Raw genomic sequence first — 144,179 nt, 5'->3', positions numbered from 1 at the left:
TCCAGCTGTTCGGCGGCAATTCGGCGGACGGTTCCTCACTCCTGCTCGGAGCGAAGGACCTCCCGCCGAATTGCCACCGCAGATCGCGATCGCGGCTTGTTTGTTTGTTTGTTTTTGTTTGGCTGCTTGGGGCGGCCAAAACCCTGGAGCCGGCCCTGTATCCCGTGCCTCATAATCAAAATGTCGTCTTCTTCTTTGGTGACTCTTGTATTCTTGAATGGGTGGGAAAATAGCTTCAGTGTGAAGTTCCTCTGCCAATTTCTGTGCACTCTTTAGAACGTTTTGAAATCCCTCATCTGACTGGTAAGACTGTAGGTATGACTTTTCTTTGTCCAGTTGTTCCATTGCTCCAGATATATCAAGGTCAACACCTTGGAGTCTCTTGCTTACAACATATATTTCAAACAGTATGTCATGCCACAACACTAAGCCACACAGAAATTTGAAGTTATGTATGTTTCTGGTGATTCCATTTTCCTCTGCCACTGTTCTCCCACGAACAGTTCCTGTCATAGCACTATCCTCCATAATGACAACTATGGCATCATCTATCTTCCCAATTGGTGTTTGATAGGCTTTATTGCCTCTACTCGACTTTCCCATCATGTGGCATTCAGTGGTTTCAGTGTCAAAGAGGATGTTCCCAGATGTTGCTTCAAAATTTGCCATCAATGAGTTGATGCAGAGAAAAATACATAGATGCTTTGAATTATATTAAAAAATTCAGTAGCCTCATTAGAAGCTGATGCTGCATCACTGACCACCAAGTTCAATGTATGACAACTGCATGGGACAAAAAAAGCTTGAGGGTTTAACTCTTGGATCTGTCTCTGCACTCTTCTGTTCTTTCCTCTAATGTTGGCACCATTATCATAGCCCTGACCTCTCATGTCAGCTATCGCAATTCCCGTATCTTCCAGCTTTTTAAGAAGCACATTTGTCATACCAGCTCCTGTAGTATCAATGTCCATAAATTCTAGAAAATGCTCTGACAGTCACCATTGCTTGGACATTTTCACTAGGTTCTGTCATTGTTACAAAACGCACCATTAAAGTCATTTGTTCCATATGGCTGATGTCAGGTGTGCAGTCCAAAATAAGAGTCTTGCTGACTTCAGATCTGCCACAATCTTCTGTTTGACTTTTGTTGCCAGTGACTTTTGTTGTTGTATGATCTCATTTTGACTTGTTTTTCCAAGGTAGTGGTGTGTGCACATTTCTTGGGTGGTGACTCTTCTTAGATGCTCCTGGAGTACAGCATCAAACTCAGCCATCAGCTCCACAATTTTAAGGAAGTTTCCATTGTTTGGCACATACTGCTGATCTGAAGTGCTGCGCAGTGCTAGGTTTTGGGTAGCAAACATTCTCACAATGGCAATGAGCCTTTTCAGAACATTTTGCCAGTAAAGAGACTCTGATGCAATCTTCTCTTGATGCTGATCATCTATGGTGGCCTTTAACCTTAGTCTCATCTCAAGCTCTTTCCACCTATGGAATGCTCTCTGGTGATTTGCTGCCTTCTCATGGCATCCAGATTTCTAGCCAGATTTTTCCAGTCCTTTGTTCCTGTAGAACCCAATGTGACTGGAACATTAGACTGGAAGAGTTTTCAACAAAAACAGTATGCAGCATTCTGGGTTTTTGAGTACATAAGCCATGGCCTCTCCACTTTGTCACCATTGGGGATTTCACACCACACCAATAATGTGTTGGATGGAAACTTCTATTTTCATTGTCTTTGGGGAACATGAAGTTTTTCACTTGCTGTGGCCCATGCAGTACAAGGAAGTCCCTCAGGCTACTGCTCAAGTGGGTCCACAGTCCTGGATCATCTAGACTTAAGGAACTAAACTCAGCAGCAGCTGTTTCTTGCACCTCCACCACACTCTTCTCTGATCTACACTTTTCTTCAGGAATGTGCATGGTTACATCCATTTGAGATGGAGATATGGATGCTGCAGTAGCTGCCGGGTCACCTGCACTCTGACTAACTGGAAGATCAGGCATCTCCTCCCCACTCACATCCTCACTGGGGCCGGAAGGCTCAGCATGAACATTTGTGTCTATGTATCTCAGGAGAGCTCCTTCCTGCTTAGATAGAAAAGCTTCCTTTGCTTTCTTTCTTTTTCTGAATGCTGCCCCAGAGGGGCATTTTCTTCTTTCACCCATGACTGCTGTTCTGTGCCAGCTATAGTGGCTCTCAACATTCAATTGAAGGGGACAAATAAGCAGGCTGGTAGCAGGGCCTGAGTGAGGGAAGATATCAGCGTCTTAAGGACCTAACTGGCTCCTACTACTTCAGTTGACTGCCTGTTCTCCTCAAGTGGGTTCAGGGAAGCAGCAGGAAACAGGAAGCTCCCTGAGAAGCTGGTGTTAATCAGTCCAGGTTCCTGGGAGTGCTAGAGAGGTACATAAGAGGCTCCTCCTCCTCTCTCTCCCTGTAGCTCCTGCTGCTTTCTGTTATTCCCCCTCACCTTTTCGCCTGCCTGCCTGTTATGTCTCTTGTGCCCTCCTTCCTCCAGCACAGCACTCCACTATTTCTGTGCATCTAGAGCAGAGAGAATAAATATGCACCAGCAGCAGACACAATTTTCTACACTCTGGGTCCTAGTGGCGCCCCCCCCCCCCCTCAGTCTGGCACCTGAAGCGGCCGCCTCAGTTCTTCTCATGGTAATGCCAGCCCCGTTTGGAAGCAGTGCAGAAGTGGTGGAACCTGCTCTACAACAAATTCAGGGGCTCCCTGTGCTAGGGGTATTCTTGGTTGGGTTTCTGCCTATCCTGTGGTGCAAATGGCCACAGTACAATGACAAGTAAGGTCCTAGGTTGAAAGAGTCTCATCTCTGCTTTCTGTGGGGCAGTGCTATTAGAGTGAATAACGCACTGGGTGTATGCACGCGCTCTCTCTCATGGCAGTTTATATCTGTTTTTCCTGAATCTCAAATAAGTAATTCTGGCTGAAAGTACAATGCTTTTTCTATTTTGTACATGGAAATCATAACACTTAAGAATGTGCAGGGTCCAGTCCCAAATTACACAAGCTGTTTAAATGGACATTTGTTCATGAAAAGGAGGGTCTTTGGTATTCTCAAACTTATACGTTCTTTTCTTTCTTGCCCTGCTGGGTTCATATATTCACCTGTTCCTAGGATCCTTATTCTTTCTGAATTATCTTCTTTTCCTTGGTGGACTTTGTGTCAGAAGGGGTTTCTGGTTACCATATAGGTCTGGTATGGCCAGTTCTAGGAAGCAGTGTGGCTGAGTGGCTAGTGCACTGGACTGGGACTCAGGAGAAGTCAGGAGTTTACAATCTATGTATGGTACTTGTGTGGCCTCAATTAATGTAATATATGAGTACTTCACAATCTTTGTATTTCTGCCTCCCACTCTCTGTGAGGTAGGGCACTGCTAGAATCCCCATTTTACAGATTGAAAACTGGGACACAGAAGTTAAGTGATTTGCCTAAGATTACACACAAAGTTTGTAGTGGAGGAGAGAATTGAACCTGAATCTCCCAAGGTCCAGGGGAGCACCTTAATCACTGGACCATCTTTCCTCTGTCTTTTTGATCCGAGACATCTCTTTTTATGCTTGTACAGTGCTTGGCAAAATGGGATTCTAACCATTTATAATAATAAATGAGTTAGTCTTACAGATCTGTTACATGCACATAAGGGCAAATTTTACTCCAGCAAAGAGGGCTGATATAAGGTGCTCCCCCCACCTTAAACTGGAATATAAATGTCGAGGGACACGTCAGCATATAGGGAAGATGGAATTCACCCCCAAATTTCCTCTAGTCCCTTGAACAAAGCTCAGACAATCAGGCTTTGAATAGGAAGTTTTAGAGGGTTCATTGCAAGACAGATTCTAATATTACAAATACATTGTTAAAAATGATGGTTTCAGTTTGAACAAGAAGTCTTTGCCACAGTACAGTTTTGCTGGTTTTACAAGTCTGCGATGCCATCACTGAATGTCACAGGGGGTGGCTTTAGGGTCTCTAAGCATCAGGTTTGAAATACCTAATCTTCCTCAAAAAAACAGATTTGAATCGCAGCAGCATCTCTGCTCTTTATCCTTTTTGATTCGATTCAATTAGACTTTATTCGCATGGCAAGCTATACAACTGCTGCCAACTTGTAAAAGAAGAAAGACAGGTTCCCCTCAGGTGTCCATCGGAGGCATGTACGACATGTCCAGAAGAGGTTATGCATTGCATTTGGAGTTTGATCCCCCATGTCCATTTGTCGTCCTTAGCCGTTACTGATTTGGTGGCAATTTGCTACATAGCATGATGCCATCACTGTTGTGTCTCTTCTTTCTCCCAGGGTTAGACACATCCATTAAATTGCATACTTCATGTGTGGCTTTCAGGTGAGTTCTTAAGTAGTCAAGTCATACTTGTTCTGCTTGAATACTAAAGTTCTCATAGGGCTCTGTGTGAGAGTAAGGATTTGCCAAGGTATCCTTTCCAAAAGTTCCCTTCCCCTTTGTTGTCCATGTAGCTCCCAGCATCCACCCCAAATGTGACTGTACATCAGTGGGGCTGTGTACACAAGATATAGTTTGTAATGTGCTTTGGGATGAAATGTGCAATATAAGTGCAAGATATTTTTATTACTGTATTATACAATTCATTGTAAATGTCAAACAGCTCAGTTTAGAATAGCATTCTTACAGTAACCATCAGAGAGAGTATGTACAGGATGTCTGTATAGTAATTGCATCATTAAATCCCTTAACTTTTCTAACACAAAATATACTCATAAAGTGGGAATTGAAAATGTAGGTTGCCCTTTAAAATAAGGGTCCCAAGCATTTCCAGTGATGTAAAGGTGCATGCTACATTAAGATGTGCACTGTGAAGTTGTCCAAAGAACGAGACATGTTTCCCTACAGTATGTGATAGACACTACTACAAGTTACACTTGTGATGGAGTTCAGTAGGACTTAAGTATCTGTTTATTGTAAAGCATCAGGGCATTTTAGAAGGTAAGAAGACTAAGACCATGATTTTCAAAACTGACTAGAAATTTTGGATGGCTGATTTGAGGGGCTTGATTTTCAGAAGGCACATGTTCAGTTCTTTGTGAAAATCAGGCTCTTGAATGTGTCTCAAGTGGACATCCAAGTCATCGATGAGATCTGAAAATCTTGATCTTAGCCTTTTCCCCCACGGAGCCCGCAGTTCAACTGTAGATTTAAAAAAACCAAGCATGTGCCCAAGAGAATATACCACAAAGGCAAGCAGGAGACGACCAAGGATATCTCAGAAAGGCTTCATCCACTGATGGCTGTAGGAAGACTACCTGTTCGTTGCTAGTCATATGGAGAGGAGCAGCTTCAGGCAGACGCTAACCTGAATTACAGGAGAGAGCAAAAAAGGACAGCTGGAAATTTCAATAGAGCAATTTCAGTGTAAACTGAGAAGAGCCTGCTGTGGGAGAAGGAGGAAATGAGGGGGTGAAATCTAGTTCTGTTAAAGTCAATAGAAATGTTGCCATCAGCTTCAGTGGGGGCAGGATTACCTCTGCGGAGCACAGGCAAGGAGCGTAATCTCTCTTCTGTGGATTCTGCTTGGAAGATGTGAGGTTGCTTGTGATGCCATGGAGGTCATCTTGGTGTACCCCCTATCTGTCACACACAACACCACAGGCAAGTCCTGCCTCACTTTCTTTCACCGAGGATATAAATTAGTCCAGACAAACTGTTTTAGGTCACTTGAGGAGCTGGCCATCAGGGAAGCCAAACAGATGGGTAGCCTGCCTACCCACCCACTAGATGGGCAGCCCAGGAACCCAGCCACCCATGGAGCCTGGAAATCCCAGCTTTGTGGCAGCCAGCCTGGAGGGTTACCACAGAACTGAGGAGACTGAGCCGGGGAGCCAGGAAACTTGGGTTCCCTGGCAGCATACCAGACCAGTTGCTATGGGCTCCCTAGCAAAGTTGAGTAGAGGGTCAGCAGAAATACATCATGGCAAAGTCTGACCACTGGTCAGACAATCCTCACTTGACACTGAGGATCTAACCAATTGCTGTGTCTCTAACCTCCTTTATTTTATTTTTTTAAGTAGTTGGGTAGATTTGGACATCTGGAGGGAATGGGATTTTTTTTAACCCTTTCCAGTTCCAGGCCCAGTGTGGTAGGGGATAGCATTTGTCTATTACATTATTTTCTTCAGGTGGTGGATGCACTAAAAGTATCCATGCTGTTGATTTGATCCCTAACTGTTTTTGAAAGCAATGGCCATTGACAGTGTGGACTAGCTGAGGTGAAGTCGATTGCTATAGAGGGGTTTTAGTTCATTCCTTTAGGGATGTTTTTATTTGGTGGTGATGGAGAACTGCATTTCTGTCTTGAAGGCCCTTGTTCAGGGAGTCCCCTTATCGACGATCAGTGCTGTTCAGTGGGGAAGTGAAGGCAGTCAGAGGATGTGAGACAGATGGCTGAACCTCAAACCAGATGAAGAGGTCTCAATCTGCAGGATCTTGCTTGTTCTCCGGCTGCCATCTTTGTCAGTGGGATATTCCCAGGCGGTTTTGCGAGGATTATAACCGTGGGCTACCTGTGACTCTAAACCTGAACATGGATGACTAGGCTTCAGTGGTGGCATCAAAAATTAATTTATTCATCTCCAAAATATTTTGAAGTTTATAAACTTTTCTTCCAGATGCACATGTTGCTATGGTGATCCACACCTTGGCAACCTTCAGGCTTGGATTACCCAAGTTATGGCAAAATGGGGCAACACGAGAGTTCAAAAGCCTTTGCCTGAGAGAGTTGGTAATGTCCCTGGCTGGCTGTTAACCTTGCAACACACTTAACATCTTAAAGGTAGTTATTGTTTAAAGTCTTTAATACAGGACCAGCCTATGTGATGATTTTCTGCTGCCCTTTGTCCCGTCATACTTTTTGTTAAGATCATTGTAGTAGGATCTATAACAGGTTATATTCCTGAGAGGCTGAACTTTATTTGACAAGAGTCCCTGACTCAAGAAATGCTTTTCCTACTTCCATTTACATCAAGGGAAAATGTGCCATCTTTAAGATTCAAGACTCTCTTGTTTTTTTAACTTTGTTTAGTTTTGCTTTGGGGATATTTTCTTTGTTAAAAGTTTGGGGTTTGCTAAGGCATTCAAAGGATTTCAAAGTTGGTGCCAGTTTTATTGCTGTTGGACAAAATTTCCAAATGTGATTAGATTCTGCCTCCTTCCGTTTTTGGGTGCCCAACTTGAAACACACTCTAAAGGAGCCTGGTTTTCAGAAAGTGCTGAGCACCTGCTTTGTGAAATTCAGGCTCCTTTAGGGTGACTCAAGGACATGCTGTATATTAATGAAATGCGCATCCATTTAGATTTTTCTTAGAGTAGATAAGAAAAAGATCAACCTTAACTGAAATTTTGTAGATACTTAGGGGCACATTTGGTGCATGCTTTTATGCGTCTATATAAATAATTAATAGTAATAGTATCTATGGAATGTCAAAAGCTATTGCATCAAGGAGCTAGAGGAGTTTTGAGAAGGGTGGTGGTTTATAATTTGTATTACTTTAATCCCTAGAAGATTCAAGCTCAGGGCCCCGTTGCTAGGTATTGCAAACATAATAGGAGGACTGTCCCTCCCTCAAACAGCCTACTGTCTAAAATAGACAAGAAGTACAAAAGGTGGGAGGAGTAGACAGAGAGAGGAAGTGACTTGTCTGAGGTCACACAGCAGAGCAAGGAGAGAACCCAGGTCTCCTCATTCCCAGTCCAGTGCATGAGCCATTAGATCATGGAACTGTAAAAATAGGAAAGATAGAGTATGAGGAAAGTGATGGAGAAGCTCACTTTTGCTGATTAAAGGAACATCAGAGTTTGAATTTAGAACCAAAGTCAAATCTGTATTAAAGCCTAAATGAAGGAAAACTCTGAGGTTAAGGACTTGTTAACATTGTCATATATGGCATTTCTGTATGAAATCTTTGCTCCATTTGAGTCTTGTGGAACAAAGTTATTTGGCTGTCCACCAGGCTGCAGAATTCTGGAGAACAAGATGAACAATTCCTGGGTAAATAATGATTCACTCATGTAGTGGGTCAGCTAGTGGACTTACAAAGATCTGTAGATTTCCTTCTTGTAACTTGCTATATCTTCCGCCTTTAAAGAACCACAATGGAAGAGTATATGGGCATTCCTGACTCTGCATGTGATTAGTACTTACATCTAAATGATCATACATATAAATATGTATAATAATAACAGTATTATTAATGTGAAAGAGTATGCTGGCTGTCTTACAGAACATGTAGAAGCTTAGATTCCTGCCCCAAAGAGCTTACTGGGAGAAGACATAAGTGGAGTAAGAAACAGGGAGGAGGGAATGGTCTGATTGAATATAGGAATTGCCATACTGGAGCAGAATACTGGGCTAGACGGGCCACTGGTCTATCTCTGTGAATACCAGTACCAGAAGCTTCAGAGGAAGGTACAAGAATCTTTGTTATGGAGAATTTATAGAAAAAAACACACCCACTAACTGACAAGGATTGGCTTTATGCCCTGAAGCATAAGGTTTTATATTCCTTCTAGAGTATTTTGTCATATATAACATAACTGGAGATGTTCTCATTTAACTATTCTCATAGTGGGAGGGGATAGCTCAGTGGTTTAAGCATTGGCCTGCTAAACCCAGGGTTGTAAATTCAATCCTTAAGGGGGCCATTTAGGGATGGGGAGAGGGAAAAAAAAAAAAGCTGTCAGGGACAGTACTTGGTCCTGCTAGTGAAGGCAGGGGACTGGACTCAGTCCCTTCCAGTTCTATGAGATATGTATATCTCCATTTATTATAAATGTCTACGCCTTTTCTGTAATCTACTAAGCTCTCAGCCTCAATGCTGTCTTGTAGCAATGAGTTCCACAGATGATAATGGTTGAAAAATGACATAGGAGGGTTACAGCAATAAGAGCTCATGTGATTACTTAGTTTTAGGCATGCACCCATGTCGTTAAAGCAACTAGTGGTTTTGTCCCTTTAAGGGAGGCTAGGACTTGGGACGAATGGCATTTGGTAAGGTTCAGCTCCTGTGGGATGAGAAAATAGGACAAAATACATGGCTGACCCAAATGACTCTAGTTTCAGTGGCTCATTGTTTGGGGGGCTTGATGAAATCAGAAAGGGTTAGATTTAGCGACAACGGGAAAGGACTTAAAGGATTTAAAAAAGTAAAATTCACAGGCTGGATTTTTTTTTTTTCCAACCAGGTAAAGAAATAGCACATTTGGATTTGTGAGCGTGATGTTTATTTTAATAGGGGAAAAATAATATTGAACACAGTTTAAAAAGTTATGCAACTAACTATAATTTACAGCTGAGAGTGGAATAAAGCCATACACCCTGGATTTTTATTTTATTTATTTTTTTATTGTACACTCAGCTCTTTCCGCAATAGCTTCCTTTTCCATCATGGCACAGCTACTTCTTCCTGAGTTGGAAACCATAATGGATCTCTATATCATACAGAGTTTGGAGGACTTATTCATTTTTCCTGCAAAACTTAAATAAAGTGCAAAACTTTCAGCCCATCAATCCTTTAGCAAGCTGTCCAAGGTGACATTTCATTAGCACATTTTGTCAGCGGATAAATCGTACCGCATGCACTGAAGAGAAGGTGGAAAACATCCAGTCCTTTTTCATTAGATCCATCCCAAGTTGAACCACTGGAGATTACATACAAAAAGCACATGAGACAGAGGAAGCGCTATCCTGTCTATAAACTGCATTAATCATTCATTCCCTTCCGAGTGCCTTAAGTCAGTGCCATGTCTCTGGTTAGGCCCCAAACTGGTTATTCAATTTTGAGCTGCATGACAGATACATTTCAAGGAAAATCACAGACATAACGACTGCTGCCAGGCTTGATAAAGTCCTCATTCATCAATTAAGAAGTTTCCAATAAGGGGCGATGGATACAGCAAAATAAGGCAGATCACATGGTAATGTGTACTGTGTTTTTGTTTTCCCTCACCCGCCGTGCGCACGCGCTCGTGCTCGCTCACTCTCTTGCTGCTTTTGCTGATTCTGAGAAGAGAAATAAGGATGTCAGCGGGGAGCTTTGATTCACTAGGATGCACTAATTACCTAAGGGACTGGGACTACTTTGCTACTCCACCTACACTAAGTGACAAAGGGCTAAAGGAAGATAACAAATACCATTTGCTGTGGTGTGGAAATGCTGATTTTTCACTTAGTGAAGTTTTTAGTGGTCAAGCTGAAAATATTTGTGCCAGTCAAAGGGGATCTGTATAACAACAACAACAAACACCCTTTAGGTGAACTTCTATAAAATATACCATGTTCATGAGCAGAGCTCCTAGCGCGCACTGGGGTAGATTGATGAAGATAAGGCAATTAAAGGGACACTGTCAGGTTAAAAATCATGGGCCAATTTGTAGCTTGAAATGACCATCTGGGGTACTGGGTGGTGAGGGGCTATGCTGCAGTTAGAAATTCCTGAAGAAATTCTACCAGCATTCCTCCTGGGGCTGCAGGGCGGCACATGCTTCTGTGGGAGCTCTGCCATACTTTGAAAAGGGGCAAAGTGTGCCCCATTCAACCTACTTCCATTGGATAGTGTTGTTGGGGGGCAAAGGGGGGAGGGACAGTGTCTTGGCCTGCTCTCACCCTCTCCCTGCCCCCTTGGGGCTTGCTAGCAGCAGTTCTAGCCTGGCAGAGTGCTTACCACTATCCACCAGGAATGTGGCTGGCCCTTATGCAGGCTCCTGGTGCCTTCTCTCCCCTCTGGCATCCATGCAAGGCTATTCACAACCTGGTCCCATGTAGGCTAATTTCCAATCATCCGTTCTTATTTAGATTGTTAAAAGAGGATTTGTGAAAAGCATTAAGGGGCAGTTTTCCATTGGTCCCTGAGAAGTGCAAAGGGGAAAGAGATCCCCTGGAGAACCCCCAGTGCAGGGGGGCCTTAGTGTGACCAGATAGCAAGTGTGAAAAATCGGGATGGGGGTGGAGGGTAATAGGATCCCATATTAAAAAAAGCTCCAAATATCGGGACTGTCCCTATAAAATCGGGACATCTGGTCACCCTAGGGGGCCTCCTCAGCCAGCTGTTGGGTTGGCTCTATACTGTCCCTGCCCTTGATGTGCATGGGTGGCTTGAAGAGTAGGAGAGGACCTGGCCAGAGCTCTGACAAGTCTCTTCTTCCTGAAGCCCATTGGGGGGCACTTAAACGAAGTGTAAGTTAGAACAGCCATGAGGCTGCTGTAGCTGATGCTGGGGACTTATGTTTTCCTCCACTCCATTCTTCTGCCCGGCTCAGGAACAAAAGCATAGATCATTGTGTCCCTAGTTTTCACTGTTTGTGCAGTTTAATTCCTGGGGCAATGAAAATGCATACATCAGTTTTACTTTCATTTGTAATCCCTTTCCTGTTGTGTTCTTCTAGCACCTTATCTCAGTATATGGTTGTGCTGGCATCAAGATTTCAGCCTAAAAATACAGTTTCAAATTCAATTTTAAAAGAGAAAAAACAAACTGCTATGTTTAGTAAAACCTTTTTCTCACAAAAGAAATAAATGTAGGTCCCTACGAGTGGATTTTTCCTCTTCTAAATCTTTCTTACTCATATGATTGAATAAAGAGAAATCAGGCATTTGGAATTTATTTTTTCAAGTTCCCAGAAGTAACAAAATAGAATGGAGACATTGTTTAAGTTCTCAGCCTTTGTTCAGAACTGCTCAGAACTAACTGACTGCTCTGATATTAATGTCTGTACTCTGGGTGTCAGGACCTTTTTCATGTTATACAGCTACTTTAGGGAACATCTTCCTCCCATTAGATTCTGGCAGTTGGAGGCTCTCAAGGGGTGTGTGTGTGTGTGTGTGTGTGTGCGGGGGGGTGCATCTTTACAGAGAAATCTTCACATAGGAATAAACTCAGTTTGTATTTTCTGGGTTCCTTTTTCTATTGTTTCTGAGATTATTGTGTGTGATGAATAAATGATTTTCTACCACCTTCTCCACAATCTTTGATGTTGCAGCCTACATTTATGACATGACAATCCATTATTATTATTATTATTATTATTTATTACATCCTCCTTGCACCACTGTTGATGCACAGGGTGGAAACTAGACTCTCTTGGATCCCTCTCTGTCATCAGCGCCTGCTTCCTTCTGTTCTGTGGGGTTGAGATTAACTGTTCTGCCCTCCCTGCTATGGGTTCTTTTTCCATTGGGTGCCCTAGTTTCCTCTCCAGCTCTCACAGCTGTATGTTAGCACTGGGAGTACATTTGAGTTGAAAATACTCAGCTTTGGCCTGGTGCCACATGTCACAGATCTCCATATGTTAAAGTTAATAGATGCCTTTCCTACCCTTGATGTCACTTCCTTCTTGAGGTTTCTGTTACTGTGGAAATAATTGTGCTGTCATACCTATGTAGGTTGAACTAGGTGCATGAAATAGGCTGTGAAATAGTGCATCTTTTTTAGTCACGAAGGTAGCTTTGGTAAATAACACATGTTTCAAAAGTTACAGACATGAAAATAAAAGGATTTGATTTTAATTGATTATAGTTCTCCTCTTTAAAGAAAGAACCTGTTTAAAACTCACCATATTTAATCTGTAATATATAATCTCTGTCATGGAGATTAACTCTAGAAGAGTGAAGTTCCTGTTCAGGAGCCTGTGTGGACCAAGAGTGTGAATAAAGGACTAGTGTTTAACTGGCTGGAGTATTTTTTTTATTGTTTTAATTCAGGTCTGTCACCATGATAAAACTGCATTGTATTAAATCGAATTGAACTGAAATATTGGTAGAAAAGCACCAATTCCAATAAAGTTATTGAAACGGCAATCTAGGTGTGCGACTGCATGGGCAAGAGGGCTTCATTCTCAGGAAAAATAATTGGTCTTAAAGGTCACCTGTACAGTCTCAAAAATCATTTTGAGGAGCAGTTCTCATTGGGTAGCTGGAGCCACTAAGTATTGCTACAGCTCATCCAGCAGTGCAACTGATGTCCCATTTTTTAAAGTATTGCTCACAGTGCCCTAGGGTTTTTTCTTCCTCATAAAATTATATTTGGATTATACATATTGTTATAAAACCATGGTAACTATACAAATGCTAATATAAAATTATGACCCGACATGTTTTACCTCAGTAAGATCTTTGTTACTCTGGTTAGGACAGGTTTATTATAGTTAGTTATAAATAGAAATAAACTATACTGTAGTTTTATCTTAGTATCTCTATCATAACCCAAATTTGCTTCAAGAGCAGTGACTCTTGTCATAGTTGCTTTGTAATAAAAGCTTTTGTTTTCTTTTGTCGTTGCTCAGATCTCATTCCATTGCTCATGTGGCAGGTAGCACTTACAAAGAGACTAAAAAAGTTGGCGGGGGGTAAAAAGGTGGCAGCGGGTTTCTTTAGAAGGTAGAAACCATAGTAAATGTTTATCATTTTTTTGCATTGCAGGGCCCATTAATTCATTGATGTTTGTATTTTGAGATCCTTGAATGAAAGATGAGATTTTTATACATATATAAAAATGTGTGTGCCACTATATTATATGCGAAGTATTATTTATATTATGGTTAAATCTGAGCTTTTTCTTTAACGGTAACAATAACCACTTGAGTCAGTGGGTACTGATCCCTGTAATGTAACAATGGTATTTGCTTTTGGAACTAACCTATGTTGGATCCTTATACTCAGGTTTGATGCGAGGAGCCTTTCATGGTGCTGGATGTTGATTTTCATGAGGGTTGGCTGAAGATTTTCCATTTAACTTTTTTTTTTTTTTTTTTTTGATGGGACATTAGCTTTTTTGACACAATGAAAACTCTCCATGAAAGTTTACTTCCCCCCCCCCCAACTGTTTTTTGTTGTTGTTGTTTTTGTTTTAATTTTCCATTGAAAACCTGAAAACTTCAGTTTTCAGAAGAAATGTTTTTCACTGTCTGGAGGCTGTTGGGATTTTAAAAAGGAAAGGGATGGGTGTCATAATCAGAACACACTTTTGCTAGAATATTGTTGAAAACTAGAGCCGATCAGATTTGTTCTTGTGGAAAATTTCAATAGAAAAGGGGGAGAAGGGGGAATCTTTTTGTTGAAATTTTCAGAGGAAAGTTTCCACTTTTCATTTGAAAACTATTTTTTGTTTTTCAGCCAGAAAATTGTTGGTTTCCATTTTCTGAGGAAAAGACAATTTTTCTGGTGGGGTGGGGGGAGGAATAATCTTTCTACCAGCCCTGTTTTTCACCAACATTTCAAGCAAAAGCGTGTGTTCTGATTATTCCTTCCATCTCCTCTCCTTTTAGGATCTCAACATACACATACACAGTGAAAAATATTTACTAAATAGCTGGGGAAATCAAATGAGCCAGTTACTTTTGATCTCAGAACTGATATTGCTGTATAAAGCAACCAAAATGCCCCCACCCACATCAATGGGTGGGGGAACTTCATGGGGCCAGTGATAAAAAGGGAACGCTCACCAAGGCACAATAGGTAGCTCCTCCCCTGCGAGTCTCTGGCAGCCATTGGCCAACTCAGGGAGAGGGGTGCTGATTGGCCAGCATTCCCAGGGATTTAGCCCAGTGCCGTGGCCATGTGGAGCCTTGGCTCTGTTGCAGCAGCTCACTGTACCCACCCGAACTAGGAATGGGAACCAGCCCTGACATATGCTGTGGGACTAGCTGATTGATTGCCTGCTTTAGGGGGTCAGAATGGAATTTTGGCTTCCCATGGGCCAATTGGCAGAGGACCAGACCAAGCAGTCTCTTGCCTTCCTCGTAGCACCTTCAAGCCTCAGGGTGTGAAGCAGAAATGCACTTAGTACCTAACTGATGCACTGGGGTGGAGTTGTTGTTTGTTGCAACTTGTGGCTGGTTTTCAGTGCGGTTAAGAAAATAAAATAAACGGCTCCCAGAGGTAAAAGCTTTGGGGTCATGTGATTGAATCAGACCTTGTTGCCTTCACAGGCCGAGGTCAGACCTTGTGGCCCTCACAGGCTGAGATCCCCACCTTGCTGCTCTCTCTATCCCCCTTGTAGGGGGGAGAGTGCTAGGATTCAGAGAGAGCTGAGTCCTGGGGGGATTAGGATGAGGAAAGTCGACACCCTTTTACGGATTATACTGTAAGAAGCCCTGGCACCAGTTATGGGTTATAGGGTAAGGAGCACAGTAACCCCCACACTGGAACCATTTAAATGCCTGGTATAGGAGAGTATGGGTGATAATAGCACCTCTTTCCTGTGTTATAATTTAATAAAAGTTGTAGCCTGCTGTCACTGGGCCTTAGTGGGTCACAACTGAGAATACCAAATTCAGGACAAACTGCTGAGAAATAGGGCAGACACACCCAAAACTGGTGGTTATTCTCCCATGAAAAATATCAGGCCAGCAAGAAAAGTAAACTTCTGTTTCACCACACTGGCTAATAAGTCAGAAAAGGAGTCTCCTTAGGCATTCCACTCCTTGTATCACCACCAAAAACAGTAGACTTAATGATGAGTGGTTATTTAAAACCAATTTCATCAACCAAAGAGTGCTTCTGATCCCAACAGACCAGCCACATACCCAGGTCAATATAGAACTCAGATCTTACCCAATAATCACACTGTTGCCAATCATTTAGTATCTAATATCTAAAGGTTTATTTATAAAAGGAAGAAAGAAAGGTGAGAGTTAAATTTGGTTAAAGGAATCAAATACATACAAGAATTAAGGGGGGGAGGGATAGCTCAGTGGTTTGAGCATTGGCCTGCTAAACCCAGGGTTGTGAGTTCAATCCTTGAGGGGGCCACTTGGGGATCTGGGGCAAAATCAGTACTTGGTCCTGCTAGTGAAGGCAGGGGGCTGGACTTGATGACCTTTCAAGGTCCCTTCCAGTTCTAGGAGATGGGATATCTCCATTAATTATTATTATTATTTATTATAATTGCAAAGTTCTTGGGTCAGGCTTATAGCAGTGACAGAATAAACTGCTGGTTTGTTAAGTCTCTGGTTGCTTCCAAATGATTGGAAGGTCCTCAGTCCCTTGGTTAGAATGCTCCCATTAGTATAAGTCCATAGGCCAGAGGTTTGAGCAGGAAAGAGGCAAAATGGAGATGTTTCCAGGGTCTTTTATAGATTCTGCCATGTGGAGGGAAACTCATTGTTCTAGTTTGTGGAAATTTACAGGTAACAAGATGGAGTTTGGAATCACATGGGCAAGTCACATGTCCATGCATGCTTCACTTAGTCATAGTAGAGGCCATTGGCCATACTCTAGAACATTCACAGGAAAGTCCATTAAGTGTAGATAGGTATCTTCCATGGTCCATTATCAGTTGAGTGTTCTTTGATGGCAAGTATCAAGGGTAGCCGTGTTAGTATCCACAAAAACAATAAGGAGTCCTGTGGCACCTTAAAGACTAACAGATTTATTTGGGCATAAGCTTTTGTGGGTAAAAAAACCACTTCTTCATATGCATGGAGTGAAAATTATAGATGCAGGCATTATTATACTGACACATGAAGAGAAGGGAGTTCTTTGATGGGATATTAAACTTGAATAGTTCCTCCACACTGTGTTGGTGTTACCACAGGAACAAATATTTGAAATACAAGTACATAGTTAATATTCATAACTTCAGATACAAAAATGGTACATGCATACAAATAACATAATCATATTCAGCAAATCATAACTTTGCAATAGACATAATTACAGGCAAGAAACAAAAAATCATGACCTGTCCATGACTTTTACTAAAAATACCCATGACTAAATCGTAGCCTTAACAATGAGTCATTCATATTTCTGTAGGTGGATATTGGTGATGGGCACATCTCAAGAGGTTCAGAGACCAGTATCACTTTGGTTCAGTGCACTCAAGCACTGGATAACTATTTAAACCTACCTACCACTTTTTTAGCCCCAAACTGTGTGAGCCTGAAAATCTCCCAAAAATAAACATTGACATCACCATGACTTTCTTCCTCTGGTTGGATCAGAAAATACTACAACAGTCTTTCTTCTGGTATTACAGCACTTGGGTCTCAGCTACCGTGGAGAGGTGTATGAATTTGAAATACTATGGGGGGGAGGGGGGAGTGAGTAATCTGGGTTGAGATTTTGAAAAAGTTTAGCTTAGTTCAGATTTGGTGTTGGTTTCTAGTGCAAATGGGAATGTTAATTTTTTCTAAATTGTTGATATGTAACTGTTAAGTGAGGATGACACGTCTTAAAAGCATAATATCAGGTCACAAAACTGTAATATAAAAGGTTAAATTAATCAGATTCTTTATAAAAGCTCTAACAACTCTCCATGTAAACCACATAGAATGAAACTTTTGATTTTAAATGGTTAACTTGCAATATGGGGACTCCCCTGGAATATTTTCATGGCTGGGAACAAAGGCAGGTTTCTTCTTCTAACCATCATAGTTATTTTTGTTCTCTCTCCCCTCTCCTGCAACATTTTATACTACAGTCCAATTAGCTGTGCTGCACACTACCATTTGGTAAGTGAGAACTTTGCCTTCATTATGTTTTCATTACATTTCCGATAGTCTCTGATGCAACAGAGATGTGGTTTATAGTATGATCAAAGGCCTTAATGTACCACCTGTTCTGTGCCATAATACTTACCCTGTTTAATGGAATAAAGGTCACAGTGGGAATTCCTTTAGCCATCTAAGGAAAAGAATTCATAAAGATATTACTGTGTGCTGCAGAATATATGAGACACCCACACCATATATTCTATTTACGCCTTTCTCTTTGTGCTTTTATCTTTTATTTAGATCTCTGTGAGATAATGGTAATGATGTTTTTAAACATAAGTATGGAGCAAAAAAATCTACTGTTGATAAAGGTGTTTTGTTTTGTTTTTCTTTGTTTTTTTTTTCCTGAAGTCTATTACACAATGCTGCATAGGGACAAGAACAACCTTGAAAAATTCTCTATTTTTCCAAAGTAGTTTAGAATTTCTTACATAATTTCTGTTTTATGGAATAAAGGAAGGTAAAGGACAATTTGACCATAGGTCTTCCTTGACTGCGCCATGACTGTTTCTAGTACTTGATGGGAAGTGACCCAATTTAGAAGCAAAGGGTTAGTGGGATTATCTCTGAGAAAAGAAAATGACAGGTAGGAGAAATATATTTTTCTCTTCTTAAAGGAACGCTACAACTAAGTTTCAAGTCAACTACAGAGCTGCAAATAGAATTTATTAAAAATAATTTCTACATTAAAATGCTTGTGTGACTAATAGTAATTAAGTGTGTTTCTGTATATAACTGAGAGAAATCTCAGCACTGGCACCGAACTCTCCTACTCAATAAAACATTGATTTGCATGCACTGATTAGGTTTTGGAATTTTTGAACAACAAAAGATAATGCAATATTGACTACAATTAAAAACAATTCTTACCATGGAGCTAAATGGGAGATCTTCTTGGGAGTCTAAATGATCAGATAGGTTCAAATCAGCCATCTCTGTGCCAGGTATGCTGACATTAGACATTGAATACAGTTGGCTTTGGGTTAGCTATCTGTAGTAATGATGTATTGATTCTCTCCCTAGAAATTTTATATTCACAGGGATGTGAGAATAAAGAGGAAGGCTTTCATTAATCAGTGGGATGCTCTCTAAAGAATACTTGAATAACTTTGAACACCAGGGGCCTGATTCTGGTCTCAAATGCACTGATGTAAATTGGGAATAAGTCAATTGATGTCAATGGGGTTACATTAAGGTAAACCTGGTGTAAGTGAGCTCAGAAACAAGCCGATGAGACTTGATTGGCTAATGCATTGCGCTGTCTTGTCATCGACATCTATGAAAATGAATGATTTTCAGAGGGTAGGTGCCCAGCATTTTCTGAAAGGTGTCAGTTTGGACACCCCAAAATTGAGGCACTCAAAATCACTACTCACTTTTGAAAATCTAAGTTTTCATCTTCAGATTTGCCAGATCCCATTATCTTTAGCTTCCGAATGGGGAGGGACACTGTATCTAAACCTTTTTTTCTTTTCTCCAATGGCTTTACACTTGAACTCTTGCTATTAAAGGAGACTGTCTTTTTTACAGGCAGAGATTTATGAATTTTTTTTCAAAATCCTTAAACTTTTTCTAAAACATGTTTCTTTAAAATAGGACATGATCAAAATACTTGACCGTGTAGTATAAAGGTGTTATGGACCTTTGTTTGGGATGACTGGCATAACTCATTACTGCTATTTAGTACCATTCAATATTTAGCATCTGGAAGCTCACATACATTTCTGTCCATTTAAAGAAAAAGTCACTTTCCTAATTAATTCTATGTTTCCACTCAGAGGTATATTAACTTTGAAATCAGTAGAGAACAAGAATATGTTCTATACACCAACATGACATTAAGGATGTTTAACAATACTTTAAAGAGCATGCATACAATAGTTGGGGAAAGTAATGCTCAAACTTTACTAAGAAGATCCAAAACCAGGATTAATGAAAATACAAATTAAATATGATTTTAAAATGGAATTGTTAAGGTGCTTAAGGGGGAGTTAGTTTCCTAGCTATTCTTGAATTTCAATGGGAATTGAGTGCCTAATTCCCTCATTAAAAACCCCCAATGTTACATAAGATGTACTAAAGCAATATCCACATTGTTTAATAGAACTCTTTAAACATGTTTCCCTCAGAAAAAAAATTGAAATACTCTCTGAACAGTAATTTATTATTGTCGTATCTGTCTCAAAAGGAAAACAATTTCCTGTGAAATGTTTAGTACATCGGTGATGAGCAAATTATCAAAATACATACAAGAAGAGAGTTTATATTAATTTTGTTGTTGTAATATTCCATATATCTTCGCTGACTTGACTTTTTTATAAGAACTGTGGGGGTGGGGGAGGGAATTCTCCTATTGTCTGGTACACCTCCACCTCGATATAACGCTGTCCTCGGGAGCCAAAAAATCTTACTGCGTTATAGGTGAAACCGCGTTATATCGAACTTGCTTTGATCCGCCGGAGGGCGCAGCCTGGCCCCCCCGGAGTACTGATTTACCACATTATATCTGAATTCGTGTTATATTGGGTCGCGTTATATCAGGGTAGAGGTGTATTACTTGAGATATAGTATAGTACGTCATAATGTAATTTGAGTACATCATAATTCTGCATACAGGGACCAGAACTGAGATTGCACAATGAAACTTTACTTTTGATTTTTCCTGACTGGTGAGTGATTTTGCAACCTTAATGTTACCTTAATGTATTTTGAATAGGAAAATATGTTCTGTATGGAATCATTTTAAATAAAAAATAGACACACACACACACACACAGACAAATATGATGGGATTATATAATTCCAGACAAAGTTATAAATAGATTAGGAAGCGCCCCATAGAACACCATGTAAACAGGAAAAAGGTGTGCTGAGCTGGGAGCCTTAAGGTTCTGTGTTCTAAACTAATCTCTACTCAATGCTGCCTGTATTTCTAGGCACTCCATAGCCCTTACTATTGAATAATGCCATATACCCCCTACCTCAGGAGGGAGGCAAGTATCATTGCTCTTATTTTACAAATAAGATAACTGAGATAAGGTCACTCTTGGTAGAACAGAGATTAGAGCTCAGGTTTTTAATATGACACCAAAATCTCCTCCACCTAGCCACACTGCCTCTGAGTCAATCTATGTACTTGTAAGTCTCATCCACCACTAGACCACCCTTCCCTGACAAGGGCATGAGTAGGAATCCTGATCCCCAACATTCTACCGCCAATTGTTGTGGAACCTATTGACAAAGTATGTTCCTATATAAAGTGAACCATTTACAAAGAACCTGATTTAGCGGAGTTAAAAATGGAGTTGTAATTAGCTTTATATAGGGTTAAATTATGACTCAGACTATATAACCACAAGGAAGTAATAACATTGACTACCTGGATTTTAGGTCCAGACACACAGAAGTAAACCTGCTGCCTGTTAACTCCCTCACTGGAACAAATGCCTGGGAAATGGACAGAGACTTGGCTTCAGTTCAGTTATTCATGGGAACATAATGCGGGGATAGGCCACCAGTAAATTACTACCCTCCCAAGAAGTGCAGGAATTGTGACTCAGAAGTGAATGCTCTGACAGTGCAACTTAACCAGCACCCTTTTTTCCAGGGTTGCACCAAAAGTCCCCTCTACCCCAGTTTGTTTGGGCACTAAGGGTAGTGCTAAAATATATAAATCCATTATTTTGATCTTTTAAAAGGACAAAACCTCACCAGAGATTGATAGGTTTCTTTTGATTTAGCAAATATCAGGTCAAAAATTTAGCCATATTTATTCTGAAGCCAGAGAGAGACCCAAAACCTTCCAGCAGTTTTAAAAGTGAAGGAACTTGTATATTGTGGTCCTGCTTTGAGCAGGGGGTTGGACTAGATGACCTCCTGAGGTCCCTTCCAACCCTGATATTCTATGATTCTATTCTATGAACTAATTTTCTTGGACTGGAAGTAGATTTATTTGTCAATATGGCACTAAAATGTGCTCATTGTATAGCATTTATCTATGTAATATATTATCCATGGCTTTATACATTAAGGTCAGGAAATCTTCCTGTGTGTGAGGAATGCAAATAATTGCTTCATGGACAAGAGATGGTAATGCAAAAATTTTGTTCAGGCTTCCTCCTTTTCTTAAGGTGAAAAGCTAGATTGAGGCTGAGTGAATGTAAAAAGCTTTCAAGTCGCTCTGGTTACTGCCTTGATCTCATTGAAGAATTTGTTAATCTGCCTATTTTAAGGACCATTTAGCAATCTTTGATCCATTAGGTAAAGATTGAGCATTTTAATGTATGAATGTTCAGCTGCTTGTGTCACTAGGTATCAATGAGACAGAACAAGGCTTTTTTGTAGGTTCAATCAGTCAGTCCATTTGAACTACTCGTCATCTGTCTCTCCACAAAGCTTTTGGTGACAGTGAGATCTAATGTAAGATCTTGAATTCTGTCTGACTTGCAGGGCCGGCTCCAGGGTTTTGGCCGCCCCAAGCATCCAAAAAAAAAAAAAAAGCCGCGATCTGCAGCGGCAATTCGGCGAGAGGTCCTTCGCTCCGAGGCAGAGTGAGGGACCGTCCGCCGAATTGCCGCCGAATACCTGGGCGTGCCGCCCCTCTCCAGAGCGGCCGCCCCAAGCACCTGCTTGGCAAGCTGGTGCCTGGAGCCGGCCCTGCTGACTTGGCTACTTAGATGCTTTGGGAAAAAAAGAATCACTCCTCCAACATCACCACTCTACACTTGCTTCATATTTTGTAATATAAAGGGTGTACGTGTGATGCAGTTGTCAGACACCAAGAGCCATTGCGACAAAGAAAACATGGTAACTGGAGCAAGATAAGACAACCAGTTTGCCTTTCTAAAGTGTTTGTTTAAAAAGAAAAACCTGGGGACAGTCTAACTTTATTTGCAGGTTGCACAGATTTTTTTTTCTGTGTGCACAAATTCCTTTTGGGCCCCACTTAAGAGATGTAATCAGGAAAGCAACCAATCTTCATTTTTAGGATAGTGGGACAGGCAACACCTCCTGCATTGACTCAGAGCCAGTAGCAAAAATTAACAGTGCCATCTGCAGCACTGACTATGTACTTAAAGTACTCTGTTCTCTATGGCATGCATTATGATATTCAACAGCAATTTTTGCTAAGCTAGCCATAGCTATATTCATTTCCTAGAAAATTAAAAGATCCTGAGGCTATAAAGAATTTCAAGACAGGAGAATGGCTACATGGTCTAGGCTCAACAAATCTGGCTTATCATCTGGGTTTATCACATTCTCCACCTCACCTCAGTGATTTTTTTTCACTGTATCCTACAATCTTCTGTCTTCCCAGAAATTTAGCAGCTACTAAATGCAGTTATACTATCTGCTTCACTGGTATTACTTGGAAATTTTTATACCACATCTTAACCGTTCTTTTGGGGAACTAAGTATGTCTGAATTTTCTATTCATACTTAACTAACTAAAAATTAGCGAGCTAACTCTCTGGATATATATATATTTTTTTAAGCCTTTGTCTAGGCCAGATTCTACAGACTCTCACAGCTAGGTGTAATGATTACTTTGAGGCATAGTGCTTACTCCAGGCACATTCCTATTAACTTCACTGGCATAATGCCCAGTACTAAGCACTATACAGGGCAGTATGAGTTTGCAAGATTGGATAGTAAGGCTGCAAGTTTTGAACAAATAGTTGATTGGTTTATCAGGAATTCTTGGATAATTGGGATGTTTGCTTCAGTCGTTTAAAAAAAATCAGGATTAAAATGTTTTCAAGTGTCATCAGACTGCCTTTCCAAGCCCTCACTGTCTGTAATTCAGTTTCTTTGTTTTAAATTATTCTCAGGTGTTCCTTAATCATGTATGAAAGACTTTTTTAAACATGTTTTTTCTTTCTCCTTGTATTTTCCATTACAAGTGTAGGTCCATCTTTTTTTTTTTTTTTTTTTTTTTTTGAAAGACTTGGAACCTGGAGAATTAGTAGGGTTAGTAGACTTATAACATCAGAGACAAGTTAAAGTAGGGTGACCCGATAGTAAGTGTGAAAAAATGGGACACCTTTTTCCAGGGGCAGAGGGAAGGTTAGAGTTGCATATAAGACAAAGCCCCTAATATTAAGATGTCTGATCACCCTAAATGAAACCCAATTGAGCGGGAAGGGGTTTATATTCAGACTGCTTAAATCTATTTTCTTCTCCCAACCCCCTGTTATCAGCTATTTAACTCAAATTCCTGAGAAACAGTTGGAACAAATGTTATCTTTGGTAAATATTCAACATCCCCTCCTTTCAATAAAGGACTGAGAGTGTTCACACTCCACGTCGCTGAACACCACTGGGATAATCAATAAGACCAGATTTGAAACTCCCCAGCAACTGGAAGGTAAACTATAGGCTGTAAACAAACCCCCAAGTGTGAATTTTTACAGCAGCCTTTATACATCATGAGAAAGCAGAACCCATTTTTCTCCTTTTGTAGATAGCTTTCAGAATGCTAATATGACCAGAAACGGATTGGATTTTAGTTAAGGATTCAGAACTCTTAAAAGTTTAAGGTGAAGTTCCAAGTGACTGGAGAGTTGATGATAAAAAAAAAGCCATTGAAAGACTATTTCATCATTTTCTTTTGAAATGGCCACCTTGGATTCCTAAACTATCATTCCATTAGCGAACCTAGAGCTTACATAACATTATAAAATCAGATATTTAATTGCTAAACCAGTCAATCTCTCTCACTCACTCGCTCTGTTACATTTTAATTTTGAGTACTTCTATCAGGTCACTGTAAAATCTGCTGATGTCTCATGAGAATAACTTTAGCCCCTCCCTTCCCTATTCATGGTTTTTATAGTTCTTTCATTCTCTTCCTTACCAGCTTGCTTAAACTGTTAAAAGCTTTCTGCGTATCGCATGCACTGTTATTTATGTTGCTACTTAACTGCATTGGCCTCTGATGCCTTTTTACATGGTTGGATTTCACTAGGATGCATTTTAATTGCAGTCTCGCCTTCTTTTTTAACTGCTGCTTAAACACTTCCTCCTCTTCTGCAGTGAAATTTCCGTACATCACAGAATTCTAATCAGACTTCTTGAAGTCTCATTGCAACACTTCACAGTTTGCCTTTTTGAAGTCCTGATGCTTTTGTGTTCCTTCCTTTAGCGCTGTCCTCCTGAGCATTTTAAATCTAATGATATTATGATCACTAGATACAGATGCTCCCCAATGTCAGGCTTATTTATCATACCTGGCTCACTTCCAGGAATTAGGTCCAGAATAGTTAGCCATATTGGCTGTTTAATAAACTCTGTGGCATAGCAATCCTTCCCTTTGACTGTTGTTGTGTGCGTTGGTGGTTATTACCTCTAGGAACGGAGGCCCTTTCCTGGCGTTTCTGTAGCACTTTCTCAAATTCCTATGCCCACACGGTGAAAACATTACCTCATTTACCAGTGCAAATTGCCAGAGGAGCCAACAACAACTTAACATGTTGTCCTTATAGTTAGTCCAGTATCACATGATACAGAGCTGGTATGTAACACACAGACTCAGGGCTATGCTTCATGACTGCCTAGTCCCTACTAGCACTCTTCAGTCGTGATTGCCCTTCACAGGCACTTTTTCCACTATATGCCTTTCTAGGGATTGCTCCTTCACATTTTCAGAGCCAAGCTACTGTAACCCTAAAGTGGCCATTTTGCAACTGCCTTTGATTTCCCGAGTCTCTGTCTTCTAGCTGGTACGCATCCTGTTATGTTTTCTTATTCCTAATGGGGTGGTACATTCCCACAGAGTATAACACACCACCTGTACTGCTACTGTCCTTTCTCATATGAATTTTGCTCTCTGATAATTCCCACGTGCCAGTTCAATAAAATCATTTGTATTTCTGTATTCTCCTAATACTTGCCTCTAAATGCATATTTTCATTCCCTCGGTGCAGCCATCATACTGGATATATTCTTAGTAATATGTTGTATAAGTAAATTGATGTTTTGAATTCCTTTCATCACCTTAACTCTCCTGGGGTTGTCTGTAACTTGGTAGTGTACTTGTGTGGGGAGACAGATTTTTCTGGTTTTGGTTCTCTCTTCACTGAGGTTTGCTTTGAGTTTCAAAAACGCAAAGTTCAGTCTTCCTCTGTGGTGAGTTTACACATGGAACAGCTGAGGTTGGGTGGATGGGTGTAGCTCTAAGCCACCTTTCTGCTGCCCGTAACCTGGCCTGATCTGGTGCAGAAATGGAAACAGTGTAAAGCAGCCTGTGTGGGAAGGAAGGTGGGTCATAGTGTAGGCTTGCTCATTCAGACCCTCAAAATGTCCTTTTTGGGGCTGTGGGAGATCTGCCCAATAGCAGCAGTGGGACCCAGAAAGCCCCACTAGTTCCCACTGTTGCTGCAATGCATCTTTACCCCACTCTAATGCTTGATATTTTCCAGATTGTATCAACAATAATAGGTCTCCCTTGGCATAGGCTGTTGTTTTTGCATCACTCTGGGTTCTAAAATGCTCAAGAATAAGATAACAGTCTTTGATGCCATTAGGTATTTGGCAATAAAGTAGGTTTTTGGATCCCACTGCTGGAAAATTTGGGGGATGAACACTCTCGCTCTCTCGCTCTCTCTCACAGGGGGAACATCTAGATGAGATACAGGCAGGACCTTAGAATAGCATTTCGAAGCTGGATATCAGGAGGCTGTGTGGAAATACCTGGTGAACTAAAACCAGCTTGTCAAAGGATTTTGCACAGCAGCATGTGTTTCAAACTCATACATTTTAGAAAATCGTTAGAAACTGTTCCTGAGGACTGTTTTCAAAGTATAATCTGGAAAACTAGAATCACCCCTTTCATAGGTATTGACACTGTGTGTACAAGGTGATCTGCTGTTTATAGTTATTACAGCATATACTGTCATATGATAGCCACATTAACAAGAATAATTTACGAGAGAACAAGACATGGGGACTAGATTGGTTCTCAAAGAATTAAGATGATAATTCGCAAAACTCTGGGATATTTTATCAATGAAACTGATCTAAAGTTAGTTGGATTGTACATGAAGAAAAGACATTGATGGTGCTACATGGAGGTTTATATGAATAAGATATATTTCAAAGAGAATAAAGATCAAGAGGAAATAAAGTGCCTGTTTGAGTTTGAACGGTAGGTTTGGTCTATAGATATTTTCTGGGACTGATTCTCCATCGACCTGCACCATGTGTAGTTATTAATATTCATGCAAAGCGAGTGTGTGAAATGCTGCCAAATCTGATTACCAGCATTTTACACCCTTTCTGTACTAGTAAAAATGATTGCTCAATGTTCAAAGCAGTGGATAATCAGGCCTTTTTGAATCTAAGATTTTCCCCTTCCTCCCTCTTTCAGAAGGTATCATGGTTGCCTAAGAGAATTTTAGAGAGACAAGGTGAGTGAGATAATATCTTTTAGTGGACCAACTTCTGTTTATGAGAGAGACAAGCTTTCAATATTACCCCATCTTGTTTCTCTAATATCCTGGGACTGACATGTCTACAACTACACTGTATAAGAGAATTTTGTCAGTTTTATAAGAAAACTGATTTGCATTCCATCTTGACTAAACTGAAAATTTATAACAGAGGGAAAAATACCAAATATTCATGTTTTTGTTTTTTTTGCGGTGGGTGAGGGGGTGATGAGGGGGAGTGAAGGAGTTTGATTACTTTAGCACACACAAACTTAGAATATAACAACTCACCTTGTATTTTCCCCCATAAGCAAATAGGCTCCATTACTGAAGTATTTCTTTAAAATTAAGGGCCTAAATCTACTGCCTTTACTTATGCAGAGTAGTAATTTGCTCTGTAAGTAGTTCCATTGATTTCAATGGTACCACTTGCTCAACCTAAGAGTGGTGGATTTTTTGCCATAAAGGCCTGATTATGATTCCCTTATTCATTCTGAGAAGCACCTTACTCCTTGAGTGGCCCAACTGACCTCAGAGGGACTACTTGTGAAGTGAGGTTCTAGTCAATATATCAGCATCTGGACCTACATGACTAAACATATTAAACGCATTATAAAATATTTGCTTTGCCTCTGGACTGTTGTGAGTTGAATTACACACCTGCACAAGTAAATATGGGTGAGTTAGACCTCTGTGTAACTACATAGGCTGTGGTCTAAGGCATGTAAGAGTTAGTGGATGCTCCTCACTTCAAACCTGGACCAGATGAGCTGGGAGAGGTGGGGAGCTGAGGCCAGCACACTGGTTGTCCTAATTTACTCCTGGTATAGACAAGAAGCAAATTATTACTCATACCTACCCCTCCCTAGAACAAGGAGGAAGCAGTGGTGTCTCTGAGTCACAATGCCTCCAGGGGCTGCTCCAGCTGACACCTCCTCCCACTTCCCCCTGCCCCTCCTGAACTCAGAGTTGTGCCTAAAGTCAGAATCTTTCCCTGTGTTTCAAGAAACTTTTTTTGTTTTGTTTAAGTTCCTTATATCTTGCCTTATTTCCAGACCTCAGCTGTTTGGTTCTGCTTGTTGAAGGTCATTTTCTTGATAACACTTTAAGGGGGGGAAAAAGAGAATCTGAATGAGAATTTTAAAATAGAAATCAGTTGCGTCCTGTAGTGGCAAACAGCAGTATACCCTGCCTTCAGGCCAAGTTGTCAACGTTAAGAGCTCTGCTGCAGGATCATGATTTTTTTTTTTTTTTTTTTTTTGCTCTTCCTAAATGTAAAAACTTCTGCACTGTACATCAACATCCAACCTTGACTGTGACTGTCTTCTGTGGGCACTTGGATGGCATTGTTAATGAGCCTGAACAGCACATACATTCATATTGCTTTAAAACAAAAAATATCATGCTGGCCGTCAGCTCTAAGTGAATTACTGCATATTAGTACAATAAAATATGGTGATAAAGTTATTTGCACTGGAGGATGCATCACTAGATAGTCTAAATGCATGTTCTTGGGTTGTTGTTTTTTGTTTTGTTTTTTTTAGTTATCCTGTTCTATCACTAGGAGGAAAGGACAGAAAATTAATTTCTAGAACTTTATTGAAGTTCTAGTCAGAACATTGATTATCTACTAGTTCTTAGTTTACAAACAATTTGAGAATACAGATACAATTAAACATGATAGGTTGGATTGAATTACTATCGGGCTCACCGTGGAAATTTTTCTTCCTAAATGTATCTGTTTCTAACTAGAGCTGGTCAGAAAACCAAGAGGGGTGTTTTCTGAGAGAGAGAGAGAGAGAGAGAGAGAGAGTGTCCCCTAAATCAAGGCCAAAAGTTGAAACCTTGAAAATTTTAAGAAATCAATAATCTGGAAAAAAAATGGATTGGGTCAGTCAAAACATTTAGTTTCAATAATTTTGACATGTTTGTTTTGGTTTTGACTTTTGAAAATCACTTTTTCTTTTTCGTATCAATTAATTTCAAAATGAAAAGTCCAGTTTGAACCACACAATTAAGTGCTTAGGACTACTAACATGCTTCAAGTTAAGCATAGGTTAGGAATGAGGGCCTGCAGTTGGGCCTGTGACCAGCTAGCTAACGGCAGCTGAAACCCCTAATTGGCCCAATCGACTGACTGGCTGAGTGGCATTGCAAGGACTGCTCTTAAGCCTAGAAGTTGTATTTGGCCACTGGCTGCTCAATGATCATGCCTGTATCTGCAGTTGCTCCTCTGTCTGCCTTGTTCCCAGCCTTGCTCCAGCTAGGATTGCCAACTTTCTAATTGCACAAATCCGAATACCCCTTCCCCGAGGCCCCGCCTCTCATCTGCCCCTTCTCTGAGGCCCCACCCCTGCTCATACCATCCCACCTCCCTCCGCTGCTTGCTTTCCCCCACCCACACTCACTTTCACCGGGCTGGAGCACAGGGTTGGGATGCAGGAGAGGGATGAGGGCTCTGGCTGGGGATGCAGGCTCTGGGGTGGGGCCGGAGATGAGGGGTTTGGGGTGCAGGAGGGGACTCAGGGCTGGGGCAGGGTGTTGGGGTGTTTGGAGTGTGGGCTCCGGGTGGGAGTTTGGGCCTTATTGGAAATTCTGGGAGGCAGGCGGGCTCAACTGCTTCTAAAGGCCCCTCCCCCAGCCTTGTTGGAGGAACCACTGAACCCGGGACCCAGCTGAATTCGGGGGATAACTAAGGAATGACAGGGATGGGAATGAAGGTCAAAGGGTCAGAACTAGGGTTCCAGAGGGAGACACCAAGCAGAGGACCCTGGACAGCACCTACTGCTCCTCAAAGCTGTCTAGGGAGCGAATATGAAAAGGTGTGTGTGGGGGGGGAAGTGCAGGAGGTTCTGGAGGAGCCGGAATAGGGGCTGCAACCTGGCGTAGTCTAGATAGGCATGCGCCAGGGTCTCCATCACACCACAAAAGGTGTTGGGGATGGGGGTGAACCACGCCAGGTACATGCCTGTGCTCCCGGTGCCATGAAGGCTCCATCTCTGGCAGGTCGTGGGATCAGGGATAAGGAATATAGGCTGGCTCCCTGGGGTTCCTCATGCTCTACAGGTGTGGAGTTTGGGTGTGGGAGGGGACTCTGGGGCAGGGGCTTGGGGTGCAGGAGAAGGTTCAGGGTGTGGTGTCCCAGCGGCACTTACCATGACTCCCGGATGCACCCGCCAGGTCCTTGTGGCTCCTAGGCGCATGGGCGACCAGGGAGGCTCCACACGCTGCCCTTGTGCCCGCAGGTGCCACCCTTGCAGCTCCCAGTGGTCACAGTTCCCGGCCAATGGGAGCTGCAGGGGTGGCACTAGGGGTGGGGGCAGTGCACAAAGCCTCCATGGCCACCCATGCACCTAGGGGCCGCAGGGACCTGGCGGCTGCTTCTGGGAGCCTTGTGGAGCTAAGGCAGGCAGAGAGCCTGCCTTAGACCCAGGCCCCCACTGCACCCCCGAGTGGTCTTTTAACGGCCCGGTCGACCGGAGCCGCCAGGGTGCCTGTTCGAGTGGGCATTCCAGTCGAAAACCACATGCCTGGCAACCCTAGCTCCAGCCCTGTTGCTGCCTTAGTCCTGCCCTGCTAGGTTGCTGACTCCTGGTTCCTGACTCTGGCTCCGACCATTAGGCTGGACCACCCATTCCCCAGTCCATATCTTTAACTCCTGCCTTCTTTGTGCACTGGAACCTTCCAGTAAACACAGAAATGGTCCCTCTGCCTTGGATTTTAGATCCAGGAAAATGTAACGATCTCAGAGCTGCAGAACATTGATGAAATTTGCACCTGAAAATTGAGCTATTCTGTAACAACCTAGCCTAAGGCTACGTCTTCGCTACAGGGGGGGGGGGGTCGATTTAAGATACGCAAATTCAGCTACGTGAATAGCGTAGCTGAATTCGACGTATCGCAGCCGACTTACCCCGCTGTAAGGACGGTGGCAAAATTGACCTCCGCGGCTTCCCGTCGACGGCGCTTACTCCCACCTCCACTGGTGGAGTAAGAGCATCGATTCGGGGATCGATTGTCGCGTCCCGACGAGACGCGATAATTCGATCCCCGGGAGGTCGATTTCTACCCGCCGATTCAGGCGGGTAGTGTAGACCTAGCCTAAGACCCTCCATCCTAACCTAGCATACAAGTATTTCAAAATACATAAATAGGAATTTTCTTTACGTGTGCTGCTGATCTGGCTCAGAATGTGATGGTGATGAAGACCTTAGTTCATCCATCTGTTTAGCAAGGATTATGTCTGACTGAAAGAGCTTCTTATTGGCATGAATTTAGTCTAAGCCTATCTGTGCACTCGGCGCTAGGGCTGTGATTCCCAGCTCGCACAGAACTACTCACACTAGCACTCATTGAACTAGCATGCTAAAACCAGTAGTGTAGCTGCAGTAGCACAGCTAGCGGTGAGCGACAGCACGTGCGAACTGCCGCAAGGATGTACCCACAAGGTCTAAGTGGGTTTGCACTCAGGGCAGCTAGCCTGGGCTGCCACTTGCTACTGCCTGTGTTACTGTGGCTACTATTTGAAGTACACTTACACTTGTGCTTGCTCTCACCGAGCATCTGTGCAAGCTGGGAATTGCACCTCAGCTCCAAATGTAGGTATAGCCCAGGAAGCCAATCCATAGGCTAACCCCTGAAAGTTCCAAAGACTGTTTTCAACTCCAGCAGACAGGATTCCCAGTGAGGACAAGATGACTTGTATCCGTCTCTTACTTTCTTCTTTTCCACGAAGTAAAATTTTGTTACTATTCATTCACTTCTGAACTGGCTAACACTGATGTATGCTTATGAATTCAAGATCCAGGCAGCTCTCAAGCATTACATTACTTCTGGTGGGTAGCATAAAACAAATGTTAATACTATAAAATGATAGAATCCTCTGATTTAAGATTTTAGGTCTTTTCATCTCTGTCCATTCTCCGGGCCAAGAAGTATATTCTTGAGTACTTTGGCCAGTATAGTTTTAAGTTACTCAAGTAATAAAGCATATTCCACTTTCCTCAAGAGAATATTTTACCTTCTAGTAGATTTCATTGTTAGGACACTTTTCCTGATTATTTCCCCTGCATTCCCATTTTCTAAAGTTTCTTTTGCTTAATTTAAACCAAGTTACAGACCTTGGCCCATCATAAACATTTTTAATAAGGATCCACACGGTGTCTCCATAATAGAAATATCAGGGCAACTTACCAAATACAAATACATTAAAATGAATAAATTTCACATCTAGGATGAACCTCAAAGTAGATCCATATAAAAGTTACAGTGGAAAATATATAGGAAAAATGTTTAACAGCATGAACCCATATAGAACCCATGTTCTATAAAAGGAACATTGAGCTGGGGTGTTAGATTTTTTTTTTATTATTATTATTATTCCAAAGCACTTCATAACCTTAAGACATCTCATTCTTTTATATATCTAGATGCCTATATGGCCCAATCAACACAGTGTCAGAGTATCTAACAGAACTTAATACAGGTATCCTCATAACACTCTTGTGATACAGAGAAACAATAACCTCATTTTACAAATAGGGAAACAGAGACATGTAGCTTTAGTGTGGGATTTTCAAAAGCACTTAAGTGGCTTAGACAAGTCCCACTGAAAGTCCATAGAACCTTTCATCCTAAATCACTTAGATGCTTTTGAAAATTCCACTCTGTATGACTTGCCCAAGCCTACTTAAGCAGATTTCCCAAGTCCTAGTCCAATGCTGAACGTGAAGACCATTCTTTCCCTCATAAGATGAATCATGAAAACAAAGTATATGAAAAATGTGATTCAAAGCCAATCAGAATCTCCATAAATTAAATATGTTTACGGTTAAATTTTACAGAATGCTAGAAAAATGTGCTGGAAAAACTCAAAATGGGAATGTCTCCAATGTTCCTGCTGCTGGGCTCAGACATAATGCTGAGAAATAATAATTGAAACAGAAGACTCTGAGCAGTCAAAATATTAAATGCCTATCCAGTGTCTTGTGCAACTATCCACATAGTATGTCTACATTGCAATCACAAGTTATAACTGCAGCTTGTGTAGCTATAACTCAAGTAGCCTGCTCCAGTGCTCAATTTACATGAGCTGAAATTACACCCCATGGTTGCAGTGTAGATACCGTATGTTGTTGACACTACATTTTAATAAGCTCATATTTCACTGATTTTTTTTAACTATATAGCTGACAAAATATTTTGTTAATCAGCTAATTACCTGCTTAGAAATTCACTAACTATAATGCAATACAAACTTGGCGAAAATCCTATGAACATCTAGCCCATGTGAGAATTCCCAGTGAGTTCAATGGAAATACTTACATGTTAAAAGTTACTTAGGTTAGTAAGTGTTTGCCAGAACAGGGCTTTGGTTTATGGAGCTCTGGTTAAACGAACTTGAGTTATGTTTTGTGGTGTTGTAGTGCATGAGAATGCTGGCTTACCTGTAAAGACAACCAGTGCTCTCTTCATTATACTTTGGGATTGGAAATCTGAAGAACAACCTTTTGTAAAACCTTTTGGTTGATTCCCCTCTTTCATCCATAATCTGAAAGTTTATCTGAAAGTATCAGGGGGTTCATTCAGAACTTTGGATAAACAGGGTTGCATTGTATGTCCAAAATTAATATGATAAGTGATATAATTAGAGGAGGATGGAGGGTTTTTTTTATCACTAGTGAAAATGTTCAAAGGAAAAATTTTGAGAAGCTGCAGAATGCTCAAGTTAGTTTTTTGTTTTTCCTTTTGCCACTCTTTATATTTTGCAAAGTTGGAGACGTTTTGAACATTTAAAATGAAGAAAGGAAAAAACGGGAGACAAGGGGAGAAGGGGGAAGAAAAGGGTGGGGGGGGGGGGAAACAAAAACCAAACCCTGGAAAGAGAGGGTGAGGAGAAATCCAAAATTTCGGAATTTCAGAATACTTTTTTTCCTTTTGAATGCTGAAACAAATTTCAATTAAAAATATGCTTTTTTTGTAAATTTAAAATTCAAATGATATTTTTACCATGAAAAAATTCATTTTCTGTGAAACCTAATTTTTTCAACAGGAAAACTTTTGGTTCAAAAATGTGGACCAGCTCCAGATTGTATTTGGTATAGTAATCCTCTTTAAGGTCTCTGGAACAACAGGCTCCTGGAGGGAGGGAACCAGGTGGTCACTAGTGCCGGTCCATGGGAAGTGGTATGAGAGACAGTGTGTGGTCTAGTGAATACAACACTGGACTGGGACCCAGACCTGAATTTTCTTCTGGGCTTGACCACTGACCTGATATGTGACCTCAAGCAAGTGGCTTCATCTCCCACTCTTTGCCTGTTATATCTATTTAGATTGCAAGTAGTTTGTGGCAAGGAACCATCTCTTTCTGTGTGTTTCTGTCTGGAACAATGAGACCCTGGTCATAGTATCATTTATTCTACCATAATACAAATATTAAGTAATATTTAGTGATGGTAGAAGAAGAGAAAATGAGCAATATACAGCTACATTGAACATTGCTGGATATGTAACTACACAGTTAGGGTCAAATTCTAAAGTTTTTTTATCAATTTAACTTTTCACTCATTCCGGCAGCCCCCACAGATTCCAAAGAGTTTTGCATGAGTAAGAACTTCAGGATTTGATACCGTGTTGAGTGACAGTTTTCTGCTGCATCATGGGCCAGTGTGTTTGGCCCCTCCATTTACAACTGGATGAAACTGGGCCTACCCTAAATCAGAAATTTGCTAACTTTGGCCTGTTCTACACTTACAATTTAGGTTCATACAGTTAGGTTGCTCAGGAGTGTGTAAAAGCCACACCCCGAGTGCCTTAGCTATGCTAACCTAGTGTAGATGCAAATAGGTTGATGGAAGAATGCTTCTGTCAACCTAGCTACCATTGCTTGGCAAAGTGGTGTGTCTACAGTGACAGGAAAAACCCTTTCCATCAGTGTATATTGTGTCCATGCTATGGGGTTATGCCAGCTTAGCTACGGTGACAGCTATGCCAGCATAGCTATGGTGATGTAGACATGGCCTTTGTCAGTGGTTTGCACCACACCATTGGCATTTCTGGTGACAAAAGTTTGGATAAGTAACTATGGGAGGATCCTTCCAGTGCATAATGATCCTGTAATTATGGAGATTGATGTCCAAACTCCTGTGCCACCTTCATTCTCTGTTGCTGGTATTTAGGGTGTGACTGGATAACAATTGATCTTTGGCTGTCTTATCAGCCAGTTGGGGCATTGACAGCTGGCATAATTTAGAATGGCTTAAGGCTGCTTTAAATTATGCTGAGGGGCTGGCCTGGAGCATACACAGCTGGTCCAGGATTGGGCGAGTTAAAAAAATCTTTGCACCTTTCAAAAATCATTCATGAGCTGTTCTGTGGGATTGTCAGCTGACACTGAGGCTCTGGGCTAATAGATTCAAATAGGCCTGAACCAGACAGGCAGGAGAAGTTCCATCACTGAGGCCAGGGTGTGAAACTGGAGTGCTGTGAAAATGTGATTTCCAGTTCTAAAGAATACCAGTGAACAGAAACTGAGATCAGTGCCGGAGCAGATGGTAATGTTTGCAGCTTTGGGATAGACTTTAGGCACATATTCACCATCTGCCTGCACAGCATTTTCTCAAACTTAGCATTTAGCAAAGTTTATTGCCACTAAGCTTATGAGCATTATGAGACAGATTACTGAATTCTTACATTCAATCAAACTCTTTTTTTAACATTGTATCATGAGCTAGATAACAAGCTTATGTGGGCTTTGTAGAACATACCCCCCATTGCTACTCCCTGAAACAAATCCCCCTTTGTTTATTTAAATTGCCCCTCAGCTTTTTTAAAATCATCGCCTTATAAAATAACATGTACCTTTTATAGGCCTCAGTGGTTCCTTACTGGGTTTTGTGTAAAATGTGTATAAGTTAATGGTGCTTTAAGAGCTCTCTGATACTTTGACACCTGTTGTTTAATTTCCCCCCTCATTTTAATAGATTTTCTCAGAAACGTAAAAACTGTCTCCATTACAGATGAGCCAGTTACCCCAAATTACCTCTACTAAGCATCAATCCTGGAGAATCACTTTAACAACCAGAGTAATGTCCTGGCAGCTATATTTTTAATAAAGCAACAGTGGTGTCCAGAAGGTGGTTAATCTGAACCTTATGGAGTATCTCAAGAAGTATTAGCTGCTTCCTGATACCACCCTACAAAAATGGGGCTCTCAGAAATATCGACACGTTGGATGTGCATTATCTCCTCTCAATTGGCTCATCTGATTTCCATTCCCTGTCTTGCAGTTCCTTATTTGTTTTGGTTTTGTGGTCTGTTATTACTACTATTACTATTTCACTCGTCACATTGGTATCCGAACACTTTAGAAAGATTAAGTTTATTGAGACACTCAAGATTTCATGTTGGTGTTCAAAGGGAAAAGGGTGTGTTAGGTTAATTTACACAGGTTAGTTTATGCTAAAATCCTAATTAAGACACAGCAATTGACAGCGTTGGCTGGTGAAGGTAAACTCTAACTCCCCAAATTTGGTTTGTAATTAGTCATTCCAGAAGTTTATTGCTAATTGTCATTTGTTGTTTTTGTTTCACTCATTCAATCAGGGAGCAGAGTCAGTAACATGTGGCTTAGATGACTAATCAAACAGGAACACTAAATACAAATATTCATTGCACATGGTTGTGAACAACTCATATGCTTTAAATTAATTATTGAAGCTGTTTACCCAATACTTAAGAAAAGCAGATAAAATGCAGAAATCAGGAGTAGTTTACAAATGATTCATTAACTAATAAGAAAGCTAAATATGTAACAAATATTTGAAATAAGGGAAAGGAAAAAGCAGACCCCCATCATTTATTTTCCTTCAATCCTTGTGTTACTTGCTTTTCTTGCTATACATCCCTGTTTTAACACCACAAAAAAGTAAGGAGGCATAGGAGACCTATTCTTCTGCAGAATCTGTCTATTTTGAATGAATGCACAGGATTCTATGACCTAGCAGGCCTCAACTGAACTCAGTTAACAGAGGGTGAATGGGAGAAGAGTGCAAATTCAACTTGCTAAAGTTTTATTCCTCCTTTCCAGTCTTAAATTCAAGAAATTTCCACGGTGAAATGCAGTTTTCCATTTGGCGTGCACATAAAGTTTTGTGAACCTATAGAATGTGGCAACTGAATGTTGTGGACACAAGAGAGGGCTGAGAATAACCAGTTTGCATGATAACTCTGTTTTGTGGGAAATAAAGTCCTTTTTTCCAGGTCAGCTATGTAAAGCAGGAGAGTTATAAACTATGTGACAATCTTTGACCAAGCCTCAAGCCTTCAGGGATTGTCAGTTACCTTATTTTCATATTAAAATAAGTTGTTGGAAATCCAGAAATAGGTACTTTTGGTTTTGGCTGTTTGGTTTGGGTAATAGTCTGAAGTAATAGTAGTCTGTATAAATATTTTGTAATCTGCCTGTGTTCAATTGGTGTGAATGGCAATACAGTAGGTTCTTACTAAACTGTAGTAATGACAAAGAAACCCATTGCTGAATTCTGCAGATGAACAAGTAAGAGAACACACATGCATGGTCACACACACATAAGGACAATGTATTACAAAATATATTAATATTTTGGTAACTGTAGTCCATCTTTAATGGTATGGTATCTCCGGAATGAATTGCATTGTGACATTACAGTAGCAAATAAATTGTAGCACCGTATCTAAATAATCTTTAATAATAGGAAACCTAAGTACACCAATCAGCTATTAATCTTTGCTGAAAAATGAGGCAAGACAGTTGGTTTTGTTGCAAATTACTGCATACAGTATGCAAACTAGCTAAGTATAAAGTAGCAATTTAGTGAGCTTCATTAGCAATTGCTTTCTCTTTTGATACGGCAGTAAGATATTTATCTACTAGTGGGTTACACAGGTTCAATTAAATAGTAAACATTTATTACAGTATGATATAAATACCTCACAGTGGTCTGCATTCCAATATCGTTTATACAGTCAACACTGTGGTGCAATATTTATGTACTTACTATATACACAGGATAAGCCATTAGAATCTATTATTTCTTATTTGTATTTTGGGTAGTGCTAGTGGTCAACTCAAATGGACCTCTATAATGCTAGGCATTGTACAACATAAAATAAGAGAGTACCTGCCTGGAAGAGCTTATGGTCTAAAGACAAGCCAGATACCACATAGGGGGACAGGATAAAATGTACAGCCTGTATACCTAAATGTCCATATGAAATATAGTTATTTTCCTTAGTAACCTGAAAATTGTTTTTCATGTGCCCATTGTGATGAGGTACAGGTAAATTTTTAAAAGATTGGAGGTACATTTCAGTTTGCATAAGTGCCTAAAATTCTGGAAGCTTATCCCAACCTAGGGCCGAATTCTCATTTTAGTTATGCTAATCTAAATCTAGAGTAACTCTAGATTAATTTTGTTATTCTCAATTTCTGCGTTAGATAAGAATATTTCTTTTTATCTGAACCTACAAAGTTTGCGAAATCCAGCTGGGAATGGCTTCACCCATGTACTGAGTAGAGTCAGCTGAAGCCATTCTGACTTTCTGGTAGGTCTCTGTGGCAGGCTGGGAAAGCACATGACATTCACAAGATATGCTGGATGGAGGTAGCAGGCCACTGTTCTACCATCTCCCCAAGAAGACAAACATCAAACCTCTGCTTGGTGATACTGGGAGGAGAGTATGTAGCAGGAGCAATTGACGGGGGAAGAGGCTTGGTGCGGGCTACCACAGGATTGGGTAGCTGGTTAAGCATTCCAAACCTTTTGGGGTCCAGTGTATTTTTCCATAGTTGAGATTGGCTTACAGAGTAATTTTAGAGGTAGTATTGTATTATTGAACCTGACTCACTGTGGGGTTTTATGTGTGGGGAGAGGCAATTTACTCTTATTCCATATCTAATTTTACTACTGGGAGGTTGGTTCATTGTCTACTTTCATATATAGCATAGCTGTGGTATTTGCATTTTTTTACTATGTGGCCTTTGTAGTTGGAAAGCTGTCAAGTTTGGGAATAACAAGTGAGTGAAGAAATCTGGAAATGTAAAATACTCCCTGGCATACTGCTCTCTGCACTGGCTGCCCATTGAACAGAGTCCATTGCACAGTTGCTATCCTGATCTTCAGAGACCTATATGGAATCTGTCCTGGCTACCTGAGAAATCATATTTCTCTCCCTGACCATTATCTCCCAGCTGTGTTCCACTGGAACAATGATGTTGTTGACCAATATGAGGACTGGAGATTCATGACTGTGGGAGCTTAGAAACTTCTCAGGAAGTGGAACAAGAATGAGGAACTTCCTGCCAGGAAAAAACCAAGAACCACCACTGAACTTTGTGGTTTTCTGCAAAACTCACCTCTTCACACAAGAACGCGAGAGCATAAGAATGGCCACACTGGGTCAGACCAGTGGTCCATCTAGCCTAGTTTCCTGTCTTCTGACAGTGACCAATGCCAGGTGCTTCAAACGGAATGAACAGATCAGGGCAATTATCAAGTGATCCATCCCGTCACCCAGTCCCAGTATCTGGCAGTCTGAAGCTTGGGAACACCCAGAGCATGGGGTTGTATCCCTGAACATCTTGGCTAATAGCCATTGATGGACCTATCCTCAGTGAATTTACCTAATTCTTTCTTTTTTTAACCTAGTCGTAGTTTTGGCCTTCACAACGTCCCCTGGCAACAAGTTCCACAAGTTGACTGTGTGTTGTGTGAAGTACTTTTGTTTGTTTTAAACCTGATGCCTATTAATTTCATTGGGTCTTGTGTTATGTGAAGGGGCAAATAACAGTCACTTTCTCCACACAATTCATTATTTTAAACTTATATCATACCCCCACCCCCTTAGTTGTCTTTTTTCCAAGCTGAACTGTCCCAGTCTTAATCTCTCCTTATATGAAAGCTGTGCTATATCCTTAATGTTTGTTGCCCTTCTCTGTACCTTTTCCATTTCTTTTGAGACTGGGTGACTAGAACTGCATGCAGTATTCCAGGTGTGGGTGTACCATGGATTTATATAGTGGCATTACATTATTTACTGTCTATGCCTTTCCTAATGGTACCTAACACTTAGCTTTTCTTGACTGCCATTGCACATTGAGTGGATGGTTTTCAGAGAACTATCCACAGTGACTCCAAGATCGTTCTTGAATGGTAACAGCTAATTTAGACCGCATCATTCTGTATGTTCAGTTGGGATTATGTTTTCCAATATGCATTACTTTGCAGTTATTAACATTGAAGTTCATCTGCCATTTTGCTGTCTAGTCACCCAGTTTTGTGAGGTCCTTGTAACTCTTTGCGGTTTGCTTTGGACTTAACTATATTCAGTAATTTTGTATCATCGCAAACTTTGCCACCTCACTGTTTACCCCTTTCCCACAAGCCCCCAGTAAAATTCCCTAGACCACCTTCTTGTTGATAGGAAAGGAAGTGAGAAAGCACTGACATGATTTAATTCATCTGAGGTGTTCAGACACAATGGTGATGAGGAGTATCTGAATACCTGGGCCGGTCTGTATGACATGATCCAACACCAAAACATCCACCTTGTCCCTCCCTTCATTCATGTAGCTCAATTACAGTTGTATTTGTTTGTCACCCACTTTTATGGATAAACTCATCTTTGGATGTACAAAATTGCCCAAAATCAAAGATTCATTTTTGTGCATGAAACCTCACACTGAAACATCCTTGTATGTCTCTAGTCACTACTGTCCTGGGCCTTATTCAGATCAATGAACTAGAATTAAAAGGCTCATTAACCCCTTGCTAATCCCCTGATCCATCCAGTTCCCTTGAAATAAGTATTACCTCATGCCTGGTTTGCTTTTATATTTGTATATCAATAGGAAACCAATTAGTTCTTCCTTGGAATAATATTTATACTGTAAGTGAAGACTGGGTTTATTAAGCTCTTGATGTATGACTGAATTTTTATCCTTACAGGTAAATCATCTCTTCCTGTGGTTGACTTTTAAATATCTTTACATATCTTTTTCTGTTATATATTAATCTACTACCTGAATTATAAAGAAAGTGCTATGTTGATATCACACACACACACACAAGTTTCGAAATCACAAGTGAGTAAAATATATGTACAGGATTCCTGCAGCAGCTTTGGAACTTGGCACAGTATTTTTCAGTGGTTAGCTTATAGTATCTATTCTCAGCTATGCCACAGTCTTGCTAGGGGCCTGATTTGAAGCCCATTGAAGGGAAAAGATTCAAAGTCAATTGAACTCAGTAGCTTTTGGATTAAGACTATGTATGTCAGTTTTCCCCTTTTTAAAAATACTTGCTCCTCCTTTGAAAAACATTTTGAAACATGTATATGAAAAGCACTATATAAGTGAACATAAGAATGGCCAATGGTCCATCTAGCCCAGTATCCTGTCTTCTGACAGTGGCCAGTGCCAGATGCTTCAAAGGGAATGAACAGAAGAGGTCAATTATCAAGTGATCCATCCCCTGTCATCTGGTCCCTGCATCTGGTAGTCAGAGGCTTAGGGACACCCAGAGCATGGGGTTACATCCCTGAGCAAGTGCTAAGAATTATTATACACAAACAGAATTCAGAGCCTGCATTTATTTTACAGATAGTCCTCAGTGAGATCCTGTTATCTTGTGTCCCCGAGCCTGGGATGAGCCCTCATTATTCTAATCCAGACGTCTGGAAGCATTGTAAAGCCTAAGGAGAATGTCTGATTAGAGAGATTCCTAGTGTAACCTTTACAATTCTATGAAATCTAACTTTTCTTAATTGAAATTTCATTTATTTTCCAACTTGGATCCCATTCTCCATTTACTTTTGAGCTGTGCCGAGCAAGTAATGCATGTATGTACATATTTGCACCTGGCTTGAAAATATCATGTGCACCTTATCATTTGCATGTATAATGCTTTGTTTCCACTAGTTTAGAATCGGAGCCCAGGCTAAGGTTCAGCGTTTGGTTTTGAGAATAAATCATCAGCGCTAAGGTTCAGATGTGGAATCAGTGCAACTGAAATCTTGCAGAGACCTCCAACCCCAGATTGTTTTAGATTTTTACCATCAATTGATTTCATGACGTATGTGCTCTTGAGCCTAAATCTGTTGAGAATATCAGTTCTTAAGAAATGTTCAGTATAGCCACACTGACAATGGGAAAAGCAGGGCCACCCAGAGGGGGGGCAAGTGGGGCAATTTGCCCCAGGCCCCGGGCCCCACAGGGGCCCCCAAGAGAATGTCGGAGGCTCCCCCCCGCCTCCGCCTTCCCCCCTCTCCCGGAGCCTCAGCGCACCGCGTCTAGGAGCGGCCCTGGACAGTGCTGCAGCGGCGTGGTTCGGGCGGGGCCTGAGCTCCCGCCGCTCGGAGCCGCGTGGTAAGGGGGCGGGGCTGCGAGCTGCGGCCGAGCGGTGGGAGCTCAGGCCCCGCTGGAGCCACCATGCCACTGCAGCGCTGTCCAGGGCCGCTCCTGGATGCGGTGTGCTGAGACTCCAGGAGAGGGGAGGCGGGGGTAAGCAGCAGGGTAAGCCCCTCTGAGCCGGACACCCCATCTCCCCCCCACATCCCTGACCCCTAGCTCCGAGCCCAGCCCCTCTGAACCGGGCACCGCCCTGACCCCATCCCCCCCACAGCCCTGACCCCTAGCTCCAAGTCCAGCCCCTCTGAGCCTGGCACCCCCTGACCCCATCCCCCCACAGCCCAGACCCTCCGCTCCGAGCCAGGCACCCCCCGACCCAGAGCCCAGCTCCCCACCCAGCCCTGGGCAACAGCAGCGCCACCCCCAGGCAGCGACAGCCCATTGACACCAACCATCACCATCTCCCAGCGACAGCCCATTATGTAATTGCAAATGTATACATACCATTAAAGCATTTAATGTTTTTAAATAATGTATTTTGTGTATTTTCAAATTATTAAAAATTAATTTTTGAATGTATTTCACTGGTTATTTTTTACATTTCCAAATACATGTTACTATAGTATTGCAACTTTTTTTTATGGAAGGGGCCCCCGCAATAGCTTTGCCCCAGGCCCCCTGAACCTCTGGGCTGCCCTGGGGAAAAGATCATTTCCAGCTTTGGATCTGGCCCCAAACCAAAACTGAATGAATGGGCTTGGATTGTGGGATTTGAATCTGAACCCTTCGCTCCCTGAAATTCTTAGTGTCTGGATTTGAGATTCTGATACGTTTGGCCCATATCTCATTTTTCTCTGACAAATTGGGAGGTCCTTGCTCAGTTTTTACATAGTCAAAATTCTCACTGAAGTCAATGGGAGTTTTGCCTGAATAAGGCTGAGTCAAACCTGAATACAGACTTCAGAATCTGGCCCCACATGCTCAAAATCACATTGTTTCCCTTTGTTAATCAGAAATGAAAACTTTGTAACCTAAGGACCAAATTTTAATTCTCTTAATATGTATGTAAGCCATGTGATACAGTAACTTACTCATTGATGTTGTGTGTGACTTCTTGCATGGAAGCTGTAGATAGAAATGTTTCTCTTCTGTATAATTTTTAAGGCTGTTTTGTGAGCGGATTTGATAGGCTTAACTAGCAAATACATAAGTTAGACTTATTTTGAAAAATGGCCGCCTTTGAACAATAGGCAATTTCACTACCTCATTTGTGGAATAGTCAAAAGCTTCTGTCCACTGTGTAGAACAATCAGCAACTGGGCCACTTTACCAAATAGGCAATAAAATAGCTTATTTAGCAAATGGAATTAAAAAATTTCATTTGCTCACTTTGCAAAATCAGCAACAATGTGTTGCTTAAAGATGTGCTTTAAGTATTTTGGTGAGATGCTATAAATCTCGGAAAATATCCTAAAGGAAACACAACCATTTCTGTTAAATCATCCTAAAAATATTCATTCTTTATAATGTTTATGATTTATTTTGCTCTCCTTTTCTATATTCTAACCTTTAGGGAGCTTTGACAATCCATTTCCCCAGTAATTTTAAATTCTATGGTCTATCTGAACACATTATTTCAGACATAATATAGGTATTTGCATATTGATATTACTGCTCTCCTACTACGGAACACAGAGATGTAGAAAAATAGCATAAATTCCACTGCTTATATGCTTTGGGTCAAACTCTGCCTGGTGTTGTATGGGGGCATGGAGGAGTCATGGGGAGCCTCTTTTTTGTTTTGTTTTTTGTTTTGTTTATTCCTACAGCACAACAGTGCAGCAGCAGGGCAAGACTACAATTCAGCACTCTAGTGTTGAGGGAGCCAAGCAAACCTGCCTCCTGGTTCTCTAGAGCCTTAAGGCATGGTCTGCTGGGTAAGCACCTAGTCAAATAAACTCCTTTTAGCACATAGCAGCTGGAGGTGTGCCCTGCAGCCTTTCAGACCTTGACTTGCACTGAACCATATAATCTGTGCTAGTCGGATGGTCCCGGTACCTGTCTGACATCTAGTATCATTCCATTGTGCACAGCTCTCCATGTTAGAATCAGCAGTTCTAGCTTGATAGCAACGGAACTGCAATCTCTGTCTGCAGATGACTTCAGGTATAACCTAGATGGCAGCAATACAGAGTCTTCAAAGCATTCCACCAATATACCTGAACTATAGCTTGGAGGGATCATCTCTAGCAGTGAGAACATAGTTAATTCCTGTTCCCATTAAGACTTTGGTGTGTCTTACTGAGATTGCACAGATTCCATAGGTGGCAGTATTTTTTTTGTGAGGTGACCACCGTTCTCCACTAGGAACTAAGTTGAGAACATTCCCCTTGGTCACCCAACAGCACAAATACAAACAATGAATCTACAAAAGGAATAAAAATAATTAATTATCACTAATGGGGATTAGTTAAGCTCATAAACAATTTTTTTAAATCATTGTATTTGCTAGAGCTGAAGAATAAGGTATTTGTTCTATTTGTTTGCTTGTTAAAATAATATGGGCACCTGTGGCTTTACATGGAAGATACTGCATATGATTATTTGAATTCTTGTTCTCTCTCTCTCTCTCTCACTCACACACACACACACACACTTGTTGTTATGGTAACAAATGTCTCAATTATTTCAAGACAGAGGGAAAATCTTTTTGCTTTAGGTCAGGAAGATACAAAAATGTATTTATATCAGACATAATGTTCTATTAAATAAATTACAAAGCACGAAGGAAGAGTTCTCTGACAAGCTATATAATGCAGAATAATTTGGAATTTTAAAGGTCAGCTTTATGAGTTGGTTTCAATAGTTCTTATAGGCTCATTTAAAAATATTATTGCATTGTATTGATGCAAGGGAACTACAGCTGGGATGCTAGAATTTACAGTATGCTCGGCAAGTAGAATTTCAGACTGATTACCCTCAGAATGTTTCACATCTGCACTCTCTGAGTCAACCTCTTCTATCCCTTACACCATTTTAGCCCCCAGCTCCACAGAGTTCAGTGGAGTTACTTCTGATTTACAGCAATTATGTGTTGCCACAAGCCAGAAGTATGGGACGCATGTTGTTGAGTTGCCTCAGGAACAGCCCAGAAACCAGATTGTGACTCAGAGGGGCAACCTGCTTCACAATTCCTTGTGCCTTGTCCCACGTACATCCCCTGGTGTGTTAGTTAAGCTGCACTGCCTGGAGCATTGGCAGGGCAGAGCCAAGACTCTGCCATCTCACCTCCTACCTGTGTGAGAGGGGAGTAGCAGCTTTGTGGCAAGTGCTTCCTGGAATGTGGATGGCTGGCTCAGGGGATGTGCACAGGTTTGCCCATGATCTGGCCCTAAGTGAGAGGAGTAAGTGTATGTGGCAGCCATCACTTCAGTTATTAGACCTGCTTTACTCCTATTCCCTCAGCCTCTAGTGGGAATTCTTATAACACTTCTTGTAGTAGCAGACCAATTTCCTCATCAACTGCTCCCTCCTTACCTGCAGGAATTCTCAGTGCTCACACATTTAGCTCTCCTATAGTTCTCCACTCTTTCAATTTCCCTCTCTGAGCTCCATTTAGCCTGTTTTACAGAAGCTGCAAAGCCCTTATTATCTTTCATCATTTCAGATTTATTTTCAAGCTTCTCAGTTTGACTTTCTGTATCTTTTATCTGATTATCTACCCATCCACTTTTATTGAGGGAACAGTGTCATGTGGCTAAAGGACAGCACAAGGAGACCTGGGTTCTATTTCCAGCTCTGGCACAGACTTTCTTTGCGGTCTTGGGCAAGGCACTTAATCTCTTGTTGTCCCTGTTTCCCATCTGTAACTCATTAACGTCCATAAAGTGCTCTGAGATTCTTGGATGGCAGTGAAATGTTAATTCCACTTTACTCTCAGAACATGTGTTAATCCCATGACCATTTATGATGATCTAATGTCAAGTCCAAAAGCCTAATGAAATCAGTGGAAGCCTTCCCACTAACTTCAGTGGGCTTTGAATCAAACCTCAAGGAAAGTCTTGATCAGTCCTTTCTATTTTTCTGCTGGTTCTTTAAATGATGGGAATAGTCTGTGAGACCACATTTTATAAGCCCGGCATTTCAGAGGATGAAGTATGTAGTTTTGTGTCCACAGTATCAATTTTCTGTTTATTCTTATCACTTTCTCATTTATACATGGCTTGTAGTACAGAGTAGTTCAATTTTATTAACTACTTTTAAAATTAAAGATAAACAAATTATTGACAGGACAAATTGTTTTCTTACGTAAGCAATAATACGCCCTCTCTCTATGTGGGGTTGATAGAATTGCTCAGTACTTCTCTTTACAAGACCCTGTTTTAAGTTCCTTATCACTTTGTCACACTTTGACTGTTTGTGCTGAAGTTTTCCATACTATGTGTCTGTCTCTGGCTGAATGATTCCGAAAAACTTCAGCCAAAATGGTTCCATGGTTTCAGAGAATGAGGGTAGGAAAACTGTTGATTTGCCCATGGTTGTTTTTTTTTTTAAGTGACATTTCATTTAAAAAGCTCTAGTGACACCATGCTTTGGAGCAGGAGCTTGAGGGGTGTGGTCTTTGCGTCAGGGATATGTCTTTTGCCATCCCTGTGAAAATCTGCCCATGTTTGGCCAAGTTATAAACCAGTAGAGACTTGCTAGCGCTTCACTGCTCAGAATGTTGAGGATTCTATCTGTGCTGACAATGCTCCAGCCCGTGTCTGCAGCTTACTGAGCAGGACTTTCTTTGCAATTGCAGCTCTGGGCTTCTGTGGGACAGGCTGGGTCCAAGTCTCTGGGCACTGGAATTGAAAGCAGGGAGCCTGCCTTTCCTGTACTCTCTGTGACCCCACTGATGGGCTCAGGCAGCATGGAGGAGGAAGCTGCCTGATTTGAATGCACAGGGGAGAAGAGCCAGTGCTGGGAGAGGGATGTCGAAAGCCAATTGAGACAGGGACCCTTGGGAGGGGAGAAGACTGGGCTGGCTGAGGAAGGAGAACAGGGTCTGGATAGGAAGGGAAACTGGAACAGCTGTAGGGCTGAGAGAGGAGACTGGGACTGGGAGATTGGGAGCCCTTGGCTTGAGGGAAAGACAGATCTGATGAGGAGCTGGGAGGGGAGACTAGACTGGGGCTTGGAACCAGTGGAGTGGAGGAAAGGAGATGTGGGGAAGAGGGGAGACAGATCTAATGAGGAGCCAGGGTATGGTGGGGATTGGCTGGGCAAAGACCCTGTATGACAGGGTATACTGGCCCTGCACTGGAGCAGAAGGGGTTAAAGCAGTGCTCTTAGCAGAAGAAACCACACCCCTCCCCTCGACCCTGCTGGGCATACTCCAATTGCTGCTGCAGTATAAAAGGAAGCAGCCTAGCTCAGTCTCTGCTCTCCAGCCAAGAAGCAGCCAGGATCCCAGACCGTGGGAGCAGGAGATGCTGAGATCCAGGTAGGGGCCTAGGTATTTGAGGATGCCCCTAGGGAGATTGCAGTCGCCACCTGAGGAACCCAGAGACTCCGATGACTCCCTGACTTCAACTGCAGAAGTCATGGTAGGAGGTAGCCCAGGGAGGGACTAGCCAGTGTCCCAGCGGCAGTCAGCATGTTGTGGGCGGATTCCCTGCTGACCTAATGGTGAACCCCTTTGCCACTACCAGGCCCTGGGCTGGGACCCAGTGGAGCAGGGAGGGCCCAGGTCCCTCTACCCGGCTGCCTCCTTTGTGTCCCGATTTTATAGGGACAGTCCTGATTTTTGGGTCTTTTTCTAATATAGGCTCCTATTACCCCCACCCCATCCCGATTTTTCACATTTGCTGTCTGTTCACCCTAGGCAGTGCACTGAACCATCTCCCACTGACTCTGGCCATTAGGCCGCACTTCCCTCAACCACAGGGAGCCCTACTGGTTTTGGCCATTAGTCTGTGCTTCCCTGCAGCCAAGGGGAGGCCCGCTGGCTCTGGCCATTAGGCTGTGCTTCCCTGCAGTCGCGGGGAGTCCTGTTGACTCTGGCCAGTGGGCCACGTTTTCCTGCAGTCGAGGGGAGTCCTATTAGCTTTACCTGTGGGCCTATCCTGTCCTTACCCTACCCCCGGGGGATGGGGTGTACTGGCCCCATGACACCCTGGGACCAGGGAGCAGGGGGAGTAGACCCTGAAATTGGATGAGTGGCACTGGGAGCCAGTGGGGACAGGGAGCATGGGGGTGACTGGAGGCCAGTGCGAGGGATAAAACAGACTGGATGAGGAGCTGTGTGGGGGAACTAGGACTGGTTGGGTAAGGAGACTGGGACTGGAATTAGAAATTTGAGTAATAGAGATGGACTGACTAGATTAGGAGAATAGGGGTGGGGTGAGGAAGAGACAGGATTGGGGCAAGGACCATTTTGGGGACTGGTCCGAAGTCTGTGACCATTGGAGGACACGCCCCTCCAGCGGTTGGAATGGAAACAAAGATTTTGGCGTCTCACCATTCCTGTTGTGTCAGCAAGTATCTGTGGAAACCCTCTGGCAGAATCATAGTCCCTGCTAGTGCTGGTCCACCTAGAGGATGACAACTTACTGCTGCTCTGTTATTCAAGTTAGTTCAAGTGACAGAGGTCTGTGTAGTGGATCTGAAGGTTCCAACCTAGCGTGTGGTGCCACTTGATGGAAGTTCTGATTCTTTTAGTTTGTTTTGGTAAAAACCTAGTTTTTCATGTTAAAAGAACCCTAAGGATGCACAGTCAAGCACTCAAAAGTTAGAAATGCTAGAATTAAGGATGCCCGTGCAACCTCAATTTGGCCTCCTTGTGCATATGCATTTTGATATATTCTGTAGGCTACAGATATAAACACAAAAGGGCACCAAATTGAGGCTGCACCGGCAACCTTAGTTCCGTCATTCCTTAACCTTTGAGTGCTTGACTTCACGTACGTGTGTGTGTGTGTGTGTGTGTGTGTGTGTGTGTAATACAAAATAAGGCCAGATTTAGCAGAGAGATCTGTCTTCTCACCTGCATACATTCAGTCTCATTGAAGTCCATGTGACTCTACTTAAGTGTATCGCTTTCTAGGCCTAGAGTGTAGGAGAATATATCAGAATTTTTAGACTGGATCTGTAAAGGGTTATAGTACTGTAAGCATACATTATTTTAATAAAAAATGTATATCAGTATTTTGCTACTACTTCATTCCACTTGTTCCCTCTTTCTTTAAAATGCTCAATTGTTAACCTAATGCATGCAGTAAGGCTTTCTAATTCAGTGGTTCATTTTTGTCATGCACAAATGTGATGGCAAACATATGAAATTACATGTATTGGTTGCAATCTCAAGGATTCTAAATAGGTATGTGTCAGTTTCTTTATTGTATTGCAGTGGCTGAATGGCTAAGATGCTTACCTACAATCCTGAAGCTTGTGGGTTTGAGTCTTGCTTAATCTCACACTGAAAGGCAGCCTTCAGTTCCTCCAGCTGCAAAATGGGTACCTGATCCATTGGGTTAGGTAGTCAGATGCAATGCTGGCCACATCACTCCATTATGCACTGTTGGCTATGAAACTAGAATGTCTTCACCCTGTCAGATTGATTAGCCATTAGTTCAAGGGAACTTTGACATGGTTTCTCTAATATCACTGAAGCAGAATATTTGCCTTACATTCTAATAATACTTAGCTGTTTTCATTTGTACATTTCAAAGTGCTTCATAAAGGGGAATAAGTATCATCATCTCAGTTTTACAGATGGGAAACTGAGGTATAAAGAGGTGAAGTGATTTGCCCAAGATCATCCGGCAGGCCCATGGGAGAGCCAGGAATAGAATCCAGGTTTCTTCAGTCCCAGTTCAGTGCCCTAGCCATTTAGAGCTTGCATCAGTTTTCTGGTATCAACTCAAAAGACTTTCTATCTTTGGCTTTCATGGACTATATGAAGATGGTTTCCCTATACCATGCCATTTCCATGGGCATGTTACTGTAAATACATTATTTTGTAAAACTGGCACCTGAAAAATAAAATCATTCAGTGATCAATTTAGTTACCAGCCGGCAACTCTTTCTGTATTTCACACTAAACAATCTGTTTTGTGAAAGTTCTGCCACTATACACATGCTATTGCTGGCACTGGGCTTAGTGCAGGTTGAAAATATGTATATAAAGCTTTGCACAGATGCAATTTGGAATAGTCAAGTTGGAAAACACAACAAATCACAATAAATGCAATGTTCACTTGTTAATTTCAAAAGGGGATATCTGTTCCATCTCCGCTGTATAGAATGACAATAGCAATTAGTCTGCTTTAAGGATGAATGACTCCTATGATTTTACTTTTCATCCATTTTTTAATCTGGAGTGACGCATCACATTTTTTTTGTTGATGTATAAATAAACATTGCAAAACCAATTCCATAATTTCATGTTTAAAAAAATCCATCTGGGTAGATAATTCATGAAAGTTGAGATTCTCCTTGAGCCTATTTCACGTTTGTGTTTCAAAAATAGGCTTAGAAAGGCATGGTTTTAAAGTGGCATGCTACTCTAGGGGATAGTTAGGACTGTCAAGTTCATGCTATATATTTCTGTTTGTCAGACTTGTATAGAAAGACCTTTAAGTTCTTGTTTTGGTTGGACTGGATTAAATATGTGCTTCAACTACTAAACAATAGTGCTAACCTGATTTGCAGTATTTTCTTTATTGGGCACTGAATTGTGGAGGAATTTACTGCTCTAGATTTTACCCTGTTCTATATCACTGCAGCTTGGAAAGCTGCTATTGAACTGATAGCAGTTGAAAATATTTGTCTATTTAAGCTCAGAGCACTGACATGTTTTCTTCTTGAAGTGCCCTGTCATAGTGTAATGCTGCAGTGTCATGCATCTGATAAAGTGTCAGATCTCTGTCAAACCCAGAGACACATGACAATTTTAAGTGGCAAAAGTTACTATTTGTTAATTTTAACTGCGTCTTCTAAAATAATGGGATGGGCAAAAATAAAATGAACGTGTGTCATAGCGTTTCCTCTGAAGCAGGTGACAGATTGGATGTGAATTGTTTATATGTTCAGCTAGAGTCAGCCACATCTTTCTTGGCAGCTAAACTAAACTAGCAACACCAAGTAGCTCAATGAAAAAAAGAAGATCCTGTAGATGTAGCAGATGATTAGGGACCTTATGCAGAAAGCTGTTTAAAAATAGCTACTCAAATTGCATGAATCACAATTAATGGTGTAGATCCAGTTTCCAAAATTAACTCAGTTTATCTAGAGGCACTAAAAAGAGCAGAATGAAGTCAGCAACAAAGAAATGAGGTAAAAGAGTAGGAGAGAGCCAACATGTTGGAGAAGACACAAATAAGCTCTTTGGAGAGCAGGGGGAGCAACTTTTAGTTCTATGTTTGTTAGTTCCTACCACAATGGGGTTCTGGTTCAGGATTCTGGCCCCTCAGTGCTACTGTAATACCAATAATGAAAAATAAGAGAGATGGGTGCCAATCCTTATTCAGGCACCGCTCCGATTGATTTCAGTGAGAGCCTTGCCTTAATAGGGATATCAGAATCCGATGAGTAGACTGGAGAGGTTGACAATATTTGGAGCCGCCCAGGTTAGAAACAGGAATGGAACATAACCCCCTTGGCTTTCAAGTGTGATGGTAGCTCAGTTATGTTTTTAGAGCATGGAAAAGGAAAAAATGCACAAAAATAAAATACTTTCAGAAGAAAGTGAGCATGTGATTCCTTTTGACTCCGATAGAAGGAACATGATTCTTATTTTACATACTACTCAAGCTACTGGTTTGGTTGAAGTACTTGTTCTACAGATTGTCTAGATATTGTATTTCTCTCACTGTACTCGCCATAATGCACTGTGGCTCATAAATGTGTCTCAGGGATCTAAGAGCATCTCAGAATACATAGGGGAACCAGTTTGGATAACATAACAATTGACCCTCACCCATTCATTATATTCAAGCCTGGTCCTTTCTGGAGGTTCAACAAAGTTTTCTATCTATTTAACTGTACTATTTATATATTTTGTATGCACACACAATTCTGATCTTTCCAGTTTATGTCAAAAAGATTACAGGCGGAGAGTATCTTCCGAGTATCTTATTTCCAACTTGGCTGAAAGCAGGAAGTATTGAATATCTCGAGGGGGAAAGCTCCTTTCATGCAATTTGTGTCTATACAGCAGCCTGCAATCTTTGCAAGGAAGGACGAGGAGAAGCTGTTTTAGTATTATATTTGAAAAAGGACTAGGCAGTTCAACAATTAGAGAACTAACAGATATTATTACCAAGATTAAGCAGCAAAGAAAAAATAACACACAGAAATGATTAAAGGCTAGATCATCAGGTTGTGATATAGCCCAGAGTGAGGAGCAATATGCTGTGGCACTGATGGCAAAAGCTCTGTCAAGTATTCCTGACTGCAGCAACTAGAGCTCAGAATTTCAAAAGCGAGGCATGAGTGATGCCCCTGCAAAAATGCTTGCTTGTGCATACAAACTAGCATTTATGCAGCCAGACTGGATAGTTGTATACTCACCCCTGTGTGAACATTTACCTGACTGATATGAACGTGCTTGTGTTTGCAGGTGTCCCAGTTATACCCTGATTTTCAAATTTGGTCCTGAACTTATGCCTATACAATGTAAATAGCAATGCTTTAAAAGGGATATAACTTTTAATGAGAAGGATTATGAGATTTTTAATATGGGAATGATATTCTCAGCTGCATGCTGGAGATAACATGATCAGAAACTCTCACAAAGAATGAATTGCAGTAGCCTAATCTTGAGATAACAATGCTGCCTTGCTGAGTAAAAGTGTACAAGGCTGGTGATATTTTGTAAATAATAATAAAAAATGTCCAATAAACTCAACCAGAAATTGTGGACTTGATATGGGAATTAGTGGCTGAAATTCTATAGCCTATATTATGTAGGAGTCCAGATTACATGATCATAATGGCCACAAAGTCCACTAATCTATAAAGGTCCAATCATCATGTATAGCAGTAAGTTCATATAATAAATGGGATGATGCCATAACACTTGAGTTCTTATCAGTACCTGAAGTGGGCTGGATAGGGTACTATCCTATTGAATTACTGACATCAGAGCTTTGGCCAGCAGTAGGTTAGATGGACACTTTTTTGGTTTTACCCACCATCTTTATTGAGGCACATATAGATTCCATCAACAGAGACTACAGCAGACTCACTGCTCCACTAAGCTTCTTTCTGAAACTCTTTGTTCACTGTGGAAGACCAGGCTTTTGGCCTCTGTGCTAGAATTGCTACATAATATGAGAACATTAGGATAAATAATATAGGTCAAATAGTATAAAGCACACATGGGCTGGGTAATCTTAACATTCATTTAATTTCTAGTTGCTTAACTAAAATACACTCTTGGTCATTTTTGTACATCTTGTTTTATTAATCAAAGTAGTTAAATAAGAAATTACTAAAAGTTTTTCATGATCATGTTTACATGAATTTAATATAGTGGATGAAAACTTGCCAAGTAGTCATGATTCGAATTGTACTAAATGAGAGTCTTATCACAGAGTGGTAAAATGAGTGAAATTCTCTCCTGATCCCGAGTGATCATTTTGGTTCCAATATGGTTCAGTGGTTCCTTAAATACAAGTCCTTTGTTGTTTGGTCAACCAAGTTTTATATCAACCCCAAATTATGGGCAGGTCAGTGATGGTGCAACCAAAACTAAATCTAAAGTTTAGAAATGTAGGCAATGTATTGAAATTCCAATTCAAACCTGGCATCCCCATAGCAAAGCCACTTCCTTTCACTCATGATTTTATAAATAGTACACTTACTCCAAGTATATAATTATCTATTCATTTATATTACAGTATCGCCTAGAGGCTCCAGCTGAGATCGGGGCCCTATTGTGCTAGGCATGATACAAACATGTAGTAAGAGTTGGTTTCCGTTCAGAAGACATTACTCTAAATATTCAAGACAAAGGATAGGAGGGGAAACAAAGGTACAGATAGGTGAAGTGACTTACCCAAGGTGACACAGAAGGTCATTGGCAGGGCTGGAAATAGAACCTAGGTCAGATGTGCTTCATAATTCAAAAATACTTCTAATTTATCTTGGAATTCACCAGAGGGTGTATTCTTAGTAATTTGTTACCCTAATCTTAGGATAACATAAGTGCTTATAGTAAACTATCTAATGTTAAAACAAAGGTGAATTCTTTATCTTCTAACTTATCATCCATAATTCTGTGGCTAGGCAATAGTCCAGTTTAGGGTGAAAGATCCCTAGTTATGTTACAACGTGGAACTCCTTGCCACAAGATGTCTTTGAGGCTAAGTGTTTAGCAGGATTTTTTTAAAAGGAACAGACATTTATATGGATGAGTAGAATATCCAGAATTGTTACAGTAAGTATTAAAAAAAAGAGCAAAAGCTAAAAATCAAAACAACCCTCTGCCCCCGCTGCCACAAAAAAACCCTCTCCCACCCTAGCTTTGGAAGAGATATAAACCCTCAAGCGTTGAGACAAAACCTAACCTTTATGGTTAGAGGGAAACTTTCTCCAGTGGCCCAGAACTGCTCACTTCCATAGTTCTTCCTCAGAAGTAGCAGGTAGAAGCTACTATCTGCATAGGATACTTGGTATCTCCTCCTGACGAGAGGATGAACTACACTTATGACATCACTTTCCATAAGTCCAATGAGAGAAGATGACATAAATTATCAGAACTAATCCATCTTTTTGTGTGAGCCTTAGTATGTCTTTTTGGACACTTGTATCTCTGGCCATCTCCGAAGACTCCCTTTTCAGTAACACCTTCCTGTCTTTTTTATGCAGAGATGACACATGACCAAAGGAGTTTTCTTCTTCTTATCACTATTTATTTCCCTTGTAGGAGTCTATTTATAATCAAGACTCAGCTTTTCCTTTGAAATGGCAGAAGTTTGTGTTTGTCTGTAGTCCCATTTTGGTCTTTTTAACAAAAAATCCAGGACCCATAGCCATCTATCTTCTAGTTTGCTTGGAAGAGGTGACGTTATCACCACCCTTTACGTACCAGTTGCTTGAAATCAGAGACAAAAAAGAATTTTTTTTCTGTTCCACAAACGAACTGTCACTCATGGCTTGACTTATGGGGGTAGGGCGTGTGGAGAAATAAGATTTTCTTACTTTGGTCCAGATCCTGAAGTCCTCTTCCATTCTTATGTAGTCCTTACTCAGGCAAAGCTTCCATTGACCTGAACAAGTTTCCTCCTAGTTCTTACTCAAGTAAAAGTCCAGGATTCTAGCCATTTATATGCAGGTGCTTATATTCATTTCTCACATTGGACATTTTCTGTGCCATGAAAGACAATACCTCTAGGGCCAATGTGTTTTCCTGTCCATTTCCATGCTCTTCTTCATATTTCAAATAATTTTTTGCCAAGATATGTCGTGTGTCCTGGGGCTATACAAGAGCCTTTTGATAAAAGTTCTGTGTACACCCACCCCAATATTCTCTCATAGCCAGACAGTTTACTTGTAGAAAAAAGATCTAAACTGAATGTCAGGGAATTTCTTTATGGTAAAATACTGACTATTTAAATTGATATAGATGGCAATAATAGTGGCATAGCAAAGTGACTGATAGTGGCCTACCCTTGTGCAGTCACTTCAGATCTATGTGACAAAGATACGCTCTGCTTGAAGATGGAACAATGCTTACAACTTGACAAGCAGGTAGTGAGAGAAAAAAGGCCGACTTCGTCAGGTGCACTTACTGAGTGCAAACCACCAACACACTGTCAAATGCCAACACCACTTATGGTCTAGTACTAAGCATGTCTTAAATCTTAAATGTTTAAACATTCCAAGATGTCTCTCTGGTACATTCAGTCACGGAGTGTTTTCTTGGGTGCTGTTACAGTAGTGTGGGTGGTTGGCTGGTGAGGGAAATGCATAATCTATACAACAAACAAAAGCCTTTTATAAAATGCTGTTTGATTCCTCAGATATGAAGGAGAGCTACTTAGTTCTTAATTTGTATGTATTCTGTACTGTACGTGTACAAAGAGAAGGGGAAAGGAAAGGAGCGGTCAAGAAGGTTGGAGACAAATATTGTGAAATGGAAAACTTCACTACACTTAATATATACTTCACTATGGAAACCCCTTTGGAGAAGGATCTACCGAGTTTATTTTTACTTCAGACCATTTCATTTCATTTTTAGTTTGAGAAGAGGAGATGAATCCACAAAGGTGGCAGCAATAAGAACAAAGTTTGTCTAGAGTGGGCGTGATCAATGGTGTTACGCTGAATTTGCACCTACACAACTAGGGTTGCCAACAGCCCCATATTATAAGGGAGGTCCCTTATTTAAATAAAAACATTGCCTGTCCTGTACTAAATCAGTACAGGAGGCTTATATATCCCATATTTCAACCAGGGTGAGTGCTTCTGCTGCGGTCCAGACCATCTCTCCAGTCCCTGAAGTCCAGGACAAAGCAGCACTCTGGCACTTCATTTTGCAAAGTACCACTGGATGGCAACTTGACTTGGCATGTGGTGTTGCAACACCACTCTCATTTGGCCCAATTGCCCCTGGAAGTCCACTGAAATCATCACCCCACCCTCCTCTAGCTGCTAACTTCCTCCCGTCCACACCCCCCACGTGGCACATAATGCTGCAACAGATGGAGACCAGCAACTGCAACCTCCGACTTAGCTACCAGCACCTGTGCAGACACTGAACAGGAGCTGCCACAGGTGAGAGACTGAGGCCTCCAGTTCTCTGAAGCCCCCAAAGCTGGAGAGAGAGAACCCCTTGGAAGGACACTGGGACTCCCCCAGTGACTAAAATCAAGACTGGGGACATCTGAGGTCTGTCCCATATTTTTGAAATACTGCATTGACAGCCCTATATACAACACTTGCAGGCTGAACTACTGAATCCAAAACGGAGCATTGCCTACCATAAGGTGAATGGTATTAAGCAGGTAGTGGCTGTGCAGAACTATGCCACATAGCTGAGCTTAGTGATGCCAACTTTCTTGATCTTTTATCTTGAGTGTTTTCCTGTTTGGTGTTTTTCTTAAAGCCCCAACTTCTGGAGGCAAGTGATTATGTGAGGATCTCCACTTTCATTTTATTTACAAAATTAAGTTCCAAGCCCCATGGTTGCAGAGAAAAGCCTGAAAACAATAAAATCTCATGATGTTTAAGCCAAATAATTAATTTGGGGATCTTTTTAATTTCCATCTGTTTTTTGAGATTTTAACACTCGAATTTTTTGGGTGACCTGACTGACGATTTTTGAACATTTGCAGTTGGCACTGTTGTGATATATGATCATTAAATAAAAGGACCTAGAGCAGTGGTTGTATTTTGACCCCTTTCAAACAGCTCTCAGTAACATGGATGGAACCCCAGAGTAACGCTATTGATTTCAATGTTATAGTATTGATTTTATAATAGCAGTGTAATAGGTATTTATTTAAATTAATTTAATTCATGTTTGTATATGTTACCCTTTGGGCAGTTGTCCATGGCAGCAACAAGGGCTGGGTTCAATCTGTCTAGGAGTCCTTTCCTAAATTAAATACAACAAAGGGAACATCTATACTGCAGTCATGGGGTCTGATTGCAGCTCGTGTGGACCGATCTAAGCTAGCTTTAATTTAGTTTGCTCTGGTACTGGAGCAGTGAAACTTTGGCAGCATGAACTTCAGCACAGGCTGTACAAGCCCACCCAGAACCCTGCATAATTATTTGGGTGGCTAGCCCATGCTGAAACCTGAGATGTCTTAGCTTCACTACTCCAATACCCCAGCGAGGTTAAAGCTAGTTTGGGTATGTCTACATGAGCTGCAGTCACACCGTACGATTACAGTGTAAACATACCCTGAGGTTCTGCCTCTATCTAGACCCAAAACTCCCACTTCTTGCCCTGAGAAACTGAAATATATCCTCTCTGATCATCTTTGCAGGCAATTATTTCCCACTTACAAGCACTCAGGGTACATCTGCACAGCCTGGGTTGACAGAGTTGGGCTTTCGCTAGCGCACTGAAAATTGCTACATAGACAGTGCTTTGGAGTTGTGACTCGGGCAGGATCTCAGTCTGGGAAGGCCTCCCTGACCCCCGGCCTCTTAGCCAGAGCTTGAGCCTGAGCCTTAACTTCAAAGTGCTGTCTATTCCGCTATATTTACAGTATTTGTGACCTGGGCTGGAAGGCTTGCTGCCATGGGCTGTGTAAATACATACCCTAAGGGTACGTCTTCACTACCCACCGTATTGGCGGGTAGCAATCGATTTATCCGGGATCGATATATCGCGTCTCGTTAAGACGCGATATATCGATCCCCGAACGCGCTCACCGTCGACTCCGGAACTCCACTAGAGCGAGCGGCGGTAGCGCAGTCGACGGGGGAGCCGCGGCCGTCGATCCCACGCTGTGTGGACCCCAGGTAATTCGATCCAAGATACTTCGACTTCAGCTACGCTATTCGCCCCCCCCCCCCCAGTGTAGACCAGCCCTCAGAGTCCTTGGGAACATGAAACTGGGTGAAGTTTTTTGGGTGAAACTTTTTTTAAGCAAAAAATGCAGATTTGGTGACATGAAAGCATTTTGCAAATTCATGTTTATTTTGCTAAATGGTTCGTTTTTTAAAAGTAACACACAAACACCAAAATTTTATTTTTAAGTTTTTGACTTTTTGAAACAAAAAGCCCCCCCCCCAAAAAAAAATCTTATTTGACATAACTTTTCATATCAAAATTTCCTTTTATTTTAAAAAAAAATTCTGACTAGTGTGAGAATGTTTTAGTTCTGTTGATATGAAACATTTCATTTGACCCAAAATGAATTGACTCAGTGATGAAGGATAGTCTCATGGTTAAGACAATCTAGTTTCAATCCCTGACTCTGTCACAAACTTCCTATGTGATGTAGGGCATGTCACTTAATCTTTCTGTACTTCAATTCTTCTGACTCCTTAGTTCAGGGGTCAGCAACGTTTGGCACGCGGCTCGCCAGGGTAAGCACCCTAGCGGGCCGGGCCAGTTTATTTACCTGCTGACGCGGCAGGTTCGGCCGATCGTGGCCCCCACTCGCTGCGGTTCGCCGTCCTGGGCCAATGGGGGCGGCGGGAAGCGGCGCGGGCGAGCGATGTGCTGGCCGCGGCTTCCCGCCGCCCCCATTGGCCCGGGACGGCGAACCGCGGCGAGTGGGGGCCGCGATCGGCCGAACCTGCCACGTCAGCAGGTAAATAAACTGGCCCGGCCCGCTAGGGTGCTTACCCTGGCGAGCCGCGTGCCAAACGTTGCTGACCCCTGCCTTAGTTAATAGAGGAAAAACAACATCTGTAGTGGATTAAGTTTTCTGCGGGAAGGGGACGGGGAAATCTGTGTGGGTACATTCACCACCCCAATATGCTGTAATTTTGCTGGAGCAAAAAGCTTGAAACAGGAAATTGTGCCTCCTCACCATATTGCTGTATAATTGTAAAACAAATTACAGGAATAAAAACTATTGGCAGATGGTGCTTTAGCTTTCATTATGTGCCTTTTAAAATTGTGACATTATTCAAATAATCACTGAAGCAAAATAAACAGAACAAGATACCCAACTAAACAGAACACCAGCAAAGCAACATGTATTATTTCCGGCTTTTTGAGTAGAGGTGTGCAAATAACAATTTTTTTAGTTTGCTGGCAATTCTAAGAAATTGGGGGGAAATGTTTCATATCTGATTTTTTTTTTCCAGTGAAATGAGAAGTTGAGGGAAATATTTGGGGTCGAACAAAACATTTTGCTCAATCAAAAATGAAAGGTTTCATTTAGATATAGATGAATATACATGTGTGTATTTCAAGCTTTTAAAAAAGTTTTGTATTTGAAGAAATAAAATTGAAGAAAATTTCAACCCAAAGTGATTCAATAAGAACATACTAGGTCAGACCAATGGGTCATCTAGCCCAATATCTTGTCTTCTGACAGTGCCAGCTGCTTTGGGGGACCCCGTTGTCCAGTCCTAGCTTTTGGCTGTTGAAGGTATAGGGACACCTGGAGCACAGGGTTTCAAACCAAAAAAAGCAAAACAATTCATCTGAAAAATTTCAAAATTTTGATGTTTTCATTTTTTCTGACACAAATGTGCAAAATACTTGTTGCCAAATCTGCATTTTTCACCAGAAAACATTTTGACTGAATTTCCCCCCCAACTTCTGTTTTCAAGGGATGGGAAACATACATATTATAATCTGAAGAAAGGTAGATGATGATTCAGTGTCTTATCCTACTATCCTCCATTTTACTTATATATGTAAATGGTCTCTAAATATCTTCTGCACAGCTATATTGCAACTTTTCACAGCTGCAATACTAGCACCCTGTTACTGAGGTTTCCTTCACATACCTGTGATTTGCCTAGAAGCTAATTAATAAAATATTAGAAATAGGTATAGAATCCACCCACACAGATGATTTCCAACCAGCCAGTAAGGATCTAGCCAAGCATTAACATCAAATTAGTCATGTGGGTGCTACAGTACTTCTCTGTAAACTGTTGTATAACTATCAGGGCGAGATTAACGAGATTGGAGGCCCAGGGTTTGTTTTTTCATAGGCCCAGTTTTCATGAGCACCGTATTAATGAAAGCAAAAATAAGTACTCATAACAGTCAACAAGTCATGTATATTATTGAATAAACATGAAAATAATATCAAAGACAATGAACAGGTTACTGTTCATACTACCTGCATAAACATAAAACAGTGAGTCAAATGAAATGGTGCACATTTAAACTGGCATTGCGTATATTGCAAATTCAGTTATTGTTTCCTCAAATGCAGAGATGAAAGTAAGCCTGTCTGGTCTGGTACAATGTACTGGCCCCGACCAGCTCCCCCAGGCTGGCGATTTAAAGGGCCCTGGGCTCCCTGCAGCGGCCGGAGCCCAGGGCCCTTTAAATCGCCACCCGAGCCCGGCTGCCGGAGTCCCGGGGTAGCGGTGGCAGGGCTCTTTCGGTGATTTAAAGGGTCCAGAGCTCCACTGCGGTAGCAGCAGCCAGAGCCCCGGGCCCTTTAAATAGCCCCTGAGCCCCGGGGTTCCCAGCCGCCTCTGCAGCTGGTAGCTCCGGGGGTGATTTAAAGGCCTCGGGGCTCCCAGCCACAGCTGGAGCCCCAGGGCCTTTAAATCTTGATTTAAAGGCCCCGCCTCTTCCAGTTGAGGACCCGCCTCTGCTCAGGACTCCAGCGTACCGGTAAGTCCTTTTACTTACTTTCACCCCTGCTCAAATGACAGTATATGAATTGCAACAAAGAATCCTGTGGCACCTAACAGATGTATTGGAGCATAAGCTTTCATGGGTGAATACTCACTTCGTCAGATGCATGAGTGTGTGAATTAAATCCCATTCAACTGTAATGATGGTAGAAAAGAAGCTTAATGATCCTACTAAGTTGACCAAAGACAACTTTTTTAAGGCAAGCTTAGAGAACAATTGGTTGGCAATGGATAAAGTCAAATAGTCTCAGTGGCATGAAACTATTCAGGAAGACATTACTCAGATCTTTGTCATGCAAAAATCTGATGATTCCAGTAGCACTGTTATCCTGCATGTTGCAATAAATGCTGAAAATTGACAAATTTTGGTGTAAAGCTCAGATGTAGAGCGATCATTAGGGTGAGCGTTGAGCAATGCTTGAGTGCACGTTTTCATCTCTTCACTTTGTAGTTGATCAAGAGATGTAAGGAAGCCAAATCTTGCTGATAGTTCAGTATAACACTCACTTTTTTTAGTTCCAAACTTAGCTTGTCGAGGATAACATAAAAGCATTCGGCCTCGAATTTTCTTCTTCCTCAACTTATAATGTCACTTTTGCCATCTGGGAAATTTTTTTGCATGCTACTCAAAATCATCAGACTCAGACCATAAGCTTGTGGCAAACTTTTGCTAGGAAGTCCGCATATTAAGAGCAACAACAAGATCCAAACCTGGCTTTAGAAGCTTTCCACTAGTTTTGTCAAGTCTTTCTAGTATCGCATTTTATGAGATACTCATAAATGTAGTTTTCAGTTTGCACATTTTCATGTACAATGACTGTGCTTCCTTTTGCGTTTCACTGTTTTGTTTCAAACCATGCTGAATGCCCTGATAGTTCACTACAATTGTTTTACGAGATTCAGCATGACAGGACCATCTCATATCTGACAGAATTTTAGGACAAGGAAAGTTCCTTGTTCACTCTTGGTAAGATTGTTGCACAGAAGCTTTCATTGCCTGAGTGATGCCACAAAAAATCTAGTGTCTGAACAAAACTGAAAAAGTTTATGGTTTCCTGTGACAATCAGCATCGCGGCACTCCAGGGGGAGAACATGGGATCTGAACCCCAGAGAATATAAAGTTGAATCAACTGATTGTATGCAATATTATTCTACTATAAAAGTGGATCGAGCCAGGTTGGTTATGAAAGCTGGTGACCTGTTGATTATGAATATCCTTGTGTGAGGTATATACAGGTGCCACACATGATATTGTGTTTGTCCAGTAAGAGGAATTGGATGCTACAGAAACATCTCTGGGGATCTCAGGAACTGGGGTTCACTGTTACCTGCAGGGCAAGGTTAAGATTGGCAGTGTCTGGAGGAATTTGCTGGTGAAGCAGGCCGATTGGTATGGTAAGGAGTTGACACAGAGTCCAATCTCCAGCAAAGCTCACTTTTGCTGAGGCAGAGAGATAACACAGTGGCTTACGGTTCCAGGATGCCCTGAGGAGGGCGTCATGCTTCCATGCAAGAAGCAATGCTGCAGGTTTCAACTAAGTTTGGAGATTGAGCCCTGCATGCATCACAAAGCACAGCTAGTGGGGTTAGTCTTTTGATCTGAGCTTGAAGACCTTCATACTTTCCAGGCATGTTACTTGTATAAGCATATGACTGATCTCTGCAGTTTTCAATAGCAATGTTGTTTGCATCTGGAAGAGCAACTTGCCTGTGTGTGACTTTCAGTTGGTATAAACCCAATGAAATGCTCATGTATGCACCATATGGCACCATGTAAGCGGTAATATAAAATGACAGATAACTGATCGACAAGAGCAATGTCTGGAGTTTAATCTACTATCAAAGAGTAGTATTTCACCTGTTTGAGGTCAGTTACAGTGAATTTCAAAACCTTACATCCCATTAGCTCAACAATGAACTCATCACAGATTTTTGACAAGTAGGAGGGGTTACCTTTCCCTTTTGTTCCCATAACATTTAATATGGTCACTTAGAAATGGGTCAAATTCAGCAATGGCTTCCTTCCTTCCTTTAAATTCTAATCCACGTTCAACAAGAAGTTTAACTACCATCACAATACGCTTTAAAACTTCCTTCCATAAGCTGTTTGCGTTAGTACAGCTGCTTCCATCTTCCTGTTGATGTGATTCTTGCCTTGTGAACGAGCTAGCCATACAACCATGGCATTGCAATGTTCCACGCTGTTTTCATAAGAACAAGTTTTCTCCCCTGCATTTTCCAGTCAGAAAAGCCTGGGGTTATGAAGATGCTAAGACATTTAGGCGGCGAAAAGAGTTTACACACAAAACAGAATGCTGCTCCTGTGGATTTAGAATACGGCCAACAATGCCTCTGGCAACTCTCCCCTTTTGGTAGTTTTCGTTGGAAAAGAAGAGGTGGGAGATACCATTTCTGGTGTTAGTATTCAGGTGTTATAAATGTGTCATAGTGATTCTGAAAATAGAGCAGACCTTTCTTGATGCACTGTGTGTGAAACTCCTCTGTTATCAAAGAAGGCCATTTAGTCAAAGCTTGTCTGATGCTAACAACAACATTATCTTCTTTATCACAACTATTCTCTCCACCTTTTGTACAGACAGATGGTAGGAGAAGTGGGTTGTCTCTTCCACCATTACTTTGGTCCTGGATTTCAGGGATCCTTGCCTTTTCTCCTGCCCTCTCCTGAGGGAACAAATTCATATCCATATCTTCACTTTGATGATCATTTCCTGAGAAAGACCTCTTTGGAAGATGATTCTGAAGCAGCACTAGCAGAGAAACCGTAAGTTTGGGTAACTTGCTTACACTTTTCTCTCCTCCACCTAGAAATTGTCAGCCGTACATCTTGTTGAAGTGAGGTTAAAACAATAGTAAAGAAGTACTATGCAGTGCTGTCATTAGAAGCCAGTGACCGGTGATTAGCACCACCCATTCACACTCCAGTCATCAGCACCTGAAAATCTGAAAAAAAATTAATTAAACTTTAACTGTGAAAGCTTAAGAAACTGGGTCAAAATCAGTGTCCACAGGAGACATTATTGTTTGTTTCTTTTCTTTTTAGTATTAGCATGAATGTGATTTAAAAAAATCTCCATTTATATAGTTCCCTTTTCAAGGAGTGGAGGCGCTCCCAGAAAATCAGAGGTCCAGGGCTGCAGCCTCTAAGCTCCCTCCCTCCCTCCCTCCCCCCCCCCCCCCCGCCGCTTTGATCAAGCACTGAACTACACTCATAGGTGAGGATGCTAATGTTCAGTTTACTGTTCCTTCACTGGCAGTGGCTTTAGGGTTAATCGTTATCTTCTGCTCCTTTAGAGAGAAATGTAAGCAGTGGCTTTTTTGCAAGGACACTTTTTTCTATTACTTTTAACATCTTCTGGATCCTGTTTAAATCTAATATATACATATGCTTGCAGCAGGTTGGCAATACTAATGATTTAGTTGTAGTAGAATTTGGAAGTTTGGTTCATTTATTCATTGTAGCTTCTGAGTATAGAAGGATATCCTAATGCTGAACTGTAACCCATCCATCAGACATCACTAAAAGGTCATCAGTAATTTGTATCAAATTTCGCCCATTCAGGTATTTGCAGGCATATCAGGAGGTAACAAAAAGAAAAGCTAAATTAGGAAGAGAGACAATCATAATGGATATATTTTGGAGAAAGAAAGTCATCCAAGGTTTAGTTCTGTATATTGGATTTTATGCAAGGTGGACAAAAGAGCTACAGACACCAATATAAATAACTACCTCCTCTCCAATGGAGTACTGCTTTCAAGTAGTATAACTAGATAGGTGATATGTTGCTGGGTTTGTAAGTAAGTAAAGTCTCATCAGGTTTGCTTTGGATGTAAAGTTTTTTACGCAGCTCAGGGCCCATCTGTGTTCTCACAAAATTCTCTGCTTAAGTAAAGTAAAGGCATCTTCATCTTTCTAGGGCCTGATCCAAAGTCCATTGAAGTTGATGGAAAGACTCCCATAGATTTCAATGGGTTTGGATTGGGCCTCTAATCAGCAAGACAGTGTTGCCAATCAGATCTGTCTGAGACCTGAGGAGTTGGTCAACACGCTTCCTTTGTTTCTGATTTTCTAATAAATGGGTTCTCCACTTGAGTCATGACTCCCAGAGAAGGGGGAGACAAGCAGGTGTCTGAGGATCACAAGCAGCCTTCTCATCCCATAGGTTCCAGGTAGAGAGGAGGGGGATCCTAGTACAGAAAATGGAGTCATGGCATGGGAAGGATTGAGAACCTCTGTTCTAATGAAAATGAAAGCCTACTGTTTCTAGCTTTTGCTTATACTATATATTAAAGGGAGTCTGGTAATTTTCAGCTAAAATCCTGGGATGAAATCCTGGTCCCATTGAAGTCAGTGGGAATTTTCCCATGACTTCACTGGGGACAGGATTTCACCCCTGATCTTTTACATATTTATGGTGCTAGTATTATCTGTAATTGAAGGATCAAATATTATTTTAAAGTATGCCTAAAAATAAAGGTCCATATTCAGTTTTGTAGCTGATGAAAATGGTGTATAAATCGCTTAAGTATAAACCAAATTTTGTCATCCAGTCTTATTCAGATTTTAAATTCCCATTTTCTTCTTTCTCCCATCGCAATATTTCTTTTTAACTGCAGTAGCTTTGTCGTCATTGTTTTATGAAAACCAAGTTGCATATGGCATCTCTTGCCATCCTAAATGCAAATATACTGTTGTTAGAAGTTGTAAAGCCATCGGAGAATGTTTTTTGCCTGCCTGCTCTGCTGTAGCTTGTTACTTTGATAGAATGACAGTATTACTTGTAAGTATGTGCTTTTGCATCACATATTTGCATTAGATTCTGACTTTTAAAGGAAAAAAATTATAATGTGGAATTCAAGAATAACATTGTTTAGTTTTAGAAAGAATATGGTGGGGAGGGATCTCTCAAATCTATTTTCAAGTCTATTTTTTGAGGGAATTCTTTTCTTTGTGGTGATAGTGTTACAGAAATCTAATTTTCTTCTCATCTGTTAGAATAATTTAGAACATTTGGAGGAAAGTATTAGATAAGGGTGCAATGAAAAAATAGTGTAGAAATATTTATTTATTTCAATTTAATATCCATACATACACAGTCTTTAAAAACATCTGTTGGTCTTTCTTTTGCAATCGAAAGCAATTGTTCTAGCCTCAGCCACAGCTACGGTGATGTAGGTCCTAATCCACCTCTCATTAAAGTCAGTTGAAAAGCTCCCAATGACATAATTTGCAGGGTGGGGTGGTGCAGGTGGATCACTACTAGAATAGTGTGCACGATCCTGAGCAGTTCCATTGCCTCCAGTCAGACTGCTGAGGGGCATAAGAACTATGCCCAGTAGAAAATGTTTGCAGGACTGAGCCTTTGGTGTTCTTTCTCTTATTTAAAGAAGTCATTTTGTCTTAATAAAAATTATATTGATGGCTATTTCCTTGCTTTATTTATAATCCCAGTGTTGAAACAGGAAACAGAATCCAAATCCTGTTCTGATTCACACCAGATGCAGTACATGGGTTTTCTTACACTTCCATTCCTTTAATTTGATAGGAGACCCAGCCTCCTGATGGAAGTGAGGTATGGGGCAGAGGAGGTGCCCCTTACTGTGCCGGAAATGAAGTAGATCTCACTCTCTGCCTGGTTAGACAGGGAGCCTAGAGGAATGGCAGGTGATGAATGAAAGGTGTGTGTAGGGAAGGGGTTCAGGTGTCTCAAACGGGGAGGGAGTTCTTGTCTGCAAATGCAAGATTGCTCCTCTTTGAGGCAGCTGTTTTTCTGTTCTGGGGGGGAGAAAGACCTTGATGATTCAGAATGGGAGGAAGTGCTGTTAGGTGTGGCTTAGTGTCTGAACTTGGGAGGAAATCAGTGAGGAAGAGCCTTGGTTCTCCAAATCAGGGAACTTTGCGGATGGCCTCTTCATCTCCTATCAAATGGGAAGCCCCATTTTGAAGGGATGGGAATGGGCCTACGCTTCTCAACTGATACTTCTCTCCTCTCATTAACCATCAGCCTCCCCAAACGACATTTCCTGGAGTACAGTTTGTATCTTCATTTTTTTTTTGCTCCAGAATAGCAACAACAGATAGGTATCTGTGTTAGATGGAAGATCTGGTTTTTGCTCCCCTATAGTATATGAAAAACAAATCTGGTGATGCAGGGTGCTGGCCTATTCAAACCAGGTTCATGAACAAGCCCTGATTTATCCAGTTTAGCATCTGGTGGTTAGCATTGCAGCTATCTCACCCTCCCCCAGTTAACATTTGAAGCACCAATTCTCAGAGGGCAACATGACATAGCAAATCAGATGTCTGCCAAGTCCAAAGCAAGTTTGCTTTGAATTTTTTTTCCTCCAAAGCTTTGCAAATCAAATTGATGTTTTGTGGACATTTTCCTCCTGTCTCTGAAGCCATTATGAACATGAGCAGTAGGAAGCTGTCGTGTACATTTCAGTTTTCCAGTCCAAAAGGATGAGCCCCCAATTAACATTTCAGAACATAATCAAAGAAAAAAAAGAGAGAGAGAGAAACTTTTTTCCCCAGGAGGTAACTTTCAGACTATCCTTTTTACTGCTACTTTTTAAATCTGTACTACATGAAAAGTAAAGCTTATTAGTATGTGTTCTATATTGTTCTGCATAAGTGACTTGAATAAAACAGTGTAGTACAGTAATTAAATGATATTTAAGTCTGCTTGCATTTAATGATGGGGGATGTAAAATCAAACGGCACCTTTATTGGGCATTGCATTGATATACAAAACAGCTTTGCCAAAACCTTTATTTTAAGTTCATGACCTTAACTTATTTAATTTTCTTTCAAAAACCAACAAAGGAATTTTTAAGTCTCTGGAGGAGCAATCTAAGAAAATGTTCATTGTGGTTACTTAGGGCCCAGTCGTGCTCCTTTTGAAGTCGGTGTCAAAACTTCCATTGACTTCAATTGGAGCAGGCTCTGACTTGCTTTTACAGTTCTGGAACTGGAGAGAAGTACAAAACCTCTAGTCTAATATGGAAAAGAGCAGTACTGCTCTGTCGGAATGTGACTGCATGCTAATGTTTTAGATCTGCTTTGCAAAACAGAAACAACATTAACATTTTATCTGCAAAGCTAATTTGGACCCTAAAGCAACTGTTTCTGCTGCTGCTACAAATGACTTGTGAGCCAGAAAACTCCTTTTGTGTGCCATGCTCTGTACTTTATGATGTCATCATACTTCACCCCAAAACATGCCTATGACACAATGCAAATAACAATTAGCAACATAAAATGACATTGTGACATTGCAGCTATGTAAACATGTGCACTTTATTTCAGAAAGTGTTGTTTTTAAGTGTGGGGAGAGGGAGGGAGAGAATGTCCATCCACCCCTTTGGAGAACTTTCCCAGAAGTCCCCTCACATGGATTTGTTTTCTCACCAGTTGTTGGTTTTGTTTATTTTTGAATGTGTATGTGAATCTACTTGATAAGCTGATAAGAAAACATGGGCCAAGCTATCCTCTGTATGTTGGGGATTGCCAGATCTATATTTCTATTTCTTCTAATGAAGGTTATGCAGTTTTGATGCCACCCAAGAGTGTGGCCAAGATTGCAGACTAGGTGGGTGGGTGGATGGGGAGCGTGTTTGACCCTCAATCTGGAAAAGTTGACATCTTATTTGTACAGTAGGAAAGTGAAAACCAAGTGTGAATCTCACTTGTTCGTTGGCAGTATTATCTGGTGTTAGAGAGTACTACAACAGGCTGACAAGGTGCATCTCTTGAAGGTGTGAGGGATTATTTATAACCATGAGCCAGTCAAAAGCCTAGGTTTCAGTAGTGTTCAAGAGAGGAATTTTTCACCTCTGAAATATTCAGAATTTGATGTTCCTTCTCACAACAAAAGTTCATAATCTCTAGGTTGCATAATGGTAATCATTGCATCAAAAGAATCAGAACTGTGAAGCTAATAACTTTTTTGAAATAACTATGAGACTGGACCCCATGTAAGGGGTTAGCAGCTATTGTAGGCACACCCAACCTGACACTCAGTTTAGTTAATTGGTAATGAGAAGATAGGCCTTTGAACTGGATGTAGTGTTAGCGGCAAATGCCTAAGACCTTGTGTTTAAGATGGATGGTTGATAATATCTGAATTTGTGTGGATTTTTTCTGCTGTACAGCAGTGAAGGTCATATTTTGGGAGAAGAGGCCAGGCACTTTGGGAATTGGAGTGTCCAAAATCAGTGTTTGGGGAGAGAAGCAGTCAAGGAAAATATCAGAGCTGTTCTATAGAGAACTGAGAGTTATAAGTGGCATATTAATTTTGCCATCCAATATAACTGTCAAGGAGTATGCATATTTGTATATAGATTAGACAAGAATGTGGTATTTCTCTCCCAACAAGGAAACAACACATTCTGGAATTCAGCTGTACCAGACTACTTGGAGACCTCAATACACTCTTTATTTGGGATTGGTCTTGAAAACCACTAATAGGTTGTACCCTAAGTTCCCTCTAAGCTGCGTGGCCATGCTTCAGCCTATTAAGTGCGGTGCAGGTACTCAGGGCTGCAGCAGGGAGAGATGCCTCTCTCCCAGCCCTGGACCTGCCGTGGCCGGGGGAGAGGTGCCCCTCCCCCCCAGCCCAGGCTCTACTGCAGGGAGAGAGAGCTGTGAGGAGTCCTCTCTCTCCCCGCCGTAGCCCTGGGGCAGCCTGCAATCCAAACCCCTCATCCCTGGCCCCACCCCAGAGCCCCCAGCCAGAGCCCTCACCCCTTGCACCCCAATCTTCTGCTCCAGCCCTGAGTCCCCTCCTGCACCCTGAACCCATCATCCCTAGCCCCAGCCCAGAGCCCACGCCCCCAGCTGGAGCCCTCACCCTCCCACACGCCGAACCCCTTGGCCCCACCCCCGCCACATTAATTTTGTTATGTTCACCAATATGGAGGTGATGTGTCACACATCACCTCCATATTGTTGCACATAACAAAATTCATTCCGCACATGAGTGGGAAAAATTAGAGGGAACACAACTTGTACCTACTATAGAATCTAGCAGCACAACTGCTAAAGGTGCCATGCATGAGAGCCAATGAACTTCATATCCTATTCCAAATTTATTTGAATTACCTTAGTGCCTAGAATGTTATCCATCAAGTGCACTATCCACCTAACTATTCATAATGTAGATAAAGCCTTAATAGGACCACTCTATCTGAGGGGCTGTCTGTTACCCTATTTAGAGCAATTCCCATCAACACGGATAGAGCTACTGACCGTCCTACAGCATACTCATGGGAAGGTGCTTTCCTAGTTTGTATGTGTAGAAGTGGGATGTGTGAGGTGGTGTAGTATTTTTTCACCCTGTACCAGAGTTATTAGACTCTAGCCTTTGGACATGAAGTGTGGTATACATAAAAAATGCATTGTTATTTTCATCTTGTTGTTGTTTATATTTGCAGTGCCATAAGAGTGTATGCCAACTACAAACACAGGTTTATAACCTAAAGACCTGACTCTGATAATATTAAATCGAAAGTGGCAGAAATACTTCATACAACACACAAGGGAGGAATGAAGTTTTCACAAGTTAAGATCAGGGTAGTTGGTTGATTTTTGTAGTGTACACATCATGTCAGTGCCACTTTTTCGTCATTTTTAAAATGTAATTTTGTTTTTAAATGTCTTTTCCCTATCGTTTTGAGGGAGGACGGCATGGCGTATCCACTGGCCTACAGGACTGGGGAAGTTGTTTAACATGAAGTGCGGGAGAAAAGAGCAGAGGCAATAAATGGGAAAAGACTATAAGAGTGAAAGGTAGTGGAGCTGTGCAGAGTGCAGGGCTCAAAAGGGCTAAATTCTGCTCCCAGTGACACCCACACATCCCCACTGAATACACTGAATACACATCAATATTATTGAGAGTAGAATTTCTCTATTATGAACAATGCACAGAGGAGCAGCAGCCCACACACACTCATAATATAGCACAATTATATGGCTATAATTTTTTGAGAGCATATTCTGTAATTTTCCATTGAAAAAGTACGAGTATGAGAAAAATAAGTTTGCAGTTTTTGTGTTGAATGTTGTTTAACTCCTAATTCAAATAGACCTGCTTTTCTCCTTGTTTTCACCAGATTTAAATGCATTTTGTATTAGCATTAATTAAATAAGTAAGCATGCAATACCTTTACCAATGCATTGTTTCAAAGGAAAATCAGCAAAAGTGCAAGAGACCATCACCTTCAACACTTTATGACTTTTAAAAGTAAATATAAAGTCAAGGGAATAAATTTTCATTTTGTTGTTATGGAGATTTAGTTTGATAGTGTCACAAAAAAGCTGAACAATCCTCATGAGCCGTCTCTGAGTTTCCAAAGAAGTTGTATCAGGCAAAATGGGTCTTTGCTTTAAGATCTGTATTAAAATTAATTTACATAAAATAGAAACATGGCAATAAACAATCAAACCACTAGAGCCATAAGGTCGCAAGCTGGAGTCTCGGTTGTAATGTCCCTCAAGAGCATTAGGCATAATGCCAACTTGGATCTACTCTATGTTGTAACTCTAAAGACACATCAAAAATATTAATCAAAACATTAGAAAGGCGTGTGCTCTGAGTTTGTGACTTAGCTAAATTCTGTCAAACTGGTTCTAAGCCGCCTCCTTTCTCAGTGCTTTTCATGTCATCAGGATTAATTTTAAGTCCAATACGTTCACGGAAAATATAGCGCACATTTAAAACAAAAACAGCATTTGAAACTCACACGTTTACAAATATTCCAGCTTGGAATAAAAATAAACCATGTAATAATAGCTGCTATCTGCTGTGGTTCCGCTTGTCATTTTAATTATTGTAACTGATGTGCATGGCTGCCTCATTGCAAGGTACTATTGAAATCTATAAGTAAAAAAAAGTCTCTTTAAATACTATTGAGTTCTTCATAAGGCTGATAGAATCTCTCACTTAAAGGCCCATGTACATTATGCTGCCACTGATTCACCCTATAATGTGCCATATGAACAGAGATTCCCTATTTTCCATCTGAGGGGATCCAAATACCTAATGAACAGTAAGTAAGCCTCACAATACCCACTTTGAGATTGGGGGTGGGGGGTGGGATAGATCACTTTATACTCTAGGAGTGGGAATAGTTTGCTTCATTTTGCTAGCATTATTTCTTGTATATGCAGGGAACAGCAGGTTTACTCTGTGAATGGCTGACTTTGGTGGTATGTCTACACAGCAATTAGACACCTGCAGCTGGCCCATGCAGTGGGCACAGACCAGCCGTGGGTTTCTTTGCTGTGTTGCCATACTGTAAGAGTACACCAGAGACACTGTACCTCAGGCAGATGCTCAGGGAGCCATATAGTTTCTCTCTGAATCTTGGCACATGTTTGGAGTCAAGTGACCACATGTGAGAGGGCAAACCTTGCCCTCTTCACTTAACTGACCAGTGGATTCAGCTGCATCTCCACAGTCTTATGTTTGCTGCTGTTATCCATATTATTTACCTCCTTACATCTTTCATTTAGGAGAAGGCTGATGCCAGATAAGCCTTTTCTGTCAATAGTAGCTAATCGGGCCAATGTGTGACGGCTGCAGAGAGATGTACTTGTATGATTATTAGATTTAAAAATGCAGATATACAGTTCTGCAGTGCTTTTGAAATTTTAATCCACATCTTAACAGCTTCCTTTCTTCCTGATAAGTATCAGATACTGGAATGAAAACCGGAGAAGGAGAAAGTGAGAAGGCACTATTTTAAAAATGTATTTGTTTTAATGTACCCAAAGGCAGTAGTTCTCAAAGCATGGCCTGAGATTCAAGGGCCACCAGTGGTCCATATAGCATTTGTTGGTGGTTCACAGGGATCTGGCCTGGTTACATGATACTAGCTCCTTATTTCCAGCTGGTAAATCATATTTAAAAGACCACTAAAAATATGTTGCATTATTTCCTAAAACAACTTTCCCCCATAAGTAATTGCTGTAGTTGCTACTGGGATATCGTGCTCTTGTAAAAAGCAAGAGAGAAGGTTCAGGCCATTAGAAATCAGAGAGGAGTTGTTCCATGAGATAATCTCTCTATTAAGATGTGGCCTGCACTTATTAAAAGGTTAAGAACCCCTTCACTATGGTTTAAAGACAAGTGAAAAACCGATCTGGATAGCTGGCATTGTCTAGAATTGACTTTGCTAAGCCTCATTGGTCAGATTTATTTCAGGAAAGTGGTAAACGGGGTGGTTTTGTCCAGGTCTTGTTCCATTCAAACATTCCAATTTCAAGTTTGGTGGAGAGAGGTTTGGAGAAACAGTTCCAGTTTTGGCCCATATCTATTCTGAAAAGAGAGGGGCAGAACTGGAGGACTGGATTTAGTTTAGCAAAATCTCAGCAGTTAGATTTGCTTTGTAGAAGTAAATCCAGGAGAGATTGTATCTGGTTCTCATTTTATCTGAAAGCTCCAAATTTCAGGGGGAAAAGGTAGGAGTCAGATAATTGGTTCTTGTTTTGGCCCTGGCCCATCACTATTTTTATTGGCTCTGAATAGAAGTGCATAGATAAAAGTTATTTCTGCACTTGTCACATGAAAGAAGAATAGAAGCTGAATATACTAGTCATGATATAAACAGACCTTGTACAATCCACAGGGGCAGCAAACAGTTGAACCATCTCTTTCATGGTAGAGGTCTCTGTTGACTTTATAAATGAAACGTGACTTGCAAGGAATCTAGTAAATGAAAATCTAACAATTCCCTATCAAGGTGTAATACTGGCCTTGCATTCTTTGCTATGGGATATAGCAGCAAAAAATTTAAATAGTGCTTTTTAAATAGGAGAACTGTGAGGGGAAAAGAGTTTTCTCCTTCAAGTCATGTCCTAAAAAACTCGCACTGGGTTTGATGCACTTTTTTGGCAGACATTTAAGTGGACCAAATATGCTCTAAAACTAGTCATTTGAATAATCTACAGCTAGTTTAAAACCATGGATAATTCATTACCCACATCTCTCTAGTAGTTAAACATAGCATAAGGATTACAAGTGAATTTGAATTGCTTACTGTCACTTCCACTTTACTACCTTTAGCTTTGGCCTTACTTTTAGGCCTTCACAATTAGCATGCATGCTGTCTCTGCACAAAGCAATTTAACTCACTCAGGATGCCTGATTACCAGTTGCCTTTCTGTTGAAGGCTTCCCTGTTGATGTGGGGCTGACAGTTCCAGGTTTTTGCCTCAATGCCTCCTATATTGTGCAGGTAATCTCTTCCGACATTCCATCTATTTTAAAATAATCTGCCTCCTTGTTTTTTCATCCTTCTGTTTTGACTCCTGACAAAAGCAAATATTCCTCTGAGGGGAAGTGGTAGGGCGGGGGTGGGGGGAAAGGAAGCTCATTAGAAAGAGTGAAAACTTTGTTTAAACTGTATGAATTAATCCCATATCACACAAAGCAAGTGCAACAAAATTGCTTGTTGTTATCAGTCATTAAGCCTTGAAAGCTATTGTGTGAGAGAAGTGAAAAGCACATGAATAATAGAAATGCACTCCTAAATGCCGTGTGTGTTTGTAAATCTATTATGAACCATGTTCTGGCTTCTCTGGAGCAGCCCCTCCTGTTATGCTCCTGCCAACATGGCAGCCAGAGTGTCATGCCTTGTATGCTAACTAGGTGACACCCGTCACCGTACCACCTTGTAACCCCCCTGTGAGCTAGGGAAGTATTATCCCTGTTTTGCTGATGGGGAACTGATTCTTAGAGAGATGAAGTGATTTGCCCAAGGTCATACAGCAAGTTTGTGGCAGTTAGGAATACAGCAATGGTTTCCTGAGTCCCAGTCCAGTGCCTTAACTACAAGACCATCCTACCTCCTGCTGTTTGAGTGTATAGGGGATAATAGCATCACCAGGGACACAAGGCACCCCAAAGGGGTAGCACATGGGCCACCATCTGGTAACCTGGGGTGAGGCTATAGTCAGTGGGATATGCTGCTCTCTCTCAGAGTGCAGCTGTTTCAGCTCCTGCATACCCAATGTCCACAGAAGCACTCTTTTCCTCACCTGTCTGCAGGCAGAATTCCTGGGGCTACAGGAGCTGCTGGTGCAGTGCCCACCCACATGCCCCTACTAGGTTAGTGGCTTCTTTGATCGTAATCAAACTGCAGGGATATTGCATTACTCCTGTGAAAGTCCCAAATTAAAATCAATCAAAAACAATGGATCTAAAACCATTCCTTAAGACCAGAGTGTCTTCAGCATATTCGTAAATATATATATTTTTCACCAGCTGGCCTTTAGTGTTTTTATTAAATTATGTGGGTGATGGGGGATATGATAGAGATCTATAAAACCATGAATGATGTGCAGAAAATGAATAGGGAACTGTTATTTACCCCTTCACTAAACACAAGAACTATTACATTAATAGGCAGCAAGTTTAAAACAAACAAAAGGAAGTATTTCTTCAAACAACACGCAGTCAGCCTGTGAAACTCGTTGCCAGGGGATGTTGTGAAGGCCAAAAGTATAACTGGGTTCAAAAAAGAACTGGAAAAGTTCATGGAGAAGAGGTCCATCAATGTCTATTAGTCAAGATGGTCAGGGATGTAACCTCATGCTCTATGTCCCCCTAAACTTCCAACTGTCAGAAGCATCTGGCACTAGCCACTGTCTGAGACCGTATACTGGGCTAGATAGACCATTGGTCTGACCCAGAATGGTCATTCTTGTGATCAATATGGGTTACATTTTTCACAGGCAGGTCAGCAAGTCATTTTCCATGTAATCTCCGCATCTGCCTTTGAATATGAGGCAATACAGCTTGATTTTTTTCAAAGGTTTCAGTAAACATGCTAAGGGATTTGAAGACACTGAAAACAGCATTATAGATGTATGCTTATTTGTTTCTGCATTTCTTCCTGAAGCCATACATCTTCTGCACACTGATTCTACACTGCGATTTTCAGAGTTGATTAGCACACATTTTAGTTGCTCATTCTCTCCGGGTTGAATTATGCCTTGAGATATGTGAACACTACTTTTACTGAAGTCCGTGGCTGTTGCTCATGGCAGAAATTAGCTCTCTATGTTGGATCACCGATTCTTCACAAAAAAATCTTTAGTAGGTAAACACTCCCTTGTAGAATGACAGGGCCTATGAGCATATGCTCATTGGATTGACTTACTTTGTAAAGTGATGCTATCATAAATATAATCACATTCAGTGCTGTGCATATTGTTTAACAAAATGTACATGATTAGGATACATTATAAAACTTCCTGACCTTTTTATAAATACTGTTTCTTTCAAGTCTGTCCTAAATATTGTAACTGTTATCTTCTGGATGACTAATTCTAGGAATTTGTCCATTTCATCCAAACTATGACATTTTATCAGCACATGGTATTTGCAGCTTTGAACAATGAAATCATTTCAAATATTTTTTCAACTGCTTTTTATTTTCAGTTTGAGCCAAATGGTGATATGGCTAAAAAGCCTATACATCATTTACTGGTGCTGGTAATTAATAAAATCCATTCATGCTTTGCTACCTCCGTTGTATGTTGAAAAGACAACATTTCTGACAAGTTCTCAATAGAATATCATCAGAATGTTGCTGCTGTTTCAACTAAAGACTTCTTTGCTAAAACATTACAGGTAATTGGCATCATTTCAGGTAATGCAAGGCTCTGCTCTGTTTGACTTTTAAAATCTTCTTTTAGAGATCCAGGATAGTCTGATTGTCATATCTCTATCTGAACTTTGTTCTTCTGTGAGGTGTAAAAGGAATTGCTACTATATTCCTAGCTATCAGTATTGCCCCAGAGAGAGATTATCATCCATCTAAGGGCTCTTCTTCATCTAATCTAACCCCCAGAGGCATTTTAGCAATTAAAATGAGTGACTAGATGCTTTCATGCTTTAATTTATACACTATTCAAACATTAGGCAATGCTTTCATTTGGCTAAATTTGCTTGAGCATAATGGAAATTTCCCAGTATTCCTTTGAAAATTACAAACACACCACAATAATAGTCTCTCCATACACTCTCCACGAGTGATTTGCATGGTGCAGAAATAGCCATGCATCTAGATATGTGCATATTTACACTAGTGATGGGTAAAACTCAAAAGGTCCAGACTTCAGGGTCAATACAAAAAAAAAAAGTATTCAAACAATGGGATGTTTAGCTGGACTGTTCAAATCTTGCTGGTGTGCAATAGTGGGCTGGAAATCACATGAAAACAGCCTTTCCCATACTTCCACTTTCAGTCAGGCTGGTAGGTAATACTTTCTTGCTGTAATCGAATTTGCACACCATGGTCATTCAGAATTTCACAGCAACAGTGAAGATGGAAAACGTATGCTACTGCTCCAAAACATGGGTCCTTTCCATTTATTCCAATGGATATTAGCAACATAGGATCTATGACACACAATTGATAAATCCTGAAACTATACAGTAAAAGGCAGCAATAAAAAACCACACCAGGCTATTGTTTTTTCTTAAATACCACATTGGCAATATGATGGAAGAACTTGTCTCTCAAAATTATTGGTTATTTAGCCATCTGAAAGTGAAAATACTTGCATTTTCCAAGGGAAAGTTGAAGCCATGTCCCTCTCAATTATGTTGTCAATGAGAGCAAGAAATAAATCCCTACAGGGTAAAAGATTGTGGGTCTTTTTCTTTGGCTCGCCAAGGAATTGTATTTCTCAAGCTCAAAAATATATATTTTACGAATTAGTATCTAAATACCCACTGTATCATGGGATCTACTCTAACCAAAATGTAGTTTTGTTGTATTTCTGCTGCAGGCTTCTGCTCTCTAGAGAGTCCAAAGGAGGACTATTCTGCACTAAGTCAAAAGGGACAGGACAGTTGGATAGGTTTTTGTTCCCATTTCAAAAGAGCGAATACAAATTAAATAAGCTACTTGCCATCTGCATGTTAGAGATTCGGGAAGAAGTTGGCGGTAAAACTGCTTAGTATTTTTATATGAATTGTTTTACATATCGTGTTAATTCAGTTCAAATGAGCCAAATTATGTAGGCTGGATTTTCAGAAGGGATCATCATTCACACTTGGGCCAGATTTTCCAAAGCACTAGGTTCCCATTTAGGCACCAAAATGAAGTAGGTTTTTTTGTGAGAGCAGAACTTTGGCTGTTGGGCTCTTGAGAAAATCTGGCCACACGTATGTCACAATAGGAGCTGCTGAGTGCTGAGCGCTTTTGAAAATCTGACTCTTATTCAGGTGCAGAAATGGCAGCTGAGCTCTTCTGAAAATTAGGCAAAATACCTACCATAAAGAGGAAGTTAAGTCGAACCTAATGTTTTAGCAATATAACTGAACTGTTTGAGGGGCATAAAGAGCGGTAGTTTTTGCTCAGGGACTTGCAAAAGACCTTTTGTTCTGTGTTTGTACAGCACCTAGCACAGTGGGGTCCTGGTCCATGATTGGAGCTCCTAGGCATTACTGCAATACAAATAACAAACAAGTGAATACTACTGTTACTAATAAAAGGAGGTTATCGATTTTTATGTGCTCTAACAAATACACGTCACAGATTGCTCTGAAAGACAGACTGCTGACAAATTGTGCTTGCATAGCTTTCATGATTTATATTTTCTTGTTATTCAAACATTCTTTTAAAAAGTAGACTTGGGTAGGGAAAATACAGTATGTGTGTGTCTATTTGTTTAATCTCATTTATTTTCATTAGTTTGCTTACTTGGATGTGTGATGTAGATATCTGAAAAATAAATGCTAACACTTTAATAGACGTATCTGACCGAGCCTAACTATTGTGCACTGTCTGGTACACCTACAGAGAGACTCTGGATTAGCCACATTGGTGAGCATAGACTTATTAGATATGGGAGAGCAAGAGAGTGTGAAACAGATTTTGTGCAAGTTTCTGCTGTGTATCTGACTCTGCTCGGTTAATAGATTTTTCACTGGTGCTGGATCTTAATGATCACAACCTGCTGGGCACATCTGCTGCTCTTCTTGCCACTGGCTGATGATGGCTTTAATGACAGCCGATTGCCCTTCTGTGCTTTTACCTTGAGCTCTGGCCTACTCAATGAAGGGTGACACACACACTCGCTCGCTCTGAATTTTGCTGGTCTTAACAACCTGAAAACCTGGAATAAGCTGAAAACAAAATTGTGAATTAATCTGCAAATGTGATAGGAGTGAAAGTCCCAAGTAGTGACAAAGTTAAGTTACAGAAACAGGAACTTCAAAGGCTAGGCTAAGTATAGGCAGAAAATCCACACAAAACCTAAATCCCCATACAAACAGGATTTAATTCAGATCAGAGAACACATTATTTACTTGTGTTTTTTTCCCTTAAAGAAAAACAATATAAAGACACTAATTAAAAATTAGCTTAGCTTTGAGGATATTTTAGACAACAACAAATAGCTTAAAGAGGTGACAGTTTTGGGTGCTTATTTCTGCCAAGACAATGCATCCTCGATATGAGCAATTTACTCATGTTCCAGAGCCCCTCTGGGAATAGACACTCAAGTACCATGATGTGAAAGTAATATTCTCATATTGTTTTAAAAATTCATGTTTGTATATTTGGTTGAAAATGTATTCTTTTCTTCTAAAACATTGAGTTTTAGGCAGTACAGTTGGCTCTCCCATTAAACACTGTTGGTTAGGTCCTCAGTAGGTGTAAATCGATATTGCTCCATTCACTTCAATGAAGGAAAGCACCCAAATTGTCAGTCGACAGGAATAATCACCCGAATTGTCATCCCTTCAAGCTATTTTTGGCAACTAAAATAGTCTCAAAGCTAACTCAATTTTTAATTAGTGCATTGATACAACAATATTCTTCAACCTAGCTTTGATGATTTACCCCAGGTGAGGATCTGGTTCTGGCTATTTGCTTGCTGAGAATGTTCTCTATCGCTCTGAAACACACAACAGTAACAGCCTGTAAATACCCCTGTGAGGCCCTGATTACCTCTTTACACTGCATTTGTGCTGAATTTCCCATAGTGTTTGCTGTTACAAGAGAGCTAAAAGGATTACATATAATGTACTTTATTTTTAAACTCTCTTCTTTGGTACTGCTTTTCCACATTGAAGGATAACATACTCTTTTCACCTTGAAAATAGTTCAGGTTGGATTAACAGGGCCTATACTCAGCATAGCAATGCCTAAATACATTTAAAAATCCAGCCCTTGGACTTTCTCCACTTGCGTTAAAGCTTGTTTCCATATTGTGGAAACTAATTCAGACTGAATTTTGCCTACATTTATGTGGAACCTAGGTTTGGTTGGAAACCAGTGTGTGTCAGAACCAGTTTTACATGAATTCAGAGGCCATAATGCTAAAAAATAGTTCAAGTTGTTATCCCTCTTAATAAGATCCTGCTGGTTTTTATTCTATTGGTATAAGGCAAAGATGCCACATTTATTGTAAATATAATAAAGCAAAAGATAAAAATAAACAACGTTGTTTGACTACTTATTCCTATCACTACTTATTCCTTATATATATATATATACACACACACACACACACATATATAGATAGATAGATAGATTAGATTCATTCACACAATCATTCATTCAAGTTCTGTATAGGTGTTATAGTTACCAGCCTAGCAGTTGCTCATGACAAGTTACTGGCCAGGTATCTTGGTCATGAGGATGGAGCTGAGTCCGTGTCAGGTGCACCTGATGCTCCTGGAGGTTGGCAGCAGAACCAGAGACTCAAAGTCCTCAGTCTTTAGAGTCCATTCTTATAGGAATTAATTCCTATGTTAGTCTATGGGAGCTGTTTCATCCTGCTGTTGCTGACTCAGTCAGCAGATGGCACATTCCTGGTGGCTCCACACTGTCCAAAGTGGCACATTCCTAGTGGCTCCACACTGTCCAAAGTTTGTGTTTCTCATCCTTCCAGGTGGTGGGGTGGATCCCAGTTTACCCTCCGGGGGTTGTCTGGTGATCTACTTGACACATTCTTCGGCCGATGGATACTCCCTTTCTAGGCTGACACCTCCCTAACCATTCATGTACATCAAGCATTCATCAACATACATTCCATATCTTAACCATATTTTACTGTCTCCACCACTTTCGGGGTGTGTGCTAATTCATTTGAGACTCCCGGCCCTTTAATCACAGAGGGTGGGGGTCTGTTCCTAGGAGCCGTTGCTGTTACAATGAAGTGAAAGTCACTTAAAGGCTTATAGCGTTTGTTTACCTTGTATCAGGGGTGGTAACATAGTGTTCACTTCAAGAACAAAGTCAATTAACTTGTTTGTAAGTTTTACATAGTAATAAAGTATTTTTCACAGGACAGATACAATCAATGGTTTCTACAGACAGTAGCTTACAAGTTTACTTGTTGAAACTGTTGGATTTTAAAGTATGGGGGACAAATTATGGGGGGTCACTGTCACTTGGGGGAATCACTGTTAGTACCTTCTTTAATATTCCTACAAAGTGAATCTCATTTTCCCTCGGTGACTTTTGTTGCAAACCCATAGGCAAGGTTCAGTTTTGATGGGTTTATACCCAGGTTCACTCAGAAACCAGAAGCAAGGTTAGATTTCAACTCTTGTTTAACTGCAAAATAAAATGAGACCGTTCCCAATAAATTGAGTAATTATTGAATGATTGTATAAACTATCCCATAAACAGAAAAACTAGGCATCATCTCTGATGCAAGAGATAAACGCTAATATCTAGGAAACAAATGTCCCCTTTTAAAACTGGGTTATAAATAGAGCTGTCAAAAAAAAATGTGTCCAAACATTGTTTTGGATGAAAAAGTTTTTGTTTTACCAAAATGAAAATTTTAATGGAAACATTTTAGTGGAATTTTTCTCTTTTTGTCAGAAATGTCTGCTTATTTATGGAAAAAACCATAAATAAATAACCAAAACATATTTGGTAACATTTTTCCATTCTCCATAAAAAAATTCAGTTTGGGGGTTTCAAAACCTAATTTTTTTTTATTTTATTTTTTTTTTGTACAAAAATGGCTTTCAGAAACTGAAAATATTTTTGTTTTAAATTTATTTTTCTTAGAGAAATCTTTTTTTTCACAAGGTGGCTTTGAAAAAAAAAATTTCCTAAAATTTCCCATAAAAATAATTGTCATTTTTCACACAGCTCTTGTTTTTAGCATGAGAGCAAAGCCATAAAATAACAAGGTGAAAGATCCCAATAACTGGTAATTATAGAAACTGATAGTGCATTAGGTCTTTGCCTGAAAGAAGCTTACAGACATAAAGTCAAGGAGATCTCTCTCTATATATATTTTCCATATGCATAAACACCAATTCAACAAAGCACTTAAACACATGCTAAGTACTCTGCTGAATAGGGGCCAAAGTCAATGTTACTTAAGCACGTGCGTAAGTGCTTTGCTGAATCATGGTGCTAGAGAGCATAATAATAACCGAGGCCCTATGTACTGTACTGCAAAGACCTAAATTCTTTGGCACTCTGGAAATTCTGTGATAGCTTTAGTTAAATTAAAACAGGAGCTTTTAATGAATTAAATATGAAAGTGAATGATCCAATTAGTGCAGTGGTCCCAGTGTTTATTTTCATATTAAAATGAATTTATTTTACTCATCTCCACATTTTAACTTTTCAGTATGCTACAGATTTTTGCTTTTACAATATACAACTGCCCTTAGAAGCTGATAGAGATCAAGCTGCAGATTTTAGCATCTGAGAAGGGCAGTTGGATCTTTTAAGAACATAAGAACGGCCATACTGGGTCAGACGAATGGTCCGTCTAGCCCAGTATCCTGTCTTCCAACAGTGGCCAATGCCAGGTGCTTCAGAACAGGCAATCTTCAAGTGATCCATCTCCCATCGTCTACTCCCAGCTGCTGGCAGAGGCCAGAGACACCTAGAGTATGGGGCTGCATCCCCGACCATCTTGGCTAATAACCACTGACAGACCTATCCTCCATAAACTTGTCTAATTCTTTTTTGAACCCTGTTATAGTTTTGGCTTTCACAACATTCCCTGGCAATGAGTTCCACAGGTTGACTGGAGTTGACAGGGAAATCATGGTATGCAGGTTGAGATTGTGAGGTAAGCACATTAGCTGGATATTTCGGCCAAAATCATCAGTTGCAAAAACGTAAATAATGTTGGAATTTAACTCATCATCTTTAGATTTCAGAGTCAATGTCCCACTGGGATACATGGAGCAGTTCAGACCTCTCAGAGCTATTGTTTCAGGCTGTCTGCATTTTATTAGTAATTATCAGCTTCAAGCCCATAACTGCTGATTGAACTAGAGCATATCTATACTTGGATAATTTTTTTAAAGCTGAAATTAATAAGCACATTTCTGCACCAAGAAGTGAATTCTGTGGAGAATTCTTTCACCACAGAATCATGAAATAGGCTGCATTACTGTGAGGGACCCAACCTTTCTTATTTTGAGAAACCAAGTAAAAATAGCATCCACAATGAGGTAAAGATGTGCTGTTTCTTGAAAGAGATGTATAAAGCCTTGTTCAGCCCATAGCTACCTTGATCCTAGACACTAGGCTAAGAACCTTTAAGAACATTAAAGTTTTAAATCAGCATCTTGTTCTTACGAAAAGAAAGTCTGAAGGCAAAATTTCCTCCTGCATTTCCAAATGGCTATTAGTGCTGACTTTACACATAAGTGGCTGAATGGATCTGTCAATAATTACTACAACTCTGAGCAATATAGGGTTTGTTTTTAATAATAAAAGAACACTTCTACCCTAAACCGCCCTATGTTCATGGCTAATTTGAAGAGGAGTGCCAAGTGTGAGGAGAGAGTAGTCTCCACAAAAGATGAGTGAACGGATTCATGACATCCCTCAATTGTAATTAAACCTATCTTGAGGTTCAAAAATTATTTTCCTTTTTCTTTGTATTCACTGCTTTCCTTCCTCCTTTCAGTCAGGACATAAATTAGAAGTTACAAAAGAAAAGCTGTTTTCTGAACCAAACAGAATCAAGGCTTTATACATCTCTTTCAAGAAACAGCACACATCTTTACCTCCTATGAGCCCCTCAAAATCTTTAATGTAGTTATCCTCACAACAACTCTGTGAGGCAAGGCAGTACTATTATCCCCATATATCTGTATATATTACAGATGGGGGAGCTGAGGCACTGAGAGAGAAAGTGACTTGACAAAGGTCACACAGCAAGCCTGTGGCAAAGAAGGTGATTGAACTCAAGTGTCCTGCATACCGTGTTAGTGCCCTGACCACTGGACTATCCTTCCAAGGACAACAGCTCTCATGAGATTTCTAGCCTGAATTTTCAAATAGTTATTTGGACTTTAGATTCTTTAAATGAAACTTTAAGAACTTTGCCTGGCAATTTCAGTAAATGATCAAAATAGACTTACTATGTGTGGTTTTCTCTTTTTTCCAGTCAACAATAAGTTAAAGGAAGCATCTAGTGAAAATTAAGGGCCATATTTTTAGAAGTGGCCTTATTTTCTACCAAAGTTGTGCATACAAATAGAGTAATTGCTTGTTTTTCAGCTGCAAATTAGGGATGAGCCATCTCCATGGAGTTTGGGGTTTCGCAACCCTCACAAATAATATTTTGCACCTGTTTGGGCTTCATATAACAAGTTTGGGATTAGTAATGAAATTTGTTTGAAAAATAAAAAGCACCATTCCCATGGCCGTATGGACAGGGGTGTGTGAAGATCCCTGCTCAGCCTCTTCTCAGTGGCCAATGGAGGGGAACAGGCCAGGGGAAAGTATCCCTATGAATAAAGAATGAGGTGAGATTCCTGCCCAGGAAGCCAAAACCATGGGCAGTGGAAAAGAAGAAACCCTTCATACGTGCAAAGCGGACACTCCCAACATGAAAAGGTGCAGACTTCCTCACCTCCGGAATGTATCATGTGAATAGAAACACACCAGACTCCAGATGCTTAAGCAGAAAAACAGAGAATGACCTCTTCCCTGGAACCTACAACATATGTTGCAATTCCTTGGTAACTGGAGGGCCAAGAACTGAGTTCAACTCATTTCGACAGAATCCAAAACTCAGATAGGGCGACTAAAGGAAGACAGACATCCCTGGTGTCCAACACTGAATGGAGAGGAAAAGAGGAGACCCCCTTCTTCCTCACCCAGAGCAACTGAGCCCTGGGTGGAGGATTGGAAGAGGAAGTTCCGCTCCCAGGAAGTAAAACAATCAGGTAGGAAGAAGAGGAGACAACCCTCCTCTCCTTCCTCAGAAGCCCAAATCCTCATCTTGTAGCGACCTCAAGAGTTTTGCGCATCTTTGATAACATTCAGATAAGCAATTAAAGATGAAGGGTGCCTGCTAAACTGAACCCAAATTGCAAACATATGAAGGTTTATCCGTCATTTAGTAATTCAGAGCCCCTGAAATGTCAGATACCTTCAGATGATTTGGGGAAATTATCAACAGCCAATTCATTACTAGTCACTTTTCTCTGCATGAATAATACATTAATTCAGAGAAAAAGCTAATGGGGCTAACAGATTTTTTTTTGGTCAACTATAAAGAACATGAACAAATTACATTTTTAATGGTGTTTTTTTTCTTCTCCTGCTATACATATGCAGAGAAAAGATCATGGATCTGGATGTTTTCCTTTGGCTTATGAGTAAAAAGACTGAATCTGAGTGAAACTTGTGAATAAGCATGTTTTCTCCTAATATAGGAACACCCAAAAAATGTAGGTTCAGCTCTTCAACTGGTGTAAATCAGGGCAGCTCCCTTGACTTCAGCTCACCTCTGGACATTGCAATACTGTTTCTGAAAGCACAACGTTGCCCTTCTTCTCTACTAAGTATCCTCATCTGCACTTTTCTCTCTGTGTTTTAGCAATACCTCCCCAGACACTTCAGGAACTGCACTTCTTTGTGAGCCTGTGTGAAGTGTTAGGTTGAGTTCATTTTCATATATGTTTTATGACTACAGGAATCCATGTTGGTTTCAAAATGGAATTTTATGCACACGTGAGCTATAGTTCCATTTTCCCGTTCTTTAATCTCTCCTGGAGTTGTAAACAACTTCCAGTCAGAACTGGTTTTCCTAAGGGGTTTCCCAGAAGGGGCTTCCTGCCTTTTCTAAAGGGTTTCCCGGGCAAGTGTATAAAAGGTTGCCCTGAACACGACCTCAGTGCTGTCCATCTGAGTGGCAGCCAGGGACAGTCACGGGTCTTACCTGCAGACATCTATCCATCCTAGTGATAGAAAGGCTAGGGATTTTCCTCCAACAGCTTCCTCGCCTGTAAAGAGAAGAGAGAAGGAGAAGAAACAACACTTACCTTTGTCATCATCCGTCGCTGTTCTCCTGAGCGTACCATCTGTTCTGCTTCCCGTGGTCCCGAAGGAACATCAAGGGACTCCTTGGAGCTCCTCTCCAAAGGCTTGCCATAGCCAGAGGATTGAGGTCCCAAGCACCTGCCGTCATTTTGATCTGTGAAGAAGGTTTTTATCTGTTTGTAGGGTTGAGTTTGGGGGTAATCACTGTATTGTGCTATATTGCTGTTTATTCCCCTTCTTATTTGTCCTACTCTTTTTTTTTTTTAATAAACCCTTCAATACACTTTATTTGATTTTACCTTTACTGATTGACTCCTCATTATTTAGGGTGGGACGGGACCTCTTTGCAGGAGAAGGGATCCTACCAGATGACAGATGCTGGACAGGGAGGCCGAACCTAGGGAGACAGAAAGCATAAGGGTGTCTTGTCTTATCACACACTCACTCCTCCTTTATCTTTCAGTCCTTTCCCCCTTTAACAGAAGGCAATAGGACTTACATGTATCCTATGGTGGGAAAAATAGGTGTTCTGCTGTGTAGAGGGAGAGGGATATAGTAACTTAAGCACTCTGGGAGTACACATCTTTCTACTCTCAATAAGATGGGAATCAAAGAATATCATCACTTTGTACACATCTCTTAAGGACATTGCCTTAAACATTACAGCACTTAAACCATATTTTCTCATGCCATTTTTTTTAATGTGAGACAGCCCACAAGTCTTTTTTACGGACAATTTTTTTTTTTTTTTTTTAAAGAATGAGATAACAAAGTGTATCGCCAGCAATTGCCTGGGAAGAAGTGCACTTTCATAGCATGCGTAGTAACATTGATGGTAGGACAATTTTTGGAGGTGAAGAGAATTCCCTGTGACACCTGTAAAAGAGATTTCCTTTCAATTGTGAGCATTTTAAATCAGAGAAAAATGAATACAGCCAAGGCCAAGCTTTTTAAGCTGTCATGCTAGGAACAGCTTGAAAGAAATGCAAAGCACCTCAGAGGTCATTTAAGGTACCCAGATATCCAAAGTGTACAGCCACATAAGGCAGTGCAAAATGTACAGCTCATCAGTAGGACTGTGATTTAATCAGCTTACTGGAATCATTTCCTATAAATGAGCCATTAATTTCTAATGCATGCTTATCATCATCATAGCTGCATCAGCCACCTTTATAATATTTTGTCAGAATTGCCGGTTGGAAGATGGTCCTTATGGGATATAAATACAGAATAGGCAGACGGGTTTTCTCCCTGTTTCCAATGATCATATTGACACAAAACATAATACAGGATAATTAGCTGTGTGGACAATCTTTGGTACTGTAGGCTATAATTTTAGTATGGTTTTTGATTTAACATATTGTGTGTGCGTATTTATATATTAAGCCATATCATATATATATGGCACCGTTCATTATATCTTTTAAATGCCCTATCTTGATATAACACTAACCTGAAACTCGACCCAGCTCCTAATGAAGTCAACAGATAGATGCCCATTGACTTCCATGGGAGTTGTATAAGGCCCTTTGGGCTCAAACCTACTGGATACTCAGTTCCTCTTAGAGAATGAGATGTGGGTGCTGAGCATTTCCCAGAAGACAACTGGCAGAATGAGGCTCTTACCAAAATTAAGCAAAATGTTAGATTGGGAAAGGAAACTTCTTTGGCTGTCCCCCATTAAGACATTATGAGTCAAATCCTGCAGTCCTCACCCAGGCTAAACTGCTAATGACTCCAATGGCAGCTTCACCCATGTAAGAAGTAGCAAGCTTTAGATACATAATCCTCACTTAAACCCATAGCTCTGTGGAAGTCAATGGGACTACAGACATTGAGCACAGATTATTCACATGCGAGTATAAGGTTTGGCAAGATTAAGCCCTGAATAGAGCCTGCAGGGATTGGTCCTAAGGCATCATTCTTAATCTTCTTATTTTGTACTTTGTCTAGTGGGGAATATTAAGTGGTTGGATCCACCTCAATAGTTACAGGGTGAAAAGGGAATATGGCACCTGAGGAACATGCAGCAGGGAAGAACTTTGTCTGGGGTTATTTTTCAAAAAAGACATTTAAATGGTTTTCTGAAGTATCAGAAGAGAGGGAAAAACATCACTTAAGGGACAATACTTGTCTCAACTCTTTATCCCTTGCCTTTGGCAGAAATCATACTTGTTTCTGAACTGCAACTCTTGGAATCTGTGAAAGGTGGATCCTCCAGCCATATGGCTTGAGGATGCCGAAAACTGACTGTAAGTGAGGAAAGTGCCTGGGACTAGGATTGTAACCTGTTAAATTTTAGACACTAGAAAAAAGTGTTTTATTTTTGTTTTATTTGTAACCATTTTCTGTTCTATTATCCTTGCTGACTATCACTTAAATCTCTGGTCTTTAACAACAAAGTTAATTTTTGGTTTTACCATAAAAACATCTCAGTGCTGTGTATTAAAGTAGAGTGGGTCCTCAGCTAAACTAACAGGTTGGTGTATGCACTGTCTTTTGGAGGCAGTGAATGTAGTGACTTCTGGGAGTGTCCAGTGACAGGGGCTGGATACTACAGAGGAATACTCCTCCAGGGGGTTGGGAACTGGGGTTCATTGAATGTTACCTGCAAGGCAAGGTGAAGATAGGCGAAGTCTCAGATTTTGCTGGCGAAGAGGACAGACTGGTGCAGCAGCTTAAACTCCAAACTCCAGCACAGCTCTCTCTTGCTGAGGCACAAGGGTAACACAATGGCTTATGGTTCTGTCACACACCCCACTTTCCCCAGAGCCAAATTCTCAACACTTCCTCCCTGCTCCTTCTGAGATTCATTTACATTTCAGGTGACCAACCTGACCCTATAAACTGGTGGGAAGTTACCCTTACTCTCAGCATTTCCCCAAGCAGTGGCTGTACACTTATCTGGGACCTTTTCCATCCTCAGGCAAGTATCATATGTTTGGCAGTACTCTTTACCAACCTCAGTTTCTCTTCTCCCTATAGGGTTTTGACTCTCACTACTCTTCAGCTTCAGACTAAGGTATGTTTGTAATTTCTAATATCATAAACTTCAGGGTTGTTTATACTATTTTTTCTGGTAGAACAAGGCTTGAAAAATCTACTTCTGTCCTAACGGGATGGTCTGAGGTTCCACAGAAGATTTCAGAATGTCTATAAAAGTAAAAGTAAAACAAACCATGGATCCAATTTGTTTAATGGCCCTCACAGAGATTTTTATTATTTATTTTAATGATATATGCACCTAAAATCTCTAGGTGCTGATGGAACGTTTCTTCAGTACTTGTCTCAACTCTTTATCCCTTTCTTTTGACAGAAATCTTACTTGTTTCTGAACTGCAACCTAAAGCAACTTGTACAGTCCAAGAAAATGTTTTTAATCATACTTCATTAATGAGTCCCTTGAGAAGGGATGCCATAATGGGGTTTGATCCTACAGTCCTTACATGACAAATCACATTGAGTCATATTCATCTCTCCAGTTCATTGAAGTCAATGGGCTGGTTCCTCATTCGGGATAAATTAGCTATTGAAGCCAATTTAAACACCACCGTGACTCCCCTCAGGAGTGTGCAATTCAGGATTTTAAAAGATGCCTCAGCATTTTTGCAGATTATATAATATTCTAAGTATGCAAAATACTAGATATACCAGGTCAATTGGTGACTCTTAGCCTGCATGTGAAATGGCTGTTTCTTCAAATTCCCTCCCATAGCCCCCCAGTGCATGGGGTGAGGGAGTGTATATACTACATCATTCCTTTGGATGGTGGTCCCCTAGCATACCCAACCAATCCAGCTTCCCTAGTGTACATAGCATACTCCGCTCTCCTTGCATACCCAACCAACTTCAAGCACCACCTCCACCCAATCTGTCCCTTTTAGAGAATGATTTAAGCATCTGAGGGAGCAGGATCTAAGCGCCGCAAAGCCTAGGGACCATAACTGTACGTAGCCCATCTGCAGGGGTCAGAAGATTGGAGGAGAAGGCTCCTTGCAGCCTTATCATCCTAGATCATATATACAAAAGCAAAGGACAATTTTGCCAAGTGTTTCAATATTTAGAATCATTACCATACAAATCCAGGAAAAAAGTGCTCACTTTGAAGCTGCTTTAACTTTCACTGACTTGCAACAGCCTTGTTGGGAGCATTGTCAGTGGGCAGTGTCAAAGCAGCCACGTTCCTTCCCACTTGCTGCCTATGCTGAGGGAGGAATGGCATGAAACCATCTATGCTGGTTCTATGCCAGGCCAGGGTAAGCCACATTTGGGGTCCCATTTATGAGCACTTAGCAGGGTCATAGATCTGGCCTTGTAACTTCATATTCATGGCATATGAAGTCAATGGAAGGACTTTTTCTTTTCTTCTATTTTTTTTTCTTTTGGTTGGCCTCCAAAATGGCATCTGTGGGTTTTGCATTTATGCACACTCAAATGTTTAATTCACATTTATGTGCACCAAGGTCTATGTCTATCTTGCTACATAATTTGTATATGCAAATATTTATTTCTGGGACAACCAAATTGCACATTCAAAATATGGGCACAACTTTGGAGGTAGACTTGAAGCTAGCTGAAAACTTGGCTCTGTAAAAACACTTCTTGCCATGTATAAACTGACTTAATATTGCAGAGCATATGGTATGTAAGATCACACGCTGTTCTATGTCTCCTGCAGTGGCTAGGAACAGCAGGGTGAGTTAAAGAGCAAGAGAGAGCATTTATTCTAAATTTCCTGGCATCTTTAGTTGAAGTCAGACCTCCAGACTTCATTAAATTTTACATTTAGTATTGTTTTAACCCAAGCTGACAAATGCAAGGAAGTTGATAAATGCTGTTCTTACTATACCTGCACCAGTGTGGGCATTACCAGAAACTCATGTCCTTGTTGTAGCTAAGATCTTGAACCTCTCTTAATATCCCTGTATGATAGTGTGGCTTAGGGACAGAGTTCCTTAGAGTTATCTTCTGCGTTTATGTGTATATGGTGTGGAAGGTGAGAAATGAGAGAATCACAAAATGGAATTTTCTATCCAGTTCCAACTCTTACATTATTTCTATCTGCCTAAATTAGTTGTATCCAAGTTAAAGCATATGTGACTTAAAAAAATCCTTTTTCACACTTTTTTCCCTGAAAGCCATTTTTATGTATAATACATATTTACAAATAGATTATCTACTATACCCTCCAAGTGATCTCAAACTACAGAGGTTAAATCTGAGAAAGGAGTGGATTTAAGGAATCTACTTTTTAAGAACAAACAGATTTTAGAAATACAACACATTATTTTGTACAGAATTGTTCACACAAACGAACTCCCAAAACCTTTTTGCAGAGTTAAAATGAAAAATAATAGCAGAGGGAGTGAGAAATCAACAGACACGTTGGATAGTGAGAAAATGTTTGATTTCTGATGAGATCCAGAAGGAAATGGAGGGCTAATCACACAGACCTAGTGAAAGCCTATCACAGAAGTCAGGAATTCCAGAGTAGAAAGCTAGAGACACGGCTGGTGTTAAACGATGAAGGAGCATATGCAGAAGTAAAGAGAGAGAAGGCCTAAGCTTATAAAAACAAGGGTTGACAGGATTCTGAAATCAGTGGCCAGCCAATTGAGTTGTTTGAGGAGCTGGTTAATAGGGTTGCTCTCCCTTGTACATGGTAGAAGTTGGACAGCAGCATTTTGTGCATGCTGCAGTATGGGCACAGCTGCATCTTTGGAAGGCCAGAGAGTCTGATTAGCAAACTACTAATGCTGAATGTTTGTGTCTCATTGACTTTGGACTGTCTCAAGCTGGACACCTACAGTCATTAGTCACTTTAGAAAATGTAGGCCTTGGTCTTTAAGATTATAACAATAGTCTTTAAAATGTAAGATAATTTTATAATGATGCATCATGACCAAATGGCCCAATTTTGTGTTCTTCCTTTAGCATTATTTATTTTAAGTTGTTTTTTTGTATTTAATTTCTTTGACCGGGAGTTGGACTAACGACCTCCTGAGGTCTCTTCCAACCCTAATCTTCTATGATTGTGCGGGCTGCCTTAGGAGAGGCGTCACAGGTTCATGGGTCTGGAGGGAGGAAAGGATTGAAACGTGGTGCTGTGGGGAAGGAGGAGGAGAGATGGGCCATTGAATACACTGCAGAGTCACCTAAAAGGGTTGGTTCTATTAAATAAATAGTTGCAGCATAGCAGATTCCTTTGGTCCTTCCTGACAAATCATTTCAGTGTTGTCTTAGGAGCAGAGGGTTAAGAAGATGGATTGGCGAGGAGAGCACACATTTTTGGATCGCACTGGTTTGATCTAGATCCGAGGGAATAATCAGTTTTCACAATGTACTTTATAATTCAAGTCCCTTTTAACTCCTCTAATTCCCAGGATAAATAATAATTATAATAATAATTCATAATACTCTCTCTCTCTCCCCCCCCCCCCCAGTATCCCTCCCTCTTCTGATCTCTCCACCTGCATAATCTATCACATTAACAAGGCACTATCAATGCACCATAGCCACAGTTTAAAAGCAAACATTCACTTGAAAAGACTGCACTCTCCATTCCTCCGTTGAGACATTGCTATCCAATGGGGTTTCTCTTGTTTGCATGACTCCCCAAATCCCTTAGGATGTAGCATCGACCCTGCAAATAAACACGTGACTGGCTACGTGTTCCGCTTTGCTTCCCCACAGTGGGAAACTGGAACTGCTTGCGGACGTGCTGCTGTGTATTGTGAGAAACCCTCAAATTTATTGTGACACAATCAGATACTAATTTGTGATGGGAATGTCTTTCAAGAGAGGACCTTTTCCCTCTTTCATCTTACAAATGATTGTTTGTAAATTCATAGTAGAAAAGCTACAAATATGTAGCCTCACGCTATAGTTTTAAAGCTGTATATTAGTACTATAAGGCCAAATGCTGTTCTCTCTTACACCTGTGGAATGTCATTGAAGTGAATGGTTACTGAGAACAGAATTTGACCCATTACTTATAGACATCTCTTAGATGCCTCTCTTAGCCCTCCAGAGAAGTTACATGAACATGTACATTAAAGAACGTGTCTTTATCTGACTGTTATATCTTCCCTGTCTCTTTTTCTTTTGTATACTGTGAGTGAATGAGACTATGGGCCAGACTCACTGGTATAGTCAAGCTGCTTTACATCAAACCGACAGTGCAAAGTAGCCATGAGCCGAGGCTAACCAGTCAGTTAAGTTGGGCTAATAGGCACTTTGATAGAATAGCTGTAACATATTGATGGATCTGATTCTCTATCACCTGCAGTTTGCATTCCTGGTTTGTAACAATCTGCAGAGAACATGGAGGGGAAAACTCATGTTTTAGGAGGAAGTACTTATGAGCAACACAAGGAAGCAGAATGACCGCAGAGGGTACAGGAGAGAACTTGAGAAACTCAGATATAAATAAATTATTAACCAAGTTAAGGGCCTTGCAGTCTAGCATAAGGCGCATGAAACAGGTCTCAGACATAGTCATAGGTACTTTTCTTTTTCAGTAAAGATCAACAAATTACATCCATCAGGAGCCATCTAGATTATCTAGCTGTTCTCATCTGCCACCAAGAAAACATGTTTTTCTTCATGCTTAGAACTTTTCTATAAGAGTAACTGCAATATCATCGTTATGAGAGTAACTGGAATACTGATCATCTTCCCCTGAAATTAAGATATGGCAACTGAATAGGGCAGAGGAGTTATTTGCTAGGCAGTATATTATACAGTCCTATGTTCTCCACTAGATATTATTCAAACTAGGCACCCAGAAGAACTGATCACATGATTGGCCTGATATCTATCTTGGTATTATTTATTTATTTACTTTGAAGTTGAGGACTTTGGGTGTTGGATGTATTATCCTTTTTGTTTGTTTGCTTTTCTTTTTCTTTTGAGAGCTGGTTTGGCTTCCTAGTTGAAGTCCTTCCTAGAAAATGATGATGATTCTTGAGTGCATCATGTATATCCACCAAGAGACACATCACTTCACACCACTGATGTACTTAGTATCAGCTGATCACTTGAGACATCAAAGCATTTGCTCCCTTTTTGTAAGTGAGAGACTACACCGTGTCATTTGTATTCACCTCGGGCAGACGCTGAGCCTCTGCTCATTTCATCAAAGAACTATTTATGAGGCTGTAAAAAAGATGAGTTTCTCCGAATAGTCTCCAAATTAAACTTTTTAAAGTTTAATGTTGGCACACAAGAATAATTACAGTTATAAACCATTAAACATTTAGAGGAAATTTATAGGATTGGAGGGAGAAAATTTACAGCTGTGGCCTAATACAATAAATTTCCTCTGTAAAAGCAGTTCCACAGAAACATTTCTATCAGGGATTTTTTTTAAAAAGTGCTTCATTAACATGACTAAAATGCACAGGTAATATCTTCAGACATGATTTATACAAAACGATGAATATCTTTGCAAGATACTGTTAATTAACCCTGCAAGAAAAAGTCAATATTTTTATTTTTTTACCTCAGCAAACAGCGTTCTGAGTTCACTTGTATATACTGTGTAATCCTAGAAGGCCATCCTGTAGTCTATAATTTCCTTCTAAGACTTATGGTCTTGCAATTATCACATGCCCATGGGGCAGTGCACATCTGTGAACCTCCGTCAGGGCTTTATTTTTCTCCACTTCTACGCCTGTGGTTTACTATCACCACGGTAGTCTCCCTTGGAAACTCTAAAACTTCCTTTTATCTTTTGGCAGAATTTAAGGGATATATCTCTGCTCGGTCCTCATATTACATAGCAGACCTACATTCACCCCAGATATCATCAATTATTTTAAAGGGTCTCCTCGTTTACTGACCTGGGACCAGATCCAAAGCCTGTTGAAGTCACTGTGAAGATGCCCATTGACTTCAGGGGGCTTTGAAATAAGCTATTGTGCTGCTTCTTTCATCTGGCACCTAGTTGTCTTGGAAATGAAATATGAATGAAATCTAATTTTAACAATATTTAAACCCAAATAAATAAATAGAAACCCATAACATTTTTGAGAGATCCCTTGTTTTCATAGAGTCCTCACTTTTGGATATATAGGGCAAATTCATAGCCATGTTCCTCATTAAAATACTTTAATGTGAAAAGGAAAATCAGAGAGGCAATAACTGTAAGTCATATCTTAAATGCAGAAGATTTGTACTGAATATAATAATTTTTTAGACTATGAGCTCTTTGGAACTATATGGACCAGGATCATATGTTTATATAGCACAGTAGGGCCCAATGTAGCTTTGGCTTTTAGTCCCTACCACAATATAAATGTTAATAATATTAATAATAAATGTATTACCACAGAAACTCATCTGATCACTGGATGGCTTGTGAATCCTAAAACCTGACTCTGCAATAATTTCAATGGGAATTGAGGTGACTTGGCACCTCACAGGATCAGTCTTAAGTCTGTAATGCCAGCACAGAGCTATGTCTTTTATAGCCCCGCCAGTGTCATTGGGGTTCTTGAAGAGTAACTGAGAATGGAATTTTGCGCCAAACATTAGCAAGTCTGCGCTGCAAACACCGATGTGCTGAAACCAATAAAGGCGGCTTGTGTGCATAAGGTTTCTCATGAGTCTAAGGCCTGGTCTACACTAACCCCCAAATTCGAACTAAGGTACGCAACTTCAGCTACGTGAATAACGTAGCTGAAGTCGACATACCTTAGTTCGAACTTACCGCGGTTCAGACGCGGTCCACACGCGGCAGGCAGGCTCCCAGTCGACTCCGCGGTACTCCTCTCGCCGAGCTGGAGTACCGCAGTCGACGGCGAGCGCTTCCGGGATCGATTTATCGCGTCCAGACCAGACGCGATAAATCGAACCCAGAACTTCGATTCCCAGCCGCCGAACTAGCGGCTGGGTGTAGACCTGGCCTAAGTGTTTGCAGATTTAGGGCCATAGACATGGAAGTTAATAGTCAGCCGTGTAAAGACGTTTAAACTGGAGCAGCTGGAACCGTGCTATTACTTACATGGCTGTTTGGTGACATAAAAAGGAAAATAGCTTGTTTTGACAATACCAGGATTAAAAAGGAAGGTGATATAAACCTGTGGTCTGAAGGTCTGTTGACAGCAGCTGTTGGTATGAGTGTTGGTGGGGAATGCCTGAGATATGTGAATTAGAAATCAGGAAAGAATCATGAATACAGGGTAAAACCCTCCATTTGCCCTTTCCAGATTTAAACTCCTCACTCATTCAGAAGGGTTATTGTTCCATTTTACACAGCAGTCTGCAAACCTTCCTGCTAAGATGCTTCCTGCTTTATGGGCCTCAGTCCATGTGCACAAGACGACTCAGCCATTAGTGATATGCAAAGTAATTTCTCCGTATACAACTCTTAGATACTTATGTCAGGTGGCAGCCAAATCTAAAATTAAGATAATTCCCAAAGAGACTACAGGGAGTAATAACTGTACTAGGCCACTGCTCACAGAGTTAAGCACAGCAGCCAGGAGACTTTTTTTTCCTCTTTATTTCTTCATTTTCCTGTCATGCTCTCCCAGTCTCTCACATATTTGCAAATTGTTATGATTGTTTCTCAGAGCGCTTAATTAAAACTCACCAGCACTCTAAGAAACCCAGTGGAAAATAGATTCTGCTGAGCTGACTCTCCTGCTCCAATTGGGTAGGCTCAGCCAAACAAAGACACAGGAGAAATATCATGAGACATGCCCCATGACGTGTATCCCAACTATCCCAGCTTGAGGTCAAAATGCACCAGAAACTGCAGCCTGAAGGCATTTGCCAGTGTCCAGATTGAGCAAAAACATCTGTTTAAACACACATACAACACACTCTTTTGCTGGAGAAACATTGTTCAAACAAACTACTGCTGGTTAGTGGCTATGGCTGGAATTCAAAGGTTGATTTGGAGTACTTTTACAGTTAGAATCAAACAGTCCCCACGGGGCTAAATGAAAAAGAGAGAGGAAATGAGAGAAGATATGAAAGAGAATGGGGAGAGTAGAAGGCTGATCTGTGGCCCGTTGAAGTGAATGGGTGGGAAACGCCCATTGAATTCAGCAGTAGAGGATTAAGCCCTGAAAGAGAAGAAGATGAGAGGGGGAATAGGAAAGAGAGAGAGATTTAGTGGCTTGGGCTCTTAATGCTCTCTCTTTTACAGTCTGCATGCCTGGTATTTGTTGGCTGGTGTAATCAGCTGAAGGAGCAATAGTGATGGATGTCAGATGATTATAATTTCTGTGTTGTTGTTCCAGCCATCATAAGTCTGAAATGTTTTCCGAATTGCTGCAGCTGCAACTGATGCCATCTCTGAGCAATAATCATAACAATTTGCAAATATATATGGATTAGCACGTTCCTAATGGGAAGCTTAGAAACAGGCAAGTTGTGCAGCTGCTCATTTGCAGCTTGTAAATGTCCAGTCTTCTGGGAATTGTGCCTTCTTCTGTATGCGAGGGCAGCTGCCAGAGGCCCTTTTGGAATGGTAAAACTATAAATAATACAAGTATCTACCTGAAAAATCATGCTTTTACCCCCTCTCCCTCCCTATAATGCACAGAAAGCTGAAGGAAAATAAAATTTGGGTTTCAGTTTCTATCTTTGTGCAGTCTATGCATGAAACTGCTGATTGATTGACTGTGCTAAGCCAAAGGTAATAATTATGGCTTTTATCTTTATGTGATTGAAAAGCTTCCAGGAAATCTGTGCCCAATAAAAGTGAGTTTTGACTTTCATTGGCTCGATACATAGTCTGCATCAAAGTGTAATAACCCTAATTTCTTTCTTTTTTGCTTATTTAGCCCAGATACTGCTCATGGAATGATTATAGTCTTTAACGTGTGAAGAAAAAAATATTTCTTTTGTTTCTTCATTTATGCATTGCACTAGCTCCTGCCCCTCTTAAATAACCATTCATGTATCGGGAGAGCATTTTGTATTTTTTTTTAAATAGGCCTAATTTAAGTACTTTTATTAGTTTGCTGTTCAACCTCTAAATGGTTTCTCTAATTAAACAATCCAGAAGTATATTAAACTTGGAGTTATCTAAAGGGCTTTGGTGTTTCTTGTATCTTCACTTCTTAGAGCAGCAGAGAGAAAGGTACAAACTGACCTAAGTGCTAAATACTGTGTTAGAGAAGCCAGTTGGAGGAAAACAAATGTGTAGCAAATTCCAGTTGTAATAATAGCTTACCTTTGTGATAGTGACTGACTATTACCAGCACACGCACCATAGATCTGGTCCTTCAGCAGTTATTCATGCCAGTAGCCCTATCAACTTCAAGGCTACTATTAATAGGCAGCGGGTTTGGATCCCATAGGAGCAGCATTTTTGGACGTCTAAGCATGTGTAAGGACCTTACTGGATGACTAGCACTATAGTTACTAGCATGGTCAGTTTGTTTGCTATCAGCTTTCCCCTCTCTTGATCACCCCACACTTCCTGACCCATGGAAGGGCATTTTCAGTTGCCAGTGCTGCCAAGTCACCTGCCAGAGCATCATATTTATTGAGCATGATGCAAGTTAAAATTCTACAGTGATTGCTTAAATAAAAGTTAATTACTTTTTAAAAGTTTCCCAAGGGATGGAGTTGACCGGGATTGGAGCCTGGGAGAGAGGCTGCTCAGGAGGGCAGGTCAAACCTCCTGGCAATGGAAAGGAATGAATTGACCTCCTAAGATATAACTTGGATCAGAAGAGCATCGGTATTGACTCTATTCAGGACTTCTATTCAGCACTCATGAGTGCTGGCTCCCACTGTTAAACCCATTAGAATTGATGCAGCCTATATTTATATATTGCCTTGCATCTCAGAGAATCCCAAAGAACTGTACACGTGCTGACATCTATTTCTCTCTTCCCTTTCCCATTAACATTGGATTGTGAGAGGTTGCATCTGGTACGTGGGGATCTGGATGCAAGGGTGCTGGGACAATTGTTGTACTGGGGTGTTGAGAGCCATTGAACCAAACTGTAAACCCTGTATATAAAGGAAGCCACTTGAAGCCAGGGGATGCAACAGCATCCCCAGTTCCAATACCTATGTCTGTATGTAAATCCTTGCACCCACTGCTGAAATGCTGCCACCTCTGGATGAAACTAGGCAGCTGTTTCAGCATCACACAGCACAGCCGGGTGAGGTGGGAAGTGAAAAGAATATTGCAGCCCACTGAAACTGAAGTAGCTGAATTTTAATATTCTTTCCTGATTTAGGTAAAAAGTTATGTTTAAAAATTATGATATGATATGAACTTGTGAAATCTTCTTTCTCACTTCTTATGCCGGTGTGGGGGTGGGAGGTGGGAAGGAGTATCAGGGTACTTTTTGGTTGGTTGGTTTTTATGTGTATTCCTGATCCTGAGGTGCAATTCTTGATATGCAGTCTACATGTTCAAACGGATCAGTTATATTTTATAATACATTGTCCCTGCCTCTGAGTTCTGGACAAATGAAGCTCGATGCAACTAAGAGGGAAGGACAAAGGTGGCTGCACACCATCTTTGTGACCCTGTGGATTCGGGAACAACTCTAACTTACTCTCAGATACCAAGGGTTCCCAGTGGGCAGTTATTACGACCAAGAATAGATGGAGCATAGCAGCTCTCTGGCCACATCTCTCATACTAGAGGCTGCAAGTGCATGTGGCAGAAAGCCATTGTGCTGCTTGTACACTGGCCAAAGAACCCTCCTATATCATGCATATTTCCCCAGAGGGGTTGTTCCCACCACATTTTGGCTCCTTTGTGTGGCTGAGGGCATAATCAAGGCTAGTAACCTTAGACAGAATGTACTGAAATTACACTGTAATTATGCTCTGACACTAACTCATATAGTCACAAAGCTAAATATGGGACTGAACCACTTACTCCTGACCTGGGACCGCTGCATATTGGAGGTGAAGAGGAACAGTGGCTGTTCTCCGAGCCCTTAGGCATCAATAAAAGTCTTGCCTCACTAAAGGATTCAAGAGTTGTCTTCATAGTGTTCCTGCCATGTTCTGAAACATCACTTACAGAATTCCGTATGATCTGTAAAAGGCTCACGTTCCCTATGTTCTATGAAAGCAAGTATTGGCCCAGATCTTCAGCTGGTGTAATTCAGTGTGGCTCTAACGAAGTCAATGGAACTGCTTTAATTTGGGCCAGCTGAGGCTCTAGTCTATGTTTATTGTTTAGGGCATTGGCTTCCCGTGGATTCTGTTAGTTGTCTGAAAGTGTAACTTTGGCCTAGATCTCAAATCTATTTAGGTTGAAATCAATGGGTGTTAGGCACCTAAATACTTTTGAGGAATGAGGCCTTTGCATCCTTACTGATTTGGGAACAAACAACTTCCAGCAAGTCGGAGGCCTCAATTCAGGCATAAGCACTGGTACACTGATATTCCAGGCACGGTAAAGGGAAAAAATTATGTCTAAGAGTTCAGCTATTTATAAAGTAAAAAATAAGTCTGTGGTTTTATTAGACACTTGTGTCAATTAAGCATCAATTGACAGTTAAAAGAACATTTATTGAGATTTAATAGGAAAGATGATGTGTAATCAAGTTAAAATTATAAGACACAAATATAATTAGATTTTCAGTACATAAAAATTGTAAGGAATATTTAGGCACTTAATTGGAATTTAAAAAGCCAGCAATATCGAGTTAATAATTGTGACAACTAATAGAGTATCCAACTAAATGTCAGTATTTTTGTTAATTGATATTTAATTTGCTGTAGACTGTCTTGGTAAATGTTAATTAAATGCCAGAAAATTCCTTATCATTTTAAACTTATTAATAATCTTAAATTATGCCTTTATTGCTTACATAATTGTGAGTTAATTACACAGCTACTAGACTTACTCTACCCATTATACAGTGCTCAGGAGAATCTGCCTTTTTACAGGTCAATAAACTCGCTTGCTTGTTGGCTACTCAAATGGAATGCGAAAAGCTGATCATGAGTAAAAGTGTTGTTACAGAGATGTAGCACAGATCACTTGCCAGACAATTCCCAGCTTGATCCAAAGGGCTTTGGATCAGGCATTATGTACATTTGTATTTTAGGGCATTTATAAAACAAGTATCTTAATTAATCAAGGCTCTAAAGGTTTGTAATTCAGAAAAGCAGTGAGAAGTTAGGGTGTTTACATTACTGGTACTTAAAATCTTGCCAAATGCTTTCAATGATTAAGCAAGATGTGCAGTTAACTTGCCTTAGTATTTGCAGAATTCATGTTATTTATGAATAGGGTAAAATAATTCAAGTACAAAGCAGCATGAATTAATTATATTCAGGTACTGTATCAGTTTATCTTTGGGGAAACTAGTAAGTGTTTATCAATACTGAATTTGAAACCATGGAGACTCCTCCAATCCTCTGTCCACAACAAATCTCCTCCCAACGCGGTGGCTGGTTACCTACTGTTATCCTCTTTTGGCCAAAATGCTTATTTCCCTATAGAGCTCCAGTTGGTGTACGTCAGCGTAAGTCACTGGAGTTGCCAATTTGTATGAGTGAGGATCTGATCCTCAGTGGCCACTTACAGAAACAACTATTTATATGTTTTAATCATTTCCTTTTCCTTGTCTTCTTAGCTAAAAGCCACATTCCTCCCTATCCCATCTGTCTTGACACAAGGATAAAGGAGGCTGATTTGGTTCACATTTGGAAATTGTGGACAGATGCATGAGAAAGGAGTGCATGGATAGAGAGATTTTTCTTCCTTTAGAAGTTTAGGTGACTGCTCCACATCTGCCTGCTTATTTATTTCCAAAAGTTTGGACTCTCCTTGTTTGCAGAAAACGGATAGTCCATAGATATTGAATCCTGCCATAATCTATTATGTAAGTATCTACTGTCTTGTTTTAATATGTTGATTGTTACCACCTAAATTGTTCATGAAGTCAGTGGGTATCTTTCTGCTGACTTCAATGGGCTTTGGGTTCAGGCCCTTAATGAACCATTTGTGCAATAATTATTGCTGCCCTATGAGATGTGAAGGATGTAAATAACTAACAGGAACGCAATATAGTTGTTGAGATTCAACAGTTCAGAAATATCGACCCTGTTATCCCTTTCATGGATGCCCTGAAAAATAGTTCATTATGCAAACTACAAAGCTCCACATCCTGCCCCATCCTCTTGCAGGAGTGGACAGCTTTAAGCACAATGGAACCACTTCTTCCATGCAGCGGGAAGCCATGGCCCGTGTGGGCTCGAGAGCAGTTGCCAAGTCCGGTGTATGTGCAGCAGCCTGGGGGGGGGGGGGGGGATCTTTATGCAGAAGGGAGGATCACGGCATGGCAAGTGGATCTGTGAATATGTGGATCCACTGACCAAACCTCCACGTATGGGGGAGTGGAATCCTCTACTACAGTAATAGTGCCCTAGGAGCAGCAGTGCTGTTGCCCCATACCCTTCAGAGGAGGGTTTTGTTCCCTTGATCTGTGCTGAGATTCCCTAGGCAAGGCCTGTTTACTCAGGCTTTGCTCATGAGGTCAGGATTTGAGCCAGAGATTCTAATCTGTATGTTGCACTGTCCAAATCAAAAGCAAAGCGGCCCAGTTGAGAAGGGCTTGATATCTGCCATGTGTTGTGGAAATCAGTGGGGGTGTGTTTAGTGACAGTGTGCACTCACACACAGGGGCTTTGCTCTCCTAAATGCCTGAAGATGTTCTGAGAAAGTATGTCAACTGAGTGAAAACTTTGCCATCTTGTTGGGGAAGGACATTCTGATAGCTCAGCAAAGGAACAGGTGCTTGTATTAAAAAGATAGCGGAAAGAAAGTCATCTGGATGAAGATGCTTTAATCAGATTAGTGGTTTATCCCCTGTCCTGCTGGCTTTTTTCGTACATGTTGTATTTTCTCTAATCACTCTCCTTCCACAAATACCTCTGAAAATTGTGCAGACCTGACCTCAGTCACTCCTCTTTCTTCTTCCAACCCCACCAGAACCCAGCAAGCACTTTTTGTGAGTGCTTCTCCTTTGCCTCCAGCCTGTATCTCAAATCCTCCTCCTTTCCTGCTGAATGAGATTTGAGACCAGATTCAGTGCGTGTTGAATACCAGGTATCTCAGCCCATACTAATTACATTACTGGTGACTGGTTGAGGAAGACTTAATGGCTCAGACAAATGGCTTCTTTTACATGCCAGCTCTCTTTTCTGTCTCAAGCTGACACTTTGGGGTTCGCTTCAGAAGTCTTACAAGACACATTGGCCAAAAAGCAGAGAGAAGGAAGGCACATGGGGTTAGTTAACTGCCCTTCTGAAAAGCTAATTCAGTAAAACACATAAACTAAAAGACACCATGTGCAAACAATATCTGATTGGGCAGCACACACACTGGGATTCTATGATGTATTAGGATACATTGAATGTGGTCTTGCTCTTTCTGAATTCAGTGGGAATTTTGCTACTAACATTAGGACTAGACTGTGCCTTTAGGTACAGACTTGAGTAAGGGATAGTGTGTAAACTGCACCACCCCAAGAGGAGCTCTGGGAGCCATCATGAATTAGATCCTTTGAATCACAGATCCTCTCATGCTCCCCTTTGCACTAGCCAGGGAATAATCGGTTACAGCAAAGGAATGTATTTTCCCCTCACACCCCATTCTCATCAAGCAAGTTTTACTGACCAGCATCTTTGAGTGAGGGGGCAGATCTATGGCTCCAACTCTCCCTAGTAATTCCCTGCCCACATGCTCATGCAGGGTTGCATCAGGCAGCAATATGCATGGGGAGCGCCGCATTATGAGCAGGTTTAATGTGACTTCAGAGGTGGAGTGGAGGGGATTTACTCTACACCCTTCTACATCCAAGTAAGAGCCAGCTACAAGCTAGACCTTAAATAGGAGCAGGGTCCCGAGTTCTGTCTCTCTTTAATTTTGCTTTTAAACAAATAGGAGCTCTAGAATTCCTGTTATGTATCTTTTTGGCTTCCAACTCTGCTGTACTAAAAAAATTGAAATCAATTCATTAAGTTTTTCTTTAAACTTTTTAGTGCATAAAACATAAGATAAAATGTGAAATTACTGAAGATCTAAGCCCAGGGGACTGAGGCTACGTCTACAGTACTGAGCCTATATGGGCATAGCTATGCCAGCATAGCCCCCTAGTGTGGATGCTGTGGATGCAAACAGGAGTTCTGCTGACATAGAATATGTCTACACTACAAGGGACTCAGCTCAATGTTGCAGCTACACTACTGTTGCGCTGCAGTGTAGATGCTTATTAAAGTGACAGAAGGGGTTTTCTGTCTCTGTAGTAAATCCATAACCTTGAGAGGTGGCAACTAGGTCGATGAGAGAAGTCTTCCATTAATATACTTGAGTCTGCTTTGGGGGGTAGGTTGACCTAGCTGTGTCACACAAGGCATGAAACTGTTCCCCAGCCCTTAGCGATGTCACTAGGTTGACCTAAGTTTTTAGATGTCGACCAGGCCAAAGTAACACCACCTCCCTAAATGACATTAGCTAACCTGACAGAAGCACTCTTCTGTCAGCTTAGTTGTATCTATACTGGGGATTCTGACAGCACAGGTATGTCACATTGGTGGTGTGAATTTGTGAATTTCGCACACTTCTGTCTGACACAGCTATGCTGGCAGAACTCTGTAGTATAGACCAGGCCAAAGCCTTATGCTGCTGTCCTTTAACCTTGCTGTCAGGATGATGCCTGTTCTGTTATCATAATGCTTCACTGTTATGTAACACCATCCTATGTACAAAAAATAACAGAGAGCACTGGTTGGTTGTTAACAAAGTTGGCTTTTAAATAAAAATATATTGTTTTCTTGTCTAGGAAGTCTGTTTATATTACCCAGCAGAGCTGTGCAAAATCTTCTAAACACTATTTTAAAACCTCAAATATTTTCACATTTCATTTTGAATGTTCAAAGTAGTTCAATTTTGCAGGGGAAAAAAGTTTCAGGCTTTTTTTTGCTGAGATATACAACCATGTTTGCTCAAAAATTGTCCCATTTTTCAGGCAAAAATGGGATTTTTTTTGAATTTCTTTCACATAATGATTTTACATTATAATCATGAGATGTCAAAACTTACATACTTTGAATTGAGAATGGCCATCTTATGGAGAGTTTGAGCAGGAAATCCATTCAATAGCTCCTTCCCAAAGAATAAGTTCTTCCAGTATTTTAAACTCAGGCAGCTGGGTTCTCCCTGCAGCAACCATCATAAGATGGCACCTGATACCAATGTTACCTAGTGCGTGCACCTTCTCTATACATGTCTGGATAGTGATACATAACAAAGAAAAAAGGATGGTTACCCTGATCCTGCAAACACTTATGCACATGCTTAACTTTAAGCATGAGTGACATCAGTGGGACTACTCACATGTGTTAAGTTAAGCATGTACATGGGTGTTTGCAGGATTGGGGCCCATGTGTACTGTGTATGCTGAGATGTTTATTTGGGTTATACCAACAAACTGAAAAAGGGGAATGCTAAATTACGGAATACCTGAATGGCATTGTATTGAGAGAGATACTAATGCTATGTCTGCCTTTGCTAGCACCAGCACAGTTCAATCTGCACTACAGCTGGGTGCCACTTTTATTCCTAACGCCCCCTTCAGAGAGGCAAAATGGGATGGCTTCAAGTCTCACTGACTTTATTGAAATAACTCCCATTGACTTCAATGGATTTAGGATCTGGTCCTAAAAGAAAGTGGAATTATAGGAAGTGGATTGTGAAAGTCCCTGGACCTGATGCAAATGAGTGACTAACAGCAATGATTAACTTCACTGACAGTGAAGCCATGACCATGATCTGTCCTCTGACACACAACCTGCTGTTTTTGTTTTCATTTTATCTTTCATCTGAGTGACATAGTGGCAGGGGAGGCATTTTATCCATTTCATTTTGCTCGCAATTATGATCATTCATTATGCCATTGGGGCTGCACATTTATGTCCTACTGACTTAAAGCCAGGGGCTCACCATTGACAGAGCTAGTGAAAGTTAGCTGAAAAGAAATATTGCATTGTTTGATTGTTTGTCTTCACCTACCACGTACATGGATGTTGCTCTATTATTTCAAATGTTATTGAATATTTAAATGGAGGGGAAAGGATTAGGTTTTGCCACATGCCAAGATTGTAAAGGTTTGTCTTGTTTCCAGCTGTGATGGGATTATTTCTGTAGGCACTTTTTGCTATGATTTCTATAGTGCTGTAAATGTGCACAGCACTGTACTAAAGGTGAGATTGACCCAAACAGTTAATAGGCTCCTGTTCCATAGTGTTGACTATCTAGCGGTCCTTTTAATGTTTGAATTTTGAAGTTGCAGTACCTACAAATAAGGCAACAGAGAGAAAACAATGGATTTGTGTCCATAATAATGATTCACTGGCATTTTTTTTTCTTTATAAAACAAACTTAAAAATAGTGCACCTTTTGTGCTTGTATATCGTTGTCCACCATTATAACAGCCTGATCCGGCTAGTATTTAAATGTATGCAAAAATGCTATTGACTTCAGTGGAAGCAGATTGGAACCATTAGAGAGCAAGGACAGTTCACAAAACTATAAACATATGGTCAGTCTGTAGAGATTAATTTGTCTTCGGTTCATAAACATTTCCTGTGGTGATGTACTGAATCTGAGGAGTTTCAGTGAGATGTGTTTTTATAGAACTATTAATGCCGGTAAATGACATATGTAGTACCATTAATAAAGGACAGTATCCCCAGATCCATTGAAGTATTGATCAGAGTAGCGCTAGTAAAAGGGTAGTCAATAAAACTAAATTCATTAGGAGTACAAAACATATCAGGCCAGCACTTCAGCCGGCCTAAATCATCATAGCTCTATTAACTTGAATGGAACAATGTTGATTTAAACCAGCTGAGTGTCCAGCCAGTCATCTCTATATTTTAACATCTAGATAGCCTTCTCTCTTTTGTACAGATGCCAAGTACATGGACTCTCCCACACTACATAAATGGGAATGAGAAATGCTCAGCACCTCTGAGCATGAGTCAACAGCATAATGGTTCAGACACTGCTCTCAGATTTTGTGTTCAGATATTGCTGTGGTGGGTGCAGCATAAATACACAGGGCCAGGTCTTTCAGGACAGTGCCAGAGGCTTCAGTGGAGCTACTTTGATTTTAAACCAGCTGAAGATCTGCCCAAGAATCAGTAAAGTAGATAACTAGGTAGTAGAGCTGGTTGGAAAACTTTCATCAGAACAGTTGTGGAAACACACTTTTGTGATTGTTTTCTGACCAGGTCTAGCAGTGAGCAAGACAAGTAAAGAGCACAGATTTCATTGAATAGCTATTACTATAGCAGTCCACAGAAAATTGATTGGAGGAAGTTTTGAAACCTGAACATCTTCACTGCATATCGCCCTTTGAGTTTTGCAGGCAATAGGAGTGTTGCTTGATGCGGGGCTAAGATACAAGAACTCAGATCAAGCATATTAAAATTCTAGAGTGCCTGTCAATAGGGTCCTGCTGCTGTTTGATTGCATCTGGTCCTAATCATGAGCATCTGATATTCTTACTGCTGGGTAGGGTTGCCAAGTATCTGGTTTTCAACTGGAACGCCCAGTTGAAAAGGGACCCTGGTGGCTCCGGTTGGCACTGCCACCGGGCTGTTAAAAGTCTGGTCAGCGGCGCAGCGGGGGCCCGGGGCTAAGGTAGGCTCCCTGCCTGCCCTAGTTCTGTGTGGCTCCCAGAAGTGGCTGCCAGGTCCCTGCAGCCCCTAGGCGTTGGGGCGGCCAGGGACTGAGAGGCTCTGCACGCTGCCCATGGGAGCCGTAGTAAGCACCGCCAGGACCCCGCACCCTCTCCTGCACTCCTGCCCCAGTCCAGAGTCCCCTCCCACACCTAAACTCCCTCCTGGAGCCCGCACCACCCCCAACACCCTACCCCAGCATCCTCCTGCAACTCAAATCCCTCATCCCCAGCCCCACCCCAGAGCCCACATGCCCAGCCGGAGTCCTCACCCCACCTACACCCCAACCCCTTGCCCTAGCCTGGAGCCCCTTCCTTCACCCCAACCCCCTCATTCCCAGCCCCATTCCAGAGTCCACACCCCCAGCTGGAGCCTGCACCCCCTCCTGCACTCTGAACCCCTCAGCCCCAGCCCAGAGCCCCCTCCTGCACCCCAAACACCTCATCCCCAGCCCCACCCTACAGCCTGCACTCCCAGCCAGTGTCCTCACCCCCCTCCTGCACCTCTGCCCCAGCCCGGAGTCCTCTCCTGCACCCTGAATCCCTCATTTTTGGCCCCAGCTGGAGCTCTCACCCACCTCCCGCCCCCCTTACTCCCCTCCTGCACCCCAACTCCCTGTCCCAGCCCAGTGAAAGTGAGTGAAGGGGGGGGAGAGCAAGCAACACTGGGAGGAAGGATGGAGCAAATGGGGGCGGGGACACAGAAAAGGGGCAGGGCAGGGGTGTTTGGTTTTGTGCTATTAGAAAGTTGGCAACCCTACTCCTGGGGCAATTCTGCACTAAAAAAATAAAAATTCTGCACACACTATTTCAAAATTCTGCAAATTTTATTTGTCAAAATAACTACACAATATAATCACACCAGTTTCAATTATGTTGGTCATTTATTTAGAAATACCTCTGCACCTCCACTCAGCCATTCCTCCTCCCCAGTCCCCATGTGTCCCTGCACCCCCACTCAGCCACTCCTCCTTCCCAGTCCCCCTGTGTCCCTGCACCCCCACCCAGCCACTCCTCCTCCCCAGTCCCATGTGTCCCTGCACCCCCACTCAGCCACTCCTCCCCAGTCCCCATGTGTCCCTGCTCTAGAGCCCCACATGATTTTCAGATGTGACAACTTTATAATGCAGTTTTAAATTTTCTTTGTTCCTTTTAAGATTCTCATGCTGTACATTATAATGGAGCTTCTTACATTTGTCCTCAAAATTTTTATTTTCGGATCCAATTTGAATAATTTAGGTCGTCAGCTTTTCTATTCTGGCTTCAGCATTATTAACTCTGTCAGCTGGCTAGTTTGTCTTCTGGTGTTTTATCAGTCAAATTATCTAAACATGGTCCCTGTTTGACCAGTTATGTGTATAAATAGAATTTTGTGCATGACAGATGAAGGATATGGATTTTGATGGGTTTGTGCATGTGATTTCTATAATTTGTATGTGAAGGTGAAAGTGGAAAAAAAAATTGTGCATGCATAAATGCAGCCTGCAATGAGGCCTTTGAAACTTTGGCCCTATATAGTAAAATATTGTGACATCAGCAAGGGTGTGATTTCCTGCCGAGTCTTATAACTTAAGCTGAATGGAAAAGTCAGACATCCTTATTTGTGGCACATAATATAGGAATCTCAAACATATATGCAAGTACACGAGTTTCAAGAATGTAAAATGCATGTTTAATAGTCCCTATTAGAAATATTCGGAAGCATTTCCAGCGTGATTGTGACATCTAGAATAATGTAATATAATTATAACTATATGCCAGTGAATAGAAATTATATATATATATATATAAATATAAATCTCCTGCAGGCCAAATGTAATTATTGCAAATATTATCATTGTCAATGGACTCCGCTTCATTTCATTTATATTTGTATAATCTGTTAATGAAGTCACTTGTCATAACTCTTTATTTTTAACTAGGCAATGCTAATAGATTAGCTTGTATTTGTATATTTCAAGCCACTTTACCATATAACATGTAAATACTATAAAATACTAAAATGTTATACTGATAAATTTGTTTGAACCATATTCTGAATAATATTACAGTTGTGGGATGATCACTGAAGTGCTTTAGGACACATTTTCAAGTTAAACATTTATTTAAAAAACAGAGGACTGAAGTTTATATGTTTTATTCAAAACTGATATCTCCTTCAGGAAATCTGCAAATACTGTATATTTTTCATTTTTTTTCAGGTCAACTAGTTCTAAAGATGCAAAACCAAATATTCAGAGTTTTCAGCACTACACTCCAAACACCTCCTAGAAGGATGGTGTCAGTACACTTTACAGGAAAGAAAGTTGAAAAACTGACAACTCGACATCATGGGATAAATACACTGAAATGCATAAATAAGTACTCTTAGAAAACATGTTTCTCTCTTGCCAGTTCAGTATGACTTAGATATAAGTAGCTCAAGGACCTAACGGCACATCTGTACCTCTCTGTGGTTCCACAGACCAGTTGCATATTAAGGTGTGGTAGGCTTTTTGAAGGAGATCTTAAACAGACAAATGTATTTTAAAAGATTATGCCTCCTAGTTAGTGTGCCTTGAAAAGGCAGGAACTGGGTAGTGGATAGGTGGAGGCCACATCTCAGTACTCACTCACTGATCTCTTTGAAGCTTTTGACTCAACCAACCACAAGATGATTCTTACACATCATAGCTGGTGTAAACCACAAAGCAGTACACTAGCTCCAATTTGTCCTTTCTAAATGGACCCAGAGAATGGTGATGTCAGCTGCTTACCTTCTCTAAAGGCCCTCACCTATGAAGCCCCACCAGGATCTATGCCATTCCTCATCCTCATCAATATCTTAGAGAGGTGGCAAGATGCTGTGGGCTCCACTGCCAACAATAAACTAAAGGCACCCAGGTATATATCTCATTTTCAAGGGACATGATGAGCACCATCACAAAGATGCCACACAGGAGATCAGCATCTGAATGATGAACAGCTGGCTCAAACTGAACTCCGGCAAGATCAAAGTGATGCTGATATGAAGCACACTGAGGAACTTGCCAGGACACCACTTCCATCAGTGGAGTCTGTACTCTGGATATCCAAGTGTGAAGCCTTGGGGGTCTTGTTCAGCTGCTCACAAAGTCGAAATGATTGGGTGTTAGTAATTAAAAGCACCTTTTCTCCCTTCCAGCCATCTAGGAAATGTTGCCCCTTTGTCCCAACTGAGGATTTTGCCACAGTGACTCTTGTTATAATCACCTCTAAAGGATTATTTTCACTGACTGCATCCTGGCTGTTGCTCATGGAGCCCACCTCTCCAACAGGCCAGCCTGCATTGAGCCCCTTGTCCCATGCTGCGTTCCTTCCACTGGCTCCTACTTCTTTTCCACTCCCAGATCAAGGTCTTGGTGCTGATCTTCAAATAAATCAACAGATCAGAATCCAGCTACATCAGCAGCAACCACATTTCCATCCATGATCTGTGAGGCCAGATGTGATTCTCTGGAGCATTGCAGCTCTCAGTCATAAGCACATAGAATGTAAGAACGGCCATACTGGGTCAGACCAAAGGTCCATCTAGCCCAGTATCCTGTCTTCCGACAGTGGCCAATGCCAGGTGCCCCAGAGGGAATGAACAGAACAGGTAATCATCAAGTGATCCATCCCCTGTCACCCATTCCCAGATTCTGGCAAACAGAGGTTAGGGACGCCATCCCTGTCCATCTTGGCTAATAGCCATTGATGGACCTATCCTCCATAAACATATCTAGTTCTTTTTTGAACCCTGTTATATTCCTGGCTTTCACAACATTCTTTGGCAAGGAGTTCCACAAAAATACTTCCTTTTCTTTGTTTTAAACCTGCTGCCTATTAATTTCATTTAGTGACCCCTCGTTCTTGTGTTATGGGAAGGAGTAAATAACACTTCCTTATTTACTTTCTCCACACCAGTCATGATTTTATAGACCTCTATCATATCCCCCCTTAGGCAACTCTTTTCCAAGCTGAAGAGTCCCAGTCTTATTAATCTCTCCTCGTATGACAGCCATTCCATACCCCTAATCATTTTTGTTGCCCTTTTTTGAACCTTTTCCAATTCCAACATATCTTTTTTGAGATGGGGTGACCACATCTGCATGCAGTATTCAAGATGTGGGCATACCATGGATTTATATAGAGGCAATCTGATATTTTCTGTCTTATTATTTATCCCTTTCTTATTGATTCCCAACATTCTATTCGCTTTTTTGACTGCCGCTGCACATTGAGTGGATGTTTTCAGAGAATTATCCACAATGACGCCAAGATCTCTTTCTTAAGTGGTAACAGCCAATTTAGACCCATCATTTTATATGTATAGTTGGGATTATGTTTTCCAGTGTGCATTACTTTGCATTTATCAACATTGAATTTCATCTACCATTTCGTTGCCCAGTCACCCAATTTTGAGAGATCCTTTTGTAGCTCTTCACAGTCTACCTGGGACTTAACTATCTTGAGCAATTTTGTATCATCTGCAAATGTTGCCACCTCACTGTTTATCTTTGTCAAGATTATTTATGAATATGTTAAATAGGACTGGGCCCAGTACAGACCCTTGGGAACACCACTATTTACCTCTCTCCATTCTTGAAAACTGACCATTTAGTCTTACCCTTTGTTTCCTATCTTTAACCAGTTACCAATCCATGAGAGGACCTTCCCTCTTATCCCATGACAGCTTACTGTGGTTAAGAGCCTTTGGTGAGGGACCTTGTCAAAGGCTTTCTGAAAATCTAAGTACACTATATCCACTGGATCTCCCTTGTCCACATGCTTGTTGACCCCCTCAAAGAATTCTAGTAGATTGGTGAGGCATGATTTCCCTTTACAAAAAAACATGTTGACTCTTCCCCAACAAATTATGTTCATCTATGTGTCTGACAATTTTGTTCTTTTCTATCTTTTCAACCAGTTTGCCCGGTACTGAAGTCAGGCTTCCCGGCCTGTAATTGCTGGGATCAGCTCTGGAGCCCGTTTTAAAAATTGGCATCACATTAGCTATTCTCCAGTCATTTGGTACAGAAGCTGATTTAAATTATAGGTTAAAGACTGCACTTAGTAGTTCTGCAATTTCACATTTGATTTCCTTCAGAACTCGTGGGTGAATACCATCTTGTCCCAGTGACTTATTACTGTTTAATTTATCAATTTGTTCCAAAACTCCTCTAATTACACTTTAATTTGGTACAGTTCCTCAGATTTGTCACCTTAAAAGAATGGCTCAGGTTTTGGAATCTCCCTCACATCCTCAGCTGTGAACACCGATGCAAAGAATTCATTCAGTTTCTCTGCAATGGCCTTATTGTCCTTGAGTGCTCCTTTAGCATCTCGATCATCCAGTGGCCCCACTGGATGTTTAGCAGGCTTTGTGCTTCTGATGTACTTAAAATTTTTTTTTGCTATTACTTGTTGAGTCTTTGGCTAGCTGTTCTTCAAATTCTTCTTTGGCCATCCTAATTCTATTTTTACATTTCATTTTCCAGAGTTTATGCTCCTTTTTATTTTCTTCATTAGGATGTAACTTCCACTTTTTAAAGGATGCTATTTTGCCTCTCACTGCTTCTTTTAATTTGCTGTTTAGCCACAGTGCAGGTTGTGGAATGCCAGAGGCAAAGTTTTCCAAGTCAAGGGACTATAGTTGTGAAAGCAACTCATAGAAGAGATTTAAGCGTAGGGTTTTCAAAAATTCCTAAGTGATTTAGTCCCATTACTAGCTCTGTCCTCCAGATTTAGCATTTATTGTGAAAGTCTCTTATGATAAACAGCATTGGCCAGATCCTCAACCAGCTTATATCAGCATAGCTTGATTGATTTCAGTACAACTGTGCTAATTTACATCAGCTGAGGAACCAGTCTTTAATGTTTTCAAAATTTTGGAAAAGTTATTTAAAAAACCTCATGAATGTGCATGTAAGTTTTCTAAATTTAATGTGAATAATGTCAGATTTCCCAATCTGGCCTTGATTGTACAAAAATCTTACTCATAGACTTAAGTGCCAAAGGGATCATTGTGATCATCTAGTCTGACCTCCTGCACATTGCAGGCCACAGAACATCACCCACCCACTCCTGTAATAGATCCCTAATCCCTGCCTGCGTTACTGAAGTCCTCAAACCATGGTTTAAAGACTTCAGGTTATATAGAATCCATCATTTACGCTAGTTGAAGCCTGCAAGTGACCCAGACCCCACCCTGCAAAGGAAGGCGAAAAGCTTCTCTTTTTACTTCTATTGGAAAGTTTATGGTGTTTGAAGAAAACTTGTTATTTATGGTGAAAACTCATCTCCATTTGTTATAAGAAAAATAGCACAGTTCACCAATGAAATTAGCTTTAATTTGGTCACTCTGAACCTCCATGACATTGTGTGTGTTTTTTTTTAAGCAAATAAACTGCCCCATTGAAACTAGTTGCTTTAAATTCAGTAGCTCAGTATGGTCCATCCTGTTCAGCAATAGGTAGACATATTTCCTCTACAGTGATGCTAAAAAAGATTATCTAGTTAATAATGCAAATACCGAGGAAAATCAACTGCTTTAACAAGTCAGCTACAAGTTAACAGTCAGCAGTATTTCTAACAGAATTGAGGCTCAACTTCCTCAGACAATGAAGAGTGCAAAGACAACTCGCAGTTGGTATAAAGCAATGTAGTTCCATTAAAATCAATGGTACATTGATTTATACCAGTTAAAGATCTGGCCCTATGTGTTTTGTTCTTTCATCTGTTTAATAGGATGGCTCAGGCACATAATATTATGAGAGTCTTTTGTAGGTATTTGTGTTTACAGCCATAAATCAAAGTTACAATGATTTAACCTGATATTAAGAGTTTTGTAACTTTATTGCAGCTCTATAAAAAAAAAAGACATCATTGGAGATCAAGGTACAAGGATAAAGGAGAAGCTCAGTGACACTTCACAGCTATCAGGAATATAATGTGAATAGAAAAAGAAAGGTACTGTCTGCAGAATAGCCAACTGCAATCAGAGGTTGTTAAATTACAAAAGCACAAAGGGATTAAAACAATGTCTCCGGCAGGTTTGAGTGAAGAGGAAAAGGAAAAATATCGAACAGGTCAAGTAACATTGTAAAAGTAAGGTGGTCCAGTTAAAGATCTATCAAGACTTCTAAAGGAAAAAACAAACAAAAAAAATCTCATCATGCCTAGCAAAGAGACTGGGAGCAGAAGGAAAAATAAATAATCATAGAAATGTAGGTCTGGAAGGGACCTCAATAGGTCATTTAGTCCAGTCCCCTGCACTGAGGCAGGACTGAGGTTTGTCTAACCTGCTCTTAAAAACCTCCAGTGATGGAAATTCCACAACCTCCCTAAGTAATTTGTACCAGTGCTTAATTACCCTGACAGTTATGAAATGTTTCCTAATGTCTAATCTAAATCTCCCTTGCTGCAATTTAATCCCTTTACTTCTTGTCCTGTCTGCAATTCTTAAGGAGAACAATTGGTCACCCTTCTCTTTATAACAACCTTTTATGTACTCGAAGACTGTTCTCATGTCCCCCTCAATTTTCTCATCTCTGGACTAAAAAAATCCCATTTTTTTCAATGTTTCCTCATGGGTCATGTTTTCTAGACCTTTAATCCTTTTTGTTGCTCTCCACTGGACTTTCTCTAATTTGTCCACATCTTTCCTGCAGTGTGGTGCCCCGAACTGGACACAATACTCCAGTTGAGGCCAGTCAGTGCTGAGTAAAATAGAAGAATTAAGTCTTATTTACAACACTCCTGCTAATACATCTCAGAATTATGTTCATTTTTTTTTTTGCAACAGTATTATTACATTGTCGACTCATATTTATAATCCTCAGATTCTTTTCTGCAGTACTCCTTCCTAAGCAGTCATTTTCCATTTTGTATTTGCGCAATTGATTATTCCTTCCTAAGTGTAGTAATTTGCATTTGCCCTCCTTAATGATCATATTTTATTATAGGTCCTCAGGATACAAGTGAGAGAAACCTTATTTAGTATCCCTTCCCCCTTTCACCCTATTTGTTTCTCCTCTAGCTTGCTTTCCTTTTGTCATCTCATTATATTTTTCCTTAATTTCCCCATTATTCCTTTTGTTCCGTTTTCTTTTGACATAGGACAATATGTTACTAAAGTGATGTTCATCCTCTGGTGTGCACAGAGGGTGCTGTCCTTGTACTGTAGGACATGTAGTCTTCAAGTGTCCACAGCTTTCACTGGACTAGATCTGATATGTTGGTTCATGTTGAGAAACACTTTACTCCACAAGTGGTCCCTCTGACGTCCCTGGGACTGTTTGTGCAGTAAAGTGCTACTAAGCATGATTCCGGCATCAGGATCTGGGGATAGACTTTCATATCTATCTAAACTACTGAAAAAGCGCTATAATAATAAACTGCATAGGTGGAGGGAAATAGCTAAAACAAGTTTGCAGGCCATCCTAAAACATATATTAATGTTGTAGCCATGTTGGTCCCAGGCAATTAGAAAGACAAGATTGAAGAAGAGTTCTTTGTAAGCTCAAAAGCTTGTCTCTCTCACCAACAGAAGCTGGTTCAATAAAAGATATTACTTCACCCACCTTGTCATCCTAAAAAATATACGTGTATGAGTCACCCAACACTAATCTAATCTCTGCTAGGGCTGAGCAAAACACTGAAGAGTAGGTGTTAAGGACCTGCTCATAAGTGTGCAGAAGTTGGGATTCTTTTTTGAACTATTAGAACATTCTGGGTCTACAAAATTGGGCTGGAAATCTTAGGAGCTTAGTGGTACTTCAGTCCCTCCTTAAACCCAGCAATGCAGAGATACAAAAAAAAAAAAAAAAAAGAGGAACACATAAAAATCATTCAAGATTTTCTGAACCTCAAAAAAAAAAAAAAAAAAAGACTGAAATCAGGTTTGGTACTAAAAATTAGTCCAGGAGTTGTTCTTATTTTTCTGAGCCAGTTTTTGTCCCTAATCTGTGTTAGGCATTTATATAATTGTAGTTTGTTCTATATTGTAAAAGGATGTGATTAGGTTTTGTACAAATTAGCAGACCTCTCCCATGGCCTCATGGGGTAGTAACAAATGAAGTACCTCAGAAACTCTCTAGTGTCACCGCAGCTGCAAATGTTTCTCTCAGATGCTTTCACTCAGGTAGTTTTTATTTTTCCCTGTGTGCCTCGTTGCATGCCACAGTAGGTCTTGAAACTTCAGGCTTTTATTTTTAAACAAGCCACATGATGAAATGGTGTAGAGGAGGAAGTCAGTGGGGTACAGTGCAAGTGTGCTGTGAAAATGAGTAAGGCAGATGCCATCATCGCTTGAGCTCAGTTGTGGATGTATTCATTTTCCCATGAATCTGTGACCAAAGCTGGCAGGCATAATTGCTTGCCCCACACATATTGATGACACAACTCAGAGCCCATAGGGATCCCTGACAATTCATAAAACCATAGGGGAAACATGCAACAGCACTTGAAATAAGACAAATAGTTGGAAATTGTTATTGATTTTTTTTTTAAATGTACATGACATAGAAGCGAGTGTGTAGAAGTGAGTGCCTTAGGCTCCAGTCCTGCAAATACTCCTGCACTACTTAGTGGGACCACTCACATGTGTAAAGTGACATTTGTGTAACAGTCTTTCCAGGATCAGAGGTTTGCTTATTAATATAAGAATGAGCCTGATATACAGTCAAATTGTCTTTTCTTACCTTGTAATCTATACATTACTTACTCACTCTCTCACTCATATGAAGATGTTTCTATTAATATGATCTGTTTTTTTCCCCTAAGCTTTAAGATAGATTCTCCTCTTCAGTATTGTAGTGTAAATATAGAGCAAATCCATTGAAACCAATGGAGTTTCTCTGGTTTAATACTAGTGTACCAGCATACAAATTATATATAATTTTGTACTAATAGTTCTTGTATTTATTTGTAGTAGATGCAGTTTAGATAAACCTTGTAAGTTGAACACGTTGTGGAACAGACACTGTTGATAGAGAGAAAGAGAGAGAGAGAACAGGTATTGTATGAGTAGTAATGTGGCCAATTTCCTTTAGTATAGATTCCATATTTATTTATTATTTTCCAGAGCGATAACCTCTAAACAAATATGTAGTCACAACCGCCCCAACATAGTGAATCTCTTTGGCCAACCCTCCATGTTTTAGATGGCATCCAGTGTAGTCTATCCATATGCTCACCTTGCCCAGTCTTTCATATACACAGTGTATCTCTTTTACAGTCTTAACTCAGTAATGTCCCTTCCACTATTTAAAAGGGCAATATGAAGTAGTTTAGGCCCAAAGTTTAAATATTGTAACATCTCCAAAAAAGATTGGGATTTCTGACACTTAATATGAATTTTTTGTTTAAGTTTAAATGAAAAACGACAACTTTTTTTATTGTTGTTGTGCGGCCAGGCACAATAGCAATGTACTTGCATAGAGGATCTCTAACCAGGAGCCACAGACCGTTGGTGTTCTTCAGAACACTTGCTGTTTGGTCACATACTGCTGACTAGCTTCCATGTTTACAGCTGCTAAATTGCATTAAAATACAGATACAAATATATTTTAATGCCTTCCTAATATTTCTTTTTTCAAAGTAGAGTTACCATGGGTTGTGATGTACCCATGAATAGGAGAGGCATTGGACCATGCAGCCATAATGTCAATAGAGTTACAGGGCTGTAGAATTGGAGTGTGAAAGCCATTATGTCTGTGTAGTCTGCTTCCCCAGCTCTTTAGTGGCTGCCAAACCAACCATATTCCTCATTATGGGCAGCCTGCATTCCAGTTACGCCCAACTTTGCTCATTGCTCTGCCACAGAAAGCTTACATCTCCCCTTTGTAATTGTGCCAACTTCCACTATTGCCTACAGACAGCACTATATGGCCTGTCCAGTCCCTCGGCTACATCACACACATATTACATCACAGCATCTGCTTGCGTTGCTGTCATTACCTGTAAATTAGCTTTTGGTTTGGTGCCGACAGCATATTTCCTTTAAACACTGCCCACTGCTTCCTGTGAAAACAAGTACCTAGGTGCTCTTTAAAAGGATGGTTGTCTTGAAGTCGAACTCCTCCGTAGCAGCATATTTTGTGTGTATCTTGTATCATTCCATAATTTGGGCCAGACCCTTCGCTGATGTACATAAGGCTACCGCCATTGACTTCAACGAAACTAGGCAGCATGACACCAGTTCAGGATCTGCCCTTCCCATTCTCCTGCTTGCGTAATGGAATGGTACAATCAGGCCCCATGTTTCTAGTCTGAAAAGCGAGAGAGAGGGTAAGGATTTAAGGGAAGGGAGAAAGATGATTATTGGATGGAAGGGAATCTTAAACTGTGACATTATTTGTTTGACCAAAACTTGTAAACCTTATTACAGCAGTTACACACTGTCAATAAAACAATTCTTTTTGCTTCCCTCACTGTATAAAGAGACCAGAACTCTAGAAAGTTTTTTTCTTTTATTGGATCCATTACACAAAGGGATAGCACACAAACAACAGGGCTCAAAATAAAACACTTTATTGAATAATAGAAGAAGGATGATATCAATATGTTTTTATCTGGTCAAGACATTTTTTCCATAACGGCCTTTTGGTGCCCAGTGCTCTAATACTCGTATGGCTACTAATGGCTTTCTAATCTCATCGTCTGTAATGCTAGAGTTTAAAATCTATTTACTTCAATTTCATGACATGCATCAGAGACAAAAGGGTGTATTTACTGGCTGTGTGTTACGTTTCTTTATTAGATTAGAAGGTGCCCAGACTTTTGCATCAGCAAGTTAACTTGAAGGTTCTTGGGCAGGGGTGGGTGTGGGGAGGTCACTTTGTAAGTAGATTCAGTGTCAAATAAAGAATCCAGAATCAAGATTCAGGTTTGTGTAACTACTATATCTGGTACTGAGTTTTAATCTTAGTTTCTCCCTTCCCTGGGCTGCAGATTGTCTTTGATCCTCGAGATTTGATGGATCAGATTTTTACCAATAGAGGGTTTTGTATGATTTTTTTTTCTTGCCTTTTCTTAGTTTAGGCTGGATCATCCTCTTCACTTCTCTCTAAGGAAGGGATTCAGATCTGACCAAGGAATGTGTGGTGATGAGGGAATGGCACCTCCTGCATGTCATCTCTCTGGCCACCTGCCCCCAGTCCTACAGAACCTCTTCTATGGGTCCTCTGTGAGAAGCCACTTCATTGGGATTCCACTTCAGTGGGATCTTGACAGGTTGGGATTGTGGGTAAGGAGAGTCCGAGGCAGTCTCGCCCCCAGAGAACTGGGTAGCCACTTTGCTTCCCCTTCCTTAATTACTGCTGCTTCAGTGCAGACTAGGCTACATGACTGCATCCCTTTCAGAGTGGAGGAATTTTGAACAGGCATAATGTGGGTGGCTCGTGACACTACAGCTCACTGGCCAGGGAGTGTTATGTGTCCCCTTCTGTGCTTGACAAACAGAGGATGTGAGTCTGATACAGCCCTCACCAAGGGAGGTTAGCTCTTTAGCTTAAATTGTAGAGACTCATACTTTTAGGTCTGGAAGTATTCAGGTCAATCGCCTGGTGTCTGCCAAGGTGGCAACTGTTACACCAGCACTGCTACAGGAAGAGGGAAAGTATAGGAGCAGTAGTTAGGGCCAGACCATGGATAGGATTGGGTTTTCTCCACCCTGACTATCCCTTGCCTCCTCTCTGGACCTAAACCCTTCCAATAAATTGAAGAAAACTCCCTATATTCCTCTATATCTCACAGCGCCTCCTTCCCTATGCAGGTATTAGAGCAAGAGGGTAAAATTTTGTTTATGGTCTTTCATGATTCTGCTCTTACTTCGTCTGTTCAAAATTTGCCCCCAACTTTAAAATGTGTATGTGAATTTTTGCCTGTCCCTTTCACAGTTATTTGTATCTTATTTTCCCAGACATTCCAGTCAACACAAAGACATTTTTTTGGTGAAATCCTGCAGCATTTTGCTGTGCTTCCACATCTCATGTATAGCACTGCACAAATTATCTAATTGTAGTATACAGGTTTTTGCCTTCCACTTAAGCATCAGAGACAAGCCACTATCGTTAGATGCAGAACAGGTGATCCAATCGAGTATAACTCTTCTATGTAGTTCTGCTGTTGCTGTTAGTGAAACACGCAAATGCTGTGCTTTTTCACTAGGATGTACAATACATAACGTTTCTAAAATGTGTGAAAGAAGCTAAACTGTTAAATCATAAGGTGGTTCATTTATTAATAGATGTTAATACCAGAAGGGACCATTGGATCATATAGACTTTCTGTATATCACAGACTTTAGAATTTAACCTAGTTACCCATGTATTGTGTCCAATAACGTGTTTGATTTCAAGAAATGGTGAATCCACCACACCCTTTAGTAGTCTCTACCAATTAATAATCAGCGTCACTGTTAAGAAGTGTGCCTTATTTCTAATTTGAATTTGTCTGACTTTAACTTCCAGTCACTGGTTCCTGTTGTGCCTTTCTCTCCTAGGTTGAAGACCCCTTTCATACCCAGTAATGTTTCCCTTTTGTGTGCACAACGATGATGCCTTGTTAGTCCTGGGTGTAAGTGAGGTCAGAGTCAGCTCCCTGATTTCTCTGTGCACGTTGGCTTTTTGCATGGATTTGTTAGACATAGCAATGTGGTTGCTTGAATGAAAAAATTGGTATCGCTGAAGATCTTTTATAGTTGCTAGAGAAGGTTCAGTAGCTGGGGTGGGGTGGGGAGACAAAATCAAAGAATATAATTAACGAAAAGCTATTGTTGTGTGAAATATTTGACTTGAACCTCAAAAGGCACTGGAACTGAGCCTCAGTTTATTTGATTTGCATTACTGAGTGAGCAGCAGTTTGCAATTAATTTTGTTTGCATCCACAAACTTGTCATCAAAGATGGTACAGGCTTTTTTGCTCTATTTGAATATTTGTGAATATCCAAAAGCTACAGTTTGCTAGTGCAATTCTAGTTGGAACCATATTAATTGGGAAAAGGTCATATGGTGCAACAAAATATGGCCACTGATCCCACTTCTGGTTCTGGCATAGTAGTGAATCAGTGCTGTCTTGTGAGAGTGGACAGAAATCTATCAAACCTCACCTTGCGTCAAACTTTGCTGTGATGTTCAGCCTGCGGGGGGAGGGGAGCAGGTTTATTCCATCTTGAAACTCTCTAGGAACAGAGTAGTTAAACGGGTTTCCAGGAATCACTTGATGTTGAAAGATTATCATGCAGTGTTTCACACACACAGTTTTTGCTGCTGTTTAACAGCCTCACACAGACTGCTAAAGTATGTTAATACATTGTAATAGTTATTTAACCCACTGCTGCCAATTCTCACAATAGCTGGTGATTTTCTTAAACCCCAAGTTCCTGGAATCAGGTGAGTGGAGGAGAATCTTAGCTTTCATTTAAAATGTAAGCTTTTAGCCCTCCTGGTTGCAAAGAAAAGCTTGAAAATCTGTCCCAAGTGTATCCTAAAGCCTCAGAGACCAGAAAGTAAATAGATAGAACCAACACTTGTAAGTCTTTTAAAAAAAATTATTATGTTTAAGCCAATCTCATGATTTTGGGAGGACTAATTCATGATTATTTTTAATACTTAGGCCTGGTCTACACTATGACTTTAATTCAGATTTAGCAGCGTTAAATCAAATTAACCCTGCACCCGTCCACACAACGAAGCCATTTATTTCGAAATAAAGGGCTCTTAAAATCGATTTCTGTACTCCACCCTGACGAGCGGAGTAGCGCCAAAATCGATATTGTCATTTTGAATTAGGGTTAGTGTGGCCGCAATTCGATGGTATTGGCCTCCGGGAGCTATCCCACATTGCACCATTGTGACCGCTCTGGACAGCAATCTGAACTCGGATGCACTGGCCAGGTAGACAGGAAAAACCCCGCGAACATTTGAATTTTATTTCCTGTTTGCCCAGCACAGGAGAGCACAGGTGACCACAGAGAGCTCATCAGCACCAGGCAGGCCGATAATCGAAAAAGAGCACCAGCATGGACTGTACGGGAGGTACTGGATCTGATCGCTATATGGGGAGAGGATTCAGTGCTAGCAGAACTTCGTTTGAAAAGACGAAATGCCAAAACTTTTGAAAAAATCTCCAAGGGAATGATGGAGAGAGGCCACAATAGGGACTCAGATCAGTGCCGCGTGAAAGTCAAGGAGCTCAGACAAGCCTATCAAAAAACAAAGGAGGCAAACGGTCGCTCCGGGTCAGAGCCGCGGACATGCCACTTCTACGCCGAGCTGCATGCAGTTCTAGGGGGGGCCGTCACCACTACCCCACCTCTGACCGTGGATTCCGAGGCGGGGATAATCTCATCAGCTACACCTGAGGATTCTGCGGATGGGGAAGAGGAGGAGGAGGAGGAGGAGGAGGAGGACGAGCTTGCGGAGAGCACCCAGCACTCTGTTCCCCCCAACAGCCAGGATCTTTTTCTCAGCCTGACTGAAGTACCCTCCCAAGCTAGTATCCAAGACCATGACCCCATGGAAGGGACCTCAGGTGAGTTTACCTTTTAAAATATAAAACTTGTTTTAAAAGCAAGCGTTTTTTAATCATTACTTTGCCCTGAGGACTTGGGATGCATTCGCGGCCAGTACAGCTACTGGAAAAGTCTGTTAACATGTCTGGGGATGGAGCGGAAATCCTCCAGGGACATCTCCATGAAGATCTCCTGGAGGTACTCCAAAAGCCTTGCCACAAGGTTTCTGGGCAGTGCAGCCTTATTCCGTCCTCCATGGTAGGACACTTGACCACGCCATGCTTGCAGCAAGTAATCTGGTATCATTGCATGACAAAGCCTGGCAGCGTATGGTCCCGGTGTTTGCTGGCATTCAAGCAACATTATCTCGCTGTGTAATCCTCAGGAGAGTGATATCGCTCATGGTAACCTGGTTGAAATACGGGAATTTAATTAAGGGGACAGAGGTGGCCATTCCTACTAGGCTGTTTGCCTGTGGCTGAAAAGAAATCCTTCCCTGCAGTTAGCCAAGCACGGGGGCGGGGGGGGGGGGGGGGGAGGGTGGGAATTGGCCCAGAGCTTTTCGCGTTTGGCTAGCAGGGATCTTCCCTGATACCAGCCACGCGGTGGGGGGAGGGGTAAAGCGATCATCCCAGAGAATTCATGGCGGGGTGGGGGGTGTTAGTTTGGTTCCTGCAGGGATCTTCCCTGATACCAGCCACGTGGTGGGGGGAGGGATAAAGCGATCATCCAGAGAATTGGATGGGGGGTGTTAGTTTGTTTTCTGCTGCTGAATGTTAACAGGAAAACCACAGAACTCAACGGGCTTTGCTTGGTATGTGGGAAAGGAGAGCGCAGAAGCTGAACGACAATGGCTTACCATGGCCGCATGCAAGCCGAATTCTGTTGCCCGGACCTGCGTCTGTGATCTCTAGCAGCAAAGCCACAGGCACTCAATATTAAGAGGCAAAATGCGACCTTGCACAGAAATCACATGTGCTATGTAATGTGAATAGTGTTGGTCACCGTGAAAGAGTATAAGCATTGTTCTGCAAAATGTATCTTTTAAAAAAATTCTCTCCTTTTTTCCCTCCCTCCAGCAGCTGCAAATTTTTCAAGCCTCCCTCCTCTGTCCCGAAGGCTATCTCAGATAAGGCGTCGGAAAAAGAAGACGCGAGATGAGATGTTCGCAGAAATCATGGAATCCACCCGCAGTGAAAGAGCTCATCTGAATGAGTGGAAGGACACAGTTTCAAAGTATAGGAAAGAAGCCAGTGAATGTGAGGACAGGAGGGACCAATGTCAGGACAGGAGGGACCAATGTCAGGACAGGAGGGACCAATGTGAGGACAGGAGGGACCAACGTGAGGAGAGGAGAGACGCTCGAGATGAGAGGTGGCGGCAGGAAGATCAGAGGAGGCAGGATGCAACGCTGGGGCTGCTGCGTGAGCAAACAGACATGCTCCGGCGTCTGGTGGAGCTTCAGGAATGGCAGCAGGATAACAGAGTGCCGCTACAGCCCCTGTATAACCCCCCTCCTTCCTCACCATGTTCCATAGCCTCCTCACCCAGACGTGTAAGAACGCGGGGGGTGGGGGTGGAGGCTCCGTACACCCTCCCATTCCACCCCAGTGGACAGCCCAAGCAAAAGGCTGTCATTTTTTTAACCTTTTTTTAGTGGCCTTTTCCTTCCCGCCGATCCTCCTCCCAAACCCCACCCGGGTTCTCTCCCTCTTTTTATAATCAATTAATAAAGAATAAATTATTTTTAAATGATAGTGACTTTATTTCCTTTGAAAGCAAGCTGGGGGAAGGGGGAGGGTGGGTTCCTTACAGAGAATGAGTCAATAAAGGGGGCGGGTTTTCATGAAGGAGAAACAAACAGAAATTTCACACTGTAGCCTGGCCAGTCATGAAACTGGTTTTCAAAGTTTCTCTGATGCACAGCGCTTCCTGGTGTGCTCTTCTAATCGCCCTGGTGTCTGGCTGCGTGTAATCAGCAGCCAGGCGATTTGCCTCAGCCTCCCACCCCGCCATAAACGTCTCCCCCTTACTTTCACAGAGATTGTGGAGCACACAGCAAGCAGAAATAACAATGGGGAGATTGGTTTGGCTGAGGTCTGAGTGAGTCAGTAACGATCGCCAGCGACCTTTTAAATGGCCAAATGCACATTCTACCACCATTCTGCACTTGCTCAGTCTGTAGTTGAACAGCTCCTGACTTCTGTCCAGGCTGCCTGTGTATGGCTTCATGAGCCATGGCATTAAGGGGTAGGCTGGGTCCCCAAGGATAACGTTAGGCATTTCAACATCCCCAACGGTTATTTTCTGGTCCGGGAAGTAAGTCCCTTGCTGCAGCCGTTTAAACAGATTAGTGTTCCTGAAGACGCGAGCGTCATGAACCCTTCCCGGCCATCCCACATTGATGTTGGTGAAACGTCCCTTGTGATCCACAAGTGCTTGCAGCACCATTGAAAAGTACCCCTTGCGGTTTATGTACTGGGTACCCTGGTGCTCCGGTGCCAAGATAGGGATATGGGTTCCATCTATCGCCCCACCACAGTTAGGGAATCCCATTGCAGCAAAGCCATCCACTATGACCTGCACATTTCCCAGAGTCACTACCTTTCGTAGCAGCACCTCAGTGATTGCTTTGGCTACTTGCATCACAGCAGCCCCCACAGTAGATTTGCCCACTCCAAATTGATTCCCGACTGACCGGTAGCTGTCTGGCATTGCAAGCTTCCACAGGGCTATTGCCACTCGCTTCTCAGCTGTGAAGGCTGCTCTCATCTTGGTATTCTGGCGCTTCAGGGCAGGGGACAGCAAGTCACAAAGTTCCATGAAAGTGCCCTTACGCATGCGAAAGTTTCGCAGCCACTGGGAATCGTCCCACACCTGCAACACTATGCGGTCCCACCAGTCTGTGCTTGTTTCCCGGGCCCAGAATCGGCGTTCCATGGATAGAACCTGCCCCATCAACAACATGATCTCCAAAGCACCGGGGCCCGCGGTTTGAGAGAATTCTGTGTCCATGTCCGTGTCCATGTCCTCATCACGCTTGTCGCTGCGCTGCCGTTGCCGCCTCCTCCTCGCCTCGTTTTTCTGGTCCTGGCTCAGCATAAACTGCATGAGAATGCGCGAGGTGTTTACAATGTTCATGACTGCTGTCTTGAGCTGAGCGGGCTCCATGCTTCCCGTGGTATGGAGTCTGCAGTGTTCACCCAGGAAAAAAGGCGCGAAATGGTTGTCTGCCGTTGCTTTCATGGAGGGAGGGGTGAGGCTGTACCCAGAACCACCTGCGACAATGTTTTTTGCCCTATCAGGCACTGGGATCTCAACCCAGAATTCCAATGGGCGGGGGAGAGTGCGGGAACTATGGGATAGCTATGGGATAGCTACCCACAGTGCAACGCTCCGGAAATCGACGCTAGCCCCGGTACATGGACGCACACCACCGAATTAATGTGCTTAGTGTGGCCGCATACATTCGACTTTATACAATCTGTTTCCAAAATTCGAATTATATAAATTCGGATTAATCCCATAGTGTAGACATACCCTTAGGGTTGAAAGCTTTGGGTATTAGCCACACCCCTATAAACCTAAAGGATTACCATAGAACCCAGATAAAGTCCTCCTCCTACTCAGGCCTGTAGGCTAATAAAGGTTCAGATATATTAAGATGTAATGACTAGGAGGGGCAGAAAAAAGGATATGGTCTGATTTGGGCCAGAATACATGCATGTTTTGGATCTGCTAGAGAGTTGTTTCTGATCAGATTCCTGAATCCAGGAGCAAATGTAGTGGCTAGATAATTTGTCCTAGATTTATAAAAGAATAGCAATAAACGTTGCTAGGTTTATTATTTTCTATTTATATGATGCTGACTGAATAGATTTCATTCATTCATTTATTTGTGAAAAACCAATAGGTGACCAAAGTAAATAGCTTGTTAATATTGCAGGGCCTGATCCACCTGTTTTACATTTAATTCAGCGGAAATGTACCCCTTTCGTACACTGAGGAAAACCAGGTTTAATTTTTAAAAAAAGTATGAAAAAGGAAATAAAACCATCAAATATTCCAAACAGTATTTACCATTAGGTTGTTGTTTGCTTCTGTTATCAGTGTACGAAAAGGGTACATCTCTGCTGAATTATATGTAAAACTGGTGGATCAGGCCCTGCAATATTAACAAGCTATTTACTTTCGTCACCTAACATTGCCTGGAACCTGCCCCTTTCTATAGGAGTAGTAAGATAATGATGGAGAGCACTTCCCAAAAGTTCAGTTTAGAAAGGCATCCAAAATACAGAGATTTATCCAAATATCTTTGGAATCCACACTTGAGATCTGATTCTGATCTCATGCCAGGTTTACACCAATGTAACCCTGCTGTCGAGCCATTCCCATTTTGACTGATTACACTGGTCTACAATTTTTGAGAAGTCGTCTGCTTCAGAGATAAAATGTGCTATTTATTATGTATTTTGATGTGCTGAATTCAAATATGACAATTAAAACAACTGATTGGCTACTGTTTCTAAGATATTTAAGTTTTTACATTTTATGTCTATGTATATTGTGTAGATAGTAGAGTTTTAATCATAAATTGTAAACCTAGGTCTTTTCATGTGTTTATGGTTGCTTTACATGATAATATTTCACCTGTCCTGTTTATGTAACACTTTAAAAATCAGCAAAAGGGTTATATAAATAAAATTTATTATGAAACAAAAAGGCAAAAAACTATTATGTACATAGTTTAGTCCTATTCAGTGTCTACTCGGCGCTTCTTGGCTTGTCTCTTGTATTCATTAAATGGAGCATCTCTTGTCACTGTCCAGCAATAGTCTGCAAGCATTGATGGGCTCCATTTGCCCTGATAGCGTTTCTCCATTGTTGCAATGTCTTGGTGAAATCGCTCGCCGTGCTCGTCGCTCACTGCTCCACAGTTCAGTGGAAAAAAATCTAGATGAGAGTGCAAAAAATGTATCTTTAGTGACATGTTGCAACCAAGGCTTTTGAATGCCTTGAGGAGGTTTTCCACCAACAACCTGTAGTTGTCTGCCTTGTTGTTTCCGAGAAAATGTATTGCCACCAACTGGAAGGCTTTCCATGCCGTCTTTTCCTTGCCACGCAGTGCATGGTCAAATGCATCATCTCGAAGAAGTTCACGAATCTGAGGACCAACAAAGACACCTTCCTTTATCTTAGCTTCACTTAACCTTGGAAATTTTCCACGGAGGTACTTGAAAGCTGCTTGTGTTTTGTCAATGGCCTTGACAAAGTTCTTCATCAGACCCAGCTTGATGTGTAAGGGTGGTAACAAAATCTTCCTTGATTCAACAAGTGGTGGATGCTGAACACTTTTCCTCCCAGGCTCCAATGACTGTCGGAGTGGCCAATCTTTCTTGATGTAGTGGGAATCTCTTGCACGACTATCCCATTCGCAGAGAAAACAGCAGTACTTTATGTATCCAGTCTGCAGACCAAGCAAGAGAGCAACAACCTTCAAATCACCACAAAGTTGCCACTGATGTTGGTCATAGTTTATGCACCTCAAAAGTTGTTTCATGTTGTCATAGGTTTCCTTCATATGGACTGCATGACCAACTGGAATTGATGGCAAAACATTGCCATTATGCAGTAAAACAGCTTTAAGACTCGTCTTCGATGAATCAATGAACAGTCTCCACTCATCTGGATCGTGAAGGATGTTGAGGGCTGCCATCACACCATCGATGTTGTTGCAGGCTACAAGATCACCTTCCATGAAGAAGAATGGGACAAGATCCTTTTGACGGTCACGGAACATGGAAACCCTAACATCACCTGCCAGGAGATTCCACTGCTGTAGTCTGGAGCCCAACAGCTCTGCCTTACTCTTGGGTAGTTCCAAATCCCTGACAAGATCATTCAGTTCACCTTGTGTTATGAGGTGTGGTTCAGAGGAGGATGGGAGAAAATGTGGGTCCTGTGACATTGATGGTTCAGGACCAGAAGTTTCATCCTCTTCCTCGTCTGACTCAAGTGAGAATGATTCTGGTGCATCAGGAACCGGCAGTCCTTCTCTGTGGGGTACTGGGCGTATAGCTGATGGAATGTTTGGATAATGCACAGTCCACTTTTTCTTCTTTGACACACCTTTCCCAACTGGAGGCACCATGCAGAAGTAACAATTGCTGATATGATCTGTTGGCTCTCTCCAAATCATTGGCACTGCAAAAGGCATAGATTTCCTTTTCCTGTTCAACCATTGGCGAAGATTTGTTGCACAAGTGTTGCAGCATATGTGTGGGGCCCACCTCTTGTCCTGATCTCCAATTTTGCAGCCAAAATAAAGGTGATAGGCTTTCTTAACCATAGTGGTTATACTGCGCTTTTGGGATGCAAAAGTCACTTCACCACAAACATAGCAGAAGTTATCTGCACTGTTCACACAAGTACGAGGCATCTCTGCTCACTTTGGCTAAACAGAAATGTGTCCCTTTGCAAAATCAAACACTGACAAATAAGAGAGCACGACACTGTATGATTTCTAGAGCTGATATAGGGCAATTTGTTCAGCAGAGTGATGTAAGCTTCGTTATGATTGCATCATCCATGACTTCTAGGAATAACATGATGCAATTCATATCATGTATGATGCAATACCAGCTTCAGATTGCATCATTCATTGTTTTGCCTAAAAAGCAAGTACTGTCCAAATCCAGTCATAGATTTATTCATAGATCCAGTCAAAGATGTATTTTAGTCATTTCTGGTTTAAATTGAGATCCCTTCCCTTTATAACTCATTTATCCTCCGCCATTCCCAAGTCAAGGGTCGTATATACTGACCCAATAACATATCTTGAAAACTAGAGCCAATCAACAATTTTAAGCATCATTTTCGTTCTCAGTGACCCAGAATTAGTAAAGTTTGACTACATTTATTTCAGAAGCATTTTGGCTGTAGAGCAGTGTTAGAGTTGAAATTAGACTCAGACTTGTGGCCTTGGACGTTTCCCAAAACCAGGCTCTCACGGGAGATTTCAGATATTTCCTGCATCCTGTCTAGTTAGAAGTACTGTCAGGCACTTAATACTGTGAGGAAAAACTTTCTGATGCAATTTTGGTATTTTGACACTGGGTCCTGGTCAGAGCAGGAACTGCACAAGTGACCAGGGAAGAAAAGCTAAAACCTTTGTATTCTCTTAAAAGGTTTAGTTCAAGAGGAGGGTAATGATTATGAGGGATTCCTACTTTATCCCCAGTGAAGAACAAGAAGAAAATGCAGTAAGACGTCTGAGCAGGAATTGTGACTGAGTTGTCTTTCCCTCCCTCTCTCAACTATTCAGTGTCTCTCTCTTTCTCTCTTTCTATTTTCATATTATTTAAATGAATAATCTATGCCCCAAATCCTTCAGACTTAATGCAGACCATACTCCCGTTGAAGTCAATGGTTGTTTTGCCTGATTATAGACTATGGGTCTGAGTCTCTGTTGCCTCACACCATGTGCAGTCACTTATACAACCACAAATTCAGTGTGAAACATCCCCATGGCAGAAAGATGGCACTTGCATGATGTTCACTTTACAATGGTGAAAATGAGTACACACGATGTTTTGAGGTGACTAATTTGATCTTGGTTTTAACTCCTTAGAGTTGGGTTTTCAGCTTTTCCCATCTGTCCTCTTGTCCCCATCAATAATAATACTTGTATTAAGGGTTTTCTTTCTTCGTTTGTTGTTAGGAGCTATTTCCCCAAAGTATTTGCCTCTTTGACAGCACTAATACGCTAACTTAAATGACAACTTTAAAATAAAAACAAGGCTTATTTTTAAATCCGTCTGGCACATCTCTAGATACAAGTGCTATTGCTTAAATGATGTGGCCTTCCAGTACCCTGGCTCAAATTACAAGATAACTCTTAGGAATTCCTGTGAGTTGTTCAATAAATTCTCCATTGAAAGCTAAGGGCAAGTGGGTTAAATCACTCTTCAAGATGATTTACCTTACCCTGATACCCTTTTCCACATAATGAAGAATATGAAGCAAATACTTCTGCTTGTCCAAAATGCAACAATGGTTAAAACATTAAGACAATAGTAAAGTAAAAGATTCCTGTGCTTAGCAACAGTGACAACAAAAGTAGTGAGTAGCCTGGGGGCAAGGATCATGTCAGAGTTTTACTAAAGAAAGAGATGGTTTTAAACACTTCAGCAGGCTGCAATGGGAAGAACTTATAAAATGAAATGCAGTTTGGCCATCAAATCATGACTTTTGCATTTCCTTGCATTACCTGTGAAACTGACTCTCTCTCTAAAAAGGGACAAAGAATGAGTAGGAAAGAGGACTTCCTCACTGTAGTGTCCGAATACACAACAAACAGGCAATGATGGAAAGAATTCAGAGACAGAGTGCTGAAGGTTAAAGTCTCCTCTCACACCAGTGAAGTTTTTCCTGTTCTACACCATAGACCCACTGCATTGAACACTAAGCAAGCTACAACATAAACAAGATAGAATGTAAACTGCTTAGTGCTAGGCAAACTCAAAACCAGCTAAACTTTATAACTTGTTCTATAAAATGCCTGCTAAGAAAGGTGATTTTAAAGGAGTCACTAAAGGCTTGCTTATTATCATCATATTTATTAACAGAGCTGAGCATAGAATTTGATGAAGTAAATCTTTTTTTCTGTTGCTTTGTCCCAGAACAGATCACAGATTTCTCCAGTTCATTCATTCCAAATTTGTTAATTTCTTGAACCAATTATTCTTAACCTACAGAATTATGAATTGCAAATATTCCAAATGAATATAACATTCCATATTCAGGTTGACACTTATGTAACTAACTTCAATGTCCAGCAAGATATGAGTATCAAACTGTATCTTATAATGTTAGCCGTTCTGGCTGCAGTGCTCAGCTACATTTAAATCATCCAGTCAGGAAGCAGAAACAATACCGTGTGATTTAATAATAGTATGAAATGGGCACGCACATTGTAAAATATAAAATGTGATTTGTAGTGAATAATCAAACATTTGAGGTTAATGCAAAAATTCCCATTGATTTCAAAGGCCTTTGGATCAGGACCTTACTGCATTAAATCAGCATAGTGATTATGCTGCCTTAAATTCTTGGATAACTTGAGAGCTTTGGGAATTTTTTCTTTTGGGGGGGGGGAAATAAAGAAAAATATTTGGGGCCATTTCATACCATTGACAATGAGGCAGGAATCCTCACAAATGTACATGAGGAGTTGAACTTAAAAAAATCCTGGCCTTTTGCTAATGTGCAGCATTACGTTTGCACAGTTAATTTCTTTTCCTTTTTTCTTTTCTTTAAGACCAGCAACGTGCAAGTTATTCCCACAGCAGCACTCGCTTGCCCACATTACACACATGCCGAATTTTTTAGTCATATTTTTCCTCTCATTATGTATTATTTGTTATGCAGTCACTCCTGCAGGAATCGAAGCCCAATTGTGCTAGACACTGCACACACCAATAATAAAGAAGACAGTCCCGGATGTAAAGCGCCTACAATCTAAACATATGACAAAAGACAACAGGGGATAAAAAACAACCAAACTAAGGTGACAATGAAATGATTGTGTATGATAGAGCAAGCAGCAGTCACAGCATTCCCATTGCCCTGTCAAATATTTCAAAATAATACATCCATACAATGTAGCTGAGTTATCATTGCTGTAGGGATGTTCCATAACTGTTGCTCTCTTGACTTTTTAAATTTTTATCTCTGCACACTTAACATTGCATTGGGCTTTCTCTGCATTGAATGTGCACAGTATTTAGAATATTCCTTTGTTAGATTCTATATTTTGCACCCAACTCAGTCATTCCAGGAGACCTCGTTTATGGCTAGTTAACAAAAGCCGGTCTTCCTTTTAGAATTCTTAAGAGTGGGTGATTTAGGTTTAATCAGGTTAAATATGAATCATTGGCTAGTTCACATGTGATGTACCCTACGGATAACTGGAGCCAGTTTTATCAATATCACTTTTCCAGTTCATTGACTTTATTTAGCCACAAGGGCTAGGGAGTATTTTCATGCACCTCTTCACCAACAGTCTGTTCTTGTGAAACTTTGTGGAAAATTACAAGGAATTGTCACAAAGTTGGAGTGGGGACCTTTTGGCTCAGCAGCTGTCCTGCATTTCCTTCACCTGTCGGGCTCTTGTATTATGTTTGCCACCAGTACAGGAAGAGCTAAAACTTCAAAGCAGAGAAAACATACAGTGTGGGTCTCCTATTGTTTTACATCAAAGAGCTGAGCAAGACCCCCCTAATAATTCTGATGTCAGTAATTCATAATAGCAATGCGAGGGGTGCAACTTACTTTCCATAAAAATGCAGTGCAAGGTTCAAAGAAATTACTCATTTGGAATTGTGCATTAGAAAAATGAAAATTAAAATGTATACCTTAAAGTCAGACAACTTCAGGGGCATGTTTTAATTCTGATTGCATGGCTCCTCTGTATACTTGGCATTCAGCTCCCCTTGACAACACACTGGCCTCTGTGATATTTGGTGCCCCTCAAGGTTTCACTATTCAGACTTTCACTATTCTGCAGCTCCTCATCCCAGACAAGTTTGGAGTCGTCAGATCCATTTGATTTAACAAAGGAGGACAGTAGCTACCTCAGTTGTATTAGTGGTAACGGGAGCTGAGCACCCAAGTATGCCTGAACAGCACTGCTGTTTGAAACCTCTTACAAGTTGGGCATGGAAAATGGATTATTCTGACCGGTTAATAGGAGTTCCAGTCATTAATAATATATAGAAAGTACCCACTTATACTCATTCAAGCATTCCCCTTTTTAAAAAATCCATAAATTGCACCATCACATTTCCTATGCAGTTAAAAGCGTTCCAATTTCCTGCCCATTTTTGTTTTTATTTGATAGTCACTGGACCAGTTGAAAGGCAGCTTCACTGGATCTTTCCATTTAATATTAGAGCACCAGCTGCTGCATTCAAAAGCATGGTAGGTGCCTAGTTTCCTACAGGGTTTTAATTTCTGTTATAAGAATCTAATTTGATGTTTTTTACTAAAAATCTGAAAGAAATCTGCCACTTAAAATGCTTGTGGATGTTTATAGGGCAGCCGGGCAGCTTTCAAGTTAAGTTTGTTTCCAGGAAGGCTATACTGAAAGCTGATAACCACTCATCAATTTACCTTTCAGATAAAAAATAACATGAAAGCAGCTGATTCATCTCTGAAGTGCTGCAGTGTGCAGTGCCCAGGAAAGGGTGAGTGGAGAAATACTGTGTTTTTCATTGATGTTTGGCCACCAGAGCTCAACAGCACTTGGCAAGTGGAGAGACATCTACAGGGAAGGCTGGGGGTCTCCTCCAGCCTAGCAGTCTGCTTCAGAGGCAACTGAGCTGCTTTGGGGTTTTACTTTTGCCTAGAAATCAAAACGGGTAGCATTTTAACTGATTCTGGTTCCGTTTTCTTATGTGGGAATAAAATGCATAGGATGGGAACCACTCTGCAACCCAAACTCTGTGGTTGAACAATAATATCTATCATAATGTGGAAGCCAAGAGTTTCAAAAGTGACTAGTGATTTCAGATGCCTCAATTTTTGAGTGTCCGATCTGAGACACCTTAAATGGCCCTAATTTTCAGAAATTATGAAGCACCCACCCTTTGAAAATCAGGCCCCTTGTCTCAAGCTGGCCACCCAAAATCACTAGTCACTTTTGATAATGATCCAGGTCCTAGGCTGATGTAAATAGGTATAGTTCCATTGCAGATTTGGATTTTCAACGTTTAATTGGAAATGTGACCACCTTTCTGTTAAAAATGCAAAACTATGGATGTCAATCTGATAAGAAATCTATAGTAGAAGCACATAGTCCTTCTGATACATCCCTGGGTTTTGGCAATCTAACGGTAAGGTCCAGAAGCTCAAGCAGCCATGCTTCTGGGCCCTGCTCTTTGTGCAGCATTACAATTTCTTGTGCTTTGGGGCATGCAATACAATCTGGTGTTTATAGCCCCAGAGCATGCAAAATTTTAAGGCCTTGTTCCTGCAGATTCTTTCTCAAGCATCACTCCCCGTGAAGCCAATGGAAGACTTGTCTGAGTAAAAGACTTCAGGATTGAGCCTTGAATGAGGAGACATGGCTCCCATCAGAGAGGCTGAAGCCCAACTGACTCCTCCTGTGGCTACAACCTCAGGAGATAGGATTTTCAAAGAGAAGCTATATGGGTCTCCAACTGTCACCCAGATGAAGACTAACACTATGAACAGATCTTCAAAGAGAGAAGGGTAGGTCTGGTTACATGTATGGAAGAGCCAAGTCTGGTCTTTGTGGACAGAGAGAGAGTGGGGGGTCTGGAAGAGTCTCAGAGGGCTGTGGGGACAGTGTGAGTAGCTGTTGAGATTGCAGGGGAATTAAAAAAAATATGGACAGGTATCCAAAGTTGTGGATGCGTATCTGAATGTGACCTCCAATCCTTTTGAGATTTATTTTTTGTATCCCTTAAATCCTGCCTGAACTAATCACCCTCAAAATTTTGGGAATTATGATACTCCAGAATGGTTTTGACTTTTAATTACTGAGTTAAGAAGTCACCACTAGCTACCATATGATATCTTTGCCAGTGGAAGGGAGGAGTGCATGGAATGGAGTTAAAGGGTAAAGAAAACACATTTAATGAAGTGAGTGATGATTTGTAAATTCATGAACACATGAAGTAAAACTATTAGCCCTTTGAGTAAGACCAGGTGCTAAATCCTGGAACCTTAAAAATGGTATGTAGGTATAGTATAACAATTTGTGGCCTCAGCATCTCCCCCCCTCCAACCGCCATTTTTTTTTTTTTAATTCTTGGTCTTGCTTATTAATGTATTAACTCCAGTCCTTACAGACATTCTGGGACTTTACAGATTCTGAAACAATAAATTGTAATATTAATATAGAAAAGATCATGAGTCATTAACAAGAAACAAGTGCCAAAGATGCTGCAGAGGGAAAAAAAATCTTTTCAACTTTTCTTTTTTACTATAAAAGGAGAGCCTAAATAAAGGCGGAAGATGTAAAAATAGTCATTTCTTAGTGCTGCTTTCAAAGAGGTCTTCAATGAAGAGCGTAGTATTTAAATTCTTTTATAAGGTCTTTAATTTTTTTTTTTAATCTGAAAGTGGAAAAGAAGGCGTCAACTGAGGCAAGGCATTTTTGGTGGAAAAGAAAGAAAGAAAAAGGTTTTGGGGCAGTCCAAAGTTTCAGAAGCTCTCCAACATTTCAATCTTAAATAGAGATGTTCAGACTTTAAAGTCTATTTTATATCTCTGTGAAGTGATGTTTTGTTAATAAGAGGGTTTTTTTATGTTAGCCTTTATAATTCCATTTATTACAGGTTCTGCGGCTCTGATAAAGCATTTCTGAGGATCTGACCCTGAAAAAAAAAAAGTGTGATACAAGCTCCTGCTCTATAATTTAGTGGGACAATCCAGGGAGGGAAATAGAGAAAGTAAAATGCAATTAGGAGAGGGCGTTAGGGAATAGTTTTGGACTCTAAAAAGGTGCAGGGTCCTGATTCACCTTTGCTTTGCCCCTTGGTCGTCTTGCACACCAGCAGTGGTAAACTGCTACCTACCTGATGTGGGAGCATTTCAATGGTAGAGTTCTAACTTTGTACAGGTATAAAGGAGTACACAAGGGGCTGGATAATAGTTAATCTGGCCTACAGTAATTAATAGGAACCAGAGAGGATCTTCCCCTGTCAACTGCCTAATACTAGAGATGTGTCCATTGGCCAAAACTGGAGAAGCAATGTGACAGCATACAGGGACACAGACAGAAATCATTACATGCAAAATAGCCACATTTTGGCAGTCACTGTTCATAGGCACCAGACAGAAAACCTGTCCCCAGCAGGGGAGATGACATTTTTCTACTGCAATTCTGTAAAAATAAATAAGTAAACAACAAACTTGGGTAAGGCAGCCTTTGGGTCCTCCATGATACGAGGAGCATTTTAGAGTAGAATGTTAGGGGCCATGAGCTGGTGTTCTATCCATCTGTACATGCATATGGTCCTCCTCAGTGTAGAATCTGAGCACCTTTAGCATGACCTAGACCTACACATCCCCATCCTGATTAGGAGAGGGGAGGGGCTCTACATGATGAGCATGATCTGGCTTTTGTAGAACGTAGGTGCACCGGTTTACAATTCAATTTTATCTTGAACATATTTTCATGATGAAAAAATGTGAACATTCAGCACAGTACAAAAATGTGCTAAACAGATTCAAATAAGGATAATGGGAATCTGGGATTTGTAAGTACAATACTTATACTTGCTTACATGTCATGGATGTGTGAAGTAAAGTGGTTTAGGAAAAATGAGAACTGGACTTCACTTGCCTTGATTTGCACATGCCTTGATTTGAACCAAACAGGAACACTTTTGAGGTTCAAAACACTTATGGAAGATTTATTGGTTCATGTCTCTGGATTCCCTGTTTTGGCATATATCTGCTACCCCACCCATCTCACTGGGCAAGCTCTGGCTGTAAAAGCCAGACTACACTTCTAAAAGCTAGGCTTTGTCACATCGCTACAGTACATAGTAAGGGGTGGTATGTCTCTGTGCCACCCCCGGAGAATCCCAGGGAAAGAATTGTGGCCCAGAGAGTCCTTATTTCCTCACTGTTCCTGGTGTGAGGAATGGATGGTACAGGTACTGCTGGCCTAACCAGACATAAATCACTCCCTACATCCCTCAGTGCACTGGCTCAGATGCACCGGCCGGTAATTAGATGGAGTGGAGAAAAGGCTCCCTCCCATTCCCCACTCCTTCCTGCCACCTGCTCTGGCATAGTCCGGCTTACTCCTGTGTGCCTGGCCAAAGGTCAAAGCACCCAGATGGGGTGTAAAGTGGATTCGTGCTCCCTTACCTGCCGGCAGGGGGTTGTAGTACAAGTCACAATATAGCCTTAATCTAAGGTTCCATAATGAATTGCTGGTAAAGCTAGGAATGAAACACAGATTTTCTGATTTCCTAGTCAATTCTCTAGACTAAACTCCCTCCACGAGGGTAAGGGAGTCTAGTTAGTTCTATTTTTTTTCCCCCTATAAGCTTGGATACTGTGTCAGGTTTGATGCTTTGAGGCTAGTGTTTGACTAGGTACTTGCTAATTTTGCTGTAAACAGAATCCAAGCCCAACACGATTAGCACATCCCCAGTGTTTTGTCTCATAGCTATATAGATACAGTGACCCTCTCACATCCCCATAATGATTTGGTATTTACTCTAACACCGAACAATGCTGAATTAAAATCTCTTTGGCTTCTCCAGCTACCAGCCCAAACTGCACCTTTCTTTTCCCCCCTCTCTCAACCCTTGCCTCACAGATATTTAATAAAAAGAATGAGGAGTACTTGTGGCATGTTAGAGATTAACAAATTTATTTGGGCATAAGCTTTCATGGGCTAAAATCCACTTCATTAAATGCATGCAGCGGAAAATACAGTAGGAAGATATATATATCTGTATATATATATACAGAGAACATGAAAAAATGGGAGTTGCCATACCAACTCTAACGAGACTAATCAATTAAGGTGGGCTATTATCAGCAGGAGAAAAAAAAACTTTTGTAGTGATAATCAGGATGGTCCATTTCAAACAGTTGACAAGAATGTGTGAGTAACCAAGAAGGTGGTTGTGTGACTGAGAGCAACGCTTCCTCAGCTCTCGTCCCCTAACGCCCCTACTCTATTTGCGCTACATTGATGACATCTTCATCATCTGGACCGATGGAAAAGAAACCCTTGAGGAATTCCACCATGTTTTCAACAATTTCCATCCCACCATCAACCTCAGCCTGGACAGTCCACACAAGAGATCCACTTCCTGGTCACTACAGTGCTAATAAGCGATGGTCACATAAACACCACCCTATACCGGAAACCTACTGACTGCTATACTTACCTACATGCCTCCAGCTTTCATCCAGACCACATCACATGATCCATTGTGTACAGCCAAGCTCTAAGAGACAACTGCATTTACTCCAGTCCCTCAGACAGAGGCAAACACCTACAAGATCTCTATCAAGTGTTCTTAAAACTACAATACCCACCTGCTGAAGTGAAGAAACAGATTGACAGAGCCAGAAGAGTACCCAGAAGTCGCCTACTACAGGACAGGCCCAACAAAGAAAGTAACAGAATGCCAGTAGCCGTCACCTTCAGCCCCCAACTAAAACCTCTCCAGCGCATCATCAAGGATCTTCAACCTATCCTGAAGGACGATCCCTCACTCTCACAGCTTTTGGGAGACAGGCGAGTCCTCACTTACAAACAGCCCCCCAACCTGAAGCAAATACTCACCAGCAACCACACACCACACAACAAGAACACTAACCCAGGAACCTATCCATGCAACAAAGCCCATTGCCAACTCTGTCCACATATCTATTCAAGGGACACCATCATAGGACCTAACCACATCAGCCACACCATCAGGGGCTCATTCACCTGCACATCTATCAATGTGATATATGCCATCATGTGCCAGCAATGCCCCTCTGCCATATACATTGGCCAAACTGAACAATCTCTACGCAAAAGAATAAATGGACACAAATCAGATGTCAAGAATTATAACATTCAAAAACCAGTCGGAGAACACTTCAACCTCCCTGGACACTCAATTACAGTCCTAAAAGTCGCAATTCTTCAACAAAAACACTTCAAAAACAGACTCCAACGAGAAACTGCAGAACTGGAATTAATTTGCAAACTGGACACCATTAAATTAGGCTTGAATAAAGACTGGGAGTGGGTGGGTCATTACACAAACTAAAAACTATTTCCCCATGCTAATTTTCCCCCTACTGTTACTCACACCTTCTTGTCAATGGTTGGAAATGGGCCATCCTGATTATCACTACAAAAGTTTTTTTCTCCGGCTGATAATAGCCCACCTTAATTGGTCTCATTAGAGTTGGTCTTGTTAGAGTTGGTATGGCAACCCCCATTTTTTCATGTTCTGTATATGTATATATATCTATATATATCTTCCTAGTGTATTTTCCACTGCATGCATCTGATGAAGTGGGTTTTAGCCCATGAAAGCTTATGCCCCAAAACATTGGTTAGTCTCTAAGGTGCCACAAGTACTCCTCGTTCTTTTTGCTGATACAAACTAACATGGCTACCACTCTGAAAGATATTTAATAGTTCATTCCATTTAGACTTTCTGGACATTTTCCATAGCCCCTCTCAGGCTTTGACCATAATATTAACTTGTCATGCAGTAATAACAGAAAGAGTTGGCGGGGGGGGGGCGGGGAACAAGCTTACCTGCGTATTACAACCCTCGGTTCACAACCACATTAAAACTTCATCAAATAAACAAATAAGTACTTGCCGTATGGCTGGAGAGTGGTTAGGGCAAGGCTCCTGTCAGTATTGGTCACACAGGATGGTATGAGCCTGATGAAAACGAGCACAGTGGGGTCGTGCAGAGAGCTACTCACCTTGCTGGAAGAGGCCAAGGGACCCCTGCAAATTAAATTTTGTTTCCATCACCAAATAGTCTCTTGCAGTGTGGCGAGAGAGCATGTGACTGTGCACTATAAAATACTATACTCCTTTTCCTTAGAAACCCCTCTCTCCCCCCCCCACATACCTGCCCCTTTGCTACTATTGCAAAGCATTCCTATAAGGGGCTTTCCTGGAATGGCAGCTAATTATTTGGCATGGGAGAAATTTTCTAATTACAATTTCAGAGACTCTTGATAAGCACTAGTTTACTCAGATTGTACAGAGGGAGGGAGTTCCCGTCCCCTCCTCCTCCCCCTTGCAGTTAGAACTTTATTATGGCAAATTCAGCTACTAAACTACTTGATTCATTCATGAATAAAGAACATACAGCACTAAATAATTTAAAGAAATCTTGGGGTTTCTGGGAGGGGGGTAACGGGGGAAACTCTTTGCTATGAAATCTCGATCCTGAGCTAAATAGAGCTGGTGCTGCATTAGAAGAAGAGTCTTTCCCCTGCTAAAGGGCAAAAATAACGAAGGGTTAAAAATACACACATACATACGCCAAGAAACCCCCCCCCCCCCCCACAAAGCTGTTACTTAACTACAGCAACATGTACGTATGGCAGTTATCGTAATATACATATAGATTTGTGACATAAATTTGCCATGGTTGAGCAAAGTGGACTTCAGCACAGCTGGTCACATCACATCTCTGTCAAGTTCAATGTATTATATTCAATTCCCAGGACTGTCTGATGTATGGCACCTGTCCATTAAAATGTTATTTTTGGCAAGTTCTGTCATCCAGGGGAAAACAATACCATGCAGGATGCACAACATCAGTTTTTATTCACAGGTACATTTTCATCTGCACTGCTGGGATGCACATTTTTTTTGTTATTTTTATTCCCGGTGGCTTATTTTCCCCTGTTCATTTAATGCTCCAGCACAGTAGTTTCACCCAGATAAATTATTTGCAATTAAACCTGAGTCTAATGAAAAGGGAGACGTTATATTCTCCTGTTATCATTATTACGGCTCTTGTAAGAGATTTGAAGGCTCAGTGGATTGTTAATTGGACATGGTGACTTCCAGCTGTAGGTCACTGGTTTGAGTCGGGGGAGTGTGGAGAAGAGGGCTGCTCGAGATTAAGCGGTGAGCTGTGTGAAATGTGTTTGTGGTCTTGGGCCACCTCCTAGTGGAGCGGTGTCTGCATCACGTTGGCGCGCTTAATCCAGAAGCCAAAAGTGAGTGGGTGTGCAAGTTGATCTACTATATAATGCTTGAGTTGATCCTTTCAGGCCTGCAGCACAGTGGCAGGGTGGTTATGGAAAAGGTGAGCATGTAATGCTTTGTCCCCTTCCACAGCGTGTGATTTGGAAGATGTAGTCTGGTTAGTGAAAGGCTCTAGAGTTGCCAACTTTCTAGCTGCACAAACCCAAACACCCTTGCCTCGCCCCTTCCCCGAGGCCTGCCCGGCCCCTTCTATGAGGCCCCGCCCCCACTCACTCAGTCCCCCCTCCCTCTGTTGTTTGCTTTCCCCCACCCTCACTCACTTTCGCCAGACTGGGGCAGAGGGTTGGGGCGTGGGAGGGGGCGAGGGCTCTGACTGGGGGGCGCGAGCTCTGGGGTGGGGCTGGGGATGAGGGGTTTGGGGTGTGGGCGGGGGCTCCAGGCTGGGGCAGAGGTTAAGATGCAGGAGGAGGTTCACGGTGCAGGCTCTGGGAGAGAGTGTGGGTGTGGGAGTGGGCTCAGGGCAGGGAGGTTTGGGGTGCAAGCGGTCAGCAGTTTTCTCGCCTCTTTACAAGTTTCAGCCTTAGGGCTTTGTAAATAGTTTTAATTGTTGTTAGTTGTCAGTCAAAGTTGTAAATAGTTAGCAGTTAGAGTCCCAGTGGGACTTTGCCCCAGGCAGGAGATGCTCTGGTCCCCCGGGTTTAAGCCCTGCATGGACTGTAGCAGGCCTATGCCTGTCAGCAATCCCCACGGCAGCTGTCTCAAGTGCTGGGGCAAATCGCACGTCAAGGAGAAGTGTCGCATTTGTAAAAACTTTCAGCCACTGACTCAGAAGGAATGGGATATCTGTCTACGGGCTATCCTTATGGAGTCTGCCCTTCGCCCAGCGTCCGAGCCTTCCCACCAAGACTCAGCGAGTACCCTGGCATCGTTGCATAGTGCACCGCTCCACGTCTCCAGTGTCTAAAAAGAAGACATGAAAGCACAGCTCCCTGACACCAGGCGAAAAGGCCCACATGTCCTCAGGCAAGGGACCCAGTTCAGCCCACCTGGCCACTCCAGAACCACGAATGTGCGCCTGACCAGTTGGAGCTCTTTGCTCCTCAAAAGGTCCATCACCAACTCAAGGGAACAATTTAGGAACCCAAGTCCCTGCCGGCATTGGCACCCACCCAGGCCTCCCCGGCATGGAGAGAACAAAGGCCTCCCCCAGTGCCGTTGACGCAAGAGGGGCAGCAGGATGCGGCAGATGCTCCCCAAGAGGGCAAGCCAGTAGCCAAGACT

The sequence above is a fragment of the Emys orbicularis genome, chromosome 6 (assembly GCF_028017835.1).
Source record: "Emys orbicularis isolate rEmyOrb1 chromosome 6, rEmyOrb1.hap1, whole genome shotgun sequence".
NCBI lineage: Eukaryota > Metazoa > Chordata > Testudines > Emydidae > Emys > Emys orbicularis.
Note: the sequence above shows the minus strand (reverse complement) of the source record.